This window comes from Podarcis gaigeae (assembly GCF_964106915.1).
Source record: "Podarcis gaigeae genome assembly, chromosome: 1".
Taxonomy (NCBI): Eukaryota; Metazoa; Chordata; class Lepidosauria; order Squamata; family Lacertidae; genus Podarcis; species Podarcis gaigeae.
Window position 1 is genome coordinate 78,317,419 of NC_139678.1, and position 144,179 is coordinate 78,461,597.

General features: G+C 44.2%; 1 protein-coding gene and 1 long non-coding RNA gene across 4 annotated transcripts; one reads left to right on the forward strand and one right to left on the reverse strand.

Moving 5' to 3' along the window:
* Positions 1 to 26,122: 26,122 nt before the first annotated feature.
* LOC310825446 lies at positions 26,123 to 53,662 on the reverse strand. 2 transcript variants are annotated; one of them, XR_014555323.1, is made up of 3 exons: positions 53,503 to 53,662; positions 41,040 to 41,129; positions 26,123 to 26,354 (listed from the first exon to the last, which is right to left on the reverse strand). It is a non-coding gene; the product is annotated as an uncharacterized lncRNA (long non-coding RNA). The 2 variants fall into 2 exon arrangements; XR_014555324.1 differs by lacking the exon at positions 53,503 to 53,662 and adding an exon at positions 46,965 to 47,114.
* Positions 53,663 to 61,586: 7,924 nt separating this feature from the next.
* LOC310853013 (uncharacterized protein C11orf24 homolog) lies at positions 61,587 to 89,604 on the forward strand. Of its 2 annotated transcripts, XM_083757156.1 has the most exons (5): positions 61,622 to 61,741; positions 68,840 to 68,891; positions 82,910 to 83,153; positions 84,962 to 85,075; positions 87,530 to 89,604. In XM_083757156.1, the coding sequence occupies exons 3-5, from the start codon at positions 82,997 to 82,999 to the stop codon at positions 88,714 to 88,716; spliced, it is 1,458 nt and encodes a 485-aa protein (XP_083613282.1). In that variant the 5' UTR covers positions 61,622 to 61,741; positions 68,840 to 68,891; positions 82,910 to 82,996; the 3' UTR covers positions 88,717 to 89,604. The 2 variants fall into 2 exon arrangements, with proteins under 2 accessions (XP_083613281.1, XP_083613282.1); XM_083757155.1 differs by lacking the exon at positions 68,840 to 68,891 and having other exon boundaries at positions 61,587 to 61,741.
* The last annotated feature ends 54,575 nt before the right edge of the window (positions 89,605 to 144,179 follow it).

Consider the following 144,179-nt stretch of genomic DNA (forward strand, 5'->3'; position numbering starts at 1 on the left):
GAAATAACCCCTATCCACCATCCCCAATCACTCCATGGTTCCTCCCACCAATATTCAGGGAGTGTGCTTATTGTTGAAGAGCCCACTGATATTCGTGCTTGATTACCTGTTGAGCCTCAAGGGTGAGAGCCTACCGGTGAGCTGATGCTCCGACTATGTGGGTCAACTTTCCTACTAACCCTGTTGGGTGGATTGAACTCTCGTGCTGTCTCTCCAAAATATTATACCCAAAAGGGGCCTCTCCCTCTTCATATATTAACATGCACCCACAGGAATATATCCACCCCTGCAACAGCCTGACACATGGGGTGACTATATCAAGGGGTTCTGGTCCTAATACCCAAAGACCTAGTGGTGCCTCTAAATTTGCTGGAGAGCGAGTTTCTACGTTGGGGACGCTGCCCGCGGGCGCCCCTCCCATCCAATTCTTCAGCTGTGCGTAGAGATATCAGCTTCCGGTGTGATATCAGCAGAGCGGTCGTCAGCGGAGGGTCTGGAGATGGTCAGCCAAAGGGGTTGATCAGGATTTAGTTGCACAGTCAAATCTGTAGCAGCTCTTTTTACTCTGGTGTGGTGGACCCAAGGGGTGATGCTGGCGACTTTCACGGCGGTGGGTGTGGAGAGCAGGACGGTGTAAGGTCCCTTCCAGCACGGTTGTAGCGGCGTCCGTGCCCAATCTTTTACCCACACTTCATCACCTGGCTCGAACTGATGCAGCCAACACACAGGGGTTGCGAGCCTGGGTCCACCTGTGGAAACAGGAGAGAACTTGGGAGAGTGACTGCACATAGTTATTCAATTGCATATCTTGGCTAGCATAAGGAGTTAACATTCTAACATATGGGACCGGTCTCCCAAATTCAATTTCAAAGGGTGACAGATGGGTCTGTCTTAATGGGAGACTGCGGACCCTGAGTAATGCCAGAGGTAACATTGTCACCCAATTAGACCCAGTTTCCTGTGTCAGCTTGGATAGCTGATTCTTTAGAGTCCTGTTCATTTTTTTTCTCTCTCGACTTTTCCTGAATTCTGGGGTCTGTATGCTGTGTGCAACTTCCAATTGATTTGTAATGTCTTAGCCAACTCCTGCAACACTGAGTGAACCAAGGCTGGTCCATTGTCGGCTTCTGCCCCTTTGCCAGGTTTAGGGCTCTGGTGACTTGGAATTTCAAACGCGGATGTAGTAGTAGCATCTGACATTTCCTCATTTTAGCCTGGGAGAAGAAATAGGTGCCTTTCGGCAGATGGCACGCTGATTCTTTCCTAAGCGGCCTCGCCCTCCTCTTCTCCTAACGGTGGACCTCCCGTCTTCAGGGCCATCAACTTCTTTGCCTGGTACTTCTCCTCTTTCTTCTGGGCCTCTTCCTCCCTCTGATTATAAGTGGTCTGGGCTAGTTCCAGCATCCATTCAAGGGTGTGGCCCATAAAACTATTGTGTTTTGTTTGTTTGTTTGTTTTTTAATTTTCCTGCGGATATCGGGCGCTGCCTGGGCTACAAAGGCCACTTTGAGAATTGGGGCGTTGGCAGCCTCGTCTGGGTCCACAGGGGTATACTGGCGGTAGGCTTCCTTCAGCCTCTCTAAGTAGGCTCCAGGGGCCTCCTCTGTCCCTTGCACTATTTCTCTGGCCTTCACAAAGTTGGTGAGTTTTCTGGCTGCCCTCCTCATGCCATTTAAGACATTCTGGCGATAAGTGGTGAGGGTATTTTGCCCTTCAGTGGTCTGATAATCCCAATTCGGTGTATTTTCAGGATATCCTGCTACAACAGCTTGATCTCCTGCCCCCTGCGCTCTCATGTGTGCTCGGGCTTCAGCATGAATTCGCCTAGCCTCCTCTGTATTGCACATCATCAAAAGTGGGATTGTAGGTTTTGAAAATTCCCTCAATCAGCTTAATGATTTTGGCAGGGTTTTCTTCAAATGAAGGGTTTTGGTTCCTCCAATTACAAACATCTGCACTAGAGAAGGGGACATGTTGAACTTGTATAAGTTCTATTGGGCACCACCCCGTTAGGTCCCGCGGGGGCCGGAGGGTCATACACTCTGCGGAGAGGCATCACTCTGGCCGCGCCCTTCTCCTGTGCTTTATGTGCCCTATGGAGGGTCACACTTTTCACTGCCTTCCCCACTCTTTCTGCCACTTTCTTCTCTGTTCCCCTATACATCCCGCTGTTTTTAACAAATGGGGACTGACGTCCACTTCTCCTGCATAAGGTTCCACATACTTCCTCAAACGTTCTGCCTGTTCTTATTATCATCTGTCAACTTAACTAATCTTTTTACAAATTCCTCATCCTCACCATCCTCTTCTCTTTCCTCCCTTTCTTCATCTTTGTCCAGGTCTAACAATGCATTGTCCACGGGATTGGGGGCTGGGCCATAGCTCCCTGTGGCGGGGGTGGTGCCAGGGCTGTTGCCGGGGCATAAGGCGGTGGGGGCATTAAAACTTTATATTCTTCCCTCTCTGAATCCTGGAGGACTGGGGGTTGTCCTCCTGTCTTCCTGACTGAGCAGATACGGCTGCCTGAGACTTCTTGGCAGCATGACTTCAGCCGGGGGGGGGGGTTCTTTTCCACATTGGTCTTCCATGTGGAAATGTAGGGGATTTGATCAGAATGGACATTCAAAATGTTCTGATATAATGGATTAATGAGTTACAAATCAAGGGTCCCGGTGGACGGCCAATTTATTCTTTTGGGTGGGCCAATCTAATTCACACAATGTCCTCATCCCCCCCTCGTCAGCTTGAATCCCCAAAAGCATTCCAAAGGGGTGCTTTTACTTTGGCCAGAACCCATTTCTTCCAGATACTCCGCTCCTATTCACAGTAAAAATTCTCTCACACACTCAATCGCTTGGCCCAATTAGATTGGGTGGGCCAATCTAATTCGCACACCAAACCAAACACAAGACAGTATAACAATAACTAAAACCTCAACAAAATCCAACTATTAAAACATAACATAATACCTGGTACACACACACCACACAGAACACACCAAAAAAATCACAATATATATATATCCCTCCCTCTTTTGTTCCAAACTTCTGCTGGTGGCACTCTCCTGCACAACCAGTCCCCTTTTACTTAACCTTACTGGCGGCACTTTGCCACGGCCAGTGGAGGTGGATCAAGCCTCCTGCCCTTTTCCGTCGGGCTGCCCTTTCCGTCGGGCTTACCTTTTCCGCTGCGGACCTGTCCCCTCGGCGCCGTCCTATTTTTCTCCCTCAACAAGATGTCTCCACTCCAGAACAGTGTGGCTGGCTCCCCCCACGAAACAGGCGGGGTGCGCACGGGAGCCTGCAAACGCTGCTGAGCTGTTCACCTTGGTTGAGCCTGGCCCTCCAGTCCGTATTGGGGAGGAGGCTTATCCCGGACGAGCCCCCAAAGAAATGAAGCCTTATTTACCTAGGGATCCATCAGCCTCGCCATCCCCTGGACCATGGAGGGAACAAAAGTACCAGGAAAGCAAAATCTTCTTTGGAGAAAAAGAGTTTATTGAAATCTGTGCACAGAGACAATCTGTGCACAGAGACAACCAGCAGGATAGCTCCTGAAAGCTGGCTGTGAAGAAATACATTTCAGCAAGCCTTCTTATACCTTTTGAGCATTTCCCCCCTCCTCCCATTCCTTCCTCAAATTTTCCCAATCAGCTGGCAAATGTTCAACTTATTCCCTTACATGGCACATCTATATTGCTTGCTAAACACATTTATACTGCTTGCTAAACATTCCTCATACGTGTCTTTCTGCTAGCTAAGCACTTCCCTTTTGCTTATACAGGTCTTTATTATCTTTGCATTACTAGGCAGGAAAAGCACGGCAGGAAATGGACTCTTGACCTGCCTGAGTTATAAACAGCCATTGTTTGCTAACTGCCTGACCATATGTGCAGATAATATGGAGAGCAAAATTCCTTCTTAGGTACAAGGTACAGAGTGAGTGAGTGACCCTTCCCATCTCCCTTCACTATGATACCAAATTTCCTTTTACTTCTGCCAGGGCATCCTCTAGGGTTTTTTCCCTTCTGTTTTCAAGGACTCTGTAGTTGTGACTGTGCCCTTTGTTCATTGCTGCAAAAATGGCAGGTGCAAGTGAAGGGGTTGCACAGCCTGGGCACACTTCTTAATGTGCATGCCTGATGTTGTTAGTGACAGACGGCAGGAGATTAACTTGTTGTGGTCTTCCTAGTTTTGTTCCCTTGACATAGCAGAAAGTGGGGGGGGGGTGGAGAGAAAGAGAATTTTATTTCCCTCTCTTTTACTAATTATAACCACCTACAAACAGCTGTAGAAGGGATCAGGAAAATGGCCCAATAATTTTGAGAGCTAATGTTACAGGGCTCTGGAAAAGAAACAGCAAAGAGGGATTTCAGTTTTTCCTCCTTGCTCTGTGAGTGAACATTTGGTCTTGACTACAGTGGTACCTCTGCTTAAGTACTTAATTCGTTCTGGAGGTCCGTACTTAACCTGAAACTGTTCTTAAACCGAAGCACCACTTTAGCTAATGGGGCCTCCTGCTGCTGTCGCGCCGCCGGAGCATGATTTCTGTTCTCATCCTGAAGCAAAGTTCTTAACCTGAAGCACTATTTCTGGGTTAGCGTAGTCTGTAACCTGAAGCGTATGTAACCTGAAGCGTATGTAACCCGAGGTACCACTGTATATGCTCTCATATATTACTAAGCGCTTTTGTATGGGATGAATTAACCCAGACTAAATTTTTCATAGGACAGTTCCTAGAGCCACTGGTGAGATTTCTGGCAATTCTAGACACACTGAGGAAAAATCCTGAAGTCTGTGTATCCAAACACACAGGAGAGACGTGTTATCCATCAGTACCCATTCTAGATTCCATGGCAAGTACTTGGCTGTCAGTATGAATTCGAGGGGAAATAGCTTCATTCTGTGCTTTAGGATCCAATACAATGAGTTTTAACTGCACTCTCTAAGATAGCCAGCTTCATCCAGGTAGAGTAGAGGACCTTGACCCATTGCCAGTGTATAAGTACGATTCAGCTTCCAGTCCATTCAGCTCTTATATGTGGAATGGGAAGGTGCCATCACCTCGTTTGTTTCCAATAGGATTAAATGTGTTTCTGAAGTTGAGGATGGAGAAAATGCATAAAACTCTACCTAGAACAACATCAGGAGCCAGCTAGTTGATGACAGTCCAAGCCTGTGGTGAATAACTAGCTCAACATCAACCAATCAACACCAGATCCTGATCTAAAATATTCCACTTCTGATCCAAATGGGAATCCTTATTTCCTCTTCAAGGTATCTTTTCATATTATGGACAGTAAGATTTAATGGGAAACCAGTCCTTAGCATCAGTCTTGCACCCAAATAAGCAGGCATAAATTAAACCCCATTTATGTAGGTGCAACTGGGGACAGGAATGCTTCGCTTTGTGACCACAAAAATCATGACCTGGCAAAGACTGTTATACTCATTACAGTGCAGAAAAAAAATCCCTGTATTAATTTCTTCAGGAGCGCAGAGCTGCTCCATCCATGGATGAGACAGAGCGAACACATAAGAGGTCTATGGTGTCCACATAAGGCTCCAAACTAGAGTGGTGTCTGCGGCTTTTTTGGGTGGGTGGGAATAATAAAGGCATTTTTTTCCATGCTGTAAACTTTGGGAGATAATCATTTTTCTCAGGAATGTTTTATAAACCTAACATGAATTGTGTTGGGCTTATAACTGGGTTGTGTTGCTGCATTATTTAAAGTCTAACGTATTTCAGCCACTGCTGTTGATTGGGCTTCAGCTACTGCTGAATGCAAAGGCATGACACATTTGGGAACGAATTTCTCTCGGAAATGCAGTTACTAACTGTAACTATTCGAGCTTTCAAAAAACATGTAGGGAAATAAAGGGTGAAGGGGACACAAGGCCAACGTTGACCAACGTACACTGAGACCTAAGGCCTTTTGCACATTCCTCATTGTGGGAAGGAATCTGAACACATCCAGCCAAATGCAGAAAGAATCTCCCTTCAGACCTTCTTGCTCGCTGTGGGAAGGTTGGGGGTGGAACCAGTAGGGGTGGGGACATGCTGGTATGTGTGGCATCATTGTGCCCTCATCACACTTCCTTCTCCAAGGTGCCCTCTGAATGCTTGTACAGTGGTACCTCGGGGTAAATACGCTTTAGGTTACAGACTCCGCTAACCCAGAAATATTACCTCGGGTTAAGAACTTTGCTTCAGGATGAGAACAGAAATCGTGCAGCAGCGGCACAGCGGAAGCAGGAGACCCCATTAGCTAAAGTATTGCTTCAGGTTAAGAACAGTTTCAGGTTAAGAACAGACCTCCGGAACGAATTAAGTTCTTAACCTGAGGTACCACTGTATAAGGCTTTATCTTCTGTCCGCACAGATATCAAGAAATGGGGTACAGAGAAGTTGTCCTTGATTTGAAATGGGAAGGAGAATGGTACAAATATGGCAGATTCTTTGTTCCAGATGTTCCTAATTTAGCTCCTAACCTAATAATAATAATAATACCTTTATTGTCAATGTACAAACTGTGTACAATGAAATTAACCTAGCACTTGGATCAATCGTGATGGAAACCTTACCACTGCTTCATCTCACCTATGGGTGAAGAACTGTTGCATTCTCTTCTAGGCGAATGGTGGGCAGGATCAGAGACAAAAAAAGGGCACAGCCATAGATCTAAACCTCATGGTTGCAGGCACCTCCAGTCAGGGGCAGAGGAAGAGGGGTGTGGTGGGGGCAGGTCGCCCAGGGTGTCACCACTGATGGGGGTGACAAAATGCTGGGCAGCACTCACCGCGGGGCCTGCAGCACGCCTGAGCCACGGTTTCTCCTGGACCAAACGGTCCATCCGCCACCTGCCCCTCAGCTGTAGGGCCACTGAGTGGAAGGAGGCAGGCAGACTCCTCGGAGGCCCCGCGGAGCGTCCTGCCCCAGCTTGCCCTGCCCCATGGGTGGCTGCCCCTGCCCCGTGGGTGGCTGGCACCGCCCCAGACACCCAATTGGCTTGCTCCGCTGCTGCCTCGAGTGGGGACATGTTACAGACCCACATTGTTCTAGTAGATAAATTGTAAAATTTCCAGCTGTTTATGGCCAACTCTAGTTTCTTATAGTTTAGATGTGGGTTTTTTTTAAAGACTCTGAGTAGCTCTCATTCATTTATTTCAGTGAAATTTATGGAAGTTTCCCAATGGATTTTGCCCTTTGAAAACAATTGGTGTGAATCATTTGATACTCCCAGAGCATTCATGAAATGAATTGAGGTGTGAACCATCTGGAAGTTTTAAGGCACTTTGAAAACTATTAGCAGCATTTATTTCTCTGCTACTGATGTGATTCTGCAGCTTTAGGTTTTCTGGCTAGCATGAATAAGAAAATGAGCATAACAAAAGAGATTTGGTCAACAAAAGTATATTCCACAAGATATTTGTCAGTCTTTAAGATGTCACAAGAATCTTGGTCATACTGAAGGGTTTTATAGAAAAGAATATAATGGGACTACTGGACTTGCAAAATTGCAACACAATTCTCTTAAAATCCATTAGCCAGAGTTAAGAGTCATAAGCACCAAAGAAGAATTTCAAAATAAAAATAGGATAATTTTTGAAATTCAAATGTATGAATTTTAGAATTTTTTAAAAAATCTGTAAAACGTTCAGGGGCACCAGCTCCTGGGGACCGGGTCCTTTTGCACTTCCACTGTGCAATCCTATGCAACTTTACTCAGAGGTAAAGTTCTCTGAGGTAAAATACTCTGAGGTGTATTAATCCCAGGAAAAATGTGCACAGATTGCAGCTTTGACCTTTCCTAAATTCAATGAGAGTGCATGCTTACGTAATTCTCCAGCAGATATTAGTGGGACTCAAAAGTGCCTAGCTTTATATATTTCTCTTACGCACATCCCACTTTTTCTTTTTTACAAAGTACAGAAGCACAAAATGGTTTACAGAAAAATCAAAACAAGAATGAAAAGATAAAATTCAGTATAAAACAAACAATTCACAGCAAAATGCGCAGGAATTTAAAACAGCAGCAGAAAACATAAAATCTGAATGCTAAAAATGTTTACGTACTTAAATAAAATGGTCTTTTTTTAAAAAAAAGAAAAGTTTCCATTGAAGGGGCTAGGTAGATTTCTTTTAGGAAGCTGATTCAAATCCTGTGTAACACAAAAGGTCCTCACCTGGTTCCCACCTATTTTATTTCTCAGATGGTTTTGTTGGTCATGCCTACTGCTTCTTCCCTATGGTTCCCCCAATTCTAGGTGCCTTCAAATTATAATGTGATGTGTGAAGAGCTATTTCTGTTTGCCTGTCCTGGATTTCCAACTATTCAGGTTCAGTGGATGGTCTCAGGTTTTATGACATCAGGTGTTGCTGACCTACAATTTGCATGATCTCTAGCTACTGGCTATGCATTATGGGAGCTGCAATTCAGCAACATCTGGAGGACCACAGGTTCCCCACCCCTGCACTACACAATGCACCATTTTGTATACCTCTCCTGTTGCCCACCCCCCAATTAAAAAATGGCATTTGCTGTTTGCACACTGAAGTGGTACAGTCTATAGCTATGTTATCATTTCCCCCTAGATAAGGCCTTGCTTTAGATCCTAAACTGATGAGTGAAAGACTATAATAAAGTATATGATTCATAGAGAAAGAATTGTGATACACTGTAGGAGGATAATACATAATTGATCAGGAATCAAGACACTTTCCCTACTAGTTCACGCCTCCCTAATACCTAAAATTTTATTAATCCACCTCTGCTTTTTAGCAGAGATCAGTCAAATGTAAAACACTGTCCATAAATAATTCACTTATTTGTAAATTAGCTATGAAAGATTAATATACTAGGATATGTAACTGTTAGCCATTCTTGTTTTCTTTCTACCCATTTCTTCTTTGGCTGATGAGCTTAATTTTAGCGTCTTGAATGCTTACGATGATGTGTTCTTCACCACAATAAGCAGCAACAGCTTATTATGAAGTATTGTATGTGTGTTCTCCTTATGGAATGCAAGGAATAAAAGGACCACATGTATGAGATTTTTGCTGTAGCCCTCTTGGGCATTTGGAATTTTCTTTCTCTTTTTTTCCTGGAGAGAACACCAAAGAATTAAGGCAGCCAGAAGTGTCTGCTTGATGTAGGAGTAGCTTAGTATTCATCCATACCTAGTGCATCCAATGAAGTAGATTAAAATGTATGAAAAGATAAACAGGAATTGGAGTTCTAATGTTCCCCCTGGATTTTGGATGATTGGATTAGAAGACCTTCTCAAGTCTCCAGACCTTGCTTACCAAGGTATCTGAGGGTAGATTCTAAAGTACGGATTTGTCTTATTATTTTTCCTTAGATATAGATGAAAAAACTAAATGGGTTAAATGAAAACAAGTTATTCCTAGACAGTAGGCCAAAATACATGTGTTGTGGGAAGAGTTAAAGCAAGTGTTGCCAACATGGCGTTCACAGGTTCACATGTGCCCACAGTGGCCTTCCCAGGCACCCACAAGGTCCCCTTCCCTGCTGAAATTTAGCTTGAAAGAAGCATTGTATTGTTGCTAATAAAATTGGTTGCAGCGTGTGCTTGGCTGCAGTGTGTGTGAGATGCCCGGTTTGCAAATGTGCTCGTAAACCTAAAAAGGTTGCCGACCTCTTGCTTTAACAATAATGCCCCATATTCAAAGCATCCATGTAGCATTGGCCACACTCCTTTCCTGTTAATATATAGGCAATGGAAACATCCCACAATAGCAAACAATGCCGAATCAGTCTTTGTCGCCACTTTGGCAAAACATGGTGGTAGCTAAGGCACTTTCCTGGCCACTTTGCCTAGAAGTCCTTGGTCTGAAGATCCCGCTGGCCCTTTCCCCAAGTGAGGCAAGACAGTGGAGGGAGAAGTGACGAGCCTCCATCACTGGATGGGCAGATGGCTGGCCAAGCTAAATTGAGGCAGAGGGGCACAAATGTGGCACACTCACCCACTGCCTGAGAAAACTGTGTCATTCCACTTAATGGTTGGACCAGCCCTGCTTGAGTTTCAGACTTTTAATAATGCAAATTTCTAAATACAATCACTACCTCTTCCAGATTGCATCTCTTCTTCCTGGTGTAAAAAAATGCAACCACCGAACTTGAATATTTGTTCTAATGAATGAATAATGCACTCTGGGCTAGATAACATTTAATTAACCTCAGTGTATATACTCTAAACATAAAACTAAAGCCTTCTTCCCAGATCCCTTTTGCCTCTCCTTTGGAATTTAAATCTGCAGAGCTGCTCTTCAACTATTATATGAAATGTTGCTTAGCATTTGCCTCTGATTTTATTAAGAAGCACTCCATTACCATCAACTGAGTAATAGACTGTTAACAAAATGTTTCTACCATAATTCTTTTGTCCCTCCTTGTGTTCTGGAACTCGGAAGTCATATAATCTAATAGCAGCATAAGGGATTCTATGAACTCCCATTTAAAAGTGTTGGAAATGTAAAGGCAGGGACCATTCAGTGTGTGATTTAAGGGATCAATTCTGTTATTGGTCTGCATGACAGCAGACTCTGATTGGCTGGAGTTTCCAGTCATTTGGGAGCTAGCTTTAAGAAAGGAAGGTGGGATTTGACAGTTGCCTGAGAGCCAGTGTGGTGTAGTGGTTAAGAGCGGTAGTCATGTAATCTGGTGAACCGGGTTCGTGTCTCCGCTCCTCCACATGCTGCTGCTGGGTGACCTTGGGTCAGTCACACTTCTCTGAAGTCTTTCAGCCCCACTCACCTCACAGAGTGTTTGTTGTGGGGGAGGAAGGGAAAGGAGAATGTTAGCTGCTTTGAGACTCCTTAAAGGGAGTGAAAGGCGGGATATCAAATCCAAACTCTCCTACTCTCTCTCTCTCTCTCTCTCTCTCTCTCTCTAAGGGAAAAGTACGGTAGTTCTGAATGAGTTTTTCTCTGTTCCTCATATCAGTTCAGTTCATTTTATTATGCATTTTTAGCACAGTAGGTTTAACTTTCCAATATAATAGAGCTACTTACAATAAAATTTAGGTAGTGTGAGGCAGCTATCTCAGGCAGCTGGCTTGGGGTTGTCATGAAAGGGCAGCAAATTGTTACCTGTTTCATTATTACTGCAGTTTTACAGCTAGGGAGGGGGAAGGTGTTTGTGGGAATTTCTGCTTCAGATGCCAAAATAACTTGCCTGCCCTTGGCTGCAATGCACCTTGACTTGGGGGAGCGGGTGTCATTTGCTTTTCTGCCTCAGGCCCTGTCTGAGGGGAAAATAAGAATTCTAATTTGGAGGAAAACACTTAACCCCCCCCTGCCATTTTCTCCCATAATTTGCATCTCTATCTGTACCACTGCTGTGGTGGAAGAGTGAGAGAAAGAGAGAGAATAAGCAGACTTTTGGATATGGTATCCACTCATATGATGAACAGAAAAGCTCCATAATTATTTTACTTTGCTTTCTAATTCCCATTTATTTTGCAACAAGACATGATGCAAGCCTCTTCTCTTATTTAAAGATTATGAAACAAGCAGCAGAACCCATGTCTCAAACCTCCCATATTCAAGCTGCAATGATTCAGCAATAGGGCTCCTGATAAAACAAACAACAGCAATTCCTCCATTGCGCATTTTTGGATCCCATCCTACTCCTCTGACTGCAATTGCTTCAAACCACTTTTAATATTGATTTTAAATGGTTGTAAGCCGCCCTAGGACCTAAAGGTGAAGGGCAGGTAATAGATTGAAATAACAGTAGTAGTAGTAATAATAATAATAATAATAATAATAATAATAATAATAATAATAATGGCTCCCCCCAAGGATCTTGGGAACTGTAGTTTATCCCCCACAAAACTATAACTCCCAGCAGCACCTGTAACAAACTAAGCTCTCAGGATTCTTTAGTGTGTGGGGAGTAATGTGCTTTCAATGTATGGGGTGTGCTCAGTCTGAAGCTGGCGAAATCTGGGACAATCTTGCCGTTTCCCTACATCTTCCTCAGGAGTTCCCACACAAGGTAGCTTTCTCCAGGAGGACAAAGCTTGCAAATCTGAGCCAGCAAGTACAAAATAAAGCGTCACAGAACTGTGAGTTCTATGGAGAGTACAAATTCCTTAGCTCATTCTGGCCCCTCAGGGTAGGAATGGTAAATAGGTGGAGAATGGAGGTTAGTCCAGCTTTACTGCTTGCACTACTATAAACTGGAAACTGCTACCACATGTTAGAAAATTATTTATTTGCTGTTGAGCAAGAAGCCTCTGAAATCATCGGTCTAATGTATTTAGTTTAGATTACAGATCTGTGCCTTGAGTACGGACTCTTGACTATCTCAGCTTTCCAGTGCCCACCCACTTGATTCCCAAATGACTATGCAGCTCTTTCTTTGTTGCTTACGCAAGCAACAGCAGCAGAACATCGAAGCATGATGGCTTTGTTTGCCATTAGGACTGGGTTGGCTTAACAAGGATGTGAAATTTGCCCTCTGTAATCAGAACTGTGCCACGGTTATGTTGTACATCCTTAGCACTAAAGTCCATTTAGTCATGGGGTCTGTACCACGGATGGGCGAGATGGTTGGTGTAATCACAGGGTTGGGATTTTTCACAGTGATAGAATCTGTTACAATACCAGGTTGCCCAATGCTTGTCTTTGAGAAGGTACAACACATTCCTCCTGCTGCTTCTTGTTGGACATGATATAGATATAGATATAGGATGCGGGTGGCGCTGCGGCTAAAACCTCAGTGCCTAGGGCTTGCCAATCGCATGGTCGGCGGTTCGAATCCCCGTGGCGGGTGAGCTCCCGTCCTTCGGTCCCAGCTCCTGCCCACCTAGCAGTTCGTAAGCACCCTTAAGTGCAAGTAGATAAATAGGTACCGCGTTATAGCGGGAAGGTAAACGGCGTTTCCGTGTGCTGCGCTGGTGCTGGCTCGCCAGAGCAGCTTCGTCACGCTGGCCATGTGACCCGGAAGTGTCTCTGGACAGCGCTGGCCCCCGGCCTCTTAAGTGAGATGGGCGCACAACCCTAGAGTCGGACACGACTGGCCCGTACGGGCAGGGGTACCTTTACCTTTTATAGATATAGATGATATAGATGATATATATGATATAGATGATGATATAGATGATGATATAGATATAGATATAGATATATGCAGTGTGCAGAAGTATATAATCTGATAAGGTTGGTGGTTGAAAGAATAAAAAGCCTACTCCTGGCAAAACATCCATCATGGTGTCATGAGTTTAAAGAAAAGGGTCCCAACACTAGGTCACACAAAGAAAACTGACTGGAGAAGGAATAAAAGGAAATAAAAGCCTGAAAACACAACATGCAAGACAACACTTCTGACCATTCAGACATGTCTTGACTTGCTCATTTTTCTAAGATCGGAGCAGGGGAGAGTTTGTGTTGTTTCCCTTCCTTCTGATAGTTTCTGGGAAACACTTTTATTTTTCTTTAATTGTCTTTTCATGAGCCACATAGCAGCCATCCCCGTTGGCACACAATCCATCTTGCAGTGGTGCCTTGCTTATGTCACACAGTGCTCCTAAATCGATAGCCTGCCTCTTTAAAATTCCTACAGTACAGCTGAGAACCAGAAAGAACCCCAGTGGGAATACTAGGAAATTGGAGATTATTTCACAAGCAGAGGTTCCCAAGGTCTGGCCCCAGGAGAACATTCTGGTTTAACAAGGAGGAGTTAATCGTACCATTTTTATGTATGTGAAAACTGTGACTTAATGAGGAGTGCTTTCCTTAAGGGGAGGGGGGAATTCAGATTTCTTTTGATTGAATCATAAACAGCTCCCTCAGTACTTAAGGCAATCAAGTTCAAGCTCAAATGAGTCCTCCATTTTATCACTGGGATTTTAAAGCATTGTTCATAGCATCCTTCCAGGCAAAGCCTTATCTCAGCAGCTCTTGCAAAGGAAAGAGCTCCAACCTTAACTGTTCATTGCATACAGTTATGAGGTTGAGGGCGGAGTGGGGGAGAGGGAAGACTTTCCCATACTCTCCTTCAAGTCCTATCTTGACAAAACAACATGTTTTCCTAGCCAGGGGCGCTGCTGTGCTCCCACTTCCAGCCACATAGCTCCAGCTGTTCTCTAACAAATACAGCCGCAACACACTTCTTTCCTTCTGCAGCACCCTAATAAACCAAGAGTAAATTACCGAGTGACCTACTTACTGGGGTTGTTTTAATAATCCTCAACGTGGCACTGTAATTTGATGTTTTCCACTGAAGGACAGAGGGATTTCACATGAAAACGTAAGCTTGCCACAAAAAAGCTGGGAATTAAAGCTAATAATAGTAATAATAATAATGGTGGGAATGGGCATAAAATAGCTGCTTGGTTGTTTTGATAAAAAAATAAAAGTTATAGTGTTTTGTTTTTGTTTTAAAGGCAGCGATCGGTTGGCGTATCATGTGGTGTGATTCCATTATCGAGTCCAATATAGAAAATTGATTTGCAAGATTAATATCAAATCATTACTTTTGCATCGTCTCTTTGTGACACCATCATTTTTACGGGAAGCCTTTTATTTTCTTGCATTTGCTTCTACTCATCTCAAATTGCAATGTGATACACACACCATACATTTAAAGCACATTACTTTCCCCTGCCCCATCAGAGAATATAAGGTAAAGGTAAAGGTACCCCTGCCCGTACGGGCCAGTCTTGACAGACTCTGGGGTTGTGCGCCCATCTCACTCAAGAGGCCAGGGGCCAGCGCTGTCCGGAGACACTTCCGGGTCACGTGGCCAGTGTGACATCGCTGCTCTGGCGAGCCAGAGCTGCACACAGAAACACCGTTTACCTTCCCGCTAGAAAGCGGTCCCTATTTATCTACTTGCACCCGAGGGTGCTTTCGAACTGCTAGGTTGGCAGGCGCTGGGACCGAGCAGCGGGAGCGCACCCCGCCGCGGGGATTCGAACCGCCGACCTTTCGATCGGCAAGCCCTAGGCGCTGAGGCTTTTACCCACAGCGCCACCAGCGTCCCATCAGAGAAAATACTGAGAGGTTAGTTTTTACAGGTGCTGGAAGTTATAGTTTTGTGAGGGATACACTACGGTTTGCTGAGTTTTCAGGAGTAACACAAAAGCTGTGGAGACTAGAGAAGTGAATGATCCCTAGAAATTGGCAGTCCTGCTGCCTCAAGGCCAAGCATGTGGCAACTTATCTTCCCTAGTCCGCTGTGGCTTTCAACTTCCCCTCCTGTTCAGCTAAAAATCCGATTGTTCCTTTGTAGCTGTGGCTGTGCCTGCCCCACACCTAACGTCTTATGGTACCAGTGGTGGGGCAGGTGGCCAGGGCTTGTGGAAAGTGGCCTCATGGGCCAAACTGGGAGCTGTGGCAAGCCCCCCACCCCACCCCCAGTCCCATATAAACCTCTTGGTTTTATTCAGTTGAGGATATGTCTAACTGTCTTTGGTTGTCTTTTCTGTCGTTTTTATTTATTACATTTATTAGATGCCCCACAACCAAGGCTCTCTGGGTGACAAAACTATATAAAATCACAAATCCAATAAAACGCCAGCCAAATAATAGCACAAAAATCATGAAAACAATAAAAAGTACATTAGAGCAGAGATGAAAATGATTTCGGCCACAGCTGTGTAGTCTAATAACAGACCAGTGTGTATGTCTGGCTGGATTCTTCTCCGCCTTCCCGACTGCCCAGCGTTACCTGGCCTCTAACTCTTCTCCCAACCTCCAGCTTCTCTCCACCTTGGTTGCCCCGAGCTAGCGACTGTGTCTCTGTATGTGTTGTGATTCCTACATGGCCATGGTAGTTGACTGAATCCTCATGAATTCTGACAGAAGGGGTGGCCTTGACCCAGTTCTGATGCCAGCCTGGGGTATGCACCTGCGTGCTTGCCACATGACAAAAGCATTATCCAGTCTTTCATTCAACAAGCAAGCCAATGCATTTCTTAGAGGTTTTGCTTTTCTGCTGTGCCATTAAAAACTTCAACCAGACCTGTGCCTTTTCACCAAGGGATTACAGTTCAATAACAGTGCAAAGTATAGCACAGAGCTCAGTTTTCGTTTCCTTTTTATTGCCTGATCCCTAGATGCCTGCATATCGTGCAGTGCTCTAGTCGGGGTGTGGCCCTAGTAAGCAGGATACAAAGCTGGACGTATGCTGAGTGGAGGCCTATTTGCGGTCTGGCAACGGATGCAAGTCCAGTCCCTTGACTAAGCAAATAATGCCTCCCAACTTAGTGCTGGCACATTTCCACCAGTTAGTGTAATGTGTTTTCTAGGCAGGGCTGCCCATCACCGTCACCAGCTCCTTCCACTCCCACTTCTGTACTATGAATATCCAAATCATACACAAAGGAAAGCTATGTCTGTGCTCATAGTCGCTACTATTTTAGTAATAAAAAACATGCAGCTGTTACCAACTATACACTGTCCAAACAACAGTTCTTGGTGTGTTGCACTTTCCCAGCACTATATATCCACTATATTTTGTACCTGGAAAAATGCATATCCTCTGATATATTGAGATCATCAAACAAGGTGGTTGTTTCCACGTCAGAGAACTTCACTGGAGCTGCAGGTGACTTCCCACCCACCCCATGTCTGTGTTGCTTTCTTGGTAAAAGATGGCCATTTGGGGCAGGTCTGCAAGTCGCAGCTGCAGAGTCAAGAGACGGAAAAGGAAAAGGAAAGTGTAGCAACCAATACCACTTGCACAGTCTGAAATCACGGTTTTGAATAAACTTGGTGAGCTCATTGAAGCCTTTACTACGGTTGCTGAGATTTAATCTTTGTGTCAGATGTTCCATCTTCCCATCAACAACCGGGAGTTTCACAACAAAATCAGCCCAGATGTGGTTTTGCAGCAGAACTGATTTGCTAATGAAACTGAGAATATGTTCAAAAGAGGATGCCCCATGGAGCAGTGTTGGACAGGCCGTTCTCTGTGGCAGCACCCTGGTTGTGGAACTTTCCCCCTTTGGAAGTGTAGTTGTTCTCTCACGGTCATGACCTTCAGACATCAACTGAATATATATTTTGTTGCCCAGGCTTTTGAGATGTGAATGTTGACACAGAACTGAAGCAGCTCTGGATTTTCTAGTTGTACATGCCGAGGGCTTTAGCACTGCATGCTTAGATTTTTAACATTTCTATGTGCATTGTATTTTGTTATGTTGTATGACCCCTGGGCTCACACAGGAAGAAAGGCACTGTAAAAAATAAAAGCAAGCAAGTTGCATCTGCATGGTGAAATGTTACACAATCCCCTTGCCTAGCCCAATGCTTGTGGCATTAAAAAAAACCTTTTATAACAGATTTTATTTAAATTAGACACTCAGCATTTCTTTACTCTTCCAGCGCATGTGTGCTCTGCTGTACATCCAGAGCCATCTCCTTGCATGTGAGAAAGTAGATTCGAGTCCATAAATGTTTGTGCTGCAATAAATGTGTTAGTCTTTAAGGTGCTACGTCTCTTCCTTATTAAAGCTATCCCTTTCTGACTTTTTGTTCTTTTATTTTATTTAGTTATTTGAAAGTTGTGCACTTCAGCTCCCTCAGTACTGGAGCACAGATATATCCTGAATATTTTTGAAAAGCAGAAAACAGCCATACAGCCATCCCCACTGCAAGATTGTACCACACCCCTTTAATTGCACAGTGACTTCATCTCATAGTGCTGCCTTTTGATAGGGACGTCCGGAACTAGAATACATTCTGGGTAAGCTGTATAAAATGCTTCAAGGAAACTTACCACGATTCCAACAGGAAATGGTTGTGACAGTAGAAATCACACACACACACACACAAACATTGTGCAACAGCTTCATGCCGTCTGTTGTGACATAAGTCTGTCAAATATTTTAAAAGTGCTTAGTTGACCATTACCTTTATAGCGAATTAACTCTGAAATCCTACACATATCTACTCAGAAGTATGTGAGCACAGGATTGCCACCTAATTCAATTCAATTTACCATAAATAACTCTGCACATTACCTAAACTTCAATATAGGTGTATTTCTGGAATACTGAAGAAGGTGAAAGGTAACTTACAAAATCTACCTCTCACTATTGGAAGAAAAAACCACTTTTAATGTATTTGCTTTTATTATGGGAACCAAAAGAGTCTCACAATTGGCAATTGTGCCTTTAACATTTGGTGATTAAAAAAAAAAACAATTATAACTTTTGTTTATTAATTTACCATTTATAATGATTACAGACTGAAGCACTAGCCTTAATATAATACATTCTTTCTAGGTAAAGGACAGCACCCAGGGTGCCTCTATACATAGCTGTCAAGTGTCCCTTATTTGAAGGGATAGTCCCTTATTCCAGCGCCATGTCCCACTGCTGTCCCTTATTGATAGATGTCCCTTAAATGTTCCTTAAATGATGTCCCTTAAATTTCAAAGGAAGCAGCTCCTCTCCCTCCCTCCCTGCCGGCCAGGGAGGAGGGAGGCTCCAACTGTGTTGCTTGGCTGTGTTGCTCACCCAATAAGAAGTCTAAGAACGACTGGGGGGTGGAGCTTGCATGCCTTGTGTGTGGCTAGTTAATGCAAGCTGAGGGGGTTTTTGAATGCTGGACGCCATTTTGTTGCACCTGCTGCTGCAAACTTTGCAGTGCAAAGCCAGGCCGGGGAGCCATCTTAAGTTGAGGCTGCATAGGCCTTGTGGTACATGTGATTCAGATTCTATTCAGTTGAACCTCTGGTTACAAAGTTGGTTGGACAGTGTTCTCGAAGCTACCAGCATGAGTTTGACCAGACTGCAGGAGGACGGGAAGACTGGAGTGCCTGAAACAGGTGAGGCTGCAGGTCCCTTATTTTGGCTGCTGGTTCCCTTATTTTCAAGGCTGCTGGTCCCTTATTTTCAAATCTGTAAGCTGACAGCTATGCCTCTATAAGGCACATAACACACCATATCTAATGCCACCAGTCCAATCACAGTAACACAAGCAGAAAGAAGGCAATAGAAGCTGTGCATTAGTCTATATGGGCTTGACACACTGGTATTAAGAACCTAAACATGTTATAAAGTGAGCCTTGTGTTTGCTCTGATCTAATCCCATGAGCGCAGCAGCCAAGTGATTTAATTTTGAAGTCAGAAGAAAGTAAGGAGTGTTTCCTACCTGACGACAAGTTTGTTTTTAAACAACAGTCCTCTAGCTGTTGGCTGCAGGATGCAGACAGAACTTGTCGGCTAGGGAGGTCTATTTTTGTTTTATTTTAAGGATGCTGTTGACATTTTTTCTGTTCGTGAAAAAGTAGGTAAAACTGGCAGCCCCACCGTAGACCGATGACTGGGCGACAAGCCATGATCAGAAGCAGACTTTTCCTTGCATTTCTTGTGTTTTACAGAAAAATCTTTAAATTTAAGCATCTGAGCTTTACAAAATAAGAGAGTGGGAGGCTGTCACTTCCCATAGAGACTGTAGTCGAAATGCAAAAAGGGTTGTAAGAAAGCAAAGGTAGAAAGCGACAAGAACAGGATATGGAACAGTATGGCTCTGTGATAAGAGTTATACTATTTCCTATTGGAGAACCTCAGTTAACATGTGTTGTTTCTACATCGCAGATCCAACTGAAACCTTCCTTATCTTACATACAGGAATTTTCTTAACACCCAGACTAACCAGTGATCCTAAAATATGTATTTTTTTAAAAAAAAATACCCTGCCCTCTAGTATATGGCATGGCTTACTTGTTTGAGCAATCAATAATTATTTTACTAATCTCATTTTTCAGACATACTAACCATTCTAATTCCATTCTAATTCTTGTACTTACCATTCTAAATCAAAGGTGGGCAAATGCTAGGCTTGTGGGATCTACTTAAAAACAACACCAACACTAACTTTAGAACATTGGCTCGTTTGTTTTGGGTGAGATTCTGTGTTGAAATGTCTCCCAATGGCTGTAAATATTTCATTGTTTGTACCTACAAAAGAATAAAAATATAGCTTGTTTTTTTTTTAAAAAAAGCACAGAGGGAGTGGGACTATGTACACCATCCTCACCCACAATATCCCCACTAGCTCCACCCCTTACCACTTGCTTTTGAAGGATTCCTGAATGCGGTTACTGAATACTGCCTATCAATGAAACCCTTCTGCGTTACAAGAATTCATATCATGTTCTGGTCCAATGACAGATCCCAGGGAGAAAGCAGTGAGGCTGGTCAAAGGTTGCCAGATCATAGATAACTCCTGAACCTCCAAGTGCCTCTATTTTCCAGGGACGTCCCTGGTTTAAAGAAGCCAGTTTCTGATTTGATACTGGAATGCCCAGCTTTTCCTTAGGACGTCCCTATTTTCATGGGAGAAATGTTGGAGCGTATGGAGTTATCCAACCCCCGAGCCGTCTGAAGGCAATTCTGTATAGGGAAGTTTTGTTAATATTTAATGTTTTATTATGTTTTTATATATATTGGAAGCTGCCCAGAGTGTTGGGGCAACCCCAGTAAGATGTGTGGGTTATAGTAAAATTATCATTATGGAACGGGACGTCCCTATTTTCATCAGAAAAATGTTGGAGGGTATGTAACTCTGAATGAGCAACTTGCTCCATCAAATGTTGGGAACTGTGTGAGGCCTTTTAAGGCTTTATCTCCAGGCAACCTCCTCCAGGCTCCCCCCCCCCACTTGTAGAGAACTTCAGGGCCTTAAAGGGCCAGCTCTCTGGCCTGAAGGCAGGCACTCCTGCTACATTCCATTGCCTTCCTCCTGGTGGGCTTCCACCAGACTGATGAGTGGTGGGAGGCATCTGGTTCCTTGGGCTTAGGGCAATGATGGCCAAACATGGTCCTCTAGCTGTTTTGGGACTACAACTCCCATCATCCCTAGCTAACAGGACCAGTGGTCAGGGATTATGGGAAGTGTAGTCCCACAACAGCTGGAGGACCAGGTTTGGCCATCACTGGCTTAGGAGAAAGTGTGCATGTGGGTCTGGGCTCTGGTCCTATAGGCTGGGGTGGTCTGGGAGGTTCCTCTGGGGGCTCCTGTCCAGCAGCCTAAGACACAATGGTCTCTTATCTTCAGCAGTCAGTTCTGAGGCCTGAATCTGATCCAGCACCTCGTCTGGTGTTCCTGCAGTTTCCAACTCTGTGTCCAGATAACTGGTAAATTCAGGGTTCATGACAATTTATCTCTGAGGAGGAGAGTGCATATGTATGTGTGAGTAACTTGCCTCACTCCATTCTCTCCTGCTCCTATGCATAGCATTATTTTCCAAGCATTTCTTCTCTTTTCTTACGCAGATGACATCAGAGGCCATGGCAAGGTGCCTGTTGGGACTTTTCATGGACAAGAAACTTCTTCTGCACAGAGAAGGAATTTTAAAACAATCAAAATCCCGAGGAAGTTTGAATTAGGAAGGTCCTAGCCTACTTCTAAATTAATCAGGATATCCTCCCTATGAAAGGTCACAGGCTCTAGTGTTTTCCTCATGAGTTACTCTGAAAACATTTCTGCAGACTTGATGTTCCAAGCTCCCAAAGGAAACTGCAAAAACTAACTGTGGTCCAGCTCTGATGTAATAGTTAGGGCAAACAAGATGTTTCCTGGTCTGGTTCCTCTGGGTGCATCGAAGCAAAAGGAATGGATGATCCATTCAAGAAGACCACCTCACTGCTATATAGAGATGGATGAATGGATGAATACTCCTGTGGCTGTCCTTAGGCTGACCTAGAAATGATCTCCCAAAAGTGGAAACAAATTGGCTCATATCCCAATCGAATGCAAGGAGCTCGAAAAATGAAAAGGCACTGTCTGCTCCAGACTGGCACCATTTTAGGTTTAGAGAATGTAGGTTTGCACAAATAAAGTGGATTAAAGCGCCCTGATGCAGCTGATTTTTAAAAATTAATTTTTTAAAAAAAAATGTGGGTTTTTTTGCGATTAGGATGACAGGATGATATATGACTTCTGCACACACAATTCAGGATGAAATCAAGATGAATGCTCATTGTTGTATAACTTCCACACCAGCAAATCAGAGGGAAAGCTCAAGAAAGAGCAGGCATCATATGTATGACCTCCCTGTAAGTTCTGTGCAAGCAAATTGGAATGAATGCGCAATAAACAGCTCATCTGGAGAAGTCCACAAGCTCTCTGCTGATGATGCTTTGTCAATAAGTAAAGGAAAGGGGGTGGTTGGCAAGCAAGTCTTCCAGTGTCATCACTTCTTTCATGCAGTCATTTCCTTGCCACTTTTTCATTATGAGACACTGGCTGCTACACCAGGGGGTCTGTCTCCTGCTTCAGTGAAGGGAAATGCACACTGCTTTTCATTTCCTTTTGTGTTTCTTGTCACATCAGCCCACACAGACTGATAAGAGACATATGAACCATGGTTTGGGCATGTCCACATCTGAGCATTATTTAGCTATTAATCCACTCCCTCCACATTCAGATTCGATCGAAGTAGCCCACACCCAAACGTATTTGTATATGAGAATCAACTTCACTTTTCCCCCAGCAGACAAGAAGTTTCAAGGCAAGGAGGCAGGGCTATCCTTTCGTTCCTCACCAGAGAGAAAGCTATGGGTAGTATCAACAAGGAGAGACTAGAATGTGTTGAGCAATTTTCTGTTTACATTCCTGGTCTCTGGCAGTTACCTGAATCCTCAGTGTGTGTCTGGGGCTCCTATGTATCCCCAACAGTACAGATGGACAGACTTTTGGTCCAACTAAACACCCCGTGAATTTTCCTTAAGAGAATGCTTGCCAGCAACATTATTTCCTTTCCAGTGAAATAGATGGGCTTTCTGTGCATCTTTATGGCGGTCTGGCTGAACTGGAAAGAGAACTTGGTGGCAGAATAATGGGTGAAGAGGGAGTGGAGGATGTGGATTTGCTATGAATGCCTGAGAGCTTTTACATTTCAAAACAACATTTTTCTGAACTGAGCCCTCATCACAAACAGTATCTAAGTCAAAGGTACTAAGTTCATGTATTTAGCAACTTGCAAATCGGAGAGTAACTTGAAGGAAGCAACAAAAAGGTTGATTAGTGTACTGAGTAGTTTCTACAGTTTAATTTGTTATCAATGGAAAGAGTAACAATGCTTAGAGTAATTCTCTCTTTTTCAAATCAAAGCATCTGGAAAGGAAAACTATAATCACCATGTGTTATAGGTGCATCAACTATGTGCACTGGAAGCTAGAGACTTGTGTGCCAGGTGAGGGGAACCAGCTGAGGGGGCATAAAATCTCACCAGAGTCATACCTAGGCTCCCTTGCACCTTTGGCAAAGAGTTGCATTGGTGGCGCTCCAGTCCCTTGTGCCCTTGGCAATCACAGCTCTCTTCATCTTTCTTTTGTGATTTTTGAGCCCCACTGGGCCTGGGCCCTTGGAGGGGCCAACCAAGCCAACCCCTAGGCATGCCCCTGACTATATCTCTAAGCAGAGGGGCCAGCTTGAGTAAAATATGGGGGGGGGCAGGTAAGCTCTGCCCCGCATAATCTATCACACACCATTTAAATGGCAATGCCCATCAACTTTGTGAGGTCCCAGCCATCTCAAGTATTTTGAGACTAGGACCTCGGCCCCTAGGCACTGGCTCCTATGACTCTAAGGAAGGCAGAGGGGTTGAGCCCTCAGAAGGCTGCCAAGATGGTCTTCAATAGCCAGTTCAAAATACACAATTTCTTGTATGTTTAAAACCACTTTTAAACCTCAGATTTTTATTTTGATTGGGATATTTTTTGCCAAACCCCCATGCTGCATTTGTAAAATATATAAATAAAAAATAAGTCAACATGCAAACAGCAACAATAACCCATAGGCTGAGGCAGTAGAGCAGTTAGATCATTTCAGACTCTGAGCTTATGCCACCATTTCCTTCAGATGGTAATGCCCACCTCTCTCTTTTTAGATAGTAATATGTATTATATCAATTACTTCAAAATGTGGTAAGCTAGTGTGGCCTTATTTGGGGGTTTCATGGTCATTCTCCTGAGTGGGGTGCTGGATTTCTGACCAGAGTCCTGTCCTCACTAGGCTGGGAAACAGAAACTGCATCCTTATTTTGGGCTTTCAGGCATCTCTTGAAGACGTTATTTAAAAATTTCTTGAGTAGCCAGTCATTTTAATTACTGTTTTGGTGAGAAGTTTGGGTGTGGCTGCCAAGTTGTATTGCTTGTCTCTGTGGTGTCATAGCATTAGCCACAAGGTGGCTGTGATGTCTTTGCAACCACACTTCAAGCTGCACAAATGGTCACAATGAGCCCATTAACTGGCAGAGGGGGGAGGGCATTTCCCCCACCATTTTGTATATTTCTGTTGGGTAATCGCAATTTCCATGCAACAGAAGTTCTTCCTTGAGAGAATATGTCTCCCTTTTTCCATGACAGCTGAGTAACATCACACTTTTTATCATGCAAAATTACAATAGTTTGGGAATGCGAACGCTTTGTTTAGCTAGTTTCTACCCGAATGTTCACTTAGGAATGCTGTAATTTAAACTCAGACAGAAAGAAAGCCATCTTGTCCAGAAACCCAAATCAAATGTGCACAAAAGCCAAACACTCTGAATACAATTTTAATACCAAGTACCATACTAAAGAACAGCCAAAAAAGGAACCTGTGATTGTGGTAAAAATGTAACAACAGATGGATGAACAATTGGCAACTTGCTGCTTAATAGTTCCCCAAATCCTGCCACCGGAGGGGAGCTGTCTAACCCTGCTTAATGGTAAGACTGACTCTGACATAGTATTGATCTAAACTCCCTGTAGCTAAGTCCAACTAAAATATTTATCTCTCTGTCACCCCACCCCACCCTCATCTCTAAATTATAATGGAAACTGTGGTTCCAAACTGTTTCTTTGCCCCCTCCCCCTAGCTAAAGAGTATCACCTCCCCAAAAGCTGGAGAAACCTTTCCAGCCTTCAAGGAACATTACTGTTCTTTTGTTAAACTCCCTGGCTCGTTGCCCATTGACAGTAATGCAAACAGTCTAAACTCATAACAGTGCTCAGGCCGATTCTGCTTAGCGTATATGATATTGAGTCAGAAGACTTGAGCCAATGGAAGTGTGGCTGTAGGCCAGGAACGAGTTACAGAAAGGCAGCCTGTCAGATCTGACTCTTGCGGACACCAGTTTCTTTTTTTCCATTGCTGGCATTTAGATACTAGGAAGCTGGAGGGGATACAGAACTGACACAGTAGATCTAGTACTTAGGTTGCAGTGAAATATTTCACATGCATTCAAGATCTCCATTGTCTACAGGGAAGGAGAATAACGACGCAATACTCTCTTTTTTTCTAAACAGCTAACAGTTTCAATGTGGTTCATAGGGAGCTGTTTTACAAACAAACCACTGACACTTTTTTTAAAAAAAACCTGATCACAGAATGAGCGAGAGCATGTTACTCCATTCACAAAGGTGAAAACGTAATTTATTCCAGTTTTACTTTCCCATGCTCTGATTTTCTACATTGCTTTGAGAAACTGTAATTGGGGGGAAATGTTTAGTTATGACCAGTTTCCAGGGCAGCTCCATAAAGACTAGCTTAGAAAAGCAAAGGGGTGACAAATTAACAAAACACAGTATAATTAGGAAAGCAAGGATTTAAATGCTTATATGCTTCAAATGTTATACAGTATAGGAAATCTAATATACTATGATTGAAACTGGAGGAGCATCTACTTCCCCTTGGAATCATACCTGCTAGTTTTCTCAGGCCCTCTCTCCATACAAGATACCATTGTTTCTGATGTGATTGAGTATTGTTCTGTTTCTGAATGCCCTATCGGCTGCTTAGTATTTGTATCTGCTCCAAGACGAGTTTAGGTTATGAACTGCACATTTAGCATTCCACGATGTGGTTTGTTCTCTTTAATTCTTACTTTGTGGGCCTCAACTGACACGTCACATGCATGTAAATTTTGCATTTTCTGTATGGGATGCATAAATTCATGTGGTGGAGAAGAAGTGCATTTCTATGTTTTGAAAATGACCATTTTTTTTTACCCCTTAGCTACATTAAGATTACATTACTTCCAGTTGCTATGAGGAGGCAGTAAAAGGAAAACTAGCTGAAGTACCTCTCAGCAGAGGAGATAAGCTATCTTGCCCAGGCACCTGACCTCAGAGCCTAACTCCCACACTCCCATGCTACAGGAATGAGTCTGAGGTGTTGTGACAACATTGAAATGTTTCCTTGCATGGACCAGTTTATCCAGTCACTTCCCATACTGCTGCTGCAGTGGCTATTGCCCTGATTGGTAGAAAGAGGCCCTCTTCTTCTTCTTCTTCTTCTTCTTCTTCTTCTTCTTCTTCTTCTTCTTCTTCTTCTTCTTCTTCATATGTATTCATAGTGTAGTGTAACCAGGAGGGGTCAGGAAGCCACTGCAAAATGGGAAAATGCAATACAAGGTTGTCATGAGGAAGAGAAGGGAGGAAAGAAGAAGAGGGTAAAATATTTGTAATGTGCTAATGATCTCTCAGCTAGGATTTTGACTTGATGAATTACTGGACTGTTCGAATATAGCATGTATTACGTATCCAGTTATGACTGAGTAAAGGAGATGCTCAATGACTAGAGTTACACCATTTTCCTAAGGCATTACCTAAAGCAAGGCAGACAGAGCAGTGAATAGCAAGCAAGAAATCCATTGGCCTATGACTTCATAGGTCAACACTGGGGTACATCAAAGGCTTCATTTTAACACCAATGCAGTCTGACTCCCTTTGAAACTGTACAGCATACTGTACTGTATGTGTGTGTACGCGAGCAGATGTATATGATCACACATACACTGAATGGATCAGTTTAAAAAGAGTCAGAGATAACAAGGGAAGTATCTGTATTGCTTATTAGCTAGACAGCCCCCACATTTCTGCCAGAAACAATGCAGCATCCAAATGATTTGTGACAGTTCAACCATAGCCAATAATTACTGCAAGCAGTTGCCTGACAGAGGACTAAAGGGCAATGGAGGGATTGCACCTGTAGGAAGTGTTGTGATTAATTACCTTCAGTTTAGCTAGCATCAGCCCAGACCCCTTACGCACAGTGGGGAAGGAAAGAACAATTTCAATCAAGTTATTTTGGCTATTCTGGCAACAAAACAGCTTCAATGTGTTTCACTAGGTAAGAACACAGTGTAAGCGGAAGTTATTTCCTCCTTTGTTTTAGCCATCGTGGTGTAGAGTGGTTAGTACGTTTCCGAGCTGACCTTTAAAGCCCTAAATGGCCTCAGTCCAGTATATCTGAAGGAGCGTCTCCACCCCCATCATTCAGCCCAGACACTGAGGTCCAGCGCCGAGGACCTTCTGGTGGTTCCCTGACTGCGAGAAGCCAAGTTACAAGGAACCAGGCAGAGGGCCTTCTCACCCTAGTGGCACCCACCCTGTGGAACGCCCTCCCACCAGATGTCAAAGAGAAAAACAACTACCAGACTTTTAGAAGACATCTGAAGACAGCCCTGATTAGGGAAGCTTTTAATATTTAATTAATATTTAATTGTATTTTAATATTTTGTTGGAAGCCGCCCAGAGTAGCTGGGGAAATCCAGCCAGATGGGCAGGTTATAAATAATAAATAATAAATTATTATTATTATTATTATCATTATTATTATTATTATTATTATTATACCAGACTAGGACTTAGGATACCAGAGTTCAAACCCTCAATTAGCCAGAAAACCTGGGTCAATCACACTCTTTCAGCCTATCCTACTTTATAGGGTTGTTGTGAAGACAGAACACAGGGAAATGAATGACTGCTTGAGCTCCATGGAGGAAAGGTGGGATATAACAGTATCCTAGTCATGTGGTTCATGTTATTGTTGCTGTCAGTTCTTCTCTGATCCTCAGAGCAGCTAACAACAATAATATAAACAGAAAAATAAGAGAATGATAAGAATTAAAAGAAGAACAGCAACATATATTGCTTGTGGGCTTCCCACACACATTTGGAATTGGACACTGCGAAAGAAAAACCTGGACTAAACAAACCTTTGAGCTGATCTAACAAGGCATCTCTTCTATTATGTACTCAAGACAGCACTGTCATGGAAATGACTTCTCACCTGCTCTTCACTCAAGCTCTGTCTTGATGGCAGCAGATGTACTGAAGAAACACAACCAATTCTTTACATTTCTTAAATGTCCTTGGAAGCTATATTGCCTGAGCCTCCATCTGGGATTTTATCTTTGAATACAGCTGTGAGCGTCAACAAAGGAGGATGCATCCATGTACTGAACATATTGTTATGAGCTGAGGGAGGAGTAAGATGTACAGTGTGTCTGAGCCCCCTTCTAATTCCTGGATCCAGCATAGATTCAATTCCTGGAATAGCCAGGCTAGCTTCCTGGTGGGGTAATAGTCTAAATATGGGCCATTACAGTAACCAAGGAAGTGGCCCTGTGCAGATGGGAGTTAGAAAGACAAAAGGGCAGAGTTGGGAGTTGCAAGGCTGCAGGCTGAGCAGCTGGGAAACAGAACCATGCTTGATTTCCAATGGAATCCAGGGCTGTGGCTATAGGAGAAGCAAGACCCTCTTTGGGTGTTAATGCTGTGACACCCCCCCCCCATTTGTAGGCTTAGGCTGTATATATGTGTAAATAAACCATATATCATAAAGACATCACTGTCCGCACAGTCCCTCATTCTGAGGAAACTGAACCCCAGATAAGCAGCTGAAACCCCTGGAATCTTGCACCATTCAGAGATTGGGGTGGTGTGCATGCTATAATCATTCTGCCATGATAACAGCTGAATGGCTAAACTACAGAATGGTGCACCGATATAATTCACAAGCATGCAACTGAACACAAATGGCACAGGGACAACAGCTTGAGGAGCACTCACCTTAATGTCTAGATTCAGTCATATTTCACTGATAATTTTTGAATATATATAGTTGTTCACGCTGTTCTAAGGGCCTTTATAAACCTACCCAACTGAGTGTTTCTTTTGCATGAACACATCTGATTTTTACACTCCCGCAAATCCATCTTTTCCTCTGTAGCAGAGTGAGAACTGACAAGGGACCAAAAATAATTGCAGACCCATCCAGCAAAGACTCTGTGTAGCAGAGACAGAGGCCTGGGGCTCCTCTGCCGTAATTAAGAGGCACATGCAATATGCTGTTTTAATTGCCACATGCACTAAAAGTATAGTGGAAAGGGGAGTGGGGCTGGAGCCAGTATTCTGTGTTTATTGCAACACCCAGGCTGGGAACAGCTTGCATGCCATCCTCCCAGCACACTTGATTCTATCTCTCATCAGCATGATTAAGCATAAGTAATATCAAGCTGTTCAGTGCCGAGGCAAAATAAAATAAATAGAGACATATTATAGGAGGACACTGCCAAAACATTTTTCCATATATTTTCCGCTTAGGGTGTTCTCTGTTAAAATATGTACATATATAGGCCATCTTTTCCATCCACAGTTGTTGACAGACTGTCGGCATGTGGTTAAATTTCACATCAGACTTGACTAATATTTATCTACCCTATAAAAGGTGCTCAGAGGGCAACATCAGGTCTTTCAGCAGTGAGGTGGACCTGTAGCTGGACACCTCCATTTCTCTGACTGGGCTTTTCATTCTGAAGCATGATTTTGGGTCATTCCACTTTGGGCAGATTTCGTACTGGTGGGCTGATTTTCACAGACGTTCAGTGGCAGCAGCTTCTTACTTGGTCAGGTGAATCTAGTGGAGCACAAATCTCCCAGGCAAACTAGTTTGATATTTGCCATGGTTCAGCTTGCAAAATGAGGAATGGCAGATTCATGATCCTGTTTGAGTGCCCTTTCTCCAAACTGGAGATGTGAAGGTTCTGGTTATGGTAAGAGAAAGACACACAACTAGAGTCCCCCCTCTCCATTCACTGTTGCTCATATCTAAATACTCAGGAGTGTATACATTTTATATTTACAGAGGCATTTCTTTCAACTGTCTGTTCTCTGGGCGATCAGATCTCTCTACTACTCGGCTAATCCTAATTCCAAAAGTACAGCTATGGCAAAGTATAGCCCATGTGTCTCTAAGCAGAAAAAAGTGACAGATTGGGCTGCCTAAGAGTCAGCCCTAGTAGGAAAGCTCCTGCTCCATCTGTTGCTAGGAGCCCTGTCCAGAACAACTACTATAGCAGATAGGGAAGGAGTTAGAGCTGCTTCAGAAACAACCTTATGTGGTAGGATTAGCATATCAGAATCATACACTGAGCTGTTTCCCCGAAGGCCAGATAAGAAACAGGGAGTATTTCCTAATCTGAGGAGCTGTTCATTTGTTTAGTTTAGTATTTTTTGGTGACCTTGCTAGTGAGAGTGAACAAGCAAGCAACAGCGAGTCTCTTTCTATAATAAATATCTGTTTTTCACTTAATCATTTTGCTTTTGCAATGGTGGATGGCTTGTGTATGTGTTGCAACAAACTCTGTAATAAGCATTTCTCTACATTCATTCATTCATTAAAAGCTGCAGCAGCTGCTGGATGAGGCAGGGCAGGTGACACAAGATCTAACAGGGGATATAGCTTGAATGCACAATCATTTTTGTCTATTGGCTGGAATACTTTTTTCTTTTAATTTAGGGGAAACTGTTTAGGATAATGAATCGTTAAACTGATATTTGGAAGGAGAAAAACTATACAACTGGAAGCAAGTTTTCATTACTTTTAAATATGTTTTGTGTTTAGTTTTTTTTGCTATGGATGTGTAGGTGTAAACCAGAGGTTTTCAATCAGTGACACCCTGTGGTGCCTTGAATGATGGTCAGGGGTGCTGCGGCGATCACTGGCCTCTGTCCCTCTTTCCTTCCCTCCCTCTGGAGCTGGCCAGGGGGTGCTTCCCAGGCCTCTGTAGGGCAGTGTGAGGAGGCACCTCTCTTTGGTGTGGGGGTGAGGAGCTCAGAGACCTGGGACAGCAGCAGCGACTGCCTGGATTCCCAAGGAGAGGGGAGAGGGAGGGTGTTTGAAAAAGGGTGAGAGGCTGCCAGCTCTGCAGGCAAGGGGTGACACAAATGGGCTCCTGAGTCCCATAGGGGTGCCGCAGAAAGAATGTAGTTGGTCAAGGGAGCTGAGGATCCAAAAAGGTTGAAAACCTCTGGTGTAAATAATACATGAATTCAAAAACGTATGTCATGTGGTATGGCTTAATTTCAAATTAAGAGGTATGGAGTCACTCTTGTCTGACAATCATATTTGGGCTTTTTATATGAAAGCTCTTTCCCTGCCCATTAATGTGCAGGGAATAATTGACTTTTTAGGGAGAGAGGAGACAATGGCACCCTATACATGTTTAATGACACACTTTCCTAAGTCAGTGCCATACAAGTCCTGTTATGATGGTAAAAAAGGTTTAAAAAATTGCAGCCCTACCAAGTCAAAATGTTAGCAAGCTTCACTGAGTCCTTAGCTGCAGGGCTTTGTGGGGAGAGCCTCGCAGAAACCCTCTAGCAAGTCTAGTTGCTAACAGGGCACCAAGCAAGAATCAGAGTAGCATTTTATTCCGATGGTGGAAACAGATTGCTTTCAATCTTAAAAAGTCTATGGAGGCAAATGTAAATTATGCCTCCTGAAGCCATTTGCAGCATTATGTACTGCATGATTCCATGCAGCTTTCGTGTGGGTATTTAACTCTTGTCGCTACATATTAGTCCCATCCAAGTACTTGTGAGACAGAGAGGTTGCTCAAACTCAAAATAAAGGAAAAAGAGAATAGGTGGCAATAAATCCAGCAGAGCTCATTAGAGCTTAGCTCTGGAAACTGTTCTCCCATACAAATGCTTAGCCCTGTAACAGGTAAAGTAATGAGAATGTGCCTTGGAGCATGAGTTGCCTTTCCCTTGTCATTGAGAATCACAGTCACCAGCACCACCTGCTCAGGAATTATGGGTAACGGCTTTCAAAACAGCAAAGGGCTTGATTTCCAGACAGGCCTCAAGCCTGGCACCTCTCATTTGGAAAATTAAACTCTGAAACTAACCCAGAAACATCTGGTTCTCCTCTTAGACCTCCTCAGACCTAGCTGTAATTTTTGGAGAAAGTACATGTTGCAAGATCTGCTCATGGAGCATAATCAAGTGCCCAAGACAGGCTCGCATGGTCCACAATTTTATACAGTCAACATGAATTGGCAGCCACGTACTTTCCTTCCCTACAAGTCCACTGCAGTAGCATTCACACTGAATAGCCCCGGGGGGGGGGGGGGTGAGCCTAGTGTCTTTGGTGCCAGGTCTCAGATCTCCTGTGCTTTCCCTCACTTTTTAAAAACCTAGGCCACATTCACCTCATACATTTAAAGCAATCACTGGAACTTTGGAAACTTTAGGAAGGGAATAGTGGTCTCCTAACAACTCTCAGCACTCTTAACAAACGACAGCTCCCATACTTCTTTGGGGAAACCACGACTGGCTAAAGTGGTACCATAGTGCATTAGATGTATGCTGTGAGTGTAGCCTTACTGTTGTTTTTATTTACTTTGCTTATAGAGAAGCTGGGCAGCTACCTGCCATCTTAATATGTCCAGAGGCATATGTTCAGATAAGTGAGCATATGCAAATTTTATGCAAATCTGAGCCATGATTCTTGTGCTTCAAATCCTGTAAGTGCTTAGCAATGCCCTTGGCTGGAACTGAAGCTGACCAATCTCCCCACTGTTGTGTTGGTGAAAATAATTCCAAACTTTGATTAATGGGGAGCAGAGATGGCGTGGGGTGATGATGAACATGTGAGGGGAGCTGTGTTGGGGGGGAGCAGCTGCTGCACACATCTGCAGTGCTAATCCACTGCCTCCTCCCATTGTGACCCTCCTTGTGTATTTCAGTGTGTGTATCTGAATATTCCTTATCTTAGCCCTCTAGAAGAGAAAGTGTTGGGTAGAGCGTCCTTTCCATTAATGTACAGATAGAAACACAGGAATATGACTTATACTGAGCCAGACCACCAGTCCACTGAGTCAGTATTGTCTACAGCAGGCACCCCCAAACTCGGCCCTCCAGCTGTTTTGGGACTACAATTCCCATCATCCCTGACCAGTGGTCCTGTTAGCTAGGGATGATGGGAGTTGTAGTCCCAAAACAGCTGGAGGGCCAAGTTTGGGGACGCTTGGTCGACTCTACAGTGACTAACAGTGGCTCTCTGGGGTTTGAGGCAGAAGTCTTTCCCAGCTCCATCTGGAGATACCGAGGATTGGGACCTTCTGCATGCAAAGTAGATGCTCTGCCACTGAGCTATGACCTTTCCCCCATACAGATGCTATAGACATTAGCTAATCAAGCTGAATTATTTTGGGAGCAGAATCAGGATTTTAAAAGGACTCTTCTGTACACACTAGAACAGGCTGAGGATGTTTACAAAAGCATTAGGTACCACTTAGAGCACATTCATGTTTTACTGTGATGAGCCACAGTAGCTGGAAAACAGGAAGTACTTCATTAAAGAGGAATTTTCATTTTGCAAGGGTTTAAAGCTACCGTTCTTTAAATCCTTGCAAATGTAATGTTATGACTTGGGGGTGGGGGTGGGGGAGTAGGCTGTATGCCAAGACCCTTCTAATTCTTGGCTCCAGCAAGAGTTAACATCTAAGGAAGGATTCAAATTGTCAGAACAGCCAGACATGCTTCTTGATAATGGCCCTCTAAATATGGGTTGTTAAAGTAACAAGGGAAGTGGCTTTGTGCCATATGGCAAATGGGTGGGCCCCACTCCCTCAACTCACAGGTAGTTAGAAAAGACAACAGTCAGAGCTGAGGTGTGTGTGTGTGTAAGCTAGAAGCTGGAAGAAGAAGCAGGCTGAAGCCTGTGAGTTATAGCCATGCCTGATTTCTGCTTGAATCCAAGTCTGTGGCTATGGGAGAAGCAATACCTCCAGGTGGTATATAAATTGAAATAATAATAATACCCACGGGGTGTTAATGCTGTGACCCCCCTCTATTGTAGGCTCAGGTTGTATATATGTGTAAATAAACTGTCTATCATAAAGACACTACAGTCTCCACTATCCTTCATTTCAAAGGAGGCATGAACCCTGGTAAGCACCTGGAACCTCACACTGCTCAGAGATTGGGGTGGTGTGCAGCAATAAAAAAGGGCTAGTGCACAGAACCCTCTTTTTGCCTATTCTAAACGCTTTCTGGTCAGAATGAGGACCACTTCCAAAATATGTGGTTTGTGAGTGGGTGATCAGTGCACTTTGAAGAAGGAATGTCAATCATCAACAAAGCTACTGTTGGAGGAAACTCTATTCAGTTGGAATCCCATAATACTTAGCTCAGTCAGAGCAAGCTTCACGGGAAAACAATGAAACTTCTGAGTAGACATGTACCATATTGCACTGCTTGAAATGCCTTCTCAGCTATCAGTATGTAAAAAAGCAAGCAGGTGTGAAATCTTACAGGACAAGCAGAACCTGCTTTTCTAGCCATGTTTTCCCAAGTCATACCTAATTGCATTTTTGCATTACAGCAAATGTTCATTCATACAAGTTTTTTTTTGAAAATGTGGTAGTGCTAAGGGTTGGCCCACGAATAAACTTGCCCCACAGAAGTCTTGATCATGCTTTTAAAAACCTTGCTAGAACTTTGAAGAATGATTCTGTGACTCCTAGAGTGCTGTCTTTTCTTTGAACTTTGGATTACAAGAGGACCTTATTCCTGTTTCTGAAGAAACAGCTACTCAGAATGAGGAGCAACACTCAGACAGTTTTGAGACATATTGTTCCAGCACACTGGTTGGCAAGAGGGAAAAAAAAGATTGCCTCATATTTCTTAAAAGGAATTGTAGCTGCGACAGTGGTTCAGCGGGTGTTTTTTTTATACTGACTTGATTAAATCTGAAGATGCCATTTGATCTAGGAGAGAGGTTATTTAAAATGAGTCCACCAAATGGGCCTGTGGAACTCATTGCTATGGTTACAACCATGACTGAGTGTGTATCCTTTTCTTATTATGCCTTGTTTGTTTATAAGTCTCATAATTGCAGTTGTCTTGTTTCCAGCAAAACTATCCTGTTTGCTTGTTGTGGGACACCAAATTCAGATGGTGGTTTGAAAGGAGGCCATGTGACAGAAAGAATGAGTAGAGGAATGGTTGACAGTACCAAAGTGAAAAGAGTGCAGCAGCTATGAGACAGAGAGAAAGAGGGAATGAGATGAGAGTTGTGAATGTAAGCGCACATAAAAGAATCAGCGAATTATAGAACTGTAGAGCTGGAAGGGACTGTGAAGTTCATCTAGTCCAACCCCTTGCAACTAGATCATACAGGACGGATGGCCATCCAACCTCTGCTTAGAAACCTCCAAGAAAGGCCTCCAAATAACATGGGGGAAAGCCTTAGGGGTCACAATCACAGATCATAGATGGCAATCAATTTGGCACAACCCCTACATTCATTCTGTCTCTCATCTCATTCCCTCTTTCTCTCTCTGCCTCTCATAGCTATGTTATGATCTGGGTGGATTCTGAGGTAAATGTCTCACTTCACTTGCCTTGTGTATGTGCAGTGCTTTTTTTCTGGGGGACGCATACCCATAAGCATTTTGTGAATCTTTGTACTTTTGTCCATTTACTGTATCCCCACCCCCAATTTGCACTATAAAATGGTGGCTTTCTTGAGTCAAAATGAGAGTAGCGCTAGACATTTTTTAAAGAAAAAAAGCACTGTGTATGTGTACTTGATTAACAACATAAAGGGAATTGTACTACTCTCTATAAGTTAGTAGGCAGTGGCAGCATGTATTTTAAGGGAACTCTGGGCACAGCAGAGTAGCTGATGGGCTAATCAAGTGACTGTCTGGAAACAGGCCTTTGTGGGAGACCCAGGGAGCATCCCATGTGCCAACAAAATGAAAATGTCTTTGTAAGCTCATTTGAATATTTAGGCCAAGCTAGAGCTCTTAGTTGAGAGCAGCTCATGCTTGCACAGCCAGCATCTGAGACCTAGATCTCACATGGCTGTAACCAGTGCACAGGCTGGTAAGGAAATCACATTTTCCTAGCAATAAAATGTTTTGGTTTGAATGATGAGAAAAAACTGACTATCCCCACAAAAGAAGTACTACCTGGAAAAAAGATGTCCATGTTAGAGCTGAGTATCTTCTCTCTCTCTCTCTCTCTCTCTCTCTCTCTTTTTGTAAAAAGTCCATACTTTGTGAAAATTTCCTTCATTTTTGGGGTGAGCTCTATTAACAGGTGTGAAAGTATTTCCCTGTTCAAAGTGAAAGCAATACTTCTTGCCCCCTCTCTGCATTTGTTCCGCAGGAATCATCATCAGATTGGCAATATGGTGTCTGCCTTTTCAGAAAAAAGGGCAGGAAGCACTGTCCTCTCTCTCTGAACTGGCATGGCTACAATGCTACATTATGATTTTGTGACATCGTTATGCTGTCATATTGAGTACTTGAGACCCATTTGGCTGGGATAACATGGCTAAGAAGAAGCTGAGTAAGAGAGGATTTCAAGTGTGTTTCTATCCCACATGCTACTTTCATTGTAAAAATGTTTGCTCATTAAGATTAAACACAGCTCTAATCTGCATCCTCGGAAACAAATGAGTAACAACTGTCTGGTTTTTTAGAACAAAGATCATATGAAAAGGCTGTACAGATGAATAAGCTTGGGTCATGGGCATAGCCAGGGAGGCAGCTGCCCCCCTGCAATCAAGTAAATACCATAAATAAAAATACTTTACGCTGGAACTGGTCTGTGACCGAAATAATAGAATTCATTCATTCAAATACTTTACTCACTGATCAATTGCATCACAGATAACTCGGTTCTGCTCCCCCTAACATAAAGCCTTCCCCCCTCCCTAAAATCATGGCTTGGGTGCCTTAGCCAGGGTTAGACAGCAGGGAATAAAGCTGCCTTGACTCATTCCCAAATTGTTATGTCAGTTTTCTTTTTTTACGAAATGTGTTTGGCTAGGTTTAATGCTTCCTGCTGTTTTGCAGTACCTCTCAGTGTATGGTGTGAAATGAACCTTTGATGTGTGCAAACTGCTGGGGTGCACTTGGTTGCTTTCTTCCACTCCAGAGGCAGTACCCAAGAACCCCATGTGCTGTGTCCAAAACAATAAGGGGAGGCTGCTGCCTGGTGCCTTCATGCCCTGCTTGAACGCTTCCTCCTTAGAGGCTTCTGACTGGCCAATAGTTGGAAACAGAATATTGGACTACAAGGACTTTTAATCCAATCCTGCCGAGCTCTTCTTAGGTTTGTTTCCGCCACCAGCCTGCCTCTTGGTTGAATGCCCTCCTTTCTGATCCTGACCAGATAAACAAATTTGTTTTTATACATGCAGTCTGCTGTCTTCCTGCTTCAGTCATGTTGACGAGGCAGACACTCTGTGCTATTTTTGGACTCTTGTGGCATTTCTGGTTTGGACCCAGCCTATGGCAAGTGATGCCTTTGGCCTTGCATTTCCTACGGCCACATCATGCCACTGTTATATCATGCTGTGGTTTCATTTCAATTAAAAGGCTTGTTGCATTGTGGAACAGGAAGAGGGCAGGGACCTCTCTCCCTCTCTCTCTCATCACCACCATCACTAGCATATGCAAATGATTTGTTTCATCACACAGTGTGCAACATTGATCATGGCTGGGGGAGGGGGGGAGATCTGTTATCTCTGATTCCTCACAGAATCTGAAACACCAGTCCCCATGTAAATATGTAAACATGCACGAGCACTTAGGAAATCTGTGAAGACTACTTATCCTTTGATAATTGTTCCACCTTGGAAATAATTGTCTTCGAAAGACGGTTTGTGCTTTTCTAGGTGCTCATCGCTAGAGGAAGCCAAATCCTACTCACGTCTTATTTCTTCTCCTCCTATTTCTTCTTTGGCTCCTGGTTCTCTCCCTGACCAGAGAGAACCACACTGCTCCTTTCTCCATGAGCTCTCTCCTCTCTCCCTGCTTTTTATATGCTCCTTTCCGCTCCTTTCCAGCCAGGCCTGCTTCCTACACTCCAGTTATTTATACTCACTTTGTCCTCAAAACCTGGGTTTGCATCTAGACATGGTGGGCCACGCTGTGTTTTGTGTGAGGGAGGGGAAATTAAGCTATGGCAATGGGGAAAACAAGTCAAGCCTTTCTCATGCACGAGGATCCAACCCAATGCCATATCTGCCACCCAAGTCGGCCCCTTTCTGCTGACTCACGGCCAAACCACTTACAGTGGTACCTCGGGTTAAGTACTTAATTCGTTCCGGAGGTCCGTACTTAACCTGAAACTGTTCTTAACCTGAAGCACCACTTTGGCTAATGGGGCCTCCTGCTGCCACCGTGCCACCAGAGCACGATTTCTATTCTCATCCTGAAGCAAAGTTCTTAACCTGAAGCACTATTTCTGGGTTAGCAGAGTCTGTAACCTGAAGCGTATGTAACCCGAGGTACCACTGTACATTGTAAATGTCCAGCTACCAAGCCTTGTTGCCCAGTGGCAAAAATGCACTCCATTGGGTCTCTGCAGGGCCTCATGATCAAAAATGATGCCAGGTTTCCGAATCCCTCAGTCCCCAAGTCCTTCCACCTTCTGCTGCATGGCCCTCTTCATATTCTTCCAAGTGCAATTGCTTCGTGTGGGCTCAATAACACCTCTCCAGCTCTGCCTTTCTAGAAGCTTTGAGCACAGGACGGTGGTGCGCTGTGTGCAGAACCTCAAGATCCTCCCCTTTCTGGATAAGTGGTGATGGTTATGCCTGCATAGGTGGTGACTGAAGCCAGACAGTTTGTGAAGGAGCGTTCCACTTGAATCTCCCCACCCTTTGGTATCATTTGCCTTTGCCTTTTTCCGACTGAGGGAGAAGCAAAGTAAATAGAGCAACATGTCTCCATTTAGGATGTGTTCCCTGTACTGTATTTGTTCCTCAGGTGAACTTCCTCAGGGCAGCGGGGTCCTCACAATTCACGTAGTTGGACTTCCAGGGATCCTTGTCTAAGGAGCCATTTCCCCATGCTGTGATCATGGGTACACAAACGGCAACACCAGCCCAGTAGACCAGGCACACTGGCTGCGGTGAGCCATTTCTCATCCAGGAATGTTCATCTATTGATGGTGCAACTTTACAAATCTTTTTATTTTTAAGAAAAGCTGCTTTGAGAGAGGGCAACTGAGGATAGAGAAGTGGCAGAGTAAAAAAAAAAGTGTTAAAATAAGAGCTTCTCTACGCTATTTTATTACATCTGCCAGTAACATATTCCTCAACCCAACAAAGGTCTTTTAAGTACTATTTCAAATGCATATCTCAATAAGTTTAATATGTTGGGTCCAGTCATAAAGTAAATGCTAAATTTTATTGTTTTTTGACCCTCTGGGATTATCTTTCCTTTAAAAAAAAAACCTTTAAAAATGAATAAATAATGCAAATCATAAAACAGGCAAACACTGTGACCACTTTACTTATTGTGTTTTCCAGATTTTCTTCATTAATATCATTCAACATTCACAATGTTCTTTTTTCTTTTATTTTCTATTCAAGGCACGAAAGCATCTGTTTTGCACCCTGCAGAAATGCTTGCCACATAAAGCACACTGTGCATTTCAACACATCTGCTTTCAAAAGAGTCCATCAGAACATATGTGGCCTTAAACATCATTCAAATCACAATCCTATTCATGTCAGCACAGAACCAAGCCCCACAGATTTCAATTTAAGGATGTGCATAGGATTTCAGCCCGATATATTTTTCTTTTCTTTGAGAAGCTTACAATCACTGAAGTAATGAACGAGTGGCTTGTTGGACAACGCCACTTGTGCTCCCTCTGCTGGGAAGTAGATATACAGAGGGGAGAGGAGAGTTTTTTTAAAAAACAAAAACAAAAATCCTTTTCACAAATCAAGGTCTTATTTGCAAAATAAACAAAATCAGAAATGTAATTTCCAGTATATATGTGCTAGCTGGACGAACAAGCAACAGAATACTTCCTCCCAGAAAGGTAAGGAAATTGAATCTTGCCCAAAGGATGTATTTAACATACAGGTTGGCATTTCCCAGGTTAGCTAAAGGGCTGTTTCATAAATAACATTATTCAGATGTACACAAAGATGTCTTAAATGAATGCCTAAAAAAATAAAGTGCGCATAAATGTGGTCTGTACTCCCTTCTTCCTTTATGGGACTTCGAAGCTTTTGTGTGACGTAATTTAACTAGGTGTAAATGAAGAGAAATCGGATGTCATTTATCTTCTTGGGGGGGGGACCCCAGACACTAAAATCTGAATCATGTGCCTAGTAATTAGACAGTAAAGAAGATGAGAAAGAAATTTCTGACTCCACATGTCACCCTGTGTAGCACTTGGTTACACTGCAATAGGTAACAGCAGCTAGAGGTTTTGCTTTAATTTACACAGAAATATTAATATCTTATGTGGAAGAGAAGGCAATGTAACCTCTATAGTCATGATGCAGTCTAGTACATTGCCAGACCAGATATAAGCAGCAATAGCCACCATTGCATACCTTTAAATAATTCTTTCTATTAAGGGACTTTCTTTCCGTGGTTTCTAATGCTATCAAGCTTTTCCAGCTGGGATTTTAAAGACCATTCAATATTCCTTTTTTTAAAAAAAATACATTTTATTAGTTTTAACATGTAAATTATAAAACATACCACACATTTTTTTACAAATACAATCTTATTGGACTTCCATCAGCACCTCTGATGATCTTCTGTCTTAACCACTTCTTATGCATTTCTTAACTTTGTATTGTCTTTACATCTATTAACATACCATCATCCCTTCTCCATTTTTACAATTATACTCTCACAGAACTTCTTGCAGACCTACAAACGTCGTCTGGTCATCACAAATACTTTTCAAATAGTTCATAAATTTACTCCAGTCTTCGGTAAATTTCTGGTCTCGCTGGTTTCAGATCCTTCCTGTTAATTTGTCTAATTCTGCATAGTCCATTAACTTCATCCTCCATTCTTCAATCGTCGGGAGTTCTTCTTGTTTCCATTTTTGAGCCAGTAGTATTCTAGCTGCAGTTACTGCATATAAAAAATGTTTACAATCCTTTCTATTTATATCACTTCCAACAAAAGGCCATTCAATATTCCTAGGCTTCTGGCTTACCACTTGACGAGTCCTCCCTTGTTCTCAAGTCCATTACTGCACACTGGTAGAGTCCCACTGGTGAGAACTTTGCCCCATCCTACACCAGTCCTGTCAATAGGAATAATGTTAGCTGGTTCTTCCCCTTTCAAAATACCTTGACTTCACCAATCCACATCTTTGGGAATGTATGAAGATATGCAAAGTCTGGCCCAAACACATTATTTCCATCTATCTTTTTAAAACGGGACACGGGTGGCGCTGTGGGTAAAAGCCTCAGTGCCTAGGGCTTGCCGATCGAAAGGTTGGCGGTTCGAATCCCCGCGGCGGGGTGAGCTCCCGGCTTTTGGTCCCAGCTCCTGCCCACCTAGCAGTTCGAAAGCATCCTTAAGTGCAAGTAGATAAATAGGTACCGCTTTATAGCGGGAAGGTAAACGGCGTTTCCGTGTGCTGCGCTGGTGCTGGCTCGCCAGATGCAGCTTTGTCACGCTGGCCACGTGACCCGGAAGTGTCTCAGGACAGCGCTGGCCCCCGGCCTCTTAAGTGAGATGGGCGCACAACCCCAGAGTCTGTCAAGACTGGCCCGTACGGGCAGGGGTACCTTTACCTTTACCTTTATCTTTTAAAATAAATAAATAAATAAAATCAATTTGATCATCTTCAATCAAGTATCAACATGCATACAAACAAACAAAACACATTTTCACATTCCCTTCATACACTTTTTAGTGGTACAGTACAATTGTTCATTCATTAGAAGCTGTTTGTTGAGGACCTTATTGAATCATGCTGGATGGTTGCTCGTGAAGGAGCTCTCTCCAAAAGACTTTCTGCAACCGTGGTTGTGTTTTGTCTAGCCCAGGGGTCAGCAAACTTTTTTAGCAGGGGGCCGGTCCACTGTCCCTCAGACCTTGTAGGGAGCCAAACTATATTTTGAAAAAGGAAAGAAAAAGAACGGATTCCTATGCCCCACAAATAACCCAGAGATGCATTTTAAATAAAAGGACACATTCTACTCATGTGAAAACACCAGGCAGACCCCACAAATAACCCAGAGATGCATTTTAAATAAAAGGACACATTCTACTCATGTAAAAACACGCTGATTCCCAGACCATCCACGGGCTGAATTTAGAAGGCGATTGGGCCGGATCCGGCCCCCAGGCCTTAGTTTGCCTACCCATGGTCTAGCCCATTTGTTGTTATAAAGCAAAAATGAAGAGCAAGAAAACTATCCCATTGCCCTGTACCATGGAATATTCTAGTCGGCTGCACTAATTTCTCTGACGATGCAAAACTCTCCTCATTACACTGTATCTTATGTCAATGGAGCGAGTGTTGTTGGGAGTGCCTTGCCTCTTGGTGGGTGGGAGTTAATATTTTCAATGCACACCAAACAATTAAATATTTTAGCTTTAAAAAAATAACAACAAGGCTTTTACATCATTGCTTTGTCTTAGTGACACTAAGAGAGCTGTGGTGAGTTTATAAACTTGCATAGCATCTCTAAGCACTTAAGCACTTCATACACGTTGGCGGTAATCCTGATAGCAACCCTACAAGTCAGTATTCATTATCTACCTGCTGCAAAGGAAGGACTGAGAAAGAGAGAGGCTTGTCGAAGGCCACCTTGTGAGCTCACAGGAAAGGTGAGCTTCAAACAGGGAAATTCGTGGCTTATAGCTCAGGCATCTAAAGGACCAGGGTGGCTAAGGGGAAAAAGAAGGGACGGGCTCTTGCATCTTGGGTAGCTGGCAAGAAAAGAAGAGGGGATTTCAGCAAGTGCAGCTTGGTCCTGCAGTCTTACACCTGCTGAAATTTCCTCTTCTGTGCAATTATTAAAGGTACAGCCGCCGCCTCTTCATTTCTAACCTGGCCGTCCAGGTGAAAGCATATTGCAAGGTAAAGCTGGGGCTACCAATCCAGTGCTTACCTGGTAACATGAATGCAGAGGTGGAGGGAATATTTGCAGTGGAGATTGCGGATTGAAGTGCTAACTCGTTTACCACTTCTCTTTTCCAGATCCCATACCTTAGCCATTTTTAGCACATTTCCACCCCCACCTCCAAAGCTGGACTTAAGAGACTAAGTGAGGGGTATCATCTCCGGGGGGGCCATGCGCCACAATAACCCTGTCCAGGTCACTAGTTGAAATGGAAACATGACAAGCACATGTTTACCAATTTATGCATGGAGAAATCTCACCTCCCCCCTGTTGTTAAAACAGTATGTGGGCAGCCTTTTTTAAAAAATATGTAAACCAATTTGCTATGCTAATTTTCTTTCAAACAGAGTTTTGCTGAAGATGTTGTTGTTGTTTAGTTGTTTAGTCATGTCCGACTCTTTGTGACCCCATGGACCAGAGCACGCCAGGCACTCCTGTCTTCCACTGCCTCCCGCAGTTTGGTCAGACTCATGTTTGTAGCTTCGAGAACATTGTCCAACCGTCTCGTCCTCTGTCGTCCCCTTCTCCTTGTGGCCTCAATCTTTCCCAACATCAGGGTCTTTTCCAGGGAGTCTTCTCTTCTCATGAAATGGCCAAAGTATTGGAGCCTCAGCTTCACGATCTTGCTGAAGATAGATGTCACATATTTAGAGCAGCGAGTCCCGTCTGGAACCACCCTCACTGCGTTCCTGGCCAATGTGCCTACTCCTCAGTAGGGTTAAGCTCCAAAAAGTACCGTTCTGCAAGCTTGAAGCAGAAGCAGGCAGTGCACGACCCTGCTTGGTTAGCCCCACTTGATGTCGCCAGAAAACCTAGCCCTCATGTCATTGGAGCAGTAATCATAGGTGCCAACTCTGAGGTGTTCTCAGCCCCAACAAAGTATGTTGGGATGGGGCTGAGCCCCACGACCCCCAGTCTTGGGGACCCAGGCCTCCTTGCAATGGCAGTGGACCTCAGCATTCCTCACAACCTGCTCCTGATGCGCATGATGTCACATGTGTTTGTCGCATGTGTGATGTCATGTGATGAGTTCCCCCCCAAAATGTTGGGTGGAACTCGACACCTCTGGCAGTAATGCGTTTTGAGAAATAAATCTTTTTGTTTTGCTTAAAAGATTTGACAAATGAATAGCTAGATCTTCATGTGACACTTCAAACGTTTTTAAAAGGCACAGTCCACCTGAAGCGTGGGAGAAGAGTCCAGGTAGATGACATAACCAGGGTGCAGGTGCATCTGTCATTTCATTTCTGAAATTAAGAGGAAGCCATGATTCACCCCAGGACTGAAAAATTCAATGTGAGCCATATTTTTATATAGCATCCATTTTTAAAAATATAACTCCGCTACAATTCCTGTGGAAAGCACACTCAGGAATTTCTGTTCTCTGTTATTTTGCTTTAGCTGCAGTTGTTCTTGGAGTGAAAATTGGGATGTACTTAATTTGTTGTCTTTGGTTCTTCCAGAGTCTAAAGAAAAGCTGAGATGAAATTTTGCACATATTTGAACGTTTGAAACTCATAACTTGTCTAGACAAGAGAGAAATACTATTGTCCAGCAGACGTTAATCAACAGGATTAGAAGGATTTGGAATGCCCTCCCCGCCAAGATATGTCTGGCCCCCACACTGCTTATTTTCAAGCTCTGGTTTCAGACGCACATCTTTGCCCAGGCTTTTTTGAAGGTGTTGATGCAGTGAGGCCAACTATTTGATTTCTCATCTGCTTTATCTTTATGATTGCCTTGGTTCAAGATGCTGCTCTAGTGTGCACAGTGCTGGATTTATGTATAGGCTAAGTAGGCTGAAACCGAGGGCCTCTAAATCTAGGGAGCCTCACCAGTCTCCCCTCTCCCAAAATTGTAAACCCAAGGCTTCATGTAAGGGCAGGGCAACTCAGGCCCAGCAACCATTAGATTCTGGGCTAGCCAGTGGGGCCCAATTTGAAGCAGTGGGGCGCAACTTGATTATTATTTTTTGTAGGGCCCCAGTTCACAGCAAAATTTTATAGATATAAATAAAATTCATCTAGATTGCCCTGGTGCAGGGGCCCCCTTAGGAGCGGCCTGCGGGACCCAATTTGGCCAAATTGCTCCAGTTGCATTAAGTTCAGCCCTGATGAGACTGTGCAGGGGTTGGACTGACAAGCCCTGCACCTTCTAGGTCCCTGGTGTTACCCTTAAGAGTACAGTGGTACCTCGGGTTACATACGCTTCAGATTACATGCGCTTCAGGTTACATACTCCGTTAACCCAGAAATAGTACCTTGGGTTAAGAACTTTGCTTCAGGATGAGAACAGAAATCGTGCTCTGGCAGCGCGGCAGCAGCAGGAGGCCCCATTAGCTAAAGTGGTGCTTCAGGTTAAGAACAGTTTCAGGTTAAGAACGGACCTCCGGAACGAATTAAGTTCTTAACCTGAGGTACCACTGTACAGACTCAAGGACTTGTTATGGAAATAAAGGGGGGGCACTTATTGGAAATCAGTTTTGTCACCTCTTCCCCCCCCAAACCCTGAGACAATGAGTCTAGCCACCTTTTATTCACAGTCGCATAAGCACTACACTGCAGCATGACCATAAACTTGTACATTCAACTGCTGAAATATACACCCAATATGTAGCAATGGCGATTATGTTACTGCTTTATGAATGAACACTGTGTTTTATGAATGGACTCTGTATTTTGTGCATTACCTAAGAGCCACCAATAGGAAGCTCTAGAATCTGACAGCTAACCAGTCGGGTACTACCAAACAGCGACCTCTATTGCTGAAAGCAGGTAACCAGCAGGGAATGCTTCAGCTCAGCCTTTGCACTGTTGACTGAACACCCCCTGCTGTGCAGATAATGGAGAAAGCTCGTAAATTGTATCCCTTCTGGCATCCTGGCCAACTCTATTACGCTGGTGTAAACTCTGGTGCACCGGAAGCACAGAATGGCAGCAAATAAAATCCACTCATACGTCAGCAACTGATAAGACTTGTCAACCAAAGTCCAAATTATAAAGCTCTAAAATACAGGTCAAAAGAGAGCAGGTCTGGGAAGAGTGAAGCATACAATGGTGAAATGCCCTGTTCTGTGTAACTCCTGCCCTGTCATTTGATAGAAAAATGCCCAGTGAAATGCCCTGCTCTGTGTAACTCCTGCCCTGTCATTTGATAGAGTGCCCACTTGCCCTCCTTCTTGACATGGAATGCTCTCTATTGGAGTCTCCAGGTCCAGCACAAATACAATAAGAAGGGAGAGTAGGGTCCTTGAAGTTCCCAACAGCTGTTAATCAAGCAAGCACACAGGTCACCTTTGTCAGTCAGAACGCCTATGTCCTGGCCAGGCCTGCACCCAATCTTGTTTTTGTACAATCTTGTTTATAGGAAAACTGGTGCTATTAACAGCAATCCTTCTAGTTGGTTAATTGGTTTGGCAACTTCCATGCACGTGATGTGTGATGCTAATTATTTTCCCCAAGAGTTAAATGATAACTCATCAGAGGCAGCTACAGGAGAGCTATAAGATTCAGGTGAGGGTCAGATGCCTTGTCAATCCCAGCAGGTATGTAAGAGGACGACAGGCCTGTGACCTGCCCACCATTCTCCTAAAGAGGAGAAGCCTAGCATGGAAGACTTGTGTATAATACGCAGATCTGAAAGAGCCACAAAGGGGAACCCACCCAAACGGTATTTAACAATAATATCTTATGTCCTTTAGAGGAGAAATTGTGAATTGTAGAATTTTTAATAGCTGTCATCATCCTTGGGTTCACTCAGTTTTGTTTATAACACTCTTCCATTTTCTTCTAGTTGTGGGGGTGGGGGAAGGGGAGAGGCCTCACAAGTGGAGTTGCCTAGGGCCTCTCTTCATCTAAATCCGGCCCTGAGTGTGTGGTGATTGAAAGCTTATTTTGGGATGTATACCCCCAGTTCCTTGTCCCCCCCTACATATATAACAAAATTAATAAGCTGATGACAAATGCATGATAATCCATGAAAATAAAAGGTAGATAGCTCACCAGACACATGGGGAGAAGCAAGACTGATGGCTGAGCCCCCAGGATGAAAGGAAGGTCTCTCTGCAGATGAGGGACTTGCTGTTAGCTCCCTTTGCCTACATCTCTGTCAACACCCTTCTTCCTTTCTTAATATTGTCCTACCCTCCTCATCGTCATTTCAATTTCTTAGACATTTCTGGACTTTAACCACTAGGTGTCGTAGGTATTCAGCTCTCTACAAATCTCTTCCTTCTATTTTTATTGGCCCAAAACCGCAAGGTAATTCCGTTTGCTTCCCAGTGTATGTTGTCTCTGCAAATGACATCAAAAAAAAAGAAAGCTACATGATTGAAATCTGTGCTCCACCCAACAAATCCAATGTGAGCCTTATGAACACCCATTGGAATAAATCCCATTGAACATAAATCTGAGTATGCAAACATGCATATGGGTCCATTCTGGGCTCCTGCTTCAGCTTTTAACTACCAAAGAGTTTGATTAATCACAGCATTGAAACAGGAGTGTCTAACCTAATATTATAAGTTCACAGGGGCATGCAAGACTGCCCTAAGATATCTGGACTCAGTAAAAGTTTAGAATTTAAGCAAACTCCTGAATTCTTGGGTCTAGTGGGGGCTGGAGTTTAAACCAATTTTTCAAAATCCAGGAAACCACCTGGCAGACATCAAGCGGCTGAGTCATTGACATAGCAAAGACACAAGTCATGACCCATCAAGATAGTCCATCAGCAAAGCAAAGGCTATGGCAGCCACAAACGGAGGATAGTAAGACAGAAGACCAGCACTTTTTACTATGCAGAACTGGCAAAGTCAACAACCAAAATAAGAGAACTTAATAATGAAGGTTTTGTGGAAGAATGGAAGCCTTTTTCTGACAATTTAAAGGAATATTATTATATGATGATACACAAACAAGATTTGAACTATGAGCCACAGAAGAATTTAAATGTTATAGTAGTGTTGTTAAGATGTAAGAGATAGAAGACAAGGTGCAATAGAGGGAGAGAAATTAAAACACCATGGGAAAGGGGCGGGGGAAGTCGGCCAAAATAACAAAGAAAAAATGTTTTACTATGTATTTAAATGTATGTGTTAAATTTTTGGAAAACTTAATAAAAAGTACAGTATGATAAAAAAGATCAGCAGTTTTGGATTAGAATTATGTAAGTGAACAGGGGAGAAAGTGTCAATTTGGGAAGCGGTTTGGCAAGCCAGAGAAGGAGAGGTGTGTGTGTGTTAGTGGGTAGAAACAAGAAGGGTTTAAGATTTCAGTTTTGGATGATAAAAGCTGGGAGGAGTTCGTTTTCTCTGTGTTACTGGGGAGAAGGGAGGCAAAGCTCAACTGCCTCTGTGCACTTTCAGCAACTTGAGTACATTTAGAGATTTGACACCATGGGCAGTTGCCTAGTTTGCACCTATTGTTGAATCAGTTCCAGCAGACTCCTGTAAGTAAGGGTGTGGGGAGTAGGGTTGCCAGATAAAAAAAGAACAGGGCTCCTGCAGCTTTAATAGTTATGCAGAAGAGGGGATTTCAGCAAGTGCAACTTGTTGTACAGCTGTTGACATTTCCTCTTCGGCACTATTGTTAAATGTGCAGGGGGCCTGTAGACTTTTTCACCTGCCCTCTTGGAGTCAGTGAATAAGGGAAACCAACCACTCTGCTAAGCAGAGAGGGAAAAGAACTACCGCTCCCTGGATTGTGATTGTTCTGCTTTGGTAATCCCTTCTTGCTCTCTCTCACTCATACAAGAGGAAGTTGATTTGGTGCCAATAGTGGCATCAACTTGTATTCACACCCACACTCTAGGACTGTGCTCTGATAAACATTGTTGTAGACACAACAGGCATCAGATATCCCTCCAGGTTAAAATTCAAAGGGTATCCAGGCCACAAATAAACATGTGCCCTCAGATTTATTTTAAACTTTGTGCCTTATAAATGCAGGTTTCCAAATATGGCACAATGTCCTGACCAGATTTAACAGGTAGGCGAGCTGCTGGAAGGTAGATACAGAGATATAGAGATCATTATCCCAGCTAGTATCAGTATAGGATTTGAATTGATTTAATATATGTGCTGCTGTTAACACTGTGTGTGTGTGTGTGTGTGTGTGTGTGTGTGTGTGTTGTAAATGATTGTTTTTTTCTTTAAACTTATATATGCAGTTGTTTCAAACATACACAAACAGCCACACAGCTGTTTTGTATATGTTTTTATTATATTTTAAATTGCTTCAGGATGCTTGATGGGAAGTGATTAATAAACAAAATAATGAACAATAATAATCACATTGCCCCCCTTTGAATACTAGGATAGGCATATGGTTGGAGAGGAGACACGCATGGCTTCCAAACAGCATTGTAAAAGTAGATCAAACAGCATTAAATGGCATGTGGCATTGGTGCAGATATTTGTGTGTACACCAACTTCTTTAAATGGTTTAGATGAGTATTGGCTGGAACAGTATGGCATGTGCGGGTAGAGGTCAACTTCCAAAGCATGTTGAAAAATGAACAGAACCAAAAGCATTAGATGGAGGAAAGACATTTGGGTTTCATGTAACCAATTAGTACAACCTGCCCTCACCCTGCCGGTATCGTCATATGGACCATTCCTGATTCATGGGGAATATAAGGCTGATTCACAGGATCACACAACAGCTGCTAGAAATGCTCTCTTATCTGGCTCCCTGCCCAGTACTGAGATGGAGCTGAACATGTCCTGGTGCCACCACAAAAAAGGATCAGGCCTTATGCATACCACCACCACCTGTACTAAATATAGGTTATTGGCAGTGTGCTCTGAGCACAGACTTGTGCATAATGGCAACTACATATTGCTGCCTCATCACAGGCAAAGAGTTACTTAATTCTGAAATTCTAGGTGGTCTTCTTGTCACAGAGCTACACTCAACAAACAATCTAAGCCAGGGCTGGGGAACCTGCAGGCCTCTGTAAGTTGCTGTTGGACTCCACCTCCCATCAATCCCAGGTTCCTCACCTCTGATCTACAGTAAGCTCTGTGGTGAGGGTACCTGTGGAAGGCACTTGCCTGCAATCTCATGCTGGTCACATGAACACTGAGCAATTTTGAGGTGTACGCTTTAAAAATACAATGAGTGCAGAAGACATGAGCCTTGTTCCATATGCAGTCTGGCAATTCTGTGTCCAGCCCCAGCTTTTGGATCTCACCCTCACCTGATGCATAGTGAGTGGTATGGCAAAATGGATTCACTCTTGCCTTGTGATCAAGAATAATTACTGCTTCATCCATCACAGCACTGCAATGGTGAGAGAAGCTGGCTGTGCCAAAAAAAATTATCTTGCTATTAGCACAGAAGCCTTGCCCCTTAATGAATCTGGCAACCCTATCCAAAGGAAAAGGATTCATAAATACTGTTTTCTAGCATAACACAGAGCTCAGAGTTCCAGAATGCCATTCCCACATTTTTCCTTACAGAGGCTTTGCACCTTTAACAGCTGCACGACACACACACACACACACACACAGAGTTGCATGACACACAGAAATCCAGTAGGTTTAGCTTTCTCCATCCCTCCATGGATGGATAACTTGCTGGAATGAACTCAGGTTCTAGGGCAACTGTTAAAGGTACCTAGCCTGTGTCACGAGAGCAGGTAGAAAGCAACCTTTTTCCAGAACAGGAAGATGTAAACTGAAACATGTAAAGGCAAGAGAAGCGGAATCCAAATCAGCGTCACTTTCTTGCCTTAGGACATAGTCTCGTCTAGAAGACGCAGTACAAAACAGAGCTAACATCTGGACACAGTGCCTGCACCTAAACAATGATGGGCAAGGCAAGAAAATGAGGGATCACTTACCCCATATAGTATAGTGATATTGCTGTGTGTTTCTCCACCACTAGTTGATGGGGAAAAAACAATGAGATGCCGCTGTCTGACATGGGAAGTGACCCTTCATTGTTTTTGGGCAGTACATATTGCTGTTCTTATATGCAGTGGCATTTGGTGACTGTGTTGAAATAACCAGGGAGATGGTTGTGGTTTTGTATTTCGTATATTTGTCTGGTTTAAAGCACCATTACCCATGCTGAGCCTTAGGCAGGAAACAAACGTAAGTAAAATGAAATCTTAATTAAAACAGCCACAACTACAAATTAGAGCTAAGCACCATTTCCGAAGAGGCAGGCAGATGGTTTGCTTCTTTTTCTTTGGAAGGGAAGGTGTGGAAGAGCAGGTCTTGTAGTGGTTTTCTCGCAACTTGATGCTTTCATTTCTGATGTGGCACAAAGGCTGCATGCCGTTTCCCTATGACTCTGCGTGTCTCTTTGCACCCTCACATCAGGACTTTTTAATAGTGTGGATTACGGAAACATTTTTTTGTTCAAATGCATTCCTTGAGTGCCCCATTTGCATGCAGGCATCAGTTTTAATACCAAAAAAGAATGAAAAAAGCCTACTCTTGATCAATCTTAAATTTTGATTCCCAATACCCTTGCTTGGAAGTTACCGTATTTTTCACTCCATAAGACGCACTTTTTCCCTACTAAAAAGTAAGGGAAAATGTCTGTGCGTCTTATGGAGCGAATGTGTGGTCCCTGGAGCCAAATCGCTGTTGCCCTGCGCTCCTGGGATGCTCTTTGAGGGTGGGGGGAAGAGCCACGCTGCTCTGCTTTCCCCTGAAGCACCGGCAACGTTTGCAAGCAGCAGGAAGGCTGTGCACTCCTGGGCTGCTCTTTGGGGTGGGGGAGGGGCCACGCTGCTCTGCAGGCAGCCTTTGCTTTCCCCTTAAGCCCCAACAAGGTTTGCAGGCAGCATCATTTGCTCATTTGTCACCATTGTACCCATTTATTTCCTCCAGCATGCATAGGATTCTCTCAGGTTTTAACCTTAGAACAACCAATGTGGTGGATTAGAGCCAAGAGAGATAGCCTGGCTCAAGGTCACCTGGTGAGATTCATGCCAGGGGTCCCCAAACTAAGGTCCGTGGGCTGGATAAGGCCCGAGGGACTCGTTTATCCGGCCCACGGCATCCCCCGCTGCCTGCTGCCGCCGCCCGCTCTTACCGGCGCTGCAGTGTGCGGCTGTCCACTTCCAGCTCAGAGGAACACCGGAAATAGCTTGTGCGCGTGTGCAAACATTATTTGTGCATGCGCAAGCGTTATTTGCACATGTGCGTTATTTTCGGTGCACATCCGGGTCGGAGGAGGCCTGTGCACATGCGCCCAAGCTATTTCCGGTGCTCCTCTGACACAGAAGTGTGCCCGAAATAGCGTATGAACACGCGCTCCCCTGCCCTCCGCGCGATCGGCGCTGAAGACACCGGCCTGAGACACGGTAAGTTTGCTGACCCCTGGTTCAAACCCTTGAACAGCTCCAGGTGAAATGTTGACCTCTCTAGCAACTAACTGCCCTGCTGTGGTTTGCAACAGCAACCCTGGCCTTAATTAAGTCGAAGTCTTAAACACTTTGCATCCTGGCAGCCAGGCATTTTTCTTTTGCTAAGCTGGCCAGAGGAGCAAGACACCACAAAGAAAGAAAGCTTAAACAAACAGTTAAGGCAAAGGGCAGCAGTGGTTTTATTCATATAGCTTTGCATTATTCTATTGGATTTGATATGTTGCTCAACAGGCATTCGACCACATTTTTTCAGGCATGCAGGGAAGCTAGTACCTCTTGCAAGCTGCTGGAGGAGGGCCGCTGTCTGAAGGAATTAAGTTCTATAGTCAGCCTCAAGGTTCAACAAGGTTCAAAAGAACACGCACACACGCAAGCATAGTATGCCCTAGTTAATTTCACAATGACGCCTTTAGGTCCTGTAGTTTGGATTTTCCACATCTGGGCAAATCATTTGTTTTGGGCTTATTTTTAAAGGTTATTTGAGCAGGACAAGAAGAGCACAACCTGAACAGTACTCTTCTCAGCCCAGTGAAGGGAGGATGGCAAGAAAGTTGGAAATACTTTGTTTACTGCTAAATGTGGCTCCCTCACCCCCCAAAAAAACCTCATGGGTCACACAGAGGTGTGGCATTATGATGTGCAAACCAGTCACTTGTGATGTTTGCCTGGTAAATTTATTACTGGAATTTCAGGTGGCGAGCAAACAAAATGGGAACATCAACAGGTTTTTGTTGTTAAGGTTTAAATGCTCCATCTATCTCCCATACACATCCATTTACTACAGTTCAAATATACCTGGTCTCCTGCCCGCAGAGGTTCCCTGCCCAGCATGGCATGTTGTCCAGGCAGCCTGTGATCTCCACACAACTTGTAGCATGATGTCAGTGAAAGGTTTCTCCTGCTCTCTATGAAACTAATACCGTGCCACGTTTCTGACTACTTTTAAAAGCTTCCCTCCTCTAAGTTCAGCAGCATTAACGTGAAAATGGAATAAACTAGTGTGAATGCAGCCAAAAGTGAAGTCTCCACTCACCCGTTGTAAACAATTAAGGGGCCAAAAAGAAAAAGAAATGAAGAACAAAACCTAAAACGAACCATTCCTTCCTGTCTTTTTCTGTACAGTGGTTCACTTTAGATTGGAAACAATCCTTTGCTCACCTTCTGGAGTGTGTTTTCACTGGCCAGTTTCAGAGGTCTGCTAGGGAAGGGGAAGGAGATTTTGTGAGGTACACTCATGGCAAAATCGTTCCTCTCCTTTACCTTACTTTGATTGTGATCTGAGCTAAGGGGGCTGGGTGGAGGCAGGAGGGATGGAGTGGTCTTTCAGCGGCAGCTGCTTGCTTTGTCTCGCAGGATGTAATGCCAGTTTAGATTATCTTGCAAAGCATCCAAGAATTTTTCCTGTCACCACTTGGGGGAAGGGAAGTGAATAAGTAATCAGACCAGATGCACGTGGTGCTTTGAAATAAACGACAAAGGGGTTTTGTTCTCCCACCGTCCCTGCTTTGTTCTGCTTCTGGGGTAGGAAGCTTGTGGCTTCTGAGTTATTATTTCTAGATGTTGGCACAAGACTGTAACATAAGTCAACCTAAGGCCTGTTTGGGCAGGAAGGATATGATCATTTATTTTGTAGTATCTTTATTGGATTGTCTGAGAACGGTAATTTACTTGCAGGGAAAATGCCTTTGCCAAGCTGATCAATACATATAACAGTACAGATAACTAACAATATTAAGATACCAGGATAGTTCAGAAGATAATCAGCTCATTCAAGTTCCAGACATAATTTTTTGGAAAAGGAGGGATAGAAGCATGTGTGATTTATTTATTTTTAAGCAGCAGCAGCAGCTCATTGTGGGTCTGCATGTACCAAAATATGAATGTAACATTTTTGAGACTATGTCATAATTCTACTTGCTATTGTGAATGCTGTACTGCTTCTCTTTGTTCTGGTCACAAAGTACTATTGTGTGACTCCGCTCATTCCTTTGTCCCAAGTGCTTCCATAGAAAACTTGCTCCATTCTCGTGGTAGTTTCTCCCTTGTTTTCTTATTTAAATAAATAAAAATACTTAAATATAAATATTTAAGTACACCTTTCTTAAGAAACCAGAGGCCTTCCTCCTGGGCATTGTCGGCCAAAGTGTACAAAAGAAGGATCAAACTTTTTTTATGTATGCCACAACAGCAGCAAGGATACTCATTGCTAAGGGCTGGAAAACTCAAGATTTGCCCACACTGGAAGAATGGCAGATGCAACTGATGGACTATATGGAACTGGACGAGATGACCGGCAGAATCCGAAACCAGGGAGAAGAATTGGAGGAGGAGAACTGGAAGAAGTTTAAAGACTATCTACAAAAGCATTGTAAACTGTATGAATGTTAAGAAAAATGTATGATCTGCAACATCAGGGCTCCAACAAATTAATAATCTATATGTGTAAAACTTAATGTAATTGAAAAATAAGATAAATTGTGGATAAATGGTACTCTGTAATTAACCTTTGACAAGAGAAACTTAAAAGATTAAATTTGAGATTTGAATATTGGGAAATTTTAATAGACAAATTAAATTAAGTTAATAATTTGCTGGTAAAACTTATGAGCTTAGAGAGTAGGAACAAGAGGCGTGAGGAAGTCCAAGGATGTTTATGAAATGAGGATATCTGAATTTGGTATGTTTTTTTATATATATCTTTATTGTCAAACAAAAATTTAATAAATATTATATATATAAAAAAATAATTTACAAAAAAAAATACAATTCTATGATACACTCAATTATTCTGTTTGTATGCTTAGTTCATATAGCAAGGGTACATATAGCCATTCACATTGGCTTCTAAAATTATAACATTTCTGGAAATTAAGCAAATCGTGGCTGGTCCTCCATCATTATCATCATCACTACCAACAACAACATCTTTCTTAGTGGCATCAGTGCACTTGGTATTGTACAGCAGGTGTGGGGACCATTTGGCCATCCAGATATTGCTGAATTACAACTCCCATCCTCTTGGCCAATAACCATATTTTCTGGAGCTAATGGGGGTTGTAGTTCAACATCCGAAGAGATAAAGGTTTACCACACCTATTTTACAGGGTAAGTAAAAATGCCATACAGATTCCTGTCAAAGTTTGGAAGGAAGAGGACAGAAGGAGAGGAGGGACAAGACTAATAAGGGATAAACTGGAACAAATCTATTTAAATGTACTTGGACTTAAATGCCATTGAGTAAGAAATGGGCAATGGGCTAAGAAATTGCTCCTTTTGAAGTGTTTGAAATGCCTTTTTGAAGCATGGGAAGTCCCAACAAAAAAATAATAATTCAGGCAGAATATTTGGACTATTTGATATGTATATTGTATAATTTGGAACATTCATTGTGATTTGATTGGATTGTTAAAATGGGAAACTTAATAAAAATGACTAAAAAAGTAAATAAATAAAAATAATCTAGTACTAATAAATTCTTCCTGATATTGTTGTTGTTGTTGTTGGTATTTTCACACACATGTTTTTGGTTGGTATTCCACAGGATATTTCAATAAACACCAATATGCAATATTTGTATTTTTACAAATAACTTTGAGTTCTTAAATCATATTCATTCTTCATGAATCAGATTCATTATAAATTTATACAGCCTTCCCAGTTTTCTCATGTTTGGTTTTAAAACTGTTGTATGCTGTTCAGCCACTCTCGTGTCCCTACGGACAGGTTATCTTTGGAGAAGAGGACACTGGAAAATAAATGTGTGATGATGACTGCACTCACATTTATTTCAATGTACATGTGAGCAAAAAAAACAAAGCAAAATGATTCTTTTTCTTGGGCGATCACTCATAGCTGAGTAAGATTGACTTTCATTAACATGGCTTTAGCAACGCAAACTCCTATTTAGTTGGTCCTGTTGTTAATGGTCCTGATGCTAATGGGCCTTAAAGTCAGGGTCATTCTAATCAATTTCACATGTTCTGATTGTCTTGGCTGTTCTATGCTTCATGGCTCCAAGGTCCCCCACAGGCCCCCTCCCTTGCCTGAACTATGGATGCTGGTAACACAAGCCTACCATATATACCATTGCATCTTCTCAAAGGACTGCTATGGCAGAAGACGTATGCATTTCTAGACCTCTTTTCAGCTTTAAGCAAAGCCCTGCTACCAATACACTAGCAGGGGTGTCCAACTTCCAAGAGACTGCGATCTACTCCTACTATGAATAAACTGGCAGTGATCTATCCATTGGGTTGACCAGAGTTATTGAGCTTTTGGGGGGGGGCCAGGGGCAGCTTGCGATCGACCGGTAGATCGCGATCGACCAGTAGATCACGATCAACTGGTTGGACAGGCCTGCACTAAAACAACAAAGCCATTAAACAATTCAAAGTGCCCTAGTTTTCAGCAGAAAAAAAAACACTATCCCCAGCTCCTCTAATTTAAGCTTCATTTATACAGTGCTATAAATTGCAAGTTATCCCAAAGAATCTGACAGGTTAACAGCAACTCAGGGAAACATCACCCAACACTTCTGAGCGGTTCCATTCCTTTGCAACGCCCTGTCATTTCTATTTCTGACATTCTAACTCTCAGAACAGTACATCTTTTGTCCTTTTCACCCCGCCTTCTTTGCTGGAATGGAGTTGGGCTGCTTCTTATTTGCTGTACGTGGTACAGTAACTTTGCATAAATGGCAAAAATAATAATAAAACCCACACCAAAAAACCTCAATGGGTGGGAATGCTGAACCTAATTGATGCCAGTTATTGCTTCTGGCACAGGGACTTTTCCATGGGGATAAATAGACCCTGGGATTTTTCCTGGATCATGGTGCTTTAAATAGGCCTTGACTCAGCTTGCCAAATGTATTACCCATTTTCACTCTTGGGTACAATGCCTGTCCCGAAACGGCAAGGATTGTATTTTTTTAGCTGTCCAAGACACTGAAAGAATGTCCTACTGCTGTGCCTTCCACCCTGTTGTTTCATGGGTCCCCTTTCCCAAGCTTCTCCCCTACATGTTGGGAGGGAGAATTAGAAACATGCTGGCCACAGCAGCCAAGGGAATAGGATGAACCAGCCATGGATGAACCAGGCAGGATGCACACCAGCTGCTTCCTTTGTCAACAAATCATCAGAGCCACTGCGACTTATATAAAGGAACTATTATTGGGCCAGCTGGAACTAGACACTGGAGCTACATAAACGTATCTGAGGTTTGAAGCAGAGGTTCCTTTCACGAACCTAGTTTGTTTTCCATAATTAATTCCACCTCTTCAAGTCATGGGACAGAGAAGTTGGCAGGGGAGTGAAGCACCGCCCCTAACCGAGGGGTAGCCAACATGGTGCCTTCCGGACATTGTTGGACTACAACTCCCATCAGCCCAGCTAGGATACTAGTGATCAAGGATGATGGGAGCTGTAGTCCAACACTGTCCAGAGGGCACCATGTGGGCTACCCAGCCCTGACCAATGGAAAGACTGTCTCTTCCCCCATAAATGCACACACCTCACTTTCAGATATATCCTCAGGCATTGCTCCAAGTACTTTGCAACCTTATAAGAATGAGACATGCTTTTTTAAAAGTTCCCTGCTACTGCTCTGGTTGCTCCCTGGAGCTGCTGCTTCTTGCAAGAGACAATCCCATTGAGACAGTCACTGCATCCTCCACCACAGTTGTTTGTTGAAAGGTTCCACCTTGGCTTCCTCTCACCTCTGTGGCTTTATTTCAGAAAAAAATATGCTATCCATCTGTCAGGGAACTGACATCGGAGCTGAGTGGAGAGGTAAGGCTCCCTAATGATGCCGGAGAGGGAACCAGCAAGGAGAGAGAGAGAGCTTCAGCTGGGGAAGGAAACCAAGGTGACACCAGGAAGAAAGGAGAGGCTGAGAGTACTTCGGAGGGGAGGCTCCGAGACTCTTCCAGTGAGGTCAGTGAGGAGAGTGCAGGACCACCGCTTGGCACGCCCAATCTGCACAGAAGGCTTCCGCGCAGAGAAGCGAGGAGGAGGTTGTCTGTTAAGGAATTCTTATGTTGGAAGAAGTTTAGGAAACGCCCACTGACGGATTCTGCCAGTGACTGAGACAGTCGTGCTGTTAGGGCTGTCAAACCGGGGAAAGGTCCAGCTATACAACCAGCTTGGAGCAGTTTGGAATTTACGCACAAGCAACCCCAATTCCCATTACACCATCCAAAATGTAAAACTTCAACTGCTCGGCTGCTGCTGCTTCTTTTTTAAAAGAAACAGGTGGTTGGGTGCCACATTAATCCAGATCCTGCTATTTATTGTACAGACCTCTTCATTAGATATGATTGACTTTAGCGTCCTTTGGTTCTGTCCCCCCCCCCATTTTAGAGTGACATACTTCATTGGGGTTTAAATAGTACTCATGTTGCTCCCACAAATTGAAATAGCCTTTTCTTTGCATGTGGCGATCATATCCCTATCTCTCCCAAGTAAGAGAGTATAGGTGTGCAGCCTAAAGTCCTCTTATTCTAAAGTCTTATTCTACTGTAGTTCTTAAATTGTGGGGATAAGTAATGGGCTCCGGGTTGACTAGATGGCTTTCTGAGGACAGTGAAGGTTGGCAGACAATGCATTTCCTGTCCAAAAAAATGTCTGCAGATAAAAAATAAAGAAATAGCACAACAAGAACTCTGCAGCCCTGTTTACAATTTGTCCATCCCACACATGATCTTAATATAGACCTAAAGTCTCTGTTGCAGGTTATTCAAAGAGGTCAGAATACAGGTTATGGAAACAATAAGTTATTATAGCCAGTCAAATGCCTTGCAGAAAGCTTCACCTAGATTATGATTTTAAAGAGTTTCAAGTCAAAACAATTTCAAGAAACAGAGCTAAACAAAGAATGCTACCCCTTCCTCATTACTAATGGGCAAACCTTTCGAAAAGAATAAGCATATGGGGAAGCAAAGGTCTTATGACTCTTGCCACTGCAAGCCTTACATAGGTCAAGCAAACAAAGGCAACTCATTACAACCCTGTCCCAACCTAAGACATATAATATACTGAGGAATGGAACAATTGTCTATTTTTCAAGGAATCTATCAACTTTATTTGTATTTATTTATATGCTGCTCTTCTATTTAAAAAGCCAAATGCAGTTGGCAAAAAGTCACTCCGGTAAGACAAAAAAAGACAAAATCAACAAAACAGCTGCCAGCAGTCAGAAGAGCAGCAAACAAAAAAGTAAAAAACAATCAGATTAGATGACAGTTTAACATAAGAGGGTAAATAATTTTCTACTCCCTTCCTTCTACAACTCCAGCTGTGCTTCCACACCCCCTACATTCCCTCTAACCTTAACAGGAGAAGAGAAGAAGAGGAGGAGTTTGGACTTGATATCCCGCCTTTCACTCCCTTTAAGGAGTCTCATAGCGGCTAACAATCTCCTTTCCCTTCCTCCCCCACAACAAACACTCTGTGAGGTGAGTGGGGCTGAGAGACTTCAAAGAAGTGTGACTAGCCCAAGGTCACCCAGCAGCTGCATGTGGAGGAGCGGGGAATCAAACCCAGTTCACCAGATTACAAGTCCACTGCTCTTAATCACCACACCACACTGGCTCTCAGTGCTTTTGGAACACCAAAAGCAAATATTTTTTAGTATCCATCTTATCTGTCTCTCCCAAGACCAAAGTAGCTTGCTCGTCTCAGTCAAACCCCAGCTTATACACACATGTAGCATGACCCAAGTAACTAGGCGTGTCATAGGTTGGAGTCCAAGGTTTGGCACAAATCAGGGCCGGATTAAAACCTTTAGAGGACCTAAGCAATTAAGATTTTGGTGTCCCCACATTTATATCTAATTCAAAATATAAACAATATACTTCCACTTTATATTTGGATTTTTTTCTCCTTTTTTCCAATTGCAAAGTCTTTGATCAGATCTTCAAAACTATCTCTACTAAGTATAGAAGAAGATGTGTTACATAAGGTTAGATAAGGCATCCAGCCTGCCTTGTTGCATTGCTGTTCTGCTCAGATTTTTAATATACTTCAACTGAGAAAATGGTCAGCTGAGCAATTTATGACCATTAATGTTAAAAATCCAACAATGGAAAATTTCTGTGGTACTCCCCGTCTCTTGATGCCCTAAGCATGTGCTTATTTTGCTTAATGGTTACTCCAGCCCTGGCACAAATGCACCCAAGAACTCCAACACATCTACAAAATTTATGACCATTTTTTTTTTAAAGTAAAGAAAGAGGACAAATAGAAGAGGCTAAATCTTGCTTCAAGAAAATAACGAACAGAACCTTTTGGTTCAATTTTTCCTTACTATAACTATTTACAAACAGGATTCTGGCCTCCTTAAATTAACAGCAGTAAGTACTTCTGGATTTGTCTTTCTCCCCGCTAGACAGAACCAAGTCTATACTTTTGTGTATTCAAGGAGGCGAGATTGTTCTGCAAAATAGAGAACAGGAGATTCTCGGCCCACGCTTTTAGTTGAACCACAGGTCTGCCCTTAGAATCACATTGCTTTTATATTCTGAACAACAAAATCCCAGTCTTTATATGTTATATAATTACACTAATCGTGCAGGAGAAGCAGAAAATAAACAAACCAGTGCCATGGATTTAAAAGTCGTTAAGGCGGATTTGATTTTACGTGGATTTAGATACTGTACATTTTCGATAATGCTCGAATGATGGGACTTTAAACGCTGTGCTCGTGGAAAGAAGCCACAATCCTTCAAGATTAGGATTAAAAAACGTTGCGTAAATAAACATCTAACAGAGCTGGGCATGGAAATGCTGCTCCTCTCTTTTCCGTTCCCCAACACCAAAAAGCCGCTTTATCCCCAACATTAAGCCAGGCAAAAGGCGCAGCAGCCGCCCGCCTTCCGTGAGCTGAAGAAGCGGCCGCTGACACTGAGCAGCCGGGCGAGGGCAGAGCCTACAGGGACCGACTCCTAAAGCGACACCCCCTGCATTACGAAACGCGGCGCTTCTACGTCAGGGAACGCGACTGGTGAATGGAGAGGCAGCGAAAGAGCTGGCAGTGGAGGGAGGGGGGAGGCGGGAGCAGAACGTCCATCCGTGGAAGCCGGGGCTTCCGGGTTCTGCCTGATGACGTCCTCGCTCGAGAAGCACGGGCCAGAGAGGGGAGGACGCGAGGGGGCGGGGCCGCGGGAGGTGGGCGGGCCTTAGCGCCGGACGGCGCCACTGCTGATAGGGCCCGTAGGCGCGGCCGTCCGGCCCGCGGGCGGGACTGAGGGGGAGCCGGGGGCGGAGCTTTGCGGAGGCATGTGGCGGGCCCGCAGCGGTGGGGGCTGCCGCTGCCGCCTCTCTTTCCATCAGCTTTCGCGGCTGCACTCCTTCCAGGCGGGCCCGGAGGGCGGAGGTGGGATGTGGCTGCTCTGGGGCGGGTAATGGCCTCTTCTTCCTTCGGGTTCTTTCCGCGGGGCGCGTAGCTACTCTCCGGCTTTGCAACCTGTGGGAGCTCAGGTGGGGCGGGGGGGGGGGTCGGCCGGCGTGACTGGGGGCTGGTGGTGCCTTGCCAAGTTTGAGGGGGCTCGAGGGCCCAACTCTGGAAAGGCGAGCCCTCGCCCCTGCCAGGGCTGCTGCTTTTTTTGTGGGGCGGGGGATCCCGTGTCCTTTAAGCGAGCGCCTCGTCTGCTTGCGAAGTGCCACCTGCCCCCTGACTCAGCTTTGCTCGGCTGGCTCCCCGTTTCCCTCCTGCGTGGATGTTGCTCTTGGAGTTTGTACCATGCCATTCCTGCGTTGGCTGAGGGTTGGAGTTCAAGCGTGGTTTGGCACAGCCGCAAGCCGGCCTTTCCTTTCCTGCTCTGGGGTACAGGAGCGCAGCTCCTTTCGCTTCTCTCGCCCATCTTTCCTCCCACTCCCCCCCCCCGCCTTTTATGAAAATAAGTTCCTTCAAAAAGTGCTGGGCGGGGGAAGGAGGAATGCGATTTGGGGGGAAGAGGATGACAGGCCTGCCGACTGCCCCCAGCTGCTGAGTGAGCATTTTTGCACTGGCTCAAAAGTGTCACTGCAACTCTAAAAGTAGCATTTGAAATCACAGGTCTGTCTTATACAGGTGAAATGTTACCTTATCCAACTTATTTTTATTCCCTGTGGATAACAGTAATAGGAGAATAGTGATAAGTTGGCCTGATAAAAAGACATTTTGGTTGTTGGCATTTACTCTGCTTCACCTAATTTAAGTGGCCTGGAGAAGTTGGCTGTTAAAGAAAATTTAGAAGACACAATGACACTCAGGGAAGGGTTCTTCTTGATTTTCTTTTTCTTTCAGGCATGTTCTCTCTTTAAACTTGATTTTTAAAGACATAGCACAGATTGCATGCTGTATCTCTTTAAATGAATTGACTGTATATAAGTGGAATTATATGGTCAGATATAATAGGATTGCATTTAGAATTCTAGTTTGTATAGTAATACTTCACTGAATTCTAACTTGTGATGTTTTATCCAAAATTTTATAAATTGTGGCCAGTCTGAACCAGTGCATTTATTATTTTTCTGCACAGGTGCTGCAGTTGACCCAATCTACTGTGCAGACTGGTATCCCAAAACTGATAATGGGGCTGCCAACCAGTGCCTAGAGTGCAATGCTTTGTGGCCAATTTGCAAGCATTTTGCCACAAGTCTGTCTGGATGATACTTCCTTTTTAATTCTGAGCTCAGTGTCTAGGATGTATAATGGTTCTATGATCATAGATCTTGCATTCCATTGAAAAACTTATTGAGGTACAGTAACCATATTGGTTTTGTGTTCTTGTATATTCATACAGTAATTTATCTAATGGCACAAAATCAGGGCAGGGGATCCCTGGAATTTGCACATGGGTGAATGTAACACTTGTTCAATTGGCAGCAGTTTCTGATTGGAGGATTGATGTAATTGTGGGAATTCCTGCTGGCTACATCTGTGATTGTCTGCATTTCTATCCAGGAATGTCAATATGTATTTGAGTGATGACAAAGTAGGATTGCCTGTGTACACAGAAAATATTGTTTGTAAGAGAAGCTGCAAGCAGTTCATCCAGCTCAGCAAAAGTGCATTATGAATCCAAATTGAAGACTACCCTTGCCCATGCAGCTATAGTGGTACCTCGGTTTAAGAACACCCCTGTTTACAAACTATTCGGTTTAAGAACTCTGCAAAACCGGAAGTAGTGTCCCGGTTTACGAACTTTACCTTGGTCTAAGAACGGAAGCCGAACGGTGGAAGGGCACCAGCAGCGGGAGGCCTCATTAGGGAAAGCGCGCCTTGGTTTAAGAACTGTTTGGTTTAAGAACAGACTTCCAGAATGGATTAAGTTAGTAAACCGAGGTACCACTGTACTTCATAACAGAAAAGACTGAAATAATTCTTTGCCTTTCAGCTGGCAAGACTCATATATCTGCTTTCTAGCTTGGACCCCTTCCCCACCCAAGTAAATTTCCAAGCTGATTTACTGCTTTGGGCACGATCCCTGTTTCTGATCCCTGTTTCTCACCCCTCATTCATCTGTATGTTGGGCTAGTTTTGCCTTTCTTTTAACACATGGCTTGGCTGGCTGTCTTGTGCCATCTGGAGATGACTCCCTCCCAGAACAGATTTTCCCCACCAGAGCATCTGCTAGGAGATTGTGACACACTTAAGAACATAAGAGTCCTGCTGGAACAGGCCAGAGGCCCAGCAAGGCGCTCTGTTCTCGCTGTGGTCAACCAACCAGGTGCTTAAGTCCCAAGCTGACTTAAGTGCAACACTTCTCTTCCCACTTGTGGTTCCGGACAACTTGGGGCCGAGTTGCATGGGTTGATCTGTAAGGCGTATATTGTTGTTATGTTAATTGCCCTGACTTGTGCCAGAAGGCTGGACTAAGCCAGAGGTCCAGGTGGCTCCCTTCCAACTTCATGGTTTGTATTTAAGAGGAACTTTGAACAATGTGGTCAAGGGTTTCTCAAGAGATCTTTGCATTGTGATTAGAAGCCTTCCTGAAATATATTGGTTAATATCAGTCATGCCTGGGGGGCGGTGTTCACAAATGCATACATTCTCATGTGCTTTAAAAAAGCTTGCAGGACAAGGATGTTTGTTGGATTATTTTTTTAGCCTATTCATATCCCTGTAGGGCAGGTACGATGTCACTGGCCTTTTGAAACTGCCAGAAACCTCATGGATTTTTTTAAAGAGAGAGAGAGTATCCTGCTCTGCATGTAAAAATCTGTGGTTTGCAAGGTCAATTCACAAGATGGCATGTCTCTAAAGCTATATTGTTAGTGTACACAGGCACTCCCTTCACAAAAGATGAATAGGCTTAATCATCTCTCTCTAGTTCAAGTTTTTAAAGTATTCTGAAATTCCTTCAGGCTTTGAAAAATCATGTTGCTGCTTGTGATTAGTTGTGTATTTTTAATTTCTTGCTCCTTGTGATCTAGTGTGGGTCCTGGGAGAAGAATGTGCAACTTCTGAAGATGTACTTCTCCCCCCCCCCCCCCAAGCACACAAATGTGCCTCTTAGCTATGGGGTGAAGATAGGGAAAGAGAGAGAGAGAGAGAACCTCGCCTTCATTTTGTGCAGTTCATTTAGTCATGTAGTCACAATGGCTAAAGTGTTGGCCTTGGACATGGGGAAACCCAAGTTCAAATTCCTACTTCTGTGTGTGAAGCTTGGGGGCCAAATTAGATGTGATACTGGGGCATTTCTCTTCTCTCTCAAGGTAGAATAAGACTCTGAAAGTGACATGTATGTTTTTTTATTGAGAATTGTTTTTATTCTTATGACCATTGTTCTGTGTAGCTCTGAATTGTCTGCACTTGCCAGACAAGGATTTTAGGCAAAGAAGGGTCTTTTCTGACCCTACCTGGAGATGCCAGAGATTGAACCCAGGGTCTTCTACAACCTACACACAAAACATGCTCTGCCACTGAGCCACAGCCTTTCCCTGCATCCTGTTTCTATAAGAGTGCTAAGGTGTGTATTGGAGTGTGTATGTACATTTGCAAGACAAACACACACTCTCCTTGTGTTTAGAATCTTTTAAATTGCATTTTATGGTTGAGTCTTATCATCTCATGCAATACTTTTTTCATGAAGTGGGAGCCACAGAACATTGGGCAGTGGTATAAGGGTGGCTAGCAAGAGTTCAGTTGATAGAGCACAAGATTCTTAATCTCAGGGTTGTGGGTTCGAGCCCTGCATTGGGCAAAAGATAGATAATTTCTGTCAAACAGCTTCCCCCTGTACTCCTATTCAGAATGGCCTCCATCCTCCTACACACATCTGGTGTTCAGCCGCAAGTCTGCTTTGCAGAAGCTGGGGTATTTTTGTACTGTGATTTTTAGACACTCATATCTAAAAGTCACAGTGTAGCGCTAGAAAAAAAAATTCATTTTAATTATTTATTAGAACATTTATAGCACGCTGTTCGAGTACACCACTCAGGCGGATTACAACATATTAAATGACGATTTCCAAAGAAAAATAAAGCCATTACGAAAAAGATGGGTCAGTAGTTCTAAAAGAAAACCCTACAATGTTTGTATGATCCTCTTAAGAACAGCTTTTAAGAGGTGTGGGGTCGTACCGTATGTCACAAGCATAATTTTTAAGGCTGAGTCTAACCTTTGTGTGAGGTTCTACTAGCAATCGTTTTGTGGAGAAGAAAGATCTTTCTCTTGTGTGTTTACTAGTCAACAGGGCTGGGTCAAGGCATTTTGCTGCCTGAGGCAATGGACAAGATGTCACTTCCCCATTCCATGTACAAAAGCCAACTGGGCTGGCACTTGAATTAGACAGGGAGGCTATCCGTCACTACATAAGAAGGCAAGAAGCTGGTTTGGGGACATGTGGTACACAGCTCTGTCTTCCCCAACACTTTGACCCCGTCCACAGCTTCTGCTTCCTCAGGTGGATGATGAACTCTGCCTAATCAAAGGGCCAGGGCTGTGTGCTGCTAGTGTATATATTTGCATAACTAAGAGAACGAGAGAGAATTACAGTCATACTTTGGGATAAATACGCTTCAGGATAAGTATTTTTGGGTTGCATTCCACGACGACCTGGAAGTAATGGAGCGCGTTACTTCCGGGTTTCGCTGCTTGCGCATGCACAGGCGGTTAAAATGACGTCATGCACGGAAGCGGCAAAACCGGACCCGCGCAATCGCGTCTTACGTTCTATTCAGGATGCGAACAGGGCTCCGGAACGGATCCCATTCACATCCCAAGGTACCACTGTATTATCTCTTCCCATCCTACAAGACACACCAAGGTAGGCTGCAAATGCTCCACCAAAACCAGCTTGGCCAGAAAGCAACCGACTGAGGCATAGATGCATTCAGCAAAACACAGGCACCTAGAATTAGAACAGGTGGCAGTGGTTGGAGAGAAGGTGCTGAATGCAACTTTCATACTGTTACAAGGCCACAGAAGCCCTTTCTAATTACTTTCTGTTGGAAAGATGTTTTAGCATAGCAGGATATTTTGGTGGTGTGCTACTGAGAACACAGGACAAGGAAAATGTGGTGGCCTCAAAGTCTGGCACACTCCTTTGGCAAACAATATAATGTCAATATATTCAGCTGCTTCTAGGAGCTCATGTTCTTCAGAAAAAGTCTCGTGTTTTGTTTTGGTTTTTTTTTGCTTTGCAAGATTCAGTGATTATCCTGTTATTGCCACAAGCTAGGCTTGTCATAATCCCTTGTAACTTGGGCCATAAACACACCAAGTTTCCTACTGATTGTTTTAAGCCAATGAGGCAATGTCTCTTAAGGTGCACTGGTGAGTAGAGGAAGTGGGGTATTGCTCTTTCTGATGTGCTATGGATGAAGGGACTATTTTGGTGCTTGGGGAAAGATGCAGCTATTGGCATTCCATATACAGTAGGGGTGGGAAATCTGGCCCTTCAAACGTTGTACCACAGATTCCCCTGGTCTCTGAGCATTGGCTATGCTGGCAGGGGCTGATGCATAGCTGTCAACTTTTCCCTTTTCTTGTGATGAATCCTATTCGGAATAAGGGAATTTCCCTTTAAAAAGGGGAAACATTGACAGCTATAGGCTGATGGGAGTTGCATCTGGAGGACCACAGGTTTCCCACCCCTGATATACAGAGCATCACCAGCAGCTGTAAGAAAGGGATTCCTGACTTTCTTGGCGCATGAGAGAAAAGACTTAGCTGGTTGAGGAACCCCGATATGTATATCTGTCCTTGCTGCTACCTGGATGAAGCTGACTGCTATCTGTCAAACTTAAGTGTTGGATCTAGTGTTACTGGAGCTGACTGCTAGAGGTGTCAGCAGAAAGCTGGTTTTCAAGGCGTAGCAGCTGATCCTTGCCACATGTTAACCTTAGAAAGCAGTGGCATAGCGGGTGCACATGGAAGCCCCTGGGCACTTGTGCCTGCAGTCAAGTATCTAGACCCAGCCCCTTTGTGACTGCATTTCCCTCCATCATCTGACAAGCTGTCTCTGAAACTCAAGCAACCTTCAGAAGCGCACAGCTTGTGATGTTATTCAAGGCAAGGTTGCAGAAAAACTAAGGGGTTCCACTTTTCATCATATTCTAAACCACAGGTGTGGAAGTGCAATCTTACAGATGTTGTTGGACTCCAGCTCCCATCAGCTAGTATGGGAAACGGCCAGGAATGATGAGAGTTATAGTCCCAATGATATCTGGAGGCCACAGGTTCCCTTACAGCTGCTCTTTACCCATGCATACTTGCCTGTCTTTCTGCCATCTAAGGATTTTTGCATATACGTACCTCTCTATCTAACACATACACAGGAAGTTCCCTTGAGTCAACAAAGCTTACTTTTGGATAGATGTGTATCCACACTTAGGTTGCACTCTAAGCTCCCAAAGACGTAACTATATCACATTAGTGCTTGTTCCTGCTAAATAAAGCAAAAACAGTTCTTTTTGAATTAATTTGTGTATTTAATCTACTGCTTTTAGCATTTTAAATTCAAAACAAATAGATGGCTGTTACATTTTAAATCTGTAAATACAGCTCTTCTAATTCATATGCATATACTTAAGATAAAATGAAAACCATGTGGGTTTCTAGCAAATTGGGCTAAATGGTTGATATTTCAATTGGACACATGTAGCATCAACATGCAATATTGACTTTCCCCAAGTGTATTTTGTTTCAGCTACACAGACCTGTGAGTCACGTAAGCTTTGCAGCACTCAGCAGCTTGGAGTGCTAAAGTGCTCCTATGTCTAGACATGCCAGCAGCATTCTCCATGTGTTTGTATTTGTGCCAGCAGTATTCTCCTTTAATGATAAAAATGAACTGAAGAACGTGCATGCCTTTTTAAGGCAGTTTCTGATTATCAGGCACCTATTAAAAGTACAACACAATTTGTAATCTTTTTTTAAAAAGTGTGTCAGCTGACCTGTCAAATTATTCCCACCTTTTTTATTCTGTCTTGAAAGACTCCAGAAAGGGCTGATTTATATTCTCTCTCTTTCTCTTTCCCTTTCCCTACCCCCACCCCTGCTGCTGCAGGACCAAATAGCTCCCTCTGCTATTGGGAATGTCTTTTGCAAGTGCTGATGGGGTAAGTTTTTGTGGGGGAAAGGGGTTTGGTACCTGCCTGTATCAGGTTCTGGGAGATCAGATAAAAATATATGGAAAAGCGAACACAGGAAGACAGTGCCTCGACAGGAAAACTCCACTATGTGATCCCTTAGACTCAGAGATCTTGTATGAGGGAATTCTGGCTTGTTTAGAGAGGTAAAAGAGATACTTTGCTTGAGCACGAGTATTAGCTCGGAAAAGCATGAAGTGGAGTAGAGAACCTACATTAGGGAGATCATTTTACACATTTGTAGGTTTGCTTCAGAATGCAGATTCAACAAGATGCCACACCAGTGCCATCTCTGAGTGTGCTGGTATAATGAACAAGGGGCTAGAGCAACTAGAAAGGGTTACAACATGTGAGGCTTTTTAGTTTAGGAAAAGGGAAGAGTAAGGGGAAGGAGACATGATAGAGGTATTTGAGATTATGCATGGTGTGGAGAAAGAGAACTTTTTCTCTCCCTCATAAATACTAGAACCCTAGACTTTCCAGCATTCAGCTCCCTTGGATAATTCAGGTTAAACAAAACACATAGTTAATCTATGGAATTCACCCCTGCAGGCTTAGTGACCCCCAACTTCAAAAGGAGGCTGGACAAATTCATGGAGAATAAGACTTATCAGTAGCCACTAGCCAGGATGGCTATGTTCTGCCTCCAGTGTCCTTGGACCCAGCTGCCAGAATCCCCAGTTCAAAACACCTTGTGCCTTACAAGTGCTACATAGTAGGGTAGGGATGGTTGTCTTTCACCGCTGCTGGTAACTGGCAAGAAAATTGCCCTTGTACTCTTGATAGTTGCCAGTTTCCCCACTCGTGTCGGCCAAGGATATTGACTGCTTGTGGGTGCATGTAGTTTGCACCATTGCCACGAGGAAGTGAAAGTGTGGGGACCCATGAAGTGATTTCATGAAGCAGTCAAACTTCAGCATGCAGCAGTCTGAACTGGCTACAGTAATGTTAGTGGTGACATGGAAGGAAGATGGGATGAGTTGGAACACTACATCAGCGATTTTCTTTTGTGATTATAGGGTGTGTGGGGCGGGGAAAGTCCACAGTCAACAAATGACTCTTGAGCTATGTAAACAGGCTGCATCACAAAGATGCAGGAGCCCACGTTCAAAGTGCACAGCCAAAGTTCTCATCTGGTGGCATTCCTTTACAACTGAATATGCATCCCCTGGCTTCAGAGTTTGTGCGCACATTAGTTCTAATAATTCAGATACTGCAAACTTCTCTTTAACGTTCCATTGCACAGGTGTAAGAATGCAATGCATCTGTAGCCATGCTCAGTATTTTTCTTTTCCCCTTCTCCACCCCTGCAATTGTATCAAGATTCCATATTTTTATAAGTGCAAGGTGTGCATTTCTGTTGTATATGTTGCTGTCCCAGACAGTATCCAAAATAGCCACTTAAGGTTGTTACAGTACTTGAGGCTAATGGAAATATGTTCATTGAGCAAGAAGCAAGGTGAGGTAACAGTTGCAGACAGCAATTTTGATTTACCCAAGGCTGTCAGGTTTAACAGAGAAAGCACGTAGCTTAAGATGCGCACAGTTGCTCATCAATCAGACAGATGTACTGCAGGAGTCTGAACATGGAGTGCACTTTTCTGTTTAGTACATGGCAGCTGGGAGTTTCATTAATGAGAGAACTGGCACTTGCAAGACGAATATGAAAAGCTTTACTATGGTGAACCAGTTTGAGGTTAAATTTTTAAAGGGATGTTCTAGACATCAAAGGTGGAATTCAGCTAATGAGTCTTCCAACATGGATTTACCCCCCTCACCCTCAAATTGACTTGTGGGGGAGGCTTGGAAGAACCTCCAGAACAGTACGGGGGGCAGGAGATGGGGGGTTGTACCATCAACTAATGCGACATCCAATTCCTTCTTAAGCCAAGTTTTTGAAGCTGCTTAGATTTTAACTGAGAAGTGGGATGACCGTGGCTGTTGTGTGCCAACAGCACTGTGCATATAGCACAACCCCCCTGGTGTTGGCCTACTGCTAGTTGTAGCATTGTATCAGCATCAAGTTCATATCCAGGATATTGCAGTGTCACTCTAGCATTGTGTGGCAACTGCACAAATAATGATCAGTTGCTGAATGTGGGGATGCAGTATTGTGCAATGCTGTTCAGCGAAGAGGGATGGTAGAGGGCAGGGTTTGTAGTGTGACACCATCCTAGGGGAAAGAGCAGAGTGAAGAAAGGGGGTGACTGACGTCAGCTGGGATCCAGATGGAGGCTGCTTTTCCTTCTTGCCTGCAGATACTAAAGCAGAGTAGCTGACCCGTGGCCCAAATGTGCCCCCGGCCATTTTTTGTGTGGTCCCCCAATAATTTAACTAAAGGCTCTGCATTTCCTAAGGAATCTGAGTGTAGAAAGGATGTGATTGGTGTCAGCTGGAGTACTGACTGGGGCTTATGCATCATCTTAATGACTTTTCAGTCACCAGAGTCCTGCTATGTCAGCATACACCTTGCAGCCTATGTCACAGTAGAATACATAATAAGGTGGTTAGGTTGATTCATGTATGATGGTTTTCTTTTTCAGTGTAGCTGCATCGTGAAACAACAGAGTATGCACGTTCTCGTCAGGATTCACAAACATTTGTGCGTTCAATGTTGTGGATAAACTCTATAAGAATTGCAAACAGTTCCAAACACATCTTGGTGTAGCAAATTCTGTAACATAGTGCTAGACCAGGGGTAGGCAACCTAAGGCCCATGGGCCACAAGCGGCCCACAGGGGTCATTTAACCAGCCCACAAGCCGGGCCGCCCACTCAGCGGGTCCCTGTGCACTGCACTAAAACAGTGCAGCGCAGGGACTCGCTTCTGCTGTGCCTGAAATCGTGCATGCAGAGACACCAGAAATCGCGTCTGTGCAGACGCTGGAAATCATGGGTGTGTGCACTCAGGCACGTGCACAATCCAGCCCACAGAGGGATCTCCGCTGGAGTGAACTGGCCCAGGTAAGGTAAACCTTGCCGACCCCTGTGTTAGACCCTCTGTTTTGTAGCATAGTTCTTCTGCAATCTAATCCTATTCATACTCGCTATGAAGTAGAACTGAGCCAAATGTTCACAAGGTCTGATTCTTAGATTGAAAGGAGTGATTCTGAAGGGACAAAAGTATTTCCTGAAAGAAGAGTGAACATTCATCAATCCTATTCCTTACGTTTAATACCTCCTGCATTCATAAGCTTGTCAAAAGGATTTGTTATAGCTAGCATTTCATGAGGCTCTTAGGAAATATAGTTATTTTTGAGGGTGAAGGCACAAGTTTCATCAGAGGCTAATGGCAATATGCATCCTTCCTGAGATGGGTCTCTTTAAAGTGGGGATCAGCAACTGGAGACTCCTGGGCCAAATCTGGCCTCCTGAGGGGTGTTACCTGGTCTGCCAGTTGCTGTTTGACAGGCAGCGTAGTGGTACTGGTGTCTGCTGAAGAGGAAGCTTTGAATGATGAGGAATGGATTAGTCCACCCCATTCCATCTTAAAGTGGCCCTCCTGTAGGAGGCTTTAAGACTACAATGGCAGAGTTTTAGGGACATTTTTTATAAATGGCTAATTGTTCTTTTGGCTGCCAAGTACCCTTTTGCATCCAGCTCTGCGCTTACATTCACAGAAGCTGTTGGCTGGTGAGAAAATGAAGGATGAAGGTTGTATTTGTTTGGGAGTTGCACAGCTGTCCTGTGGGAGAACAAAACATTTAAAGACAGAAAATGGAGATCTTTAGTGTAGGGTGTTATGCTGACGTAACCGAAATGGTCAGAAACATATTTCCTGTGTGTGAAAAATTAGAAGAGGCTTCAGTAAGAACTAGACGTGGGTTCTCCCTCCAGGCAGAGGTTACTGTCACTGCCAAAAGTATAAGGCAATGAGCCCAGGCCTGAAGGAAGTGGTGGGATTCTTATCTATCTTCAGCTCTACATTATTTGAATATCTTCTCCTATGTTTCTCTTGCTACATTCCTGTGCCCTCTTCAATTACTATTATTTCTATTGACACATATTCTGTCTGTGTTAAACCTTAGTTGTTTGGTTGTCATTATCATTGCTAGAAAATTGAGATTTGAAATACCGTACAGTCGTACCTCGGAAGTCAAATGGAATCTGTTCTGGAAGTCCATTCGACTTCCAAAATGTTTGGAAACCAAGGCGTGGCTTCCGATTGGCTGCAGGAAGATCCTGCAGCCAATTGGAATCTATGGAACCCACGTCGGACGCTCGGGTTCCAAAGAACATTTGCAAACTGGAACACTCACTTCCGGGTTTGCGGCGTTCAGGAGCAAAAACGTTCGACTCACAAGTCGTTCGACTTTCGAGGTACGACTGTATTTTAAAGGTAGTCCCCGTTCCTTTAATTTCTGATGTTCAGAATTAGTGTAGGTATTTACAGGAACATAGGAAGCTGCCTTAAAGGGAGTAAGATCATTGGTCCATCTAGCTCCGTATTGTCTACACTGATTGGCTGCATCTCTCCAGGATTCCAGACAGAGGTCTCTTCCAGCCCTGTGTTGTAAGTGCCAGGGATTGAACCTGGGACCATCTGCATGCAAGGCAGATGCTCTACTGCTGAGCTGTGCCCTTCCCCAAAATATATTATTCATGCACAGAGGTAGGTTGATGCATGATAAGTCTTGCAGAAAGCTGAAGAATTACTTAGGGAGAAAAGCTATGGATGAGAACCCCAAAAGTAATCCAGTAAGAATGGATTAATTCTTTTTCTGTAGCAGACTGATGTCTACCCCAACTTCATCCCAGAAGTTGTTACCGTCCTATTGTGCAGTTAATTTCCTTTGAGCCTCACAAAGAGAAAAATCAAATTGTGGGGAGATCACCCACTGCATTTGTAGCAGGGTGGATAAAAATAAATGATTTTTAAACAAACAAACAAACAAATAAATAGTGGATTTTTTTTATTTAAATCAGATTTTTTTTATTTAAATTGGATTTTTTTTAAAAAAAATGCTTTGGGAGGAAAAATCTTTCTAAAGATGGTTTTCTATTTAAGTTACATTATAGTCCAAAGGCTATTCATCAAGAATGAAGGATTTGTTTTTAATTATGTAGCATGAGGCTTTATATGCAATGTTTAAAAATTTTGGTAAATGAATTCCACTAATCCATTCACAATGTCATGCTCTTCCAGAGGTTTCTGTAAGGTTATTTGGGGCAGTTTTTCTAACGAGAAGATATTATCACAGATGCTTGTTTTTGCAGTTCTCAAAAATGTGAATTTGTGTCTGCAGAGATAACATGCCTCTTATTCACAGGAAAAATGTTATAAAATAAACATACAGAGTTGAGGAAAAAAACCCATTGTTCCTTTGCAAATTTATACACACAAACCAACCCCATACCTCTTAAATGCTAAGTTCCAAGAGGTTCAATGAATAGATTGTTTGGAGTGGAATAGATCTGCATAAGTAGCTAAGTGTGAAGCAGTAAAAATGAAAATGCAACCTTGTGAGCAGAATACTCCTCAAGTCTTGGGATCTTTGTGTAATAATTGTGCGAGTCGGTTGCATATCTGTGCAACTCAGATTTGGGGCAAGTGCTGAAGGCACTTCAGGGCTGGCAACCTCTTCCCAATCCCACTGGGTTCCAACAACGACGCTAACACTTAACTGTACAGAATAGGCACCTGAATGTAGAAGCAAATCCAAAGGGGTGGTGGTGGAAATGGTAACTGGGATCTGTAAGTCCTTGGCGAGACCTTGAAGTGCTTGCCAGTCAACTAATAAGAGTTCACTGGTTCCAGACCCTTCTTCCCAGGGCTCGCCTGACAATAAAGCCTCTACAGTGGTGCCCCGCAAGACGAATGCCTCGCTAAACGAAAAACCCGCAAGACGAAAGGGTTTTCCGATTTTTAGCGGCTTCGCAAGACGAATTTCCCTATGGGCTTGCTTCGCAAGACGAAAGCCCATAGGAAAATCTCCAGGGACAGCGGGGAAGCGCAGCGCACCTTCTCCTCTGTTCCCGGACCTGTCCTAAGGCTTGCGGTGGGAGGTCCGGGAACAGAGGACAAGGCACAAAGGGCTTCTCCTCTGTTCCCGGGGCTTGCGGTGGGAGGAGGTCCTGGACCTCTTCTGAAGGCCGGCGGGGGGCTAAAGTCTTTGCTCCCCCTGCCTGCCTTTCCGGGAGAGCGGAGAAAGGCAGCGCTCCCGGGAAGGCAGGCAGGGGGGACAAAGACCTGCCAGCATTTTAAGATCGCCCCGGGACAGCGGAGAAGTCTCCGCTGTACCGGGAAGGCAGGGGGGGGGGAAGCAAAGACTTTCGCCCCCCGCCGGCCTTCAGAAGAGGTCGGGGGACAGACTGTCCCCGGACCTGGTCTGAAGGCGGTTTCCATAGGAACGCATTGATTGATTTTCAATGCATTCCTATGGGAAACCGTGCTTCGCAAGACGAAAAACTCGCAAGACGAAAAGACTTGCGGAACGAATTAATTTCGTCTTGCGAGGCACCACTGTACCTGGAACTTCAGTCCTGCAGCAGGAATCTCTGAAGTTCTGCTCCAGTCCTTGGTTCCCCTTTTCCAGCTTTCCACCAGCCTGTTTCTCCTCGGCCTCTTCTTTCTGCAAGCCTGTTCCAGCCTAGGCCTACCAACCGTATCTCTCCTCCCCACCCCACCAGAAAAAGGAAAGCCAGCCTCGCCAAAGCCAGGGCTGCTGGGAGATATAGCCCCTATAAACAGTTATTAAACCTCACAAATATTTCATAATTATCTGTCTATGTCTTTCTAATAGTATAACCAAATCAGTAATTTTTGATATAACTAAAAACTACTCTGAAAATTTATTATTCCAAAAATGAAGCCTTATATACCAGCAAGAATGAGTCTTTCTGTAAAAAATGATTTAAATCAAGTCTTACTGACTAGTGATTTAAATCGTGATTTAAATCCACCCTGATATGTAGTACTTTTCCCTCTGCGTTTCTTCTTCTTCTTGCTTGTTTGAATGCAGTCTTCACCCAGAGACCACTGGGGAACCGAGCTTTGAGTTGGAGCTTTTAAAACTTCTTCTAATCTTCAACAGTGTGTGAAAAGCAAAGAGCTTCTCGGTCCTCGCACGGAGGCTGCGCATTTACAATTTCACTTGTGCCTTTCACTCCTGATTAGGCCCTGGAAGGCAACAGCCCAGTTTCCAGGCAGGTTTCTATTCCTTGGAGGCGTTTACACTGACAGATTTATTGTCCAATCCTGACTTCTATACGTGGGGTTTGGCAGTTCATTTTTCTTTATATTAAACTGGATTGTTTCAGATATTCCAAATGAAGTGACATTTCATAAATGGAACTTCAGCCTTGTAATTTTTCATGCGGAAGCCTTCAAAGAGCAGTGCAGTCTACCATGGCAGCTTCTAGAGTGTTGGGGGGGGGGGGGACAAAGCTCTGTGTGTGTGTGTGTGTGTGTGTGTGTTGGGAGGGTGGGGAAGGAAGGAGCAAGAGAGAACATTGCTTTGAACAATGTTAAGCTTGACATTTGCAAAACCTTACATGCACCCTCTCTATTAACATGTGTGAGGTTTCCATAGGCCTCATATATATAAACAAGGTTTTATTCCGGTGATGATATTTGCATTGTTTTGTGAAGGTTGAGTGCTTTGTTGTCAGTTGTGCATCTGGGTTGTATTATCAATCTGACTTTCTATAGTTTTCCTTCCCAGACATAATTGGCAGCATTATGAGTGTTTCTCAGATTACCTTTTCATCCGTCCAAAACATGGAGTGCATTGCAGAGGGCTCTTCTGAGGCCAGGGGTTGCCAAACTCTTGTCTGTGGACCTGGTGGTCTGTTAGTTTCATTCAGGTGGTTCATGGTGTGTTTCTGGAAAATGCTATTAAATACCATACAGCATCTAGCACAGCACAATTGCTACAGCAGGTAGAAAACCATTAAATGGTCCAGCAAGACCCACAGGAATTTTCAAGTGTGTACCAGTCCTTGCGAGAGAATATCCATGGGTAAAGTAGCAATTAAGAGGAGCTAGGTATGTGAAACCTATTTTTGAAAAACACGTTGTATCTAAAATTCTGTTGACAATAGACCGTAGTATATTTGAATGTGAATTGCACTGTGGTTCCTCGCTATCCTGCAGTCAAGTTGACTGGGTTATCTGCTGGTGTTTTTTTTTCCTCCCCTTTTTGCAGGAAAAAAACAAGGGCAAGAATTTCTGTGTTAATGAAATGGAATTTTGATGGTTGGGGGACTATGTAGATCAGTTGCTTTATGATAAAAATGGCAAGGAAAAGCTTTTCTAAAAAGATGCTACACCAAGGCAAGACCTGTTCTGTTGTAATGGCAGTGGGGGCAGGTATTGGAAGGAAGTGGTGTTACAGCTCCAGTCTCCTTGCATCTGACAAGACAATTGCCTTCCTTAATCAGTTCATTACCTCAAGGCTTGTGCTATATTTGCAAGGGAAGCTACAAAATGGAACAGCAGCCGGGAAATGCAGGAATGCAGTGGTTTTGGGAGGAACAGTATTTGAATTATTGAGTGAGTGAATGGTGCTCTTACAGGATAAATAGGCTGGTGTGGCACGGTATTAGGGAAAATAAAGCCAAAACAACAACAACCATGATGCAAATTTGTGGATGCTGTTCTCCTGTGCAAATTACCATCTACTTATTTTTTACTTGTTTCCATCTAGGCAAACAGTGCCTAGAAAAAACTCTAGTGGTGTCCAGGAAGTTCCTCTTTCATTGCTAAGGAGATCACTTTAGAGGTGAATGAACTAGGAAGCCAGGGAAACCAGTTGAACCATCTCAGTTGAGAAAAACTTATAAAGGCAGCTGGGACAGTCAGATGTCACACAGCTTCCATGTGAGTTGTTTCCTGACACATGCCAGTCTCTTCAATAGTGGAGAAAATCAGCAAGAGGGTAGCTGTTTTAGTTTGTTTGCATCAAAAACAATAACTAATTAAAAAAGCCTGAGGAATAAAAATATTGCTAAAGGAACACCAGTTCATTGACTACAATATATAATAAAATGTCATACATTTTATTTTATTTTATTTTATTTAACTCGAAGCTGCCAGAGTGGCTGGGGTATAAACAATATTATTATTAGTATTAGTATTAGTATTATAACTAGGGTGAATTTAACTTCTGAACGTTTATTTTGAAGGGGGAAGGAGAGTGGTTGCTATATCTGAAATAAGGTTTTGACATTTTTTAAACTCTGACTTCAGGAAGGCTCTCCCAAGTTATACGACCTGACCTACCAAATCAAAGGATATGTGATCTGGTAGTATTGGAATCCATTTAGGCATTTGTCACATGCACTCTTAGATTTTTAAATTTAGACTTGAAAGCAGAGTTAACTTCTCCCAGCGACCTTTCTTAGTTTGCCACCTCCTGGGAAGCAGGACATCATGTTAGCTGGCAATCGCTTATAACCAGACTGCTAAGTGGCCAGAAGACCGTCTAGCTAAATTCTTGTACTCCAAACCCAGTGCAGATCAGCCTACACACTCCAGGCCATTGTGCACTAAAGTAAGGGCATTGTGCTAACAGAGTACATGGTTTCCTGTGCCTTGAGCAACAAAGCCGGCAAGTGTTTCATAGAAAAAGATGTTCAGAAAACCTGAGGCACCAGTTTGCTGCTCCATGATGTAGTGATGGCTACTGACTTGCAGAGCTTTGTAAGAGGATTTGACAAAGTCATGGAGGGGAAGGCCATTGATGGTTGCTAATCATGGCAGCTGTGTACTACTTCCACTGTTGTGAGTCAGTCTGCCTCTGAATACACATTGATGGGGTCACAAATGGGAAGAGTGCTGTTCTGTTCATGTCTTGCTTGTGAGCTTCCTAAGGACATCTGGTTGGCCTCTATGAGATCAGGGTGCTGGGCTCAATGGGCCATTGGCCCAATTGAGCAGGGCTTACTTTATACTGTGCATGGGATGCCAAAGAAGGCTTCCCCCCTGATGCAAATAGCAGCTGGGGGAGCAATTTTTGTCAGGACCATGGCAGGGGCAGGATAAAACCACTTTCCCCTGCTATTACTTAGATAACAACAATGTGCAGGTTAGTTGTATTCATTGTCCTCTCTGTCCTATAGCATTTCCTTATAGATTTTGTTATTGAACATTATGTAAGCACCAGCCAAGCCCTTCCCCAGTACATGCACAGTTTGATCCAAAAAGGCAGATGATGCGTTTTTGGAAATAATCCACCGGCAGCAAGGGCAGATGTTCTGTAGTATTTTTGGGCCTGAGTTATATGACCGAAAGATTACTGCTTAGTTAAAGGCATGCTGTAAAGCTGTTCAGGGCTATTTATGGTGTGCAAGAATTAGATCTTTTGAAATGCTCTCCCACATCCAGTATAACTTTGGCTATGACACTGCACTCCGCACAGACGTTTGAAATGTTTTGTGTCGCTAATAGATTCTGCAGTGTTGAGCCAAATTCCTATGCACTCCTCTGACTTTTCTTTCAGCGCTGCTTGACATCCCATCTCCCAATGCAAATATTGATTCTGCTTGTTGCTCAACATGAAGTCCTGATTGTTTTTGCACATCCTGTAGGAGTAGATCGTTTCTGTATTTGAAAATGGATCATGGGTGCCTTACCTTTATGGAAGGTACTCACTGAACCAGCGGAATGTTGATGACACAATTATAGGAGTAGGTCAGTTATGCATGTGAAAATGCACCATTAGTTTCTATGGTGGGTGCTTGCTAGCTGCTCAGCTGAGGCACGGAAGGCTCCCTTCGCCTCTTTGGGTTCTAGGGTGGGTCTTTCTGAGGGAGGTACATTCCGGCACCTTTTTCTCTAGGGGGGAGGAAAAAAGCACTGATTGTGAGTTCTACTTAATATCACAGCTCTGGATTTCACTTACTTTGGTGATTTTTATTTTAGAAATGTTGACCTAGTTAAACATTCAGAAAAAGAACAAAGGTTGTCAACGCTATAAATACCTTGAAAAGGGAGCATAAAATTAATGGCATAATGGAGCACAAAATTAAATACAGCCTTCTGAAAGCTATGTTTTGTTCCCGAACTATTAGTGCAGATTGACTTTATCGTGCAACCATAAATGGAAAAGTTGTCAAATTGCAAGATGGAATTCTCTTGGTCCTAAGGGGGAAGGGGAGTGCAACCCAGTGGAAGATCACATGCTGCTTTAAAAAATAATAACAATTTGTTTTGGGGTTTTAGGAACAAGGATCATAGGATACAAATAAATAGACCAAGTTATCTCATGCCATTTGTATATCACAAAACTAGCATAATTAATTTTCAGTAATATCTGCAACTTAAGTGGTCAATGTGTAGGTTCTTGGTTCATGAATTGATTTGAACAAAAACAAAGGGGAAGCAGGATAGAACAGAAATAAGTGAGAACATTAAACATCGCATAGCTAAACACCCAATCAGGAGCCCTTGTGGTTGTGCTTAGATTAAGTATGAGTAGTAGTCATTTTTCCGCTTATGTTGCCAATGAAACAATGGTGTATTGATGAACATAGGAGGGAGGTTCAAAGCGAACATAATTTATGTTTAAATTTAAATTTGGATCAACCAGATTGAGCCAAATGCTGATAGGGGCGGGGCGTTGTTCATTTTCTGGAATACTGCCATGTTATGAAATTTTTAAAAGCGCATCCTTTTTATACAAAAGTTCCCAGGCTCACTCCCTGGCATTTTCAGGTATGGCTGCGCAAAATCCCCTGCCTGAAAAGCCTGGAGAGCCTTTGCCAATCAGTTTAGATAGTTCTGAGTTAGCTGAACTCAGTATAAGCAGCTTCCTGTATTGCTAAAGGCCAGCTTCCAGTCAGAATACCCACGGAACTGTAGGCCAAGTTAGGGTGCATGCCTCCTTCCACAGCTGTCTCAAATTTCAGTGGTTCACAGCAAAATCTTCAAATAGAAGATCAGAGGATGTAATGCCCATGCACACTGTAAACCCTTGTTTCCAAGTGGAGGCCAGGTGTTGAACCTAATGTAAGACTAAGCTGTCAATTTAACTGTGTCCAGCAGTCAGACCGCTTGCTAGTTTTTATATCGCTGCTTCCACAAAAGAGGCCGTAATGGGAAACTTCTACCCTCATTAAGTCTGCAAAGACTTGTTCTATTACTCTTTAAGGCTGAAACATTTTGTAGATTGATATTCAAGCCTGAACACTGTGCTTCTGTTCAGAAACATAATCTCCCCATCACCCTTTCTACCCACACCCAGGGTATAGTGGACTAACTTCTGCCATATAAATTTGTTAGACTTTAATGTGCTACAGGATGCTTTGTTTTTGCTGCAAAAGGGTAATATTGCTACCCCAAGCCCCTGGAAGTTGAATTCAGGATTTGTCTCATGCAGTGATTTATTCTCTGCTGTTTAAGACACTGGAGAGACTTCAATGCAAGAAGGCCAGATGTCTTTTTCAAAGTCTCAATGCAGCCACAGAGCAAGTAGGCCCTTCTTGCATTGTAAAAGTTAGTACATCTTAGTGTTTCTCCTATAAAAAAAGAATTTAAAAAGTTGCTAAAACCATGGCAGGGTGGCAAGCCTGTCCTATGTTATTATTGTTTTATTAAATTTGCATCCCACCCTTTCTTCCAAAGGAATCCAGGACAGCACAAAAGTGAGAATTAAAAATAAAAAACTACATAAAACAATTTAAAACATCCAAAGAAATTTAAAATGGTTATAACTATCTAAAAACATGTAAAACAATCACACATATAGAGGAGATTTCAGAAGTCACACCTATAGTGAGTGGGCTACCTGTCTCACACATGAGAATAAAATAAAATCCTGCCTCTGTCTTGTGATGAGGTTAAAGGAAGGTATGATATGAATACAGCTTCCAAATGGATTATATCGCCTATGCAGAATATTTTAATCCTTCATTATATGATTGACATCTTTCTGGGCATCTGAATTTGAAATACTTTTTAAGGTTTTGTTTTCGGTATTAACATCCCAAATCTGCCTTTTTTTAAAAAAAACTTAAAACTTTATGGAAGCAGTGTGATCAACCCCAAAGAGAGACATGAACTATCAGAATTATGGGAAATGGAATGAAAACATGCTTTCTGATAATAAAATATTTAATACAGTGCATGTTTCCCAGGTGTTAAGGAGGTGACCTTTCCCGTGGTGGTATAATTCTGCTCCCTGACCAGCAGCAAAATTCATTCTGCAGTATTTTAGCCAAGGAAGCAAAAGATCTCGTAGGCCTTATTTATGTTCAAGTGTAGATTTCCAGATGAGCAAAATGAAAATACAGTGGTACCTCAGGTTACATACGCTTCAGGTTGCAGACTCCGCTAACCCAGAAATATTACCTCAGGTTAAGAACTTTGCTCAGGCAGCTTTTTCTTTTGTGGGGACACTTGGCCTTCCATGGGCCATCAACTGTGGAGCTGGCTGAGCAAGAGTAGAGAGAGGTAGTAGTAGATTGTGTTATGTGGTGGTTATGTTAATAATACTGCTTGTAGCTGTTAATATTTCTAAGAATTTTTCTTTAGGGGTCAATCTAATCTTAAGTAGTTATTCATTGGTCCCACAACTGTGAACTTCAATGGTTCATTAATAAATTTAATCTTAAGTAGTTATTCATTGGTCCCACAACTGTGAACTTCAATGGTTCATTAATAAATTTAATCCAGGCTCCGCTTTGGCCTGTATACCTTGTTCTCAATAGCTGACTCCTGTCACATGTTTGCAGACCATTCCGTCGCTCGGTCTTTGCCAACCTGGCGCCCTCCAGATGTTTTGAATCACTGCTCCCATCAGCCCAAGTCATATGCCATTCTGTTAAGTGTGCTAGGAAAGTAAAGAGGAGTGTTCCAAACTCGAGAAAACTACCATTGTTGAAGTCACTTGTGGCCTTTTGTCTTCTCCATGTGTATAGCACACCAGTGTGTGGTAGCGGGACCCATAGAAAGAGAGGGCTTTTGCAGGCAGCTGGGTGAAGGCCTGGAAATGTTTTGGAAATTACTGGAAAGTGTAAGTTTGTGGTGTTTTTTCTTTTCTTTTGCAGATGTGCTACTTAAGACCCGACAGCAGCTTTTAAATCTGGAGGTACTATCCAGAGAAGTTTCGTTTCCTTCCAAGGCAGGCCTTCAAGATGTGGACAGCTGTTGGGTCTTTTCTGTTGATCTCCTTATGTGTGTCTGAAAACGGCAGCTCCATCTTAAAGGAGAGGGGGGTCCAGGTAACACATGTACATCTGCTGAGCAGTGAAAAGCATTGCAAGCAAGCTTGTAAAGGCCCAACAGCATCAGGTAAGATTACCTCACCTGACCATAAATCTTTTCCTTTGGGGCAGGAGGTGTCTGCTTAGGTCTTTCACAGCATTTCTGATTATGGCTGCTACATATGCAGTAGCTAAGTGACTTCACAACCTTAGTCAAATTGAAAACAGCATCCGTTTTCCAGGGACTGCCTTTTCTCTATTTCTTTTTTACAATTTTACAATGCAGCAAGCATAGAAGAGCCTTTGTGTGTAACGCTAGCAAGGAAATTGTGTTAGATTACTTAACATACCCTTAGCCAGATGTCTCTGTATTTGATGAAGTTTCACATTCTTCTGTGTCCTTGTTGCCCTGTTACCTGAATGCCCCAGAGATCCTTGGAATTGATTTGCAATCCAGTTTGACATGAGCTTCACGGGTGACTTAATCAAACCCCTTGGAACTTTAGGAGCTTCTAGACTCGGGGTGACTAAATTATTCCCCCCCAGATGTTGCTGAACTACATCCCTGACAATTGTCCAAGCTGTCTGGAGCTGTGGTGAGTTGGAGCCTGACAACATCTGGAGGGTCACAGCTTTGCCCACCTCATTCGAGGCTTAAATCATCCCTGACAGATGCTCATCAGTTTCCCTATTTAAAGGCCATAAGGGAAGAGGACTTCAGTTTCCCAAAGCAACTTTTCACATTACCTAGCTTTTATGGATGCTGCTATAAGTTAGGAAGTGGTTGGGTTTGCTTTCTTGTGGCTCCCCCCCCCCCCCCCCGAAGCTGCTTATCATGCCCCTACCACCAATCTTCTCTAAGTAAAATGTGCCCAGCTTCTTACCTTGTCATCGTAAGACACAAGTTCCAGTCCAGCACTGTCTACTTCATTTGGCAGGGAAGTTCTCCCAAGTCCTCAGATGTGAGCCTTTCCCTAGTTTTCTTGCTGGAGGTTTTCTTAAATGACAGTTCAAAGGTCAGCCCCAACAACATTCTGCATTCAAAGCACATGCTGTGTGGCTTAGCTTTGGTCCCCTCCCTCATGGCTGAAATGCAAGTCTTTGTAGCTGCCTTCTCCTTGTATCTTGCTTCTACTTTTTATCTGAAGGGACTTGCCTGGAGCTTGTAAGCCAGGGGTCAGCAAACTTTTTAGCAGGGGGCCAGTCACTGTCCCTCAGACCTTGTGGGGGGTCAGACTATATTTTGGGGGGGAAAATATGAACGAATTCATATGCCCCACAAATAACCCAGAGATGCATTTTAAATAAAAGCACACATTCTACTCATGTAAAAACATGCTGATTCCCGGACCGGATGTAGAAGGCAATTGGGCCGGATCTGGCCCCCAGGCCTTAGTCTGCCTAGCCATGTTGTAAGCTTTCTGTCCCACTAACACTGTTCACAGCAAAACTCTTATTGTAACTGGACCCCTTTGAATCCTTACTCATTACTTGCACACTAGCCGTTATCTGTGACATTATTGTCCTTGTTTACTCATTTTTTCAGGGAAGCAGTATAATATTGTTGACAGATTGTTGCAGTCTAGTATTTGTGCTGTTCATTTCACAGAGATTAGAGCTTTGTAGGAGTTTTAATTTGTTTTAGTCTATTTTATTGCAGTTTTCATTCTCTGCATGTTTTAAATCACAGTTGTAAAATTTTGGTAATGATTTTATTGTTTTGTCTTTTTTTTGTAAACCGCTTTGAGGTTTTGTTCTTCAATCAAGCGGCATGTACATTTTATGAAATAAAATAAGTAAAACTGTCACCATACTAAAACTCTGCTAATAGGATAAAATGTGATTCGTTTTATACCAGTGAGAGTGATGATCTTCCTTTCCTGTGTGGTATTCTAGGTAATCTCTACTGCTGGTCAGTGCTGTATCAGAGCCGCTGTGTCCTCTTGCGCTGTCCTCAGCTGAGTGCATGTCAGAATGCCAGCACACAGGATGTTAAAGAACTAATGGGAGGTAATTTGGATTCAATGGGACAGCTCATGATTAAAAAACCTGCTGCTGCAGCAGCTATTGCTATTACTAAAGGCAACGTTCTCTTACCACACCATCCAGATGTTTACAGTGTTTAATGGGGGCTCTATCAGATTTCCACAAGTTTCATTTGAGAGGTAAAGATTTTTTGGATGCGATTATAGGCTATTTTGCGAGACTGATTATTTATATTAAAAACATATACCCCACCTTTCTAGGCAGAATATTCAAGGTGTCTTAAGACAAAGCAGTCTAATGTAACAATATAAAGTATAATATTTAAAAACTGGCAACAATTAAAAGCTGCAGAATCAGAAGGACAAAAAAAAGCCAGGCAGAGAATTAACTAAAGGGAAAAAAAACCTTCCAAAAGAATACAGTTTTCAGCATAACAGTGGGCAATGAAGAAAATACTCTGAGGGAAGTATTCCATAATCTGGATTCCAAGATAGAAAAGGCTCCCTACCCCATCCTAGGAATGACATGCTCTTTCAATCTTCCCATATCTGTGGAAGCATTTCAGTCTGCCAGGTGTAATGATTCCTCCCTCTCCTCCCCCTGCACATTGTTTTTCTTTTTTTGGGGGGGGGTCTCCCAATCCATTTTCAGTGTGCAGAGGAGAGGGGAGAGGTCCTTGTTCAGGGCTTCCACTAGCAGGGCTGGTTAGGTGAATCCCTTCCAGGGTCTAACCAAGAAGAGTTTGAAGAAGAGTTTAGATCTGATATCCCGCTGTATCACTACCCTAAGGAGTCTCAAAGCAGCTAACATTCTCCTTTCCCTTCCTCCCCCACAACAAACACTCTGTGAGGTGAGTGGGGCTGAGAGACTTCAAAGAAGTGTGACTAACCCAAGCTCACCCAGCAGCTGCATGTGAAGGAGTGGGGAATCGATCCCAGTTCACCAGATTATGAGTCTACTGCTCTTAACCACTACACCACACTGCCTCTCCAACTCATGACCAACTCATGAATCCTAGAGAAACTTAGCTCAGTTAACCATGAATCTGATTATTTCCTGGGGAGTGGCAGAGGGTGGGATCAAGACATCATGGTCTGCACCAGCAAAGGCCTGTGGGTGACTGAAGGGTCTGCCTGCCTTCTGATGCTTGGGAGGCCAGCAGGAATTGAGGATTATGAAGCAATCCTCCTGTGAGAGGGGAGGGAAGTGGGGGCTGGCACTGTCAGTATTTTGTCCAACCAGGTCCCACCAAAACCCTGTCTGACAATCCTGCCTGACACTAAGGCTCGGATATGAAATTGTGCGGTTTTGAAACAATTTGATTTAGATTGTCCCCCTTTTAAAAGTGCCTCTACCATTCCTTTTCTGGGTGCTCTTTCTGCTTATCCTTGCACCCTTGTTTCCCTGAGGAAAGGAGGTAATATTGGCATTCGTTTCCTATTGGCTTTCAAGCCAGAAACTGGAGGCTCTGTGTGTAATTGGAGTGGTTTTAGCATCCGTAGCTAACACTGGATTTTGCAACAGCGGAGTCTTCTGCTCTAATTGCAAGTGACACCATAACAAAACGAAGCATGTTAGGAACTGGAGAATCAGTCTTGTAAAGGGTGTGAGAAAGTTCTGCTGTACATGCATTTTTGAAAGGACAGCTTTTCATGCTTGTTTCTGGCCTTTAAATACTTCTCAGGAACTTAGAGAAGTGCTTGAGTAACAGAAGGATAAACAACTGGTGCCCCAGGAGCTCAATCACTTCCTTGGAGACATTCAGCTGTACACCTCTGCCAACTTTCTCTTGTGGCACAGGCTAAGGCTAAGTGATTTCTAAAAAGTCTTCATCCCTTGCGTGAAAGACAAGGCTCTCTTTTTTTTATATGTACATCTTGTGTGCCTCAGCCACTCCCTTAAGCAGACAAGACATGAGGTGTATCAGGTGGGTCTCCAACAAAGTCCTTGTTACTGTCCCCTCTGAAGGGGGGGGGGGTTAAAGATCCCTTGACTTGTATGGGAGTCAGTCAGTGGAACCAGTCCTTCAGCCTTTGTTCAGTCTTTGCAATATGGCAGCTGCTTTAAAAATGTTTCGTTAATCATATGGGGATGGAGAATGGTTATATTGGAGTATATGCCGCATATATATAAACCTAACTGGTGGTAATGAAGTTATGCTACTGAAGATGTTCGCTTCTGTCATAACTAGTCTAAAAGATCTATGCAACCAATTATTTAAAGCAATATCTGTTCTCTTACTGCAAGTTGTATTTGGGGTTTGTATTCTATGTGTCAATCTATGCAATTCTGTAGATGGAAATCAATGATGTATTACAGCTGGTAGATTCTATAGCTCTCATTCACTGTAAATGGAGGTGGCACGACAAAAGTACAACTCCTGGGACTCTTTTATCGACTGCCATTTGATCTACTCTTTATCTGCAGCCCAATCCTAATTGTGTCTCTGGTCTTTTGTTTTGTTTTGTTTTTGGCCAGAATTTGTGATCCGTAAAAGGAGAGATCATGAAGGAGCCCTTCAAACAAACAACACAGGAAAGTCTGCTGAAGAGCAGGAGCTGCAGAATAAAACAAGACTTGCTGGGACAGAAACAAAAGTGCCTCTTTTGCAAACAGCTCCGGAGAGGAAGGTAGCAGAAGGTACTGCAGTCAGCACGACTACCACTGCCACTTCCACGATCGCTGCCATCTCCCAAGGTAGAGCAATAGCCATAACCACAGCTAGTAACAACGTAACCACAACTCATGGTAACACAACTCTTGGCATCCCAAATGTGACTTCTGGTCCCAGCACTCCCCCTCAGAAACCATTGTTGCCTCCCACACCTTTCCATTTAACTGAAAGTGCTATTACTGTTAACAGTACATCAAGTTCAAAAGGGGCGCAGACCAGTAAGTTAACTTTGGGAGCTGCTGAAACAACTCCTCCCAGGACTATTCCTACTACTTTTGCCACAGCAGCAAACAATTCAGTGCTTCCCACAACCCTCAAAACAGGTATGGCAACTGGCATTCTTATACCAGTGAACTCTAGCAGTGTTGGAAGCAGCTCAAGAAGCCCAGTAAACTCATCTTCAAATGCAACCACCCAAAATCCACCAGCCACTCAGAGTTCACTAGCTTCAACCACCCAGAATCCACCAGCTTCAACCACCCAGAATCCACTAGCTACAGCCACCCAGAATCTACCAACTTCAACAGCCACTGGCATATCTCAAACAACCAAGAGACCAGCCACAGTAGCAACAAAGTCAGCTGTACTCACAACAATTGTAAAGACAACTCCAGATAGGTTAACGCCTCGTGTGACTGCAAAGGGTGCTGAAAGCACCACCGCTGCAGAGCAACCTGCGAGTGCTACGAGTCAACCAGTGCTTGTCGCAACTTATACAAATTCCTTGTCAGTGTTTGCAACGAAAAGTCCAGTGGCACCGCCCAAATCAGTAACCATAAACCAAGGCCAAGATCAGCAGGACACAGGTAGTGAGGGTAGCTATCGTCCAGTAGATGTTAGTTTGCTCTTAGCAGTGCTTCTGTTTGGAGTCCTGTTTTTTGTAACAATTGTAGTATTGTTTGTGATACAGGCCTATGAGAGCTACAGGAAGAAAGACTACACCCAAGTGGACTACCTAATCAATGGGATGTATGCAGACTCAGAGATGTGAAAGCAATAGCAATCCAAAGCCAGGCATTCAATATATACATCTACTTCTTGTGGGAGGTCCAAAGCCATGGGTGGCTTGTCTTTCAGTTCCCTGTTCTGCCTATAAGACCAACTGAAAGTGCTTCCAAATAACCTTTGGTGCAATGTAGGAGAAATGCCATGTATTCTACTTCTAAAAGTATTTTTTTAAAACCATCAGGTTGCCACTGACATATTATTTCTCAGTTTTTGCTTCTGTTGTGCCAGTTTTGTTTTGCCATTTCAAAGAGGGGCTAATGCTGCAGGCAGCCCTCCTCTGAGGACTGTGGTGCTTCCTAGGCTCCTGTTCCTCAAGTTCTGTTGATACCCTGCCTATCCCTGCATAACAAAGAGCAAAAAGGGGCTGTCTCTGCCTGCAAGGCACTGTGTTGACTGCTGCCAGTCCAGATGGGTTACAGAGGACTGGCAGCATTGGTGCAGGTGGCAGAACCCTAAAGAGTGACAGGTGCAACCCCCCCCTTGGCCTAGGTGGCGACCCCTTCCATACGGTACGTTTCCTTTTTTCTGCTTCCAGCTACAGCACTGAACCAGCTGCGGGAGACGCTGCTGGCTTGAGATGCAACCTTAAGAGCGATGCTTGTCGGCAGGTTATGTGTTCTGAAGTGTCTGGACAGAAAGCTTTTTAGAACCATGAGGCAATCCTAATGTTCCCTGTCAGGGGCAATGTTGGCAGAACAGGCATCTTATTTCAGTGAGCTCCCTGCTTGTTTAAAATGTGTGTACTAAGCCATGTTCATGCTGTGCTGTTTCCTAATTGTGACTGTTCTTCGCTGAGGTGCTTCTGCATCTTTATATGATTTTATTTTTGTACCCACTCAATAAATGAGGCCCTGGAGGGCATGTAAAGGTTTGCTTACTGTGTCCCCCCCCCCCTTCTGTCACTCCCCATTCCTCATATAAGGCCTTCTGATAACCTGAATGTGCAAGCAAACTGAGTATACTTCCTTTCTAAGATCCAGTCATTCCTTTCTTCTCAGCTGCGTGATTCCCCACCCTGCCTCATTCCCCATGTATCTCAGTCTTGTGAACTGTTCCCAGTGCATTTAGGGCACAGGCCAGGTATATAAGCAGTCTTTGATTTCAGGACTGCTGAGCCTTCATGGCTCCCAATCTGAATCATGACTCCCAGTGATGAATGCAAAAGGTTCCAGTTTTGTGAATGGTTTAAGGCTTCTTCAGACCAGCACGCACCATGCAAAAGTCATGTGGAATATGCTTAATGGAAACAACCTTTAGCTACAGCCTTGGGAGTGAACTTGACAACAAGTCCAAGCCCCCTCACACTGTGTTAAATAAAGGTCTAATTGAGCATTCAGAGTTTGGGGTCTGATCTTCTTGGGTCCTGGGTGAAAAGGCAGTAGTTCAGCTAGTAAAGCAATTTACCTGAAAGACTTTACAGTGTGCCCATCTAACAGAGAGCCCCACAATCACATGGAGACATTCCCATTTTCATAGAACAGAGACTGGATTATCTACCAACCTTGATTTTTTTTTGATTTTTTTTTGGATGAGATTGACTGCTGCTTGGGCAGGATAGAAAGTCCTCCTGGAATCTTTGCCCTCTCATATTTGACTATTTAGATTACCTCCCCCCCAATCTTTTACAAGTGTGTTAATATTTTAATAATGCCTTCACTATATACTTGCTTCTTCCAGCAGCTCTTCAACATGTAACTTGTTCGTTCAAACAAATGTTTTATAAATGGCAAGGTTATAGCTTAGTGGTAGTTCATCTGCTTTTTTCATGTAGAAGGTTCCAGGCTCAATCCCTAGCATCTCCAGGTAGGGCTGGGAATGTCCCCGAAACCCTGGAGAGCTGCTGCCAGTCAGTGTTGGCAACACTGAATTAGATGGAGCCAATGGTGTGGTGTAAGACAGCATCCTATGAGATCATCTATGGATATGACAGAATTTGCAGTGCGTGTGTGGGGAGTTTTGATACCTCTGGCCAAGGAAGAATCAGATGAATATAGCCGATTGCAAAAGGCTAGCCAAATTCTGTAACTGGCAAGTTAGTTTAATGAAGAAGTGGGCAGAAGGGTGGGGGGCTTCTTAGAAGCTTTGGAATGAAAGAGACTGAATGAGCTAAGCTCACCATTCCTGTTACAGATAGGTAGCCGTGTTGGTCTGCCATAGTCAAAACAAAAAAAATTCCTTTCAGTAGCACCTTAAAGACCAACTAAGTCAGTTCTTGGTATGAGCTTTCGTGTGCATGCACACTTCTTCACCATTCCTAATTCACTTAAGTTATATTTTCTCATCGTATAAGTTTTCTGAAATTGTTCCATATTAGTGGCAGTATGTAGACCCCAAAGTTATACGGTATGACCTTGTTAAAGGATAACCATCAAGAAAGAACCTGTAACTTGGACCCCCATCTCTGCTGTACCTTTAAAGCTGTGTCAAACCACTTTGGTAGTTAAGGGTGCCGAGAGTTGTTAGGAGACCTCATTGCAATGCTAGAACCCCTAAGGTTGTTAACGATGGTCATTCTTCTCAGAGAGCTCTGGGGTCTCCTAACAACACAAAGCACTCTTAACTACAATTCCCAGGATTCTTTGAGGGAAGCCATGGCTGTTTAAAGTGGTATGATACGGCTTTACAGTGGTACCTCGGGTTAAGTACTTAATTCGTTCCAGAGGTCCGTTCTTAACCTGAAACTGTTCTTAACCTGAAGCACCACTAGCTAATGGGGCCTCCTGCTGCCACCACGCCACTGGAGCACGATTTCTGTTCTCATCCTGAAGCAAAGTTCTTAACCTGAAGCACTATTTCTGGGTTAGCGGAGTCTGTAACCTGAAGCGTATGTAACCCGAGGTACCACTGTATATACCGTATGTGTCTTATTGATGGAGCCTTGCTCTTACTTCTGGACTGAAGTAAGGGGGTCCTAATGGAATACACATTCTGAATTCCTCTGCAAGGCAGAATGTGGGGACCAAGTGGGAGCCAAACCACTTCACACTTCCTTTCTCAAAATGGAGCCACTACAGTCAAGCTAACCCACCACTGCCATTCCTTCTTTAATTGCATTGCAGGTGTCCACTTGTGCCTTGTGGGGAAGGGAGCTGTTTTTTTCTTTCTTCCATTTTTAATTATTGCAATTCCCAGTGATTTCTCGGGTAAATTTGTATTTTTAGTTGTATAGACAGGGATAAGCCAATAGGGTGCACTGCTGTGCTGCTCATGAAACATATGGATTCCCTTGCCTGACAGATTCTTGAAAGCAGGAGATGTCTCCAGAACTTGAGCTTCCTGCATTCCTTGTCTGCTGTTTCTCTTTATTTTCTTGGCTGAGGACTCTTCATGTGTGTTTGTAACTATAACTCTAATTATGACTATGTTTGAATGTGAGACGTTCCACTATTGCATTGAAATGACCCAACATCCTGCTGACCTCAATTAAAAATAAATGAAACTATTTCGTTAGGAATGTACAGATTTTTTAAAAAATATATAAAAAGCAAAACATTTGTGTACATAGTTCGTTCAGTGTCTAATGCACTAGGTCTGTCATGCTGGGGTAGGCAGCAAGTAAGATAAATGAGGAATCACTATGCCTGAAGCCTCCAGGCTGCTGCATTTGTCACCTTTCCCAAGCCCTCCAGCAACATATTATGTCAGCATTTTTTTAACACTGTCAGTGTGATTGACATTTGGCATCAAAGTGCAAGATGACGGGTCTTTGCCCCTAGGAGCTTACAATCTAAAATCTAATGCAGGAGATGGAACACAGGAAGGGAAAGAAGTTGAGGCGGCGAGTACACAAGGAAAGAGAATGCAGTTCTTTCAGTTCCATGTGCCTTTTATTTTTTATAGGCCACCCAACAGCAACATGTTTTCCAGGTGGCATAAAACAGATAAACATTGGCAGGCAGTTTTACTGTAGTCAAGGGCCAGAAACTAAGAGTGAAAACTTAACTTAGCCCTGTTGAGTGCCTAGTGCTAAAAAGATGGCAACATGGGCATCAGGGAAGCCTGTCTAGGGAGGACATTTCATAACAGAGAGTTGGACCATCAGTCCAATCTAGCTCTGCATTGCCCACACTGACCAGCAGCTCCTCCCCAGGATTTCAGACAGGAGTCTCTCCTAGCCCGATCTTGCGATGCTGCAGATTGAACCTTGGACATTTTGCATGCAAAGCGGATGTTGCTCTGCCACTAAACTACAGTCTCTCTCTCCCCCCCCCCCTTTGCAAGCTACCACCAAAACAGCTTCTTCAGTAGCAGCTGCTCCTCACCTGGCACCCAGAGAAGGTTCTCCCACAGCATAGGCCTTAAAATGAACTCTGCACCATAATCAGTTGTACTCCCTGCAGGTCTTCCCCTATTTATGCTCTAGCCATTGCCTTAAGCTTTCTAGTATTCCAGAACTCCAGGCCAAGATCTTGTCATGAACAGCATCTTTGAGCCCTGTGCCAGTCACCTGGGATATTTCTCCATTCCAGGGATCAGTCAGAGTTTTGACAGGACATCTAACAATGCCAAACTGGAAAATCTTCAAGGGCCATGAGCACTCTCTGGGAATCCATCAGCCTCTGTGCCCATCCTGACTGGTCTAATTCTTGAGAGGTCAGAAGTCCCTGGAAGCCTAGATAGAACTAGGTAGCAATCTGCCTAGGTCAAAGGAGCAATAGTGATCCTGCCACCCACCTATCACTATTGTCCTATCCAGCATAGAACACTAAGTCGAGTGTATAACTTGCCAAATGTGCAGGGCCAGATGTAACTTGGGAGAGACCAATGTTATCATGGAGGCCATGAGAACCTAGCCTATGGCCTGACAAGGGAGTCTAAGCTGTTGTAGCCCCTGTGCATCCCTCAGTTGTGCTGGAGGACGTCCATTGCCTGTGTTGAAGTAAGATTCAACTACCAGTATAGACAACTTCTGCAAATGGAATTGGGGTGGATGTCTTTTGCCTTAGGTAGCAAAATAACATGGCCAGCCCTCAGATCAGGTTGGGGTTTGTAGTTTTTATTTTATTAGGGAAGGGCCATAGTTCATTGGAAGAGCATCTGCATGCATACAGAAAGTCCCCAAGTCCAGTCCCTGGTATGTCCAACTAGGGCTGAAAGAGAATCCTGCCTGAAACCCTGGAGAGTCCCTGTAAGTCAGTGTAGACAATATTAAGCAATATGGATCAGTGTTGTGACTCAGTGTAAGACAGCTTTCTGTATTCCTATTCAGGGCTCTTCTACAACGTTTCTCTCCCCCCCCCCCCAATAATTCAAATTCTGAGGGGTTGACATGGTGACAGAGCACAGCAACTTCATCTTGCCCCTCCCCCCCCAACCTGGAGCCTATCTTGCTGCTGTCCAGAGCAGCCAGCAGAAGGTTAACAGCCACCTGCCTCATCCAACCATACAGGCCTGGCTGGCAGTTCCCACTTACTAGCCCAACACTTTAAGGCTCAATGGAGTATTGGCACAGCCAGCAGGAAACCCTTGGGTGAGAGAAGCCCCTCCACTGATTCATCCTGCCCTTCTGCGTGTGTGAGACAATAACTTTCATGGCTAATGGCTCTGAAATCCAGCCATAAAACTACCAGACGCAAGCAATGAGCGAGAGACCTGGATGTAAAATTTCATTCCCTACTCGAAATTCACTTTCAGACGTGTTTCTCGGACAGAGATGTGGTTACCAAAATAGCTCGTAAAAGTTAGAACCCAATTATAGTCATCCATTAGTGATGAATAACAACTTAATTGCAAAGGACAGTAATTACCGTAAATTTCGCTCCATAACACGCAGTTTTTTTCTCCTAGAAAGTAAGGGAAAATGTCTGTGCGTGTTATGGAGCGAATGCCTACAGATGGAGGGGGAATTTGCTGCAGTCGTGAGCAGTCCGTGGCTCGCTTTGAAACAGCGGCTCCTGTCAGCTAGCGGAGCCGGGAGGAGGGAGAGAAGCAGAGCGGGAGTTGGCTGCTTTAAAACAACCCCGTGCTCTCTGTCCCTGCCTGCAGTTTTTTGCTGTCCGATTTTGGATTAGCCACTGTAGGGGCTGTGTGTGTGTGTGTGTGCTTGAGCTATCGTTCTCCTCCTCCTGCTTCCCCTTCACTCTCCCTGCGCCCCTGCGACTTTAGAATTGACACTCTGTGTGTCTGTGTGTGTGTGTGAGGGCTCCTTCTCTTGCTTCCGGTTCACTCTCCCAGCGCCCCTGCGACTTTAGGATTGACACTGTGTGTCTGTGTGTGTGTGTGAGGCATCGTTCTCCTTCTCTTGCTTCCATTCACTCTCCCAGCGCCCCTGCGCTCTCCCAGCGCCCTGCGACTTTAGGGCCAGTTCTCTCTGTGTGTGTGTGTGTTTTGACCTCACTGTGCTTGTTGGGGGAGAGTGTTGATCGCAATTTTTCTTGATTTGTCTCAGAGTGGTTACTATCGTGGTTTCCTTGCCGGGGAGGAGGGAGAGACGCAGAGCCTGCTTGTTTTAAAGGAGCAAAGCCGGAGAGGAGCCTCTCCTGCATTATTCGCAGCATCCTTCTCCACACCCCCCACGTGTGCCCCTTGTCCCTTGAGTGTTTTTCCTTCCCTCCCCACTTAAAACGTGGTTACAAAGCATGGATCCACATGGATCCTCAGGATTTTTGTATTGGGCTACCCCAAACTCACTGTCAGATCACATGTCTGTGGCCACAGCATGAACCACAAAAATCATACATCCATTGTTTCATTTAGAATATTTTTTTCTTGTTTTCCTCCTCTAAAAACTGCGTGCGTTTTATGGTCAGGTGCGTGTTATAGAGCGAAAAATACGGTAGTCTGTCTGTGCAGCTCAGTGTTCTTATTAATTTCAGAGAAATGACGACCACCAAGATTAGCGGCGGAAGCTGTATGAGAACCAAATTGCGATAGAACAGGCCTAGTCACATGCAGGATCTTCTGCTCAGTTAAGGGCTTTTCTACAACTGGAGTTTTACTGTGGGTCAGTTTGGGGGGATACATGTGGATCAGGGAGGAAAGGAGGGGGACACCTGGTCTAGCCAGTCAGAACAACTGAATCAACCCTGGTCATCAATGGGATGAGAGATGTCACAACCAGATCACCCTCACATGCCTGTGGGGCAGTTGCCTTGACTAAGCTGACCTGCAATACAGGAAATACCTGGGAGGTGGTGGGTGTATAAAACAGTATTTGCTGTGATCATGTTGTGCCGCTTAAAAGAGAGGCATATGGTTCTAGGAAAATTTAGCAAGGTCTGCATCAAAATGTGTAGAAGTGGACATCCACCCATTGATGTTCCCATCTGTCAGCCTCTCCCTGTGCCCCCTCCCATTTTATCTGCTCCCATCATTTTGCTTGATGCTATTGAACAATCAAGTACCAGGTTTGCCCCACTTTTTTGCAAAGCAGATTTCTGTAACTACAAAGTTCTTTGTAAATTCTGGACAACCGTGTAGTTCTTTTTGATAGGGTTTTCGAAATGTAATAACCTATTTAAGGAAGAAGATTTTATTTTTTTAAAGCCCCCCCCCCCCAACACTGGTGCAAACTATCCCAAGTTTCAACCAAGTAGTTGTGGTTGTAATTCACATTAGCAAAGCCAGGGCATGGCCACTTTGGACATGACCTCATTCCTGCATTCACATTAAGAAGGAGACCCATTTCTAATTCAGTGGCCATTTCAAAAACATTTTGAATTACAAAGGTGAATCGACATGGCACACATTTTCACTCCAGCAATCTGAAGAGACAAGCTCTTACAGATTCACCATTTTGCTTCTGGGATGGGTGCAGCTGACGTAGCAGGTCATGTAGTCTTCTGTTATCCTTTTTCAATAGCAGCGTTCAGGCTTTGGACTGAAGTGTTGGCACTTGCGCAACTTGTGGGTGTTATTCTTGCTCATAACATGTAACCTTTATATTGGGTGTGGATCCTCAGCCTTGGAGGTGCTGAATGTGGCCTCCAGGCCTCCCTGTCTGGCCCTTGAGCCTTTTTCCAGACCATATACCCTCTCTAGGTCACACACAGCTTCACTAGCTCTGCCTGCCTCCCTCCTTGAGTGCTTCTGCCTAGGTGGAATGTGTCCTTAGGCTGTGACAATGCCTATCCTTGCTGAAGGATGGAGGCATGGGTGTGGGGTGAAGCCTATTGTACAAAGGCAAGAGTCACATCCATTGACCCTCCCACTCTCACCTTTGGTCCCACCACCATGGCCACGTGACTCCTGGAATGTTGCCCACGAGGAAGTGCAGCCTTTCAGCTGAAAACATTCCCCATCCCTGAGACAGAATAACTTGGGTCAAGCCACAGGCTGAAGCAAGGTCTGAACCGGAGGCCTCCAGCTCTGTATTCTTCAGGACCTGTTTTCAGGCTGAGACCCATAAGTATATTACATTTCCAGTTCTGCTTTGTTTTCAAGGTACATTTAATATGTGGGCCAAAATTGTTCCGGTCCTTTGCCCCAGGGTCAGAGCAGGCAGAGTGAGGAATCCCCAGGGAAAGCCAGGTGTCTCTGGGTGATGGAGAAGCACATTTACTTCCTTCCTCTTCCCAGGACTTTTGAGTATTCAGAGGCCAGTGTGGCCAGCAAAAGAAAAAGACAAAGCAGGTCTGTACATTCTGTTCACAGAGCTGCTACTTCTGCTGCATATTAGGGCTGGGCCATGGGCAGCAGTCTTAGGTGAAGCCTAGGCTGAAGGGCAAGTCCAAATAAGGAGGCTAGAGTAAGGACAAAGCAGGAGACGGGATTAAGAAACAAGCCAGGCCCACACCAGAGCTCAGGGAGACCTTGTTGTTTTGCTTAAGAGGAACAAGGATCCCTCTTATTGTCCTACCTGTCCAAGTGGATCCAGTGACCAGCCCAGGAGGGCATGATCAAGCCATGGTCTGAGGATGTTGGGCCTCTGCAGATGTTGTAGCCCACTACAGGGCTTGGAAGCAAACAGAAACAAAACTTCTTAGTATAAGCTCCCAACAGCTCTGGACAACACACCGAATCATACCACTTCCATTGTGTCAAAGCTCACACACAGCAAAGGGATGGAAAAAACAGATGTACAGGAGTGTATGTCAAGTGAAAGAAAACTGATGACTGGATTTCCTATAATTGGAATCGGGCCACTGTACTGCTGTATCCAAACTACCGTATTGGTTCAAATATAAGCCGCACCCGCAAATAAGCCGCAACTTTAAAATTGGGCGGGGGGGGGGAGAAAAAATACAGTACCCGGGCTGCTTCCTGGGGGGGGGGGGAGCCGCACCGCTTTGCCGGCAGCCTCCCCCCATCCCCCTTCTTTCTGGCAGCTCAGGGAAGGTTTGGGAGCGGCAGGTTGGCTGTGTGCCGTTGCCCTGTCCTCCCAGGCTGCTTCCTGGGAGTGGGGAGCTGTGCTGCTTTGCCAGCCGCATAAGGTAGTGAATATAAGCTGCACTTTAACTTTTCATGGTCAGAATTTGGGGGGGGGGAGAGTGTGGCTTATATTCAGGCCAATATGTATGTTACTTTGGAATGTTAAGGAAGAAATCCTTTTCCATCATGAAACAATGATATCAACATTTTAGGAAATACTAACAATATTGATTCATATTGCATCCACCCCACCCCAAAAAAGAACCCCCTCAGGCAGCTGGAGTTTCTGTTCATAGCCAAGCCTGGGATGATGTATGCACTCTGATCCATTGGAAAGCACATGTGGATGAGCCAAGAGGGAAAGGAAGTGTGGTGACCACATGGAAGCCTTGATCCCGTGGGACACTGCATGTCTCTCGTGAGACATTAACCACAACACCCTCTTCGACTTGTGTGGGATCGGAGGGAGAGAAGGTCTCTTCAGATGTTTATCACAGAAGCAGAGCTGGGCCCTGTGGGGGCTTCTGGAGAATGTCAGGCTGCTGACGACAGTGTCAGGCCCCTGCCTACCAAGGCGAGTGGACCAAATCTTGTGGCCTCTGAGAACAAACAAAAAGACTGCAGCGGAAGAGAGCGTCCTGCACTGGCAGGAGAATAGACTCAGTGAGCCAGTATCTGTTTGCTCACTTTCATGTCAATGAAAGCAGAGTGTGTCTAGATTAATCAGAATGCATTAAAAAAAAACAGACACAAAAATAATAGCTACCCTCCCACTGATGCAGTCTATTAGGTGGTTCTCTGTCCTCAGGCTTTGAGGATTTGTCATATTTGATATCTTGCCTGTTATTCCTTGCCCAACAAGAAGGAAGCAACCAGATGGGAATATGTTGTAATAACCACCCAGCCATATGTGTGTGGCATTAACCCAGCCTGAAAAGTTCAATTTTTCAGTTGTGAGATCTACATAAATATAGGGGTCTGTGTTTAAGCTCAAGCTAGTAAACACTGAGTCCTTCTCTATATAGGTGTGGACAAATTTGCCACAATGCAGGGAATTCAAACCAGTTTGCTAAAGCTGACAGTTTAGTCCAGCTCCAAAGCATCTTTTTAAAACATGTGGGGCAGTACCACTTGCTGGCGCTCTAAATCAGAAAAAAATGTTAAAATTTCTATTGTTAGCACTACTATTGGTAAAAATCCAAAACTGATTTCTCCCCACGTGTGTGTGTGTGAGAGAGAGTTTCACCATCATGTTAAAGACATTTAAAAAGCAATAAAAATTCAGTGTGTAAAAACAACAAAGACTTGGGGCAGCTTAAATATTTAAATATTTATGGTGGCATAGACTGGGCGAGTGGAAGATCATTTTGCCAAATGCATGAAAGAGTCATCTAAGTGTGTGTGTGTATGTTTGTATCCTGAGTATCGAGGATAATATTTTTTAGCACAAAGTGAGTCCAAAAGGTCCCGAGAAATGCAAAGGTACAACAGTACCATGCAGAGCACACATGAATACGGAATCCAAACAAACAAAAGCAAGATCCAGTCAAGCTAACTGTCACCTGTTACAGGACTAATAAGCAGCCAGGGGAGATTAACAGGGACATAGCAAGATCAACAGTGTAAACCAACCCTTCCCCAACCTGGTGCCCTCCAGATGTTTTGAGCTACAACTCCTGTCTGTCACAGCCAGCATAGTCCCACTTTTGAATGTTTTTTGTTGTTGTTGTTGGAGCATCCTGAGTTTTCACATCTACAGCAAATGCTCCTAGATAGGTTTCTGAGACTTATCGTTGTAATGTCCAGCTTCAGTTGCATCCATTGTCTTCTGTAGATACTGACCAATTTGACCCATGCTAATGATAAAAGGGCATTGCTTGCCGATGATGGAATGTATCACCTTAGAAGATGTGCAGGTAAGTGAAGGCTTAAAAGAATAGCTGGGGCTGGTTGGTCTCATCATAGGATCGCTTGAGCAGATGGGGTGACTGCATTAGCAGCAGGTTTTGTATCTCCATTAGGTGATCCATTGTAGTTTAGGTCAGGTGGCTCCTTGAAAGCAAGGGCAGGTTTACCACCCAAGGCCTGTGAAAAGGAAGAAGAATATTCCAGAATGATGGGTGGCATTAGGTGGAACCAGGCAGGCAGCCATAGTATGACTAGTAATCTGAGGTTGTCATGCTGAAGACAGGTGACAACCTATGTCTTCAGATCAGTGGTACTGTTATGGGTACCTGCCTGGCTTCACAATGTGTCGGTCAGTCAGATTTTTGATAAAAAATCTATTGGTCACCCCAAAAGTATAACAGATGCAGCTTAGCAGAAACACTACCCAGCACATGGAACCTCATTTTGCGCGATAAATTTTTATATGTCATCAAACCCCTAAGATCTCTTTATGATATCTTGAACCCCTCAAGGACTGCTGAATACAGTTTCCAGGATTTTATGGGTAGGTTTTACTACAATCTGCTCAAATTATAAAATAAAAATGTCCTGGTCATCAATGATTTTGAATAGCTTAGAATTAAGTTCACATTGTCAACTGGCCAAATACTATTTACAGACTTCTGCACACACACACACACACACACACACACACACACACACACACACACACTATTTCCCTGCAACCTTTGTCCAGAGCTAGCTTGCCACCCACCCACAGATCTTGGATGTAGGAGGTCTGCTGAACAGATTGAGTCTGCACATTTTATTCCTCAGAGACCCATGTTCTTGATAGATAAAACACGTATTATATCTGGGGGAAAGAAGCTATGGTAAAAAGGTTATTCCTAGTTCAATGAAATAGTTTCAATTTCCATGTGCAGGAGTCATGAAATATACTGTTACCAAAGGGCATATGTCTATCTCATCCCAGTTCATCAAGCAGCAGGAAGTTCCAAGGATGGCCTGCTTACACAGCTTACCCTGAAGCCCATAGCAAGACAGCTCCTAAATTTATAGCACACTTACTGTCTGCTTGTCTCACCCACCAGCTGAAGGCTGAGACATTCCAAAGGCTAGAGAGAAGTATTTAAGTCCTTTTTGTTTAAGCCCCTGATCATTCATTCATCAGGTTCCAGGGTATGCAAAAGCATAACGGTAGACCCATTCACAATAATCAAGGCAGCCAAACTTGTAACGTTTTGTGTTGTTCTTGTGTATTAATATTTACATTGCCATGCATTAAGGGCTGCTATTGCTACTTTCCATGTATGAACACAGACTAAGGACCCATCTGGTCCAGCATCCTGTTCTGCCAGATGTGTGTGGGAGGTGAGGAGCTGAGTCAAATTTGCATACCTTGACTTCTTTCATTCCCTAAGAATGTGAAGGTTTTAAATATGTGGAGTGGGCTGCTCTGTGTGTTGGTCTTTCTTAGATTTGTGAACACCTTTTCTGTAAGGCTTGTTACACATAGAAATTGTGTTGTATGTGATTTTTTGCTTTTGTCTGCTTCTATGATTGTTTTTATTTCGAATGTGTGTGTGTCTTGTCTTCTGTATTTAATATCAGTTTGATATTGATAGCCACCAGCCATTTCTTCCTTTCAACCAAGTGTGTGTGTTGGATGGTCCCAATGATGCAGTTTCTGCACATATTTGGGGCCAAAGTAAGAATGTTTACAAAAAAGATTATCTGAAAGGAGCTACGACCTGTGAGTCATAATTATTTGGCCTTCGTATGTACCTGGTGCTTCAACTGATGTATACAAAAACTTGTTGGGTGCCCTCCACAATGCCTACCACCTCACCCTCCTGAAAAGTGGTACCTCCTGTCCTAGAGCTTTTAGAAGCTTTTGATACCATTGATGACTCTGTGTGTGTGTCCAGACTGCCTGTCTGAATTGGAACTGGAAACAGTGGAGCAGCTAGGGCATGACAAGGATAACCTTCTCCCCATTTGTTCTCACTATGCTATGCATTTCCTGAAAAGAGAGATGCCCCTAAATGCCGGGCTCACCCAGCACATAATCCTCCAGAGAAGAGGTACTAGCTGAGATGGCACAGGATGGCAGTGATGCACTGTGGAAACTTACTTACACTATTTATAAGCCACCTTCAGCACAAGTTCCCTCAAGTCAGCATGCAGTGACCATTTTAAAATGAGATAAAATCACACAATAAATTATTAACAAAAAAACACCTACCAATTATTTCTTCATGTTGTTTCGGCATCCAACTGGAATGGCCATTAAGAGCCGCACAGTGGAGGGCTGGATTGACTAGTGATGTCTCTGCATCCATCTGTCTATATGTTCATGTGCAACCAAACCTATAAGGTATTTACTCTAAGGCTAATATCCACACTTACCTTTTCTCCTGCGCTTTCTAGGCACATGCCTGTGCCTTAAAGAGTCGTGTCCAAGCACCCTTTATTTTTATTTTGCCCTGGCACTTTCCCCATGAAAACCTGCCTTTTACTGCTGAATCAGAACAAACAGCAATTTGGGTTTTCTGCAGATTGTTGTTTGCTCTGATTCAGCAGTACATACCGTAGATGGTATTTGCGGGGAAAGCACCAGGGCAAAAGAAAAGTGATTGGACATCTAGCTGTAAAGCATTGTCCTGGGCCTAGAAACACAGCACAAAAGGAAGTCTGGATGAGCCCTAAATCTGCACCCGTTCCAGATTTGTATTCTGATCCACTACCCTTTGCTCTTTGTGAATAGTAATCCAATCAGATGTGTATTCATGTATTGCATCTAGTGCCCCGATTCTGGTATGTCTTATGTATGTTTTATGATTATGAATTTATTGAACGATGGCTCCTTGTTTGAATAATTTGAGACATACAAATTGCAACTTACTGTAAATGTGCCTGTGATCCAGCAGGTGTGACATGTTATCATTTCCCTTAAAGCTTTTTGCTGACCTCAACTACTGCCGCTTCTATAACCACCAAAACAATTTCATATTAACATGTTATTTGCCTTATTTGTGTGTGAGGCTTAAATATAGACAATGGCTGGCTATTATTAAGCTTCACACGGCCAGTAAACAAAAAAACAAAAAAAGTCTCAACATATTGATTTTATTTATTGATATATATCTTGCCCTTCAATTAACAAAATACATTATTTTTTGTACTTCACAGTACAAATGTCTACATCAAAAGAAGTTAATTTAAAGTTAAAGCTCACCTGAGCTTGGTTAGAAATATTTTGAGGCTAGTACAAAAACCTGCCAGTTCTAGAGCCAGTGGAAACTTTGTAGAAGATAACGGTCTCCATCTAAGCAATATTTACGTGCTTTGCACTGTTTCACAGACACCACAGACCTAAACTGTGGTTAACTGCCCTTGGACTTCGTTTGAGGAATTTTTATTTGGGTCAGCATGTCCAAGTTGTTTTCTAGCTGAGGAATTGTGGGTAACGCCTCAAAAAACAGTTTCCTCTTCTGAAATCTGCCCTAGTTGACAAATGTTTCTTTCTTTCCAGATAATGTAGGGAAAGTGTGTGTTACTATTTTGAGAGAGGATGAATGACATCTGTTACTCACACCCCCAGCCACAGCCACAGCTGTTGCTCTTTATTAGCTTCACTAATGGATTCTTTTATCTGTATAAGCTTCTAGTGATGTCATGCTTGTCTTCCACCCATCCTACTTGTTCTGCGCAACCTGTCTGGATGCGCTGAATGAAGGTATGCAGATTCAGGAGCAGTTGTGCTTTCGTCCCTAGCTCCAGAGCCACAAATGTGTCACCATGGTCTCGTCCACTTTGCCTCTCTGGCCAGAGCACAGGGAAAGGAAGCGATTCTCATCTGTGAGCCAGAGAGAGAGCTTGATGGCAGGAAACCAGGTGGAGGAAGTCGCATTACTCTCCAGCAACAATCCCAGCTGCAGCTGCGACTGAATCATGCATGGTGCAGTAAAGAGATTATGGCATGCCCATTAACCTTTAGAACAGAAGGGAGGAAGGAAGGAAGGAAGGAAGGAAGGAAGGAAGGAAGGAAGGAAGGAAGGTGAACTTTGCCTTCCTTCTTCTCTGTTCCTAACCTGCCTCTTTGCAATGAATTATTCAATGAGAAAGTTTGCAAGCATGTGGATCGTTCAGCAAAACATCCTGAAGCACACCTTAAATTAAAAGCTATCAAATTTCTCATGCATTATCCTTTGTGGACTAGAGACCATGCTTCTGATGAGGTTCACAAAAGATTTTGAAAACAGCCCTGCTGGATCAGGCCAATGGCCTATGTAGTCCAGCATTCTGTTCTCACAGTGGCCAACCAGATGCCTGTGAAAAGCCTGCAAGCTGGACCTAAACCAAAACAGCACTGTCTGCTCCTGCATTTTCCAGCAACTGGTGTTCAGATGCATACTGCCTCCGACCATGAAGGCAGAGCATGACCATTGTGGCTTGAAGCCACTGATAGCCTTCTCCTCCAGGGGCGGCTTATGCCATAATACTTGTGTTAGTATTTAAGGTGTTACAGAACTCAGACTATTGTAGTGAAAGCAAGAGACATGGCTACCCTCTAGAAATCAATCATCCAGGAGGAACATGACCATTAGGGAACCATATTTGAACTGCAGCTCCCTAGTATGGACAAGTATGATGGGTTGCATCCATGTAGCTTATGAAATGGCCTTATAAACAGTGCATTTAGCATTTCTGATCTGACTTAAAATATGAATGCACAAAGCAGGTAGAATACTAGCCGTGATCACTTTGTTCTGCCCCTACTGTTAGAGACAGCAGGACTCTTCTAATGTGCTTTTCAATAGGAAAAATTATATATTTATTTACTGACAACCACATGTTTATGAAGACCTATGGGTTGTCATGCTGCTTCCTTCTAGGAGACTGGAGCTCTTCTTTATGGTGCAGCACTACAAATGCAGAAAACAAGTAAGTTACCCTAACCCCTTAGGTGCATCTCTTCATAGGAAAACAGTTGAACAGCATTTATATTGATGAGTGGCATCATTACACATGATGCTCAGAGCAATACTTGCTTGATAATTCGGATGTAAAATCTGTACTAACCAGAATGTTCATTTGCCTTACAAATTCCTTATTCTTCCTCTCTTGTATTAACAACAACCAACCATTCATATAAAAGGGGGGTGGAGAGAGAGACAGAGAGAGGGACTCAAAGCCTGTTTAAGCTTCATACCTGAAAAGGGTCTCCAGGTTCTCCACAATATGTCAGTTTCTCATCAAAACCAACCAGAATCCAAATAAAACTGCCAGGGGGCATTTCCTTAATGGGCTGCAGCCAGGGTTGTCTCGAACACTGAGCAGACCTCTTGGAGTGGTTTGGAAGGATAACTAGCTGACACACCTTTGTTCAGCAGCTGGCAGGGCAACTTCATGCACAGAGGCAGCAGTTTTACTTGTTTGGTTTGCTGGGTATTGTAGCTGGCAGCCAAATGGTTAATGATTGTAGCCCTTTGGAGGTCAGGCTGCTGCCAACAGCTGTTATTATTTTAACTTGTGGTGTTAACTTAAGTTGCTAGAGTGCTTAAGCTCCAGTGAAAGACACAGAAGCAAGAATAAAAGTTAAGACCCTTACTAAAGAAAAAAACACCTATGTGACAGCTGCATGGTGCAAGATGCTAGCTATTACATAAAAAGAGGGCACAGGATCGAATCATTTGAATTAAAGTTCTGACCCGTGTGAATCATTCCCAAAAGTATACAAATATTTCCACTAAGGATCTTTTCGCTCTAACAGTGTGTTGTTTTTCTGCAGTCAACTAGATGCCCAATTAGACTCATATGTGAAGAAATGGCGCTATGTTATGCATCCATGTCATGCGCTGGTAGGGCAATGGGGAGGAAGAAGAGGATCCCAGCAAGAAGGTGTAGCTGGGGCACACTGAGGCAAGCAGGGCGTGGGTAAGGAGAGGTTGGTGTAGGAAGTACTCACAGAATGACAGAGCATAAGGAGGGGATGGAGGTCAGTGCACAGGAGCCACAGCTGCAGGACTCATCACCAGAGCCAGAGGGGGCCCTGTTTCCACAAACACAATGGGCTCTGAGGTGTGGGAAGCAGCAGGTGTGGTGCTCTAGGAGGCTGAAGCAGGTGAGGGCCCACAGCTGCCCTGCTCACTAGCTCTGGGAAGAGGGGTATGAATCTTCAGCTGGAGTAGGCTTGGACAGGTGAGGGTCACATGCCTCATCAAGCCCAGATGCTGCAATCAGCATGCAAGGTATAAAAGTGCAGCAGACCTGAGGTGCTGTGCTTGCTCAGCTGCCGACGTCGATGGACCTCAATTTGGATGCTTCAGGATCTCTGCAGGACTTTGGACGCATGGATTGACCCTGGGCTGGTGACTTGACATACTAACTTGCCACCAGGAAAGACATGGGTTCAGGACAGTCCACTTCCCACAATGCTACATCCATACTTCCATCTCTTTTTCAAATCATGTGCAAAGGTGGCATATCTCTGTGTGCCTATATGTGCACTTCCTCTTGTCTCAAACTTTCAAGGCTCATGGTATAGCTCTCTGTGAACAAGCTAAAGAAATCAAAAACTAGAAAACAGGGAGAGGACCAAGAGGCTGTTTGGATGTTCCAGTCAGAAGAGGCAACAAACTTGGATAAAAGATAGGAAACCAATAGACTTCAATGGAGGCTGGTGGCCAATGACAGCATAGAGAAGAGAAGGACATTGTTCTCTTCACCTTGCAAGCTACTCTTGTGTGTCCGTAGGCAAAAAGCCAGGGTGAAAATAATAAGTCAAGACACATTTCTCCTTGGAGCTTTAGACAAGAATCTTATTCAGCCCTACTAGGTAGTACTTGGCATTGCAATGCATGCGCCATGCCACTGAGCTACAAGCCTTCCTGAGAGATGTAGAGCACAAGGGGTGGGCTTCAATGTAGCCCTAGTGATTGTTTGGTCAGCACAAACATTTCCACTTGCCTGACATAATGATCCTCCTGCTCCTCCCCCCCCCCCATGTACTGTTCTGGGGATTCTCCTGACCCACTGCACTACTAGTGAGAGTCCTTGTGTGGGTATTCACTAACAGAGCAAGTTAACTGAATCTGGCTCTAGGAGTTTACACAAGGTTCACAGATAGAACATTACCCTAGAAACCCAAGAGCGATCTTGCTGCTGAGACCTTTTCCTTCTTATCTGGGTGGATGCCCAAATACTGGATGCAGTCCCAGAGTCCTGGCACTACTTCTGTAGGTCTCTCTTACACTAAAACTCCAGACAACATTCTTGGTCTGTGTTGCCAGCCTCAGACAGTTGAACAGTTCAGTGGGGGAAAGGGAAAGAGGTCAGTTAACGTTGCTGCCGTTAACATCTCTACTCATGCTTCTGTACAGAACTATTGGTGATGCAAGTGAACCACGGAGGTAACACTGTTTTGGTAAATTGCAGAGGAAGAACCATAGCAAAAAAAATTGTACCTTGAGTTACAAACGCTTCAGGTTACAAACTCCACTAACCTGGAAGAGTTACCTCGAGTTGAGAACTTTGCCCCAAGATGAGAACAGAAATTGTGTGCCGGTGGCGCAACAGCAGCAAGAGGCCCCATTAGCGAAAGCACGCCTCTAGTTAAGAACAGTTTCAGGTTAAGAATGGACCTCCGGAACAAATTAAGTTTGTAACTAGAGGTACCACTGCATGCTTTATCAGTCCAGCCCATCTAGTCTAGCATCTTCTTATCACAGTGGCCAGTCAGATGACTATGGGAAACATGGAAGCAGAACATGAGCACAAAAACACTTTCCCCTCCCTTGGTTTCCAGCAACTGGTATTCTTCTCCTGGTGTATCCCCAGCACACACAACTGGAGGGTTGGGGGAACCCCCAGAACAGATTTGAGGGGGCATTCCGGGGAAGGAGAGAGAGAACAAATTCCACTGTGTGGATGCAAATGCTCCACTTGCGCAATGACTTTGTTGGATACAACCCATAGAATCTAATTTTGAACAACTCCCAAACTGTGTTGCAATTAATCAATTAGAAATTAATCAAGGTACATCAGGCTGATGTACTACTTTGAAGTCTGAATGCTACTAGGCCAAGTAAAGTTCAAAACATTTTTTATTATGCTGCAGAGTTCAATATTTTCCTCAGGAAATAATACAGGGTTCATTGGGGTGGGTGTAGGGGAAATCACTGAAAGCAATGGTACAAAGCACAGCCCAGTCCTATGCATGCTTACTCAGAAGTTGTTGTTGTTTAGTCGTTTAGCCGTGTCCGACTCTTCGTGACCCCATGGACCAGAGCATGCCAGGCACTCCTGTCTTCCACTGCCTCCCACAGCTTGGTCAAACTCATGTTGGTAGCTTCGAGAACATTGTCAAACCATCTCATCCTCTGTCATCCCCTTCTCCTTGTGCCCTCAATCATTCCCAACATCTCAAGAGTCTCCTCCAACACCATAATTCAAAAGCATAAATTCTTCGGCAATCGGCCTTCTTTATGGTCCAGCTCTCACTTCCATACATCACTACTGGGAAAACCATAGCTTTAACTATACGGACCTTTGTTGGTACACCCCAATAAATTAAACAAGGCTTATTCTCCAGCATGGGACGCAGGTGGCGCTGTGGGTTAAAGCCTCAGCGCCTAGGACTTGCCGATCGAAAGGTCGGCGGTTCGAATCCCTGCGGCGGGGTGCACTCCCGCTGCTCGGTCCCAGTGCCTGCCAACCTAGCAGTTCGAAAGCACCTCCGTGTGCAAGTAGATAAATAGGGACCGTTTACCAGCGGGAAGGTAAACGACGTTTCCGTGTGCGGCTCTGGCTCGCCAGAGCAGCGATGTCACGCTGGCCACGTGACCCGGAAGTGTCTCCGGACAGCGCTGGCCCCTGGCCTCTTAAGTGAGATGGGCGCACAACCCCAGAGTCTGTCAAGACTGGCCCGTACGGGCAGGGGTACCTTTACCTTTACCTTTTATTCTCCAGCAGGTGTGCCTATGTCATCACTAACTTTTGCTGGATTGGAGTCCTTTGTTTTGTCTTCTGCTACTGACAATTCTGCTGGAATCTTCAGTGCAGACTTTATAAACCAATCATATTGCTGCATCCATGTGGAAATGCTGCACAGCAGCAGAAATATTACCTGAATTTCCAGCCTTGGATGACTTATGCTGGAGGATAGATTGACGGACAGCTAGTCTTTGTTCTCCTGAAAGTCTCAGCAGCTTTTGGTTACAGATAGGTAGCCGTGTTGGTCTGCCATAGTCAAAACAAAAAAATTCCTTCCAGTAGCACCTTAAAGACCAACTATGTTAGTTTTTGGTATGAACTTTCGTGTGCATGCACACTTCTTCAGATACACACCTTCCAGTAGCACCTTAAAGACCAACTATGTTAGTTCTTGGTATGAGCTTTCGTGTGCATCTGAAGAAGTGTGCATGCACACGAAAGCTCATACCAAGAACTAACATAGTTGGTCTTTAAGGTGCTACTGGAAGGATTTTTTTTGTTTCAGCAGCTTTTGATACCATTGACTAGGACATCATTCTGGACCTGGACTCAGCTGGCATCATTTTATGGTGCTTCCATTCCTTCCTGGATGGCCTCTCTCAGAAGGCGGTGCTGGGGAACCTTTTATTCACCCCATGGCCACTGGCTTTCACAGGGTTTCCACAAGGGTCTATATTTTTAACATCTACATGAAACCACGGAGGGGGTTGTTGATGACACTCAGCTTCACCTCTTTTTTCCCATTTTGTCATCCCAGGAAAGTTGCAGAAATTCTAAACTGATGCTTGGAGGTAAATATGAGTTGGCTATGGTGAAGCAAACCATGCAAACCAGGCTTTGGAGATCGCTTGCTCTGCAACATGGTTTACAAATATTCTTAGATGGTGGCACTGAAAGTCCAAATACGCAGTTTGGGAGTTCTCCTGGACCTGGCACTATCTAGGTAAGCCCATTTGGCAGTGGTAGCCATTTTACCAGCTTTGGCTGGTATGCCAACAGCAGCCCTGTTTGGAGAGGCCAGGCCTAACCACAATAAGATAGGCTCTAGTCACATCCAAATTTGATTACGGTAATGTGATGTTTGTGGAGCTGCCTTTGATTCAGAATGCACACTCTTATCAGTATCATGCTTAAGAGTATTGACCAGGGAGATGTGGTCAATACCAGAAAGCTCATTCATTGAGTGACCTAGGATTGTTTTAAGAATAAATAAAGGGGAGACTATGTATGCCGCTCCTTAGGGGAAACATGGAATAAACATGTAATAAATAATTACTCTTTATTTAAAATAGACTAGTGCACTGCATACAAATGCAATATGTGGCTAAATGATATAATTAACGTTACTTGCCCTTTACACATTCCCCCTTCCTGTATGTTACAGTGCTTTGGTGGATGATAACATTAAGTCAGTTTATTCACCTAATATGTGATGGGTTTGAGAATTGTTTTAAAGACAGGACAAATCCATAGGCAATGCATTTTATTCTCCCTATTTTAATGACCACAAGATATTGTCCTCATTACTGTAATGGTGTATGCAAGCTTGCATGTTGATGAGATGGGCTAATGAGGCCCACTTTTATTTCGCAATATGAGTGTAAATCAAACTATTTCTATTAAGAGTAGAGTACAAACTTATGAATGACTGGTAGGTTTCCATTTTCCCTCCTTCAAACAGACCTGCAAACAACAGTAAGGGCACATCACTGGACTAGGTGACCCTCTGGGTCCCTTCCAACTCTACAATTCTATGATCTCCTCTCCTGCCATTCAACACCTCCTCCTTCCATTCCAGGTGTGGGGAACTGGTGGCCCTTGAGAGCTTGCAGGCCTCCAACTCCCAACAACCGCAACCAATGGCCAGGGATGATGGGAATTGTAGTCTATCAGCATCTGGAGGGTCACATGCTCGCTAGCCTTTTTTCTTTTCTTACTATTCTTTCTAGGACTGCATCACCACCACAGCCTCATATTGTTGTTGCCTTCTTGGTGTGGTTTCAACTTCCTGCCTGCCTAGCTCTTTTGCTTTGCTTGGACTGGACACTGTGGTTAGTAGGCAGCTGTGGGATGTGCTTCCTAGCTGCTTCTGTTTGACCCCAAAGGTGTCTGAGGATTGTGGGGAGTGCATCTCGTGACTGCTTAGTTAACCACAGACTGCTTCCCTCGAGCCTTCAGATCTTGCAGTGCAAAATGTCTCTCTGGAATGAGGCAAAATGGGTGGCGGCAGCAAGCTGGTGAGAATCTTCCCCATCTGTTGACTAAGATGGGCTTATCTTGCCAGTAGCTATTCATGTAATACTATTATATTTTTTAATGGAAAGAAAACAGATTTTAAAGCAGCCACACTGAATACTGTTCGAGCAATGGATACAGTTCTATTCCTGAAGCTAAGCAGGTCTGTGCCTGGAAAGTGTCTGCTTGTGAGACTGTCTGGCAAACTCCATATATGTATTTTTATTGTATGGTATGCTTGTTTTACACTGCTTGGAGGGGCCTTGCGGTAAGGAAGCAGCCTACATTTTTTAGACTGGATTAAAAAAAAGGGTCTGACAAGGTAGCTTCATATGAAGAGCGTTCCGGCACAATCTGAACACACCCACCCCCCGTCCCTCTGGCAGGGCTTTGTGGAATGGTAAGCTTGCCATCACAACTGTGGTCCTGCTGCTCAGTGGCTGCAGCAGAGGGGAATGAGCAGGATGATTGGCATTGATGGGGACCACCTCTTCCCACATGAACTAACCCAGATCCTGTTTTTGTCATCTGAGGCCCTTCTCTGTGTGCTCCCTCTGAAGGAGGTGCAGAGGGTGGTGAAAAGCAAATGGGCCTTCTCTGTGGTGGCTCCCCACTTGTGTAATGCTCTTCCTAGTGAGGGATACCTCAAGCCATCACTATCTGTTTTTAGGCTCATGGTAAAAAACATCTTTATTCATCCAGCCCTTTGAAGCTTAATGCACATATTTTTAGTAGGGTGGGGTGAAATTGGATTCACTCTTTTATGCATATCATTGTATCTTAAGTTGTTTTTGCTCTTGTTTTTTGTCTTTGTAAGTCACTTTGAATTCTTCTTTTAATTGCCTGATAATAATAATTAATAAGGTGCATGGGGCCATTCTGCAACGATTCAATTAGAGCTTGATTGCCTGTTTGTGTTCCTTCTGTATACTTAAGTTGATGAAGTAACACAAAATGAAGCCTTGCTAACACCCCATACAACAATGGGCTTTCTCTCTACCAACGATATTGGTAGAGAGAAAGTCTGGGAAAGGTTAGCGCCATTTTAGTGTGTTGCTGACACAGAGCACTTTAAACTTGATTCCAGGTGCTTGGGGCCAGTATGGAGAATGCCAAGTTCTGCAGTGTAAACAGACCTTGGGCATTGTGTTGCACAATAGTGTTGGGAAGCAGGGAATACTAATGGAATCCAGCTGGAAATGGAGCAGAATTTTAACTAGGCCAAAAGAACTGGAATTGGTTACAGCGGAATTTGGCCCAGTCTGCAGACTTCAACCCCCTAACTCCCGTGAGAAGTGCCACAAGTGGTTGAGATCTCAGCTTTCCATCTCATCCGCCCAAAATTGGCTCCTGCTGCAGCCAAGCAGATCCTAGCACTGTGAAAGGCCACTTCATAGCATTATATAAATAATCATGTCTGGGAAGCGTGCCACCTATTGAATCCCCTCTTGAAGCATTAAGGCTTTCCTTCAGTGCCTTTGATTCAAGTAGTGGCTCGGCCTGTCGTTGCTCAGCTTCTGAAATCTCACAAGACGGCAGCCTGAGGGAAAGCACGGCTGCAGGTGGTAATAAAGATCATGAGGTAATTAAGTCGCACACATTAAATTCCTAATTAAAAATCCAACAGCAGCAACAGTGATTTAGCTTTAGTAGCTTCTGCTACTCTTGCTCAGAGGTAGGGACGTTTAAAAGAATTACAAAAACACCTGTCAAACTGAATGGCTATACCTCCTTTGGGTTAGTTCTCAAAAATGGATGTGGCCTGTGTATATTTCAGTCACGAACTGAACAAGGTGAAACACAAGGAATGCTGCTTCAAGCAAACAAGTCGTTTTTATTGTCGAAACCATGACACACACAAAATTACACAAGTTAACGTAAGTAAGACAGCATGATTGCTCCTATCATAGCAATCTATCACATAATTTCAAACCATGCTAAAGAGTCCTGCCTTTCTGGATTTATGCTTTTTTTCAGGTGAGCACCATTGTTGGCCAGTGCTCTCCCCGCTCACTTCTTGCCCTTACGTACTTCCGAGAAGCCCCAAGCAAACATTTCAAGTCATTTCAGCTTCAAAATGGAAGCTGGTCAGTGCGTGTGAGTCTACACTTCTTCTTCTTTTAATCTATGACTCCACCTAGCTCCTAGTCACAATTGGTTAAGCTATGGAGTGGGGCAAATTCTGTTATGTACTGAAGTTCTCACCCTGGGCCAGCAGGGGGATACTGTAGATAGTTATGCAAATAAGGGATCGAAAGTGACATTCAGTGATTGGATAGTTCTAGAAAATTGTTACAGTTACGTTGTACTGGAGCTCTATATAAGCAGGCTGACTGAACCCTTCAGTTCAGTTATGTTCTGGCCTATGAATAAACAAGAGCTGTTTAAAGAATCACTGTGTCGTCTGATATGTTCACCCACAACTTAACAAATTCGTAATTCCTTTTCTTCAATCCATCTCCCATGTAGCAATGGTGGGCTTTAAGCCTTACAGCCTGGCCTCTACTGTTGCACACGTGTGTGTTTGCGTGAGGGCGCTTCTGAACTGCCCTCGCCACCCACCTGAATCTAAGAGAACTAGGGAGGTGGAGACGCATTTATTTGACCTGCACCAAACCCAGGGGCGACCCCCCCTAAACCAGCTAGGGAGACAGCTTGTCATAGTTTTTATTACGTACGTGGGCAGTGAGTGCGGTTGTTGTCAAGCCGGCATCTGTTCAGGGCTGACCAGAGTTGCCCGGTGACTTTCTGTAGCAACTTCATGGTGAGTTCCGACACCTATTTTTATAGAAAAAAGCACCACCCACCCACCCACATACACGGAGGGAGGGGGGAGGAAGAGACGGATGGATGGATGGATTTTGCCTTCCTGGAGCGGGTGGGGGAAGAGGCTTGTGGCCCTTCAGGTGTTGCTGGACTCCAACTCCCATCAGCCCCAGCCAGCATGGACAATGGTCAGATATGATGGGAGATAGAGTACAGCTAATTCAGAGTGAGGAGACACAGGTTAGCCCTCCCTGCTGCAAGTCATAGTAAGTCATGCCTACCATACTAGTCAGCCACAATGGGGGATTTGCACAAATAATTTTAAGCTCCATATCCCTGCTCCCCATACTTTTATGCTGACTAGTATTCCAGTTTTTGAGTCATAGGCTAAGCGACACCGGGAAGTCTGGGTGTGTGCACCCAACCATTCAGAAAACTAGAGTGATGTCTGAGAAGAGTGACACAGTCACTTAAAAAAAAAAAGTCTAATTTGATTCTAATCTGAATCTATTTTAGGAAACTAACTTGATCAGCCTACTGCAAAGGTTATGTTATATTGAGGGTTGTACTTCCACAGGGGAAATTTCATGGAGATTGCATATCAGGGTAGGTGGGGGGCAAAGGCAATGGTGGATAGGGTAGAAACCAAAAGGGGGTTTGGTCTGGGTTGGCAATGGACCACCCATTTTCTTTCTGCATTCGCAAACACCTTCCCTCTCTCTCACTTCCCCAACCCCCTCTACATGGCAACAATGCTTAGAAAAAAATCTTCAGTTCACACAAAGAGAACCGTTTTTTCTAAGCCTAATTGCCATGCGGAGGGGGTTGGGAAGACAATTATTATTTCTTAAAGGACAAAGGCAGCCAACTTAACTTTGGAGTGTGTACTTTAGTAGTTCGTGTAATTAAGGTGCCAGGGGACTCTTTCCCTCATATCTTGAGTTCTCTTTGCTCCTGTCTCATCACTTAAGAATCTCCATTTTGACCTTGGTCTTTTACACTTGCCGGTCCCATTACATTTGAGTAGCACATGCTAGCCTAATTAGCCCAGCTTCGTTTTCATCTCTTCCCTTTCTCCATAAATGATTAAGAAATCATTATCATTTCAGCCCACTTCATCACTCTTTGTACATCATCTTCCTACCTGTAAGCAGTCACCTTACCACCTTATTCGACCCAAAATAAACCATGGTGTCCTTTGATTTTGAAGGTTACACAGCCAGATCTTCAGGCTAGCTGAAACTTAATGTTTCTCATGGTTTCTGAGTGCAGAATTAAATGTTACCAGAGAGACACAGGGTCCCTCCCCTCTACGTGAACCTCCATAATGCTAATAAGAAGAGGGGGCAGAGAGGCATTTGCTGGCAAGAATCTGCAGGCCAGAGAGGGTGAAGTATTCCCCCTCCCTGAATCTTTCCTGAAAATCTTTCCCACCAGCTGTTTAAGTTATTCCTCCAAACTAGGATCTGAAGGCACAACAGCTACTGTTCAGGACGGCAAATGCAGAGAAAAATCACTGGGCATAGAAGATAACCAACCCCTCTCTCATCCAATTCTTCACTGTTAATGCCCTCACCAATATCTACATTCATGTTATCCCAGCAAACCAGTGTTTTCGAATATACCATATGTATGCAAAGATGTGGCTCTTATGTAACTATCTAGTCAATCTGTTTTGTGTTAACCGTCTTAATTTAGAATAGTATAAAGTCTGCCATTTATTTAGCTATTCTGAGGCTTACGTACAAAAGGGGTTGTTCACACATATAATAATGTACCTAATCACACTTCACCTTTATTTATTTTATTTACTCAGAGCATTTGTATATGCAATCAGTTTTTAAAAAGACAGTCCCTGCTCAAAGGCTTATAATATGGGGGTGGGGGAAGGCCCATAAAGGAAAAAGGACAGGGAAGGAAGAGGGAAAAATCAAACTCGGGCACAAATTCTGACAATGACCAGGCGGCACAGTTCAGGGGCAGGAGGTGCTAATGGAGCTGGTCTTTTGGCAAAGCTGATGGAATAAGCCCTGCTTCCCATCTCTCCCACTGAGGCAGTCTGGTGGAATGGCTGCCCCAGGTGACAGCTGAGGGAGAGGAGGCCTGATGGAAGCAGCATATTTTATAAACAGGTCACAGGATGTATCTTTCTTAAGGTGGGAAGAAAGTCATCAGATGAAGCTTACATCCATTGATGTAGAATATCCAGATTGCTAAATCTCTACTCAAACTGCTGTACATGCCATTAATTTCAGTGGAACTTACTCACTGCCTGTTAACTTGTTATTGCTTTTTCTGATTGATTGAATAACTATTGCTTAGCAAGGAAGATATTATTCTGGGTGGAATTACCCTTTTCCTATAATATGACGGGCAATGCCCTTTGAAACCCATCTTAAATGCATGGCCGTTTCAGTGGTGGCCAAACGTTTTGTGTTGACTATGTGCTTTGTGAAGAAGTATTTCCTCTGGCCTTCCCTGAATCTCCCACCATTCTGCTTCACTAGATGTCCTAGGTTCTAGTATTATGATGAGAGAGGAAGTGAGCATGTGCTGGGGGGAAATGTAAAACATGAAAAATGGTAGGGCAGGGGAAATGAAGGTTCTTTCATTCTCACATTAATTTGTAGCTTACTCCCCCTCCCTTCTTTAATTAGCACCCAGTTTCTGATTTTCAGATATCCTCTCTCTTCTTGTAGATTTAATTAGAACATTTGCCTACTACTACTTGGATATCATTGCCAGATTTGCACTAGGAGGGAATACTGGTAACTAAGCAGAAGGCAAATGCCGCTTACTAAAAATAGATGCTGAGTGGAAGGTGGAAAATGATTCCTTGTGTTTAAGTTGAAGGGAAATTAATTGAGCATTTGAGGGCAAAGGCAGAATATGACTCTTGGTCAACCACATCCTTCCCAGAGTTACCACAACCAGCTGGAGTGCATGGGATATGAAGAATATTTAGCATTAAAATGCAGAATTGAGAGCGGGTGGAAGGTGCAGGACTTACAGCTGTATCTAGAAAACTGCTATCTCCTTTGTTTTACCTCATGACAATGGGAAGGTTCAGTTACATAAGAAGCTGAGACAGGCATAAGATACTGAGACAGCTAAGTATTGTCTACAAGGAGTGGCTCTGCAGGGTTTCAGGCACAGACTGACCTAAAGATGCTGGGGATTGAACCTGGCCAGAGTGGTGCATGCTCTAGTTATCTCCCGCTTGGACTACCGCAATGTGCTTTACTTGGGGCTACCTCTGAAGGTGACCCGGAAACTGCAATTAATCCAGAATGCGGCAGCTAGACTGGTGACTGGGAGTGGCCGCCGGGACCACATAACACCGGTCCTGAGAGATCTGCATTGGCTCCCAGTACGTTTCCGAGCACAATTCAAATTGTTGGTGCTGACCTTTAAAGCCCTAAATGGCCTCGGTCCTGTATACCTGAAGGAGTGTCTCCACTCCCATCGTCCAGCCCAGACACTGAGATACAGCGCTGAGGGCCTTCTGGCGGTTCCCTCATTGTGAGAAGTGAGGTTACAGGGAACCAGACAGAGGGCCTTCTCGGTAGTGGCGCCCGCCCTGTAGAACGCCCTCCCTTCAGATGTGAAGGAAATAAGCAGCTATTCTTTAAAAGCCATCTGAAGGCAGCCCTGTTTAGGGAAGTTTTTAATATTTAATGCTGTATTGTTTTTAACACTCGATTGGAAGCCGCCCAGAGTGGCTGGGGAAATTCAGCCAGATGGGCGGGGTATAAATAAATTATTATTATTATTATTATTATTAGCTCTTCTGTATGCAAAGCAGATTCTCTGCCGCTATTCTATTAGCCCTTCACCATCCTTGATTTTGTGGTGCTTTTTGTTCCACAGAGTAAAATGAATAAAGTGTTTTCTTGGAATAAGCAAATGGCCAAAAGCAAATAATGAAAAGTGGCAAGAATTAGTCAACAATCAGTTGGCATATGCCCTGGGATATTTTACTTCTGTTTTTTATTTACCGTATTGGCCTGAATATAAGCCTCACTTCCCCCCCAAATTCTGACCGTGAATAGTTAAAGTGTGGCTTATATTCCCGACCTTACAGTATGCAGCCAGGAACATGGCAAAGTGGCGCCCGCCCTGTACGTACTCCTCGTCGTCTCCCCCAAGGCCAGGAAGGGAAAGAGCGAGGAAGGGGGAAGGCCGCTGGCAATGCAACACAACTCCCCCCCCCCCCCACTCAGTATGCAGCCAGGAGCCATGAGGAATGAAGCGGCTTATATTCTGGTATTTTTTTCTTTTTTTTCTCCCCCCCCCCTCCAATTTTAAAGGTGAGGCTTATATTCGGCTGCGGCTTATATTTGGCCCAATATGGTAGCTAATGGCCTGTAGCATGATGACATATATGTCACTTAATTTCATTGGCCCCATGCGTTTTTCTGCTGAATCTGAGCTTGACGGTATGAGTGTATATTGTCTAGTACAGAAGCACACAATTCAAATGCCTGTAAATGTGTAGGTATATATAATTAAATACATACAGTGGTACCTTGGTTTATGAACTTAATCTGTTGTGGAAGTCTGTTCTTAAACAAAAGTGTTCTTAAACCAAGGCGTGCTTTCCCATTGCAGCGGGGGACTCATTTTACAAATGGAATTTATTTGAAGAGCAGAACAATTTATTAAAACTGAAAATCCAGTGGGGTTTAATCCATCATAATATGTTGAGGGCTGCAGTTTTACAGTGCAGTCCTATGCATGTCTACTCAGAAATACCGGTAAGTCTTAAGGAGGAGGAGGAGGAGGAGGAGGAGGAGGAGGAGGAGGAGGAGGAGGAGGAGGAGGAAGAAGAAGAAGAAGAAGAAGAGTAGGAGTAGTAGTAGTAGTTTGGATTTGATATCCCGCTTTATCACCACCCTAAGGAGTCTCAAAGCGGCTAACAATCTCCTTTCCTTTCCTCCCCACAACAAACACTCTGTGAGGTGAGTGAGGCTGAGAGACTTCAGATAAGTGTGACTGGCCCAAGGTCACCCAGCAGCTGCATGTGGAGGAGCGGGGAAGTGAACCCAGTTCACCAGATTACAAGTCCGCCGCTCTTAACCACTACACCACACTGGCTCTTATTAAGGAGTTTAATAAGACTTATGTCCAGGTGTGTATAGGATTGGAGTCTTACTCAGGGCTATGATTGTCCAGACTAAGGACTTTGGCAGAATATTAAACCACATGCTCTTTTCAGTCCCCATAATGTAAGAACTGTTGATTAGGGTTGCCATATCTTAAACAGTAAAAACCAGGACACCCCGAAAGTTATTGAGCTTGTTTTTGTAAAACAAACAAATAAATAAAAATCGCATTTTGGAAATTCTTCCCAGACATCAATTCTACCTTTTAAATCCTGGTAATCCTAGATGTATGGCAGCCCTACTGTTGATAGCTGTGCGCTAGACAGACCAGTGATTTGACTTCAGAGAAGTCCTATTTTTTTTCTACTGGTGTGCACAAGGACTTGCCACTGGGGAGCTTTTCACATTGCATTTTTCACACATGTATGTACTGTGATTGCCTCCTTTCCTCTCACTCTTTTTACCCCTATAACAAGCTACCAGTGAGACCAGGCAAAGCACAAAAGTGGAAGTGCAGCCATTCATGGGCCTGCAAGCAGTCTGGTTTACTACAATGGGAGCCTGTTGGTGGTACCCAAACCCAAATGATAACGGCAAGTCACTAGAATTGTGGCTCAAATGAATGAATGAGAAATGCTGGTTGACTTCAGGAGGCATCAGAGGAAGTTCACAAACCAGACATAAATTCTACATTACATTTACAACACACACACAAACAGAGAGGGAGAGGGAGAGGGAGAGGGAGAGGGAGAGAGAGAGAGAGAGAGAGAGAGAGAGAGAGAGAGAGAGAGATCCTCCTTCAGCACACAGTAGTTCATAAGGGTTACACTGTCTCAACAGAAATATGAAAGCTAAGCAATCACAAAGCAGCTGCTGCTTAATTGAAATAATAAATTTAGCATAACTCATTGATGCCATCATCACTCAAAGGAACTGGGGATATTTGCTTCTGATAAGGCTTTTTAATTACTTTATTACTGTAAAAAGTCAATGGAGTGCATCAAATAGCATCTACGTCTCATGGTAATACGTTCAGTGCTACTTCAAGCATCCAGTATTCTGCCATCTGTATCATACCATTAAATGTCTGTGATGTTTTATAAGTGACTGATACAAATCTGTTCCTGTAGGGCTTTACCTTTTCAATTAACACAGCAAAGGCGGTGGGGTGGGGTGGAAGAGCTGTGGCCAAAGGCACAAGCGTACCAAGCTTTGTAATACATTTACAGAGAGAGAGATGATGGAATAACATTTTCAACAGGTGAATCTGCCTAGTCTGTCTCTTTGTGATTTAGGTATTTGGGAAAATGTATTAGACACAACCTAGAGTTCACATCTAGAAGAAGCCACTGTCAGTTACAAAATGGGATTTCACATAGGAAATTGCTAGGACCAGGACCAGGGACTTTTATATATATATATATATATATATATATATATATATATATATATATATATATGCTTTCGTAGATTTTCACGGGTACAGGAATGCAGGTTTTGGTGTCCTCGGGTGTCTTCCCGTGTAAAAGTTGGGGTGTCTAGGCGACGTTTCGACGAGGTCTCACTCGTCATCTTCAGGCTGGTGCTTTCGGCTTCTTGTTACTGGAACAGAGCGGGATCTCAATGTTTGAGTTCCTATAAATACTGTAGAGGGGGTGTGGTGTCTAGCCTCCAATGTTCTGGGCAGAGAGGAAGTTCCCAGGCTAGTGTGCCTTTTCTTCTTTTGTTCCTTAATTACTTGAGAGATACCTTGAGTGATTTCTTGAGTGATATCCTGAGTACCACTTAGGTGGGTCATTAGGTGTGGATTAGTTGCTAAAGTCTTTGTGTCTTGACCTCTTGAACTTTGTGAAGAGTTTTCCTGAGAAGATGGCTGTATTGCACTTAGTTGTGCTTTGGCTTGGCTTCGTGTATAGGGGCGAGCTGTGGTTTTGTGGCTTGTGTCAGCCAGATCTGTGTAGGGATTGCAGGGGGGTGCAGCATCCGGAGGTGCCACCATGGACTGGCTACTGGATGGTGTCAGTAATTCATCTGTGGAGAGGGTCTGGGTTTGGGTCTGGTGTGGTTGATTGGTGTTGGCGTTCTGTGTGCCTCTGGATCTGGTGTCAGTTTTTGTGGGGAGGGCTAATTTCCAGATGTCTGGCAAGCGGGATGTGTCGTCACGCTTGTTCATGTTGTGAGGGTGTTTCTCTATCTCGATGGCTTCCATGATTATTCTCTTGTGGTGATGTTCCGTGTTAAAGAGCAATTTGGAATCTGCAAAATTAATTTCGTGTCCTGTTTCTTTCATGTGTTGGAAAAGAGAGGAAGTTTTTTCTTCTTTTTTGACGGCATTCTTGTGTTCTGCGATACGTGCATTTATTCGTCTGTTTGTTTGTCCAATGTACGTGGCTGGGCAGACTTTGCAGGGTATTTCATAGATCCCTTGGTTTTCCAACTGGATTTTATCCTTGGGGTTTCTGAGGATATTGGCTATTTTTTGGTTGGTGCAAAAGGCTGTTTTGATATTGTGTTTATGGAGGATTTTGCTAATTTTATCTGTAGTGCCCTTGATATATACATTGGACAAACAAACAGACGAATAAATGCACGTATCGCAGAACACAAGAATGCCGTCAAAAAAGAAGAAAAAACTTCCTCTCTTTTCCAACACATGAAAGAAACAGGACACGAAATTAATTTTGCAGATTCCAAATTGCTCTTTAACACGGAACATCACCACAAGAGAATAATCATGGAAGCCATCGAGATAGAGAAACACCCTCACAACATGAACAAGCGTGACGACACATCCCGCTTGCCAGACATCTGGAAATTAGCCCTCCCCACAAAAACTGACACCAGATCCAGAGGCACACAGAACGCCAACACCAATCAACCACACCAGACCCAAACCCAGACCCTCTCCACAGATGAATTACTGACACCATCCAGTAGCCAGTCCATGGTGGCACCTCCGGATGCTGCACCCCCCTGCAATCCCTACACAGATCTGGCTGACACAAGCCACAAAACCACAGCTCGCCCCTATACACGAAGCCAAGCCAAAGCACAACTAAGTGCAATACAGCCATCTTCTCAGGAAAACTCTTCACAAAGTTCAAGAGGTCAAGACACAAAGACTTTAGCAACTAATCCACACCTAATGACCCACCTAAGTGGTACTCAGGATATCACTCAAGAAATCACTCAAGGTATCTCTCAAGTAATTAAGGAACAAAAGAAGAAAAGGCACACTAGCCTGGGAACTTCCTCTCTGCCCAGAACATTGGAGGCTAGACACCACACCCCCTCTACAGTATTTATAGGAACTCAAACATTGAGATCCCGCTCTGTTCCAGTAACAAGAAGCCGAAAGCACCAGCCTGAAGATGACGAGTGAGACCTCGTCGAAACGTCGCCTAGACACCCCAACTTTTACACGGGAAGACACCCGAGGACACCAAAACCTGCATATATATATATATATATATATATATATATAATTTTTGCTTTACAGATTCCTACTGAAATCCATATCTCAAATAGCCATGGAACCCACAGGCATCATATTCCATATATCCCATCCCACAATACTTGTCTGTAGTGGACAACTAACAAAAGGTAACTCAGGCCCACTCCAGCTGCCCCTCAGGGCAGACATACTCTTTCCTTTCCAATCCCATGTCCCATGGCTTCCTCCTGAACAAATGTTACGGCAAGTGGGGAATGGACTTGTTTGCACTATAGTGGACGAGGGCCCTTCAGGTGGCAATAATATGGCAACAGTGGGTAAGCACTGCAGAAGACCTAATGAAGCAGAATGATGTGCATATGGACCAGTAATGCACTATTACTGCATCAATGACACAGGATGCATCCACAACCCCCTCGACTAGTCTAGAGGTCCCTCAGATGCGGGGGGAGAGGGAGAGGGAGTTAGCTTTCACTTTCCTATGCCCTCTTTCCTTAGGAAGAGTCAGTTTGGCATGGAGCAGCATGAAGCTCTACCATCACCTCTCAAACAAAAGGACAAAGCTGCTGCACCTGTGCTCTTCAGACAAGTGTCGGTGTGAATCTCTGCCGTGGGGCAGTTCTTTTCAGGCTGAATGCTAAATGCCTGAATGCCTGCAATAGTTCCTTAATCCTAACATATTGTAATCCCTGTATATTCAGTTTCAATTATTAATTTTATCGGTGTGTCTTAAGAATAAAAGGGCTGCTGAAGGCAATATGTCGAATATCAATTAATAAATGTAATGGAGCAGACAGGTTCTGTTCCCCGTCTTCCTTGTTCTCAGTATCTGACAACCTAGAAGAGGAAAAAGTTGTTTACTATCATGGAGTTTGAAGGGAGTGCAGTGGCGTAGCGTGGGGGGTGCAGGGGGGGCCGGCCGCACCGGGCGCAACATCTGGGGGTTAGAGTTAGGGGGCGCAAATCCACGGGTTAGGGGGTGCAAATTACTTGCCTTGCCCCGGGTGCTGACAACCCACGCTACACCACTGAGGGAGTGTGAGATATATGGAATTTATATCCAAGGCCGTTAATGCCAGTTTTTAGCACCCTGATTACTGAAATGGATGCTAATATTGATAGGTTATCATCATGGACAATCATTAGTTTATTGTCTTCCACACTACTGTTTCAAGGATATTTTTTTTATGGATATGCTTAATTAATACGCTTTGTGATTTATTATTGTTTTTGTTGTAAACAACTTTGGTACTCTCTGGAGTGAAAGGTGGTATAGGAATAGTTTTATGAATAAATAAAACTTGTGTAGCAGTCCATCTGTGTAAAGTCAAGATATGGGTAGGAGAATAAAGCAGACCAGGAATGACCACTGGACCTTTTGCAGATTTGTTTCCTTATAATTACTAACACTTGGTGAACTCAGGGCCACCCACCTAAATGCCTAGAAGCTAAGGCATCGGGGCAGTAATGTTTTCAAAGCAATTAGAACAGCAATTACCCCTCTGAGTTAGAAGCTTGGTTTTGTGTTTCTAGAGAGAGGTTACCACGCCATCAGAAGATGTGTTATATTGAGCTAGGCCACTGATCCTTCAGAAACACTACTTTGTTCAAACACATCCAGATACAGTTCATGGTTATGGTGCTCCATGCACCAATCCTGAAAGGCAGATCAGATTCCATGAGCAACAAGACTTCAAGAAAGTGTCTTTCCTAAGGCCACCCAGCATGTTTGCAACTGAGCTGACAATGCTTTTCACTCACCTAGGTGGACATCCTAACCAGAAGGTTTATGCTGGCCCTCGTCAGCCACCGTACATGGCTGTAGGATTGCATGTGGACTGGTTTGCTGTACAGGCCTGCTTCCTTAAAGGGTACAACCCTTTTTTGTGGTGCAAACGTTTTATCAGAAATGTTTATTACCTCGTCACAAATTCTGGTGGCACAAAGGACAACCTTGCAATGTTGATAGCTCGCTTTTGCCAAATTATGTGTCGCCCGCACGTGCCCCCCCCCCCACTCTTTGGGCAGGCCTTGTGTGCTAGAAGCCTGTCAGCCACACAGATCTGTGGGTCAGCGAGGAAGGAGACAGTGCAGTTAAGAATAGTACTACATCCAATCTTAAAATCTGACAGGGCTGTCTGCGAGGAAAATTACAGTGTTGGGGAAGGACAGTGACTATGATTTCAGTGTTCTGTAGTAAATATAAGTCCAGGGGTTTTGGTGGTAAGGAGGAGGCAGGCTCAACAGGAATGTGTACGCAGCCTTTGTTTCAGCCATGTCTGCTTCAGCTGCTTCCCATTATGTTCTGTGCATTAGAAAGACCTGTGGACAAGGGAGCCTTGCATCTCCCTGACCCAGAGGAGAAAACAAGACAGAAAGAGAGGGGGAAACTGTGCAACAACAGCAGCAAGGATACTCGTCACCAAGCACTGGAAAACCCAAGATTTACCCACACTGGAAGAATGGCAGATGCAACTGATAGACTACATGGAACTGGCCGAGATGATCAGCAGAATCCGAGACCTGGGAGAGGAGACGGTAGAAGAAGACTGGAAGAAATTCAAGACCTACCTACAGAAACATTGTAAATTGTATGAATGTTAAGAAGGATGCTAGATTATAAATAATATGGCACCATTAAGCTAGATGAAGTGAAATATGAAGATAAGTTAAATTTAAGAAAAGACAAATTTTGGATAACTATTAGGCTAAATTTAAATCTTTAAGGTTTGAATAAATGATATCAAAAACTAGAGATACAACTGGAAAATTAGAAAATAAGATTGGAAATAAGGTGATAAATTGCTGGCTAAAATTCTTGTCAGAGCCACCCAAGGTCCCAGCTCACAAGAGACCAAAATCCAGTCCAAGTTATATACAAAAGGTTTTATTGAAGAACATTGTTGTCGTTACATCCAAGCTCCGTGGCTCAGCATCTTTTACCCTTAGATGTTTGAAGTCCCCTCTGAGTCAGTCCCGCCCCTGCACCAGCTTAAGAGGCTTGTACTGCTCCACCTTTTCCTCTCCTTCCTTTTCCGCAGGGTCTTCCTGCCCCCCTGTGCTCCCTCCCTTCGGGACTCCCCCGAGGCTGAGTCTTCTGACGCCTGCTCCCCCCTCCTTCGTGCTTTGGGACCAGGCTCCTCCTCAGGGCTCTCCTCATTTCCGCGCGCCTCCACATTTGAACTTGGCGCGCGTACGTTGCCTCTGACCTTCCTTTCGACCGTTACGCTACTCTCGGTACTACACTCCTCCCCTTCCGGCAGGATGTTCTGCTCCGAACTCCTTCCCCTCTCTGCTCCCTGTTCTGCTCTTTCTGACACACTGGTAACTCCACCCCCTTCACTCCGTTCCAACGGAGAGGCCGGTTCCGATCTCCAACCCCCACTGGGGATTCCCTCTTCGTTCCCCTGCTTCTGACTGCTTCCCTCTCTACTGCCCCTTGGCCTGACCAGGGGGGCTCCCTTTTGGGAATCCTCGGATTCACTTGACGGACTCACTGACAACCTCGGGTCATCGTCGTCCTCTTCCTCGTCACCCTGGGACCCCTCCCCCTCGCTCTCTGTCCCTGAAACCCTGACATCCATCCCCCCCTCGAAGCCCCCCCTTCCCCCCTCCCGCCCATCGGGTGCAGGTTGTAGGAGCTGCAGCTCTTCGGAGGTGGATGCAGGATACAGGTTGTGTACCTCCATTTCCTCTGCTTGCAGTTCGGTGTATGAGTGTTCGAATTCGGGTTCTTGACCCAAAGTGTTCTCTTCTCCCTCTTCCATTGGTACCTCGTCTGGTGCTGCCGGCCAAGGTCCCGTCAGCCATTTCCTGCGCCAGTCCTCCTCTGGTTGCTCGTCCCACCAATAAGAGGGTTCTGTGTCCACCCCTGAGCACGATCCCCTGGGCGGGCTAGATTCTGGCGTTCTCTCCTCGGCTGAAGAAAAACCCCGGAAAGTACTGCCTGAGAGTGTGGGCGTAAAGAGCCAGTCATCAAAGTACTCGGCTGGCATGGGTCTATGCGGGAAAAGGGCATGGAACTCGTCTTTTAGAAGAGGTTCGTCTAAAGCGTAGCCCGGCACCCAACCGTTGGCACTGGCTGGAGTGCCCTCTGTGGCTAGAAAGTATTCTACCCCCTCTTTCCCCCATCTCGAGTCCAGGATTTCTGTGACCTCGTTGAGTGGTTCGGCCCTAGGCGCCCTCTCCCTCTCCTGTGACTTAGTGTGTAGTTGCGGGACTGTTTCAGACTCCTGAAACCTGTGCGGTGCCTTGTAGGGGGTGAGCACCGACCTGTGAAATACCGGATGCACTCTGGAACCTTCGGGGAGGGCTAGTCGAAAGGCTACAGGGTTGATCTTAGCCTCCACCTGGTACGGCCCTAACTGCCTGTGCCCTAGCTTCTTCTTGGCCAACGACTTGGCTGGCATCGCTTGGGCCGCTAACCACACCCAGTCCCCCACCTGGATCTCCTCCCCCGCTCTCCTGTTTTTGTCTGCCTGCACCTTATATGCTTGCTTGGCCAGCTCCAAATGTCTCCGCAACTCTTCGTGCACCTCCTGCAGCTCTGCTGCAAACTGGTCGGCTTCTTGCGGCACCCCCTCTCTCGGTGCCCCGAACCCCGGGAAGGTTCTGGGATGACGACCGTTGTTCGCGAAGAACGGCGTCACCCCCGTGGACGCGTGCTTCGTGTTGTTATAGGCAAACTCTGCCATCGGCAGGTAGTCCACCCAAGCTGCGGGTCGCTGATTGGCGTAACATCTCAGGTACTGCTGCATGATCGCGTTGACCCTCTCAGCTTGGCCGTTGGTCTGTGGGTGTCTCGCCGACGTAAGGTTGATCTTGACGTTCAGGATACCTAAAAGCTTCTGCCAAAAATTGGAAACAAACTGGCGCCCCCTGTCGGACAGGATGGACTGCGGCAGCCCATGCACCTTGAACACGTGATCAATGAAGAGTTTGGCAGTCTGTTCCGCCGTCGCCACCTTTGCGCACGGAATGAAGTGCGCCATCTTGGTGAACAGGTCCACAACCACCAGTACCGCCGTCTTCCCTCTGGAACTGGGCAGGTCAGTAACGAAGTCCAGGGCTACCCTCTCCCACGGTTGCTGTGGCGTTTCCAGCGGTTCCAACAGCCCCGCTGGCTTCTGGTGTACTGGCTTGGACCTTTGACAAGTGTCACACCTGGCGACGTAATCCGCTACCTCTCCACGCATCCGAGGCCACCAAAAGTCCCTTGCCACCAGTTCTATTGTCTTCTCCTTGCCGAAGTGGCCCGCACTGGGGGCGTCGTGCAACTGCTGCAGAACCTTTGCGCGAAGCTCGTCGCTTGGCACGTAGAGGGCACCTTTGCGAGTTAGCAGCCCGTCGCGTAGTTGGAAATCTTCGCCACTCTGCACACCTCTGCGCAACTCCTCCATTTTGGACTGTGCGAACTGATCCACTTGCAACGCGCGTCGCACCGCGTCCAGATCTACTGTGATGGCAGCGCACGACCACGCCTGCGGTGCGAAAATGTGCCTGGCTGCTACTGGTGTCGCTTCATCGAGATATTGCGGTTTCCTGAATAGCGCATCGGCTATAACGTTGGAATCTCCGGGGATGTACTCTATCCGGAAGTCGAAATCCGCGAAGAATTCCGCCCAGCGCATGTGTCTCTGGCTTTGGAGCTTCGCCGTGCGCCAATACTCTAGGTTCTTGTGATCCGTGCGGACCTGTACTGTGTGCTTGGCTCCTATGAGGAAGTGTCGCCACGCTTTGAACGCTGCGTGAATGGCCAACAGCTCTCTGTCCCATATGGTGTAGTTTTGCTCCGCCTTGCTGAGCTTTCGGGAGTAAAAGGCACCGGGTCTCCAGTTCCCATGTGGATCTTCTTGCAGGAGCACGGCTCCAACCGCCCTGTCTGACGCGTCGGTCTCTACTCGCATGGGCCTGCCTGGATCCACGTGCAGCAGCTGCTCCTCGGAGGCGAAAAGGCTTTTAAGCTTCCGAAAAGAGCGCTCCGCCTGTTCCGTCCACACGAACCTCTTCTTCTTGGAACTCAGAGTGTCCGTGATCGCTGCTGTCTCCTTTGCAAAACCTCTGATGAATTTGCGGTAGAAGTTGGCGAAGCCGACGAATCTCTGGACTTCCTTCCGATTGCGTGGGCTCTTCCAGTCCAACACCGCGCGGACCTTGACGCTGTCCATGGCCAGCCCCTTGTCGGACAGCTTGTAGCCCAGGAAATCCACCTCCGTCACATCAAACTGGCACTTCTCTAACTTGGCGTAGAGCCTGTTCTCCCGTAGTCTTTGCAGGACTTCCTTTACGTCCCTCTCGTGGGCCTCTTCCGTCTCCGAAAAGATCAGGATGTCGTCGAGGAAACACACACATTTCTTGTAGAGGAGTCCCGCTAGCACGTGATGCATAAAGGCTTGGAATACGTGAGATCCATTTTGGAGACCAAACGGCATAACTCTGTATTCATACGTGCCCAGAGGCGTGAACATGGCCGTTTTCCACTCATCGCCCTCCCGGATGCGTATGAGGTTATACGCTCCACGCAGATCCAACTTGGTGAAGATCTTCCCCTTCCTCACGGTTGCTAGGAGATCATCTATCTTGGGCATGGGGAAGGCCTTGGGCTTGGTCATACTATTTATGAACCTATAATCCACAATGAGTCTTTTTTGGGGCGTGTCTTTCTTCTTTACAAAGAACACAGGACTGCCCCCCACTGCTTTCGATTCCCGGATGAATCCACGCTTCAAATTGTGCTCTATGAACTCCCTGAGCTCTTGCATCTCGTCCTCAGACATGGAATACAGTTTTGCAGTCGGCAACTGCGCCCCCGGCACCAGGTCGATGGCACAATCATAAGGTCTGTGGGGCGGCAACTGGTCAGCTTCCTTCTCGCAGAAAACCTCCAGGAACCCTTCGTACTTGCTAGGTACTGCCTGCACCATGCCAAGTCGCAACTGGTGCTCAGCCCCCTCCTCCTGGCAGGACTGGATGCAATTTTGAGCACAGTACGATGAGCAAAAGGTGATCTGGCGTTGGTACCACGCTACAGCAGGACTGTGTCTCTCCAGCCAACTCATGCCTAATACTATAGGCGTGTCAGACAGTTGGGTGACATTGAAGCTAATGACTTCTCGGTGATCTCCTATCCGCATCACCATGGGAGGTGTCTGTTGCACAACTTGCCCTCCTAGCAATTTCCTGCCATCCACCGTGACTACGTTCAGAGGCGTTGTGGCGGGCAGAAGCGCTATGCGACGCTGCTTGACGAATTGCATCCCCACGAAATCGGCGTTGCTCCCCGAATCAATCGTGAGGGGCACTTCTAGGGTGGTCCCATTTGGCAACTGAAGTGTTGCAGTGAGCTGCACCGCTGGCTTGGGTGGTAAAGGGTCTGTGGGTTGCAAAGACGCTGGGGACTGTTCTACAGATTCGCCTGGCTGAGCCCCAGCAATCCTGCTTGCAGCCAGGCATTGTCGTTTCCCTGAGGTTCCTCTTCCTGGATCACTTCTGCAGCTACCGTCGCTAAAGCTGCAGTGTGCTTCTGGAGCCTCTGGGGGCACTCTTTCGCCATGTGCAGTGCACTGTCGCAGATGTAACACTTCCTGGTCCCTCTAGGAGGCTTCGCCTTTACTGCACCGGAAACTGGGGCTCTGGCTGTTGCTTGAGCCTTAGCACCACCAAGTTCCATCGGCTCCTCCCCCTGCCTCCCTAGCGGCGAGGGATGTGACTGACTGAACTCCCTGGGGATGAAAGAAGACGTCCTCGCTGGTGGACGCACCTGACGTTCTTCCTCATTGTGCCAAGGACGTCCCTCGTGACGTATCCCAATCGCCAGAGCCCTCTGCACCACCTCCTCCAGGGTCTGAGGTCTGTCTCCCCTGGCAAGTTCGTCCTTTATGGGACCGCTGAGACCCTCCCAGAACAAATCCCTCACAGGTGTGCAGTCTTTCTCCCAGCGTAACGCAGTCAGTAAAGCAAAAAATCTGGAATGGTACTGACGCACAGTGGCTTTGCCTTGCCGCAGTCCAAATATCTCCCTGCGTGCAAGATCCAAATCTACGGTTGACTGGAAGCAGGCATCCATCGCTTTAATGAATTCATCAGAATCGCGGCGGGCGGGGCCATCTTCACGCCACAAATTGCGCAACCAGTCTCTGGCCGGCCCATGCAAGTGAGAAACAATAAACCCCACTTTCTCCTCCTCATCTTTAAAGTCATGACGAAGCAAGTGTAATGCATACAAAACGTCTGCTCTGAAACTGGGGTAGTGCTTCAGGTTCCCATCGAAGTGGGTGACTAGGCTGCCCCCCCGCCTTCCAAGTCCAATGCCCTCTGATCTGGACCCTGGGAACCCTTCCCTGTTTGCACGCTCCCACCTTGTTTGCAGGTCCTGGCAGCGCTTCTCCATTTCGTCATGCTTCTTCTGAGACGCAAGGACTGCAGCAGTGAGTTCGGAAACTGTAGTTCGTAGTGCTGTCAGCTGATCCTCTGCACTCATGGCTGTCACCGTTTGTGAGCTTTGCAAAAAAAATTTTTGCGTTCTTTGGGAGGGGACTTACTGTCAGAGCCACCCAAGGTCCCAGCTCACAAGAGACCAAAATCCAGTCCAAGTTATATACAAAAGGTTTTATTGAAGAACATTGTTGTCGTTACATCCAAGCTCCGTGGCTCAGCATCTTTTACCCTTAGATGTTTGAAGTCCCCTCTGAGTCAGTCCCGCCCCTGCACCAGCTTAAGAGGCTTGTACTGCTCCACCTTTTCCTCTCCTTCCTTTTCCGCAGGGTCTTCCTGCCCCCCTGTGCTCCCTCCCTTCGGGACTCCCCCGAGGCTGAGTCTTCTGACGCCTGCTCCCCCCTCCTTCGTGCTTTGGGACCAGGCTCCTCCTCAGGGCTCTCCTCATTTCCGCGCGCCTCCACATTTGAACTTGGCACGCGTACGTTGCCTCTGACCTTCCTTTCGACCGTTACGCTACTCTCGGTACTACACTCCTCCCCTTCCGGCAGGATGTTCTGCTCCGAACTCCTTCCCCTCTCTGCTCCCTGTTCTGCTCTTTCTGACACACTGGTAACTCCACCCCCTTCACTCCGTTCCGACGGAGAGGCCGGTTCCGATCTCCAACCCCCACTGGGGATTCCCTCTTCGTTCCCCTGCTTCTGACTGCTTCCCTCTCTACTGCCCCTTGGCCTGACCAGGGGGGCTCCCTTTTGGGAATCCTCGGATTCACTTGACGGACTCACTGACAACCTCGGGTCATCGTCGTCCTCTTCCTCGTCACCCTGGGACCCCTCCCCCTCGCTCTCTGTCCCTGAAACCCTGACAATTCTATATTAAGGAACGCAGGAGCGGGAGATGTGAGGAAGTCCAAAGAAGTTAAGAAAATATGTTAAGATATGTGTTATATTGTTTTTCTGTATTGTAATTATAAAAAAACTGTCAATAAATATTTTTTTAAAAAAAGAAAGGGAGGGGGAAACTGAAGGCTGGCAACTAGTTTTCAATTTAAATATCACCTGCACACAACCCCCTCCAACACCCCCCCCCATAAATATAGGTGCACCAATGTTACCCACTCCCATCTGGCCTTTAGGGAAACAAACTGCTGATTTCATCCTGTCAGGTTTATTTTTAATGCCATTCACAGCTGCTCTTGAATGTATAGTTGTGGCTAGAAACTGTAGCTAGCAGCTGGGCACCTCCCTCCAGGTTATTTCAAGCCATTGGGAAAATTCAGTTCCTCACACATTTTGTTATTAAATGTAATAACTGTGGATGCTTTGCAGGCAGAAGTCTCCTAGTGCTACACAATCATGGCTTTTCCAGTGTGAGTTATGGGCAGAATTGCAGTTGACTTTCCACGCTGCTGGTGTTATTGACCTATCTGTGCACATCCCACTATATTCTATCCACCCCAGTGGTGAAGCATGATGCAATATTGCTGTGTGCCCTATTGTCCCTCCTCTCCCTTCCACAGTTCTGTTTTAGAACATTTGCACAGGTGTGATCAGCCAAATTCTGACCCATTCCTTCCTCAGGGCAGCCGCCACCCCAGTTTCATGTGATGGTCACTTTTCTCCTTATTCTCCAGCAGTTATTTTGCATTCAAGAGTAGGCAACGCTGCAGAAATCAGATAAGCACCTGTTCAGGCCTGCAACATTATTCTGCTGTTGAAACACAAGATTGCAAGCAGTGGCGTAGCGTGGGGGGTGTAGGGGGGGCCGGCCGCACCGGGCGCAACATCTGGGGGTTAGGGTTAGGGGGCGCAAATCCACGGGTTAGAGGGTGCAAATTACTTGCCTTGCCCCAGGTGCTGACAACCCACGCTACGCCACTGATTGCAAGACCTTTCTTCTGAATCCTATGCAGACCCCTTTAAAGCATGGAAGAAGGGTCAGGCTCCCAAGAGCAACAGAGAGGTTCATCAAATCAAACACAACAAGGAGTCTTGTGACACAAGAATAACAAATTTATCATGGTATAAGCTTTCACAGACTTCCACTGCATCAGATGCACTAAGTGTTATCTTCTGTTGCAGGTGGATGTACACACCCACACATGACAGAGGGATTGATAAACAGTGGGATCAGAAAGAAACAAAATGCAGAAAAGTACACTACAGTATAACAATTATGTGGTTCTTAACAGCTTCTGATGACACAGACATCCTGCCACTGGTAACCAATTCCCATGTGTCGTGTGATAAAAAATTCATTCATACTACAAGTAATAGCACTGAACCTCTTGATGAATTGCAATTTGGTGGTTTCATGTTGAAGCCTGACTTTGAAATTCCTTAAGGATTGAGCCCTGAACTTGGGAAATGCAAATATTTAACATGGGACCTTAGGAATGAAAAAGCATATTTTCTCCCAGTTTGCTATAGCCTCTCCCTGAACTCATGGACCTGCATAATCAGGTGAGCAGGCAAAACAAGCAATAGAAATAAGTCAATAGCTTGGCAGAGAACTAGAACAGGTAAGCAGGGCAAAAGGCAAGCTGTGGGTTCAGAAAAATACAAGGATTAGAGCTGGAGGAATGATGGACGTTGGTGCCTTCAGGTACTAAGTGCAGCACTAAATGCCTGATACGATAAGCGAGCAGGGAGAAGGGGGCATTTATCAGGCAGTGCAACTAGATAGCTGGCATAAAAGAAGCTGCTGCATGCTCAGCACTTTTGAAAAAAATCTGACCTTTCTATTGGTGCTTAAATGGGAGCTGTGCATTCTTGAAAAATTCTGTTAAGCAACTGTTGGTAGTGTATGCTGAGAATATGACATTGTGGGGACTAGCGGTTATGGGAGACGGCTGTACAGGCGGCAAGTATGGTTTATTTATTTGTAGCTACACAAGCAAAACAACAACAGTTCCCAAGCTCCAGAAACCTTCCAGAAACCTAGTACCTGCTGCATGGGATTAATTACCATCTCGTATGGCTCATTATAGGCTACTAGTTTTCATCTGAATGTTTGGACAATCCTGGACTTTTGACCGGACATCAGTAATATTTATAGCACTGCCTGTGGAATCCTGTACATCCCAGAAACAAATCCCATTAGGTTCAATGCTTCTTACTCCCCAGTAAGTGGGAAGAGAAAGGCAGACTGAATACAGATCACTCTTTTGGTATAATTAATATTAGCTAACACCTAAAGAGCAGCACAACTAATTCTACAAGCAAAGGGACATTTCAGAGCTGTTTTTGATGTAACTTAGGGTGTATTGTTCAAAGAAAAAAGTAAACATTAAAAAAAATCTACAGGATAAATTGAAGCATATTTTGGAAACTTGTTTGTTTGCTATGCATTTGACACCTTCTAAGTTATCATAACCAGATTTTGCACGATGTTATCCAAGATTCGGAACAGGTTTTGACTATGTTTAGGGACAATTGAACGCTATTTTGAGTCAAGATGTTGGACAGAAACTTTCAAAACTGCACCAATTTTTAAACACTGATTTCAAAACTGCACTAATGTTGTGTTTTTCTAGAATCCCCAAACAACACCAGGTTCAAAGCTGCTAGTTATTAATAGCAGAGTTATTGCTGAGCAATTAACTGTGTTCCATCTTCTGCAGCTGGATTATTGTGTAAGATGTTTCCCGTTTACTCAGCTAACTTGAGCCCAGGCCAAAGAAGAGAGATTGGCACTGGGGCAGGATGGGGAGGGGGTACATTCACAGTAGTTAGCTTGGGCTCCAAGTATATTGTCTTCATTCACATACATTATTTTCAGTCCTAAGCACAACAATGCAGTTTTTTTAAGGGCCTTAGAACTGCCAACTCTTCTTTTTTTTTGTAACATGGTTTCTATGCATTGCCATCTTTAAACTGTTCAACATGGTTGCATTGAAATACATATTTGTTTACTTTAGAGCATATGATATGCAAGCATTACATAGCATTAAAAATAAAACAACAATAAACACTCAGACAAAGATTTCTGAATACGGTAATGAAGTTACTAGTGTATATAAGTTTCTTGGGGTATGTCCTGAAATCTGTTTTAAGTGCTTGGGCTCAGTCTGCTGATAAATGTGAAGCAGTGGGTGAATAAAAATGAACAACTCCCTCTGTGCTTTAATGTGGGAGAAGCCTTACCACTTGTTAAGCTCTTCTCACCAGACTCCCACATCTCTCCTCCAGAGGAGGCTGATAGCAGCAAAAAGGAAGTCTGAGACAGGCAGTGATGGCGAGTCCTTTTCCCCAGCCTCTCAGAAGTTCCAGCTGCTGATTTTGGTCTTACTGTTTATTGGTGATGAGATGTGTAAACAGATAAATATGCTACGTTCAATAGAACATGCTTGATTCTTAGCCGCCTTGATCCCTGCTTGGGAATATCGAAACCAAAAAACACCAGTGCAGTTTTGAATCAGTGGTTAAAATCACTGGAGTTCTGAAAGGTCCAATCTACCATCTTGATTCAAAAGGATGTCCAGTTGCATCCAAACGCGGACAAAAACCTGCTCCTTGATCTTAGGAATCATCATGCAAAATCTGGCTACAGTCTCTGAAGAGTTCAAATGCATAGCAAACAACTTTCCAAAATATATAGCAGATGAGCCAAACTTTCTCTCTGTGTGTATGCATTCACATACATAATACGTGTGTGTGTGTGTGTGTGTGTGTGTGTGTGTGTGTGTGTTGGCATGCAAAAATATTCAAAGCCACTGCATGAATAAAATAGACAAACCGTGAACATTCAGATTTCTGCATCAGAACCAGAACAATGTCCAACTAACAGCCCGGATAACTGGACAACTTTAACCTATCTACAGTCTGGGCCAGGGGCAGCAATCTAGTGTAAGCCAATATCCAGATGCTAATAGGATTGAGGAGGAATCCAAAGGCAAGGTTGGAGCAAATCAGGATCAAATAACCCAGGCTGCCAGAGCTCAGGGAGTCCATGTTGTTCATGGAAGACTCAGCTGGAACAGGGAGTCTTTATCCTCAGCCAGGAGGTGTGAAGTCAATTCTGGGGCTTACAGGAGAAGGCTGCAGTTCAGTGGTTCACCAGATGGTTCACCATGCATGGTTGTAGGACACAGATCCAGCAGCTCCTTATGCTAATATGTGAGGTAAAGAGGGGGCAGCAGTTAGGAACCCCTCCATAAGAAAGAGGGGTTGTTAACACGTATTTGGCTCCAATAGGATGCAAAAGCTATTTTGCAGCTAAGCAGCTTGGTGCTATATATATATAGATATAGATATATATCTGCGTTCATCAGCAGATCAAAGCTTGAAAGGCAGTGAACATCTGCTTAAGTATTTGTTTCATTTGAAAGTAAATAATATTTATTTCAGCAGAGCTTCCAGGGTGGTTTACAAAAATAAGATAAAGTATTTAATTAAAATGTAATAAATAATATGTTTCAAAATACATTTAAAAGCCTGGGAGAATTAAAAACGTATTTGACTGGTGCCAAAAAGTTTAATGTCAGTATCAGGCAGGCGTCCCTAGAGGGGAATCCCTGGGGAGGATTGAAGTACATGGTCCATAAAAAGAGACGGTGAAACAAGAGATTGTTACCAACTACCAAGGCAGATGTGGCATAAGTCATTGCTTAGGACCTAGCAGTTCTGTTTGCATAGAACATACTACTGAACTTTTATGAATTCATTCTTGCACTGAATTAAGGATATTGTTTTACCGGCTTCACTATATTTTATTAGCTAGTGAAAGACACTTGTTTAGGGTATTATCCTTTGTGTGCATAGTACATTCTGTCAAAATTAGGATCCTTTTGCTAAAACTCACCAAAGTTTGACATGCTAAAATCAATGATATATTGCTGAAACTGCCATTATTTGGACTGAGTTGCTGCTGTAGGGTAGAATAAGAATTGGCTTGTGTTGGTGTGATCAGCTTTCCTAAAAACAGTATAAATTGAGAGAGAGGGTGGGGACTAAATTCAAGCAGGAATATATACCATAGCACATCTAAAGGTGACATGGCACAGTGTGACTTGGAGATGCCATGCAAATGAGGTACCAAAAGGCAGCAATCACCCTAATGTGTCTGGGAAGCTCTATGCCTTGCTCCCCAGCAGAACAGACATTTCACTGTAATATTACTTATCTTCCTTCACTAGTCTTTTCCCCAATACTAATAGTTTCCTAAACACCTTTAGATTCTAATTATTACTTACTAGGCAGTTGACAGTGGAAAAGGCAGCTGTTTCCCATCAAAAAGGACTGCTGGGAATGGTTCCTAGAAAGTTACCCTTACAATGGATTGTTATGAGTTGGTGAGAGGCAGGATAGACTGTATGCTGACACCCTTCTAATTGCTGGATCCAGCAAGTGTTGAAATCTAAGCAAGGATTCACATTCTTGGAATAGCCAAGCTAGCTTCCTGGTGAGACAGTACCCTCAATATGGGTCATTAAGGTAACAAAGGAAGTGGATCTGTGGCAGATAACAAATGGGTGGGGCCCCTTCCCTCAAATTGCTAGTATTCCTGGTAGTTAGAAAGACAAAGGCCACAGTGGGCAGGTGTGTGTGTGTGTGTAAGCTAAAAGCTGGAGGCAAGGCAGCAGGCTGGGAAGCCAGAGAGAGAGAGAGAGAGAGAGAGAGAGAGAGAGAGAGAGAGAGGGGAGCCATGCCTGATTTCCTCTTGAATCCAAGGCTGCAGCTATGGCAGAAGCAAGACCCTTCAGTGGCGTGAATGCTGTGAACCAGTCCATCATAGGCTCAGGTTGTGTATATATGTAAATAAGCCATATATCATAAAGACTCCAGTCTCCTTTTCCTCGTTCTGAATGAAATACAAACCCTGGGTAAGCAACTGGAAGCCCTGGAATCTTGAACCACTCAGAGACTGGGGTGGTGTGCAGCAGTATAATAGCATAATGGCTGAAAGTGAACTGGAGATGTAAAATAGGTTGCTTAACTGTTATGTTGATATTCCAACTAAAGGTGGAGTTGTGTCAAAAAATGAGGCGGTCAACTATGTTGCTGTTCTCAACTGCTCTTAGCAATAAAGGGGTTCTGGCTTCTTCTTTGAAATGACCTGAAAGAGTATGAACGTCACATCTCTTATGAAACCATTTGGATTTACTTGCAATAGCCCACTAAAGTGAATTGATAGTAGAGTTTTGCTTGAATTTGAAAAGCAAGTCAAATAGACTCGCTATTGGTGCTTCCTTCATCAGGCTATCTTTTGTATTTCTCCCCCACAAATTCATTGGCTAGTGTATTTTAGACTAATTTTAGCTAGTTTCACACCTAGGGATACAACTTCATGGCAGATTTGATCTTGAAATGTATGAATGTTATGTTTCATAACTGTCACTGACAATGGCCTCATTCGCATATAATACTAAGCAGTGCTTTTTTCTGGGGGTATGTATACCCCTAAACATTTTGTGAATCTTTGTACTTATGTCCATTTACTGTATTTCTCCCGATTTGAACTATAAAATAGTGATTCTCTTGAGTCAAAATGAGAGTACCCTTAAACATTTTTAAAGAAAAAAAGCACTAAGACAAACAATGGCTCAGTGTGAATGCTGTGTCCACTTAGCTCCTCCCCTGGGCTTTCTAGCTTGGCTGAGCCAATAATAATAAAAACAGTAATAATTTTATTATTTATACCCCGCCCATCTGGCTGAGTTTCCCCAGCCACTCTGGGTGGCTCCTAACAGAATATTAAAAACATGATAAAGCATCAAACGTTAAAAACTTTCCTAAACAGGGCTACCTTCAGATGTCTTCTAAAAGTCAAATACTAGTTTATTTCCAAAGTTCGCTCAGTGAGTCACCTGAACCTAGGATCGTGGTTAAGGTCTTTCCTCCTTAACAATGATCCTCTGTGGTTATCCCAGGTTCAGATCATATGCAAAGCCAAACCTTGGCTTCCTTGCCATACCAGACGGAGCTACAAAGACCAAGGAGGTGGAAAGTGGATATGAACTCCTCTCTGGGTTCATATATGGTAAGCCATACTCTCACTTACTGTGATGTACAAATGAGGCCAAAGGCTAGGACCCAAAGGGTTCTTTCATTTATGCCCAAGGGCTAGAGTGTACCCTATAAGAGGTTTCGCTTTTAAACATTATTTTTAAGAACTGTCCCAAGCTGTATTTGAAATCAAATTGGGCTCCGTTGTCCAAAGTTAGCAGTATATAGAACAAAGCTGCAAAGGCGTCTGAAACAACGCCTTTGTGTGTCAAGTAACAACCTATCTTCACTGGCAAATATGGTTAACAATTATCCTATTTCTTCATTTACTCCCTTAACTAAGCAATGGTAAGGACACTAAACAATGCTGCCATCTACAGGGGAATATTCTACTACAGTTGGACTACACGTTAAACATGGTGAGGAAAGTTATTTAATACTAGGACTGTAGCCTTTAAATTATTGATTTGTTATTTTAATCAATACAAGCCATTTTGATCAATTAAAATAACATAAATTAATTAGGCAAGACATTTTTGGGGGTGAAATAAAATTATTTTTAACATAGAGCTGTCAAATGGAAGGCACCATCTTAGAGGGGAAGAAAGGAATCCTTTGCCTACGTGTTAACTATGACACATACATGCACCATCTAAAAACTAGAAAGTATAGTTTTTTCTATAAAGCAGTAGTTTGTCATTTGGAAATGTATGCAGGTTTAATTGATTATTTGGTTAGTTAACTAGCAGTATAATCCCATACACACTTACTTAAGGGTATGCCCCATATTGACCTAAAATACTTGCTTCTGAATGCTACAGGAGTTCACCATAATATTTCTCCAACTACGTGGTAGCCCTGCTTTAAACATCAGACTGTTCTGTACAAAAGCATAAATTATATTATTATAAACAACATAGTATTTAGCAATGATGTTGGAGCTGCCAAGAGAATCAAATGTACATAAGTTTAGATCAAAGATCATTAAATTAAGTTTTTGTTTAATTAATCTTTAGCTTCATCTATCTATATACCATTTCCTTTGTTCCACTCAAAAACTGGGGTGTGTGGACAATGAAAATAAATATTTCAGGCTGCTTCATTCTCAGTGCATGAGTCGCAGTGTTTGTATGTGTGGAAATCTTCCTATAAATTAAGGTGATTCCTCTTTCCCAGCCTTCTCCAACTGACATTCAGCTTCAGCATAAATCACCCAGGAATCTTGGGTGAGATGGGGAAGAGAAATTAGTCAGACCTAAGCCTCTTTTCCCTTGCAAACTTCTCCAAGTCTTGGGCAACAGCAGGAAGCCCTCGTGCATGGAGCTTGGAGGGGAAAGATGGAAGCAGGATGTCAGAAATGTTTCCTTGCATCAGGAAGTCCCTTTTATATACACCCTTTTAGCCATACTAAATTCAACTGATTCTTAAGGCGCTCTTTATGCATAACATCCAGCTGCATTCTCAACATATTCTGTCTTCCTATTTCATCTAACTCCTCCCATCTCTCCCCCGCCCTGGACAAACTTCTTTAAGCACAGACTTATAGTCAACAGAGCACAACAGCCCTCTTGCTGCCTCCTGCTGTTTTTTCAAACCTCTGACACTGCAAGGAACCCCTGGAGAGGCTTGAAAAAACAGCAAAATAAGTGGCTCCCAACTGATTTGATTCCCCTCTCTGCTCTCTGCTCTTGGCATCTGGCTAGATCCCTGGATGTTTCAAACTGAATTTGAAGGAGAAAATTGGGAGAGAGGATTTGTCTTAATTTACAGAAAGTTTGGCATCCACACTGAGCACCCCCAGTTTTTTATTCTCACAGAATGCCTGCAATTCTTATAAACCAGAATTGTGCAAAACCATCTGGTTATTACAACAAGCAATCTGCAGTTTAATTCTGTAAGCAAGATTGGGGTGGGGTGGGGAGAGAATGACCGAGAGAGTGGACAAACACCCCTCCCCCCCCAAAAAATCTATCAAGTTCTTCTCACTGGAGCACCAATAAATATGACGACTGAAAAAAAACCCCGGAGTGTGTGGACCTTCCTGTGCCAACTGCAAACACACACAAAAAAGGATATGAACAACCTGCTTGCAAATTAGTGCTGCCACATGGACACAGCTTAAATGACAATGGCGGCTGGTACCCATTGAGCCTTGTGGGGCAAAGGCAAGGAGGCAAACAAACAGTCAGAGCCAATGGCAGAGTCAACTCATTCTATTTTTCTCCCTGCTGATTTCTACAAGTGGGACGCTTTGAGACTAAGGAGGAGGAATCTTCCGGACTGGTTGTAAGTAAGAAGGTGGGTAGGAATGCAGACTCAAGTTGATAGGGTCGTGTCCCATTTGCCCTAACAGACCAGGCCCCACAATTAAGTGAGGAGTTACCTTAAACCTGCAGTGCTGCCACTGAGCAGCCAAGGACAGATGGTTCTTATAGGGAATCTGATGGATGGCTCTTCCATGAGGTTTGCCGCTCCTTCTGAGCTGGCTGGGTGGCTGGGATTTGTCTCTGAATGGAGTGGGATGTCTTTATTAAGTGTTGGCTCTAATGTGGAGGAGGGTGCCATTTAGCGCCCTCCACCACTCAGCAAAATATTTTAGATTGGCATGCTGTGGCTATGCTATAGTCTAAGGGGTATGGAGCTTTCATTCGACCAAGAGGCAACCAGAGAATCCTGCTCCCCTCTTTGGTGGAGAGCTCATTGGGCCTGAGTACCAGTGAGTCCTTTATTCCATTCTGCAGCCTGCAGAAACAACATTCAGAAACTTGCAACCTGGCTCATTTTTTTCAGCAAACCTCAGAGTGCTATTACTTGCATTTTGTGGAAACGTGGGATTTTCCCATTTAAATGCCTTAAAGGGTAAAGGTAAAGGGACCCCTGACCATTAGGTCCAGTCATGACCGACTCTGGGGTTGCGGCGCTCATCTCGCTTTATTGGCCGAGGGAGCCGGTGTACAGCTTCCGGGTCATTTGGCCAGCATGACTAAGCCGCTTCTGGTGAACCAGAGCAGCACACGGAAACGCCGCTTACCTTCCCGCTGGAGCGGTACCTATTTATCTACTTGCACTTTGACGTGCTTTTGAACGGCTAGGTTGGCAGGAGCAGGGGCCGAGCAACGGGAGCTCACCCCATCACGGGTATTCGAACCGCCGACCTTCTGATCGGCAAGCCCTAGGCTCTGTGGTTTAACCCACAGCGCCACCCGCGTCCCTTTTAAATGCCTTAAGATACCCTAAATTGCTTGTGCCCTTCATCTAGTGTCCCCTAGAGTGACCTTCTTTATTTTGAGAAATAGTGAGTAAGAACAATTGCCTGAAAGTAAAAAGAGATGTAACGGATGACATAGAGGATAAAGCTATCACTAGCCAGCAACCAATATTTACTATTTTCTATTTCCACTGTCAATGGCAGTGTGCCTCAATATACCATCACAAGTGGGAAGAGTTGCTGTTGCTGCTTGTGAGCTTCCCATGGGCATCTGGTTGGCCACAGTGGGTATATAAATGGGCCTTTTGTCTGATACAGCAGGGCTGCTCTTTTACGTTATGTTAGAACAGTTTTGCTGCTAACATATTGTGTGATTGCAAACAAATTTATGCTTTTAGTTTTGCTATCACTTCCCCATCCACACGGGCATGATGGTTTTCATCCTAGATCCACCCCCCACCCCCCGCAGCTACAGTTGAAATCCTTACCAAATATATATAGTTTTTGGCAAGTTCATTAGTGCAATCTGCTATCTCTACAGTAGATTTCTCCAGAAATTGACCCACAGTAACCCTGGTGTGCTATGCACCAGCTGTAGAAATGATCAAAGGGAATTGCACCAGAGGATCACTCAGAAAAGTAAGCAAAGCCTTATGCTACAGGGAAGGGCAAAAATCAATAAAACAAACAAGCCCTATTGAAAAAAACATGAAAACAAATTCCTCTCCTCAAGTGCTGCATCCGTAGCAATGCCTTCTGCACTGTTGAAACATATATCCCTCAAATGCATCCAGAATCACATCACCCTGAAAGTCCCACCATGCACTTGTCCCCACATAACAGTGAAATATGTCGCGTCCTCACGCTCTGTACCTCATTCTGGCAACTGATTTTCATACAATATTTCCATCTCACAGAACCACTTGTCAGACACCCACTCATTGCTTCTGGAAAATAGCTGACTTCAGGAACTGTAGGTCTTTCAACACACTGATATTTCCACATATTGAAATGCTTTGAGCACCCTTAACTCAGTGTTATTTGGTGCCAGCGTTTCGGCTCTTTTCTGTACTTGAACTGTTGTTCAATGTGTTTTGTTCTTGAGTTTGCTTGGCATGCAAACTCTTTGAGGAAGGTCTTTGTGCATATGCCTGTTTTTAGGCACTGTGCATCACCCAGTGGTGGCTGGTACCCATTGGAACTGGTGAGGGGGAAGGCAGGCAGACTGTCAAGAGGTGGAACCAAAGTCAATGACAGGCAGCCCACTACATTCTCTCTTTGGAGTTCATGAAGGGAAACACTGAGACTAATGAGAAGCAGGAAGCCAATTGGAAATGTCAGAAAGGAAGGCAGGCAGGCATGTAAGGGCCCTGACTAAGGGACGACTGAGGTTGTAGGAACAGTGTCCCATTCATGGGTGTAGCCAGGGGGGGCAAGGGGGCAGCTGCCCCCCATTAAGTAAAACAATAGAAATACTTAACTGATAAATCACATTGGATCCGCCCCCCCAACAAGACTTGTCCCCCCCCCAAAAAAATCCTGGCTATGCCCATGGTCCCATTAGCCTAGATCAGACGTGTCCAACTACCAAGAGACTGTAATCTACTCCCACGATAAAAAAACTGGCAGTGATCTACCAATTGGATTGGCCAGAGTTGTTGAACTTTTTTTGGAGAGCCAAAGTTGAGCTTTTTTTGTTGTTGTTGGACAGGCCAGGCCAAGATGAACCAGCCTTCATTGGTGTCATGTATACATTTAATGCAGAATAATAAGAAGAATATTATATAGATACACCTCTAAATAATGTCAAGCAAGATGTATGGCTCCTCCATGCAACTGGTTTATTCAGTGTCCATCTTTATTTGCTTGCACAAAGCTTATGTGGAGAATAGACTTGACAATTTGTTCCAAATTAGTGCTATGGGTTTGCAGGGGGCAAGGATTCACTGAAATTTATGGGTGCCAGGTTCTCCCCATAATTTCTGAAATTAGTAAATGTGAGGTTTCATTGATGGATTTAGCAAAGCCTAGTATGGGAGCAGCATAACTTTCTAGGATGCACTTCATGTTCCCATTTTAAGGGAG

Bases quoted from the DNA above. Each gene is read 5' to 3' on its own strand.
- LOC310853013 (XM_083757155.1), top strand. From the start codon at position 82,997: ATGTGGACAGCTGTTGGGTCTTTTCTGTTGATCTCCTTATGTGTGTCT. The intron at 83,154-84,961 runs GTAAGATTACCT...GTGGTATTCTAG, and splicing joins TAAAGGCCCAACAGCATCAG to GTAATCTCTACTGCTGGTCA. The intron at 85,076-87,529 runs GTAATTTGGATT...GTTTTTGGCCAG, and splicing joins TGTTAAAGAACTAATGGGAG to AATTTGTGATCCGTAAAAGG.